This window comes from Cynocephalus volans, chromosome 10, assembly GCF_027409185.1.
Source record: "Cynocephalus volans isolate mCynVol1 chromosome 10, mCynVol1.pri, whole genome shotgun sequence".
In the NCBI taxonomy this organism is placed as follows: domain Eukaryota; kingdom Metazoa; phylum Chordata; class Mammalia; order Dermoptera; family Cynocephalidae; genus Cynocephalus; species Cynocephalus volans.
In genome coordinates, this window is record NC_084469.1 from 108591714 (window position 1) to 108716703 (window position 124990).

General features: G+C 48.0%; 6 protein-coding genes across 9 annotated transcripts; 5 read left to right on the plus strand and 1 right to left on the minus strand.

Annotated features, from left to right (window-relative positions):
- The first annotated feature begins 8755 nt into the window (after positions 1-8755).
- Positions 8756-9073, plus strand: LOC134389426 (thioredoxin-like). The gene has a single exon (XM_063112992.1). The coding sequence runs from the start codon at positions 8756-8758 to the stop codon at positions 9071-9073; it is 318 nt and encodes a 105-aa protein (XP_062969062.1).
- Positions 9074-29824: 20751 nt separating this feature from the next.
- On the plus strand, positions 29825-30784 carry LOC134387664 (olfactory receptor 1361-like). The gene has a single exon (XM_063110063.1). The coding sequence runs from the start codon at positions 29825-29827 to the stop codon at positions 30782-30784; it is 960 nt and encodes a 319-aa protein (XP_062966133.1).
- Positions 30785-43817: 13033 nt separating this feature from the next.
- Positions 43818-65754, plus strand: TPM4 (tropomyosin 4). 2 transcript variants are annotated; one of them, XM_063109415.1, is made up of 9 exons: positions 43818-43942; positions 49690-49815; positions 54141-54274; positions 56688-56805; positions 57357-57427; positions 58325-58400; positions 60059-60121; positions 60204-60273; positions 64340-65754. In XM_063109415.1, exons 1-9 carry the CDS (start codon positions 43829-43831, stop codon positions 64420-64422), a joined length of 855 nt encoding a protein of 284 aa, XP_062965485.1. In that variant the 5' UTR covers positions 43818-43828; the 3' UTR covers positions 64423-65754. The 2 variants fall into 2 exon arrangements, with proteins under 2 accessions (XP_062965485.1, XP_062965486.1); XM_063109416.1 differs by lacking the exons at positions 43818-43942; positions 49690-49815 and adding an exon at positions 50063-50320.
- A 3110-nt stretch (positions 65755-68864) lies between these two features.
- On the plus strand, positions 68865-86940 carry RAB8A (RAB8A, member RAS oncogene family). The gene is made up of 8 exons (XM_063111262.1): positions 68865-68988; positions 72312-72372; positions 74304-74364; positions 78147-78224; positions 79739-79828; positions 80457-80522; positions 82153-82203; positions 85505-86940. The coding sequence occupies exons 1-8, from the start codon at positions 68865-68867 to the stop codon at positions 85595-85597; spliced, it is 624 nt and encodes a 207-aa protein (XP_062967332.1). The 3' UTR covers positions 85598-86940.
- A 7400-nt stretch (positions 86941-94340) lies between these two features.
- On the plus strand, positions 94341-99984 carry LOC134389543 (hematopoietic SH2 domain-containing protein-like). Of its 2 annotated transcripts, none has more exons than XM_063113093.1 (5): positions 94341-94465; positions 96094-96183; positions 97219-97384; positions 97807-97923; positions 99424-99984. In XM_063113093.1, exons 1-5 carry the CDS (start codon positions 94341-94343, stop codon positions 99982-99984), a joined length of 1059 nt encoding a protein of 352 aa, XP_062969163.1. The 2 variants fall into 2 exon arrangements, with proteins under 2 accessions (XP_062969163.1, XP_062969164.1); XM_063113094.1 differs by having other exon boundaries at positions 94341-94390.
- Positions 99985-102077: 2093 nt separating this feature from the next.
- On the minus strand, positions 102078-107769 carry LOC134389205 (calcium and integrin-binding family member 3). 2 transcript variants are annotated; one of them, XM_063112707.1, is made up of 6 exons: positions 107719-107769; positions 107469-107503; positions 105639-105750; positions 104532-104679; positions 103327-103522; positions 102078-102099 (listed from the first exon to the last, which is right to left on the minus strand). In XM_063112707.1, exons 1-6 carry the CDS (start codon positions 107767-107769, stop codon positions 102078-102080), a joined length of 564 nt encoding a protein of 187 aa, XP_062968777.1. The 2 variants fall into 2 exon arrangements, with proteins under 2 accessions (XP_062968777.1, XP_062968778.1); XM_063112708.1 differs by lacking the exons at positions 105639-105750; positions 107469-107503.
- Between the last annotated feature and the right edge of the window lie 17221 nt (positions 107770-124990).

The following is a 124990-nucleotide window of genomic DNA, read 5'->3' on the forward strand; positions in this document are numbered from 1 at the left end:
GTCCCCGTCTCCATGCCTTGGGTCACTGGGTGAGACTCAAGGAGCTGGTGTGGTGTGTCTGGTTGTGGGAGAGAGGTCCCATCCCCTTCTCCATGCCTTGGCTCCCCAGGAGGGCCCCAAGATTCTGGTGCGGTGTGCCTGGTTGTGGGAGGAGGATCCAGTCCCTGGCTCCAAGCCTCAGGTCCCTGCGCTGGCCCCAAGGCGCTGGCACAGTTTGCTGGAAGTGGGAGTGGGGTCTGGTCCCCAGATCCAAGCCTCGGATTCCCAGGCAGGCCCCAAGGTGCTGGTGGTATGCCTGGGCCGGAACTATTTTTTTGTCCTTTGCTTCTAACATGGGGGAACTTCCTGTGGGAACCAGTACTTGAGCTGTGTAGTTGAGCTAAATTGCTGCTTTGCTGCTGTTTCCCTGGGGAAGGCTTTTTGTGCAGCTCAGGGTTTAACAGTTGACCTTATAGGTATTTCTGGCTCTCCAGAGACTCAGTGCACCTGGGTTGTGTAGAAACTCTGATCTGGGCCTGAGTCTTCTCATCAAACTGCACCCCATGCAATTCTGCATTCCTGACCATTCTCCTCTGAGTGGTCCTGCGCTGATTGGGGGGCAGGTCGTCTGTCCTTGCTGTGTCCCAGTGTTCTCCCAGTGTTCCCATCTCGCCCACCACCTGTGCTCCAAACACTTCCCATGGGACGGCCCTGTGCAGGTCCCTTGTGATTACTCCCTGGCCTCTGAATGGCTCCCCTTTTTCAGCTGTTCTGGCTCCTCACTCCTGCATGGGTCCACAGGAACCCTATTAGTGGTCTTGCTGTTCTGGGGGCCGCCAAGGCCATCTTCTCTCCTGCTGCCTCCAAGTAACTCCATCTGAAGGGCACAGCTGCATCTTCTGCCGGCTCCTGCTCCATGTGCTCAGCAGCTCCAGCCTTAAAGCAGCTGCAGCCCGAAATGATCAGAGCAGCTTTTTCTTTCTCTCATCATAGTTTCTCACCCTTCATGAACTCTGTAGGTCTCTCCTCCTCTTTCCCTGAACTCCAGCTGCCCCAGCTTGGCTGATGTTACATTTTTATAGTTGTAAATTGGTTGATTTGTGGGAGAGAGTGATGCTGGGGACCATCTATTCCGCCATCTTGACCAGAACCCTGGAGCACAACCTTAAAACACCAAGATCATGTATTCAGATCCCCAGACTGTCCAGCCACCAAAGAAAAATGTCATGCTTGAAATAATTTTTTAATAAAATAAATGAGAAGATACACTATATTTATGGATAGGAAGACTCAAGATGTTTAAGATGCCTGTTCTACCATAATTAATCTATTGTGTCAAAACGATTCTAACATAAATCCCAAGATTTTCTTAGAAATTCACAGCCTGAGTCTAAAATTTACATAGAAATTACAAATGACCTTGAATAAGCTAAGACAATCTTGAAAAAAGGAACAAAGTTGTAGGACTCACACTACTTAATTTCACAACAAATAGAGTCCAAAGACAGCCTCATGAATATATGGTCAATTGATTTTCTAGAAAGGCTCTGCAGTCAAGGGTAAAGGCAACTCTTTTTAACAGAGTATGCTGGAGCAACTGGATACCACATTTTAAAAAGTTAACCTTGACTGTACACAAACATTAAATTGAGATGATCATAGACTTGAAAGTAAAAGCTAACACTATAAGGGCTGGCCCATGGCTCACTTGAGAGAGTGTGGTGCTGACAACACCAACTCAAGGGTTAAGATCCCCTTACTGGTCATGTTTAAAAAAAAAATGCTGGGGTAAAGTCAAGATGGCGGCGGCTGCGGCGGCTGGCGCGGAGTAGCTGAGGTGGAAAAGGTGGCCACTGGGCCTCAGGCAGCCGGGAAACTTGTGGACCTTCCTCTGGCCATCTCTTAAGGGAGGACTGCTGCTGCTGGCCGGTCGTGGGGGCTCAACGCCACTTTGCCCCCGGCAGGAGAGGCTGCCTCATTTACCGGCAACAGCTTTGAAGTGTGGAGCAGGAAAAGAACTGATTCTTAGCTGCAAAAGCGAGTCTTGAAACAGGGAACACGGCGCCAGGGCTGCTGTGGATGCAGCCAGGATCCCGGAGGCTGGGGCCGCACTGAAGGCGGCCAGCTGCCCTATTCAGGATTCGAGGTTTCAGGCCGGCATTAAAGAAGATTCCTGGGAGCGCCCGAGCGGTGCCGCGACTGAACAGCCCGAGGCGGCAGCGCCGAGAACACGGAAGGCAACAAACCAGAGACAGAGCGAGCGCCCGACCTGGCACAGCACTGTGAGTGATCCCTGGCACAGCTCTGTTCGGGGGGTGGTTGCCCACCCGGCTTCCGCCTGCACCACCAGGCCACTCACTGCCCCAGTGCTGCCTCCATTTTCCCAGGTGCGGGCAGCTCCGCCCTGATCGGCCATCACTGAGCCCATTTGCTTGGCCTGGTGCGGGGCTTTCCGGACCCTGCGGGCCGGCCTCCTCTCCCACTCCCTCCGCGGTTCTCTGGCGGGGCTGGGGGTGTGGGGCGTCCCGACCAGTTTTGGGAGGGCTAGGAAATACGGGCGGGCCGACTGTCACTCCACCACACCCTGGACTCCGGCCCCGGTAAACTTCCTGTTACTGGGAGGCAGATACCATCTCTGCGACCACCAGTTTGGAAAAAAGCCTAACGAATTTCTGGTTGGGAATAGTGTGGTAGGAGAGTTCCCAGGTCCGCTAGAACCTGCCGGAGAGCAGGCTGCAGGTGGGCACTAGACTCGGTTTATACCGGGGGGATACAAAGGTGAACAAGACCCGAGAAAGATCTACACAGTGCTACAAAGGCACCCAGAGAGACCGGTCGTCTGTGCCTAGCAGAAACCTGGTAGACTTCCTGGGCGAGGCGGTGCTGAGCAGGGTCTTGAAGGCCCAGCTGATAGACGAGGGGTGCAGAAGACACACCCCAGCCCAGCACAGTGTGCACAGAGGGGGGAGACGTGCGGCCAGGGAGGCGGAGACTCAACAGAAACCACACACCAGGTGGGGTCGCCACTGCACGATCTAACAGCCTGGGCCAGAGCACACGGAACGGGGAGAAGTCCTGTACAGAAAGTGAAAGCTCAACAGAGATCACACACCCTGTGGTGCGTGATCCACCAGCCCAGCAGAGTACAAGCTGACCAGAAAGGTGGATCCCCGGAGAAGCCCAAGACCCGAGGCAACCACACACACAAGACACTAGAGGCCAACTGAGCAGTCACGGCGGGAGCCATACCAAATTGGCAACCACAGCAACATCCTAGTTAGTCATTAGTCTCAAACTGGTGGACTGTGAAACCCCCTGCCACAATGAATAAACACCAAAAAAAGACACCAGAAATACAAAAAATCAAGAAAGTACACCACCAAAAGTTAATAAATCTCATACTCTAGATCCTATAGAACAAGAAGCCCTTGAAATAACTGACAAGGAATTTCAAGTGATAATTCTAAGGAAACTGAATGAGATACAAGAAAACTCAGCTAGACATCATGATGAAATGAGGAAAAGTATACAGGATCTGAAAGAGGAAATATACAAGGAAATCAATGTCCTGAAAAAAACTGTAGTAGATCTTGCTGAACTGAAGAAGTTATTCAGCGAAATAAAAAACACAACGGAGAGTTTAACCAGCAGGCTTGTCGAAGTTGAAGAGAGAACCTCTGAACTTGAAGATGGGCTGTTTGAAATAACACAAGCAGACAAAAAGAAAGAAAAAAGAATCAAGGACATGGAAGAAAATCTGAGAGAGATATCAGACAACCTCAAGCGCTCAAATATCCGAGTCATGGGTATTCCAGAAGGGGAGGAAAATGGAGATTCCATTGAAAACATATTCAACAAAATAGTGGCAGAAAACTTCCCAGGTATAGGAAAAATCACAGATCTTCAGATCCAGGAAGCTCAACGATCTCCAAATGTATTCAACCCAAAAAGGCCTTCTCCAAGACATGTCATAGTCAAATTGGCAAAACTCAGAGACAAAGAGAGAATCTTAAAAGCTGCAAGAGAGAAGCGTCAAATCACCTATAAGGGAGCCCCAATCAGGTTAACATCAGACTTTTCATCACAAACCCTAAAAGCTAGAAAGGAATGGGATGATATTTTCAAAATACTAAAAGACAAAGATTGCCAGCCAAGAATACTCTACCCTGCAAGGCTATCCTTCCGAAATGAGGGGCAAATAGTATATTTCTCAGACAAACAAAAACTGCGGGAGTTCACTACCACAAGACCACCCTTACAAGAAATCCTCAAGGGAGTACTGGGTTTGGTTCCTGAAAAATAACTACCACTGCCATAAAAACCTAAGAAAAATCTAAACCCGCTAGTACAATAAAAATGGCATTCATGAAGAGAAAACAAGCTAACAAAAACACTATCTACAACCTAAGGAACCAACAAACAAAGAAACCAAACAGTAAATCAGAAAGCAAGGAACAAAAGACACCTAAGACAACCAAACAACGAATAAAATGCTAGGAATAAATCAACACCTTTCAATAACAACTCTTAATGTTAAAGGCTTAAATTCCCCAATTAAAAGACACAGACTGGCTGACTGGATCAAAAAGCAGGACCCAACTATATGCTGCCTACAAGAGACCCACCTCACCCATAAAGATTCACACAGACTAAGAGTGAAAGGATGGAAAAAGATTTACCATGCAAACAGAAAAGAAAAACGAGCTGGAGTGGCTATTCTTATATCTGACAAAATAGACTTTAAACTAAAAACCATAAAAAGAGACAATGAGGGACACTACTTAATGATAAAAGGACTGATCCATCAAGAAGACATAACAATCATAAATATGTACGCACCCAATGTTGGAGCAGCCAGATTTATAAAACAAACTCTATTAGACCTAAAGAAGGAAATAGACACTAATACCATAATAGCAGGGGACCTGAACACTCCACTGTCAATATTAGACAGATCATCTAGGCAAAGAATCAGTAGAGAAACACAAGATCTAAACAAGACTCTAGACCAATTGGAATTGGAAGATATCTACAGAACATTCCACCCAACAACCTCAGAATATTCATTCTTCTCATCAGCACATGGATCATTCTCCAGGATAGATCACATATTAGGTCACAAATCAAGTCTCAATAAATTCAAAAAAATTGGAATTATCCCATGTATCTTCTCAGACCACAATGGATTAAAACTAGAAATTAATAACAAACAAAACTTTGGAAACTATACAAACACATGGAAATTAAACAGCATTCTACTTAATGACATATGGGTCCAAGAAGAAATCAAGCAGGAAATCAAAAAGTTTATTGAAACTAATGAAAACAATGATACATCATACCAAAACCTGTGGGATACTGCAAAAGCAGTATTGAGGGGAAAATTTATTGCATTAAATGCTCACTTCAGAAGAATGGAAAGATGGCAAGTGAACAACCTAACACTTCACCTTAAAGAACTAGAAAAACAAGAACAATCCAATCCTAAAGTTAGCAGACGGAAAGAAATCATTAAGATCAGAGCAGAACTGAATGAAATTGAAAACCAAAAAACAATTCAAAAGATCAACGAATCAAAAAGTTGGTTTTTTGAAAAGATAAATAAAATTGACAAACCATTAGCATGGCTAACAAAAAAAAGAAGAGAGAAGACTCAAATAACAAAAATTAGAAATGAAAAAGGCGATATTACAACTGAGTCATCTGAAATACAAGGAATCATTCGAGACTACTATAAACAACTATATGCCAACAAATTTGAAAATCTGGAGGAAATGGATAAATTTCTGGACACACACAAGCTCCCAAAACTGAACCGTGAAGACGTAGAAAATTTGAACAGACCAATAACAATAAAGGAGATTGAAGCTGTTATCAGAAGGCTCCCAACAAAGAAAAGCCCAGGACCAGATGGATTCACAGCAGAATTTTACCAAACATTCAAAGAGGAATTGACACCGGTTCTTTACAAACTATTCCAAAAGATTGAAACGGACGCAAATCTCCCAAACTCATTCTATGAAGCAAACATCATCCTGATACCAAAACCAGGTAAAGATATAACCAAAAAAGAAAACTACAGGCCGATATCCTTGATGAATATAGATGCAAAAATCCTCACTAAAATACTAGCAAACAGAATACAGCAACACATACGAAAAATTATTCATCACGATCAAGTGGGATTCATCCCAGGGATGCAAGGTTGGTTCAACATACGCAAATCAATAAATGTGATACACCATATTAATAAACTCAAACACAAGGACCATATGATCATCTCTATAGATGCTGAAAAAGCATTTGATAAAGTTCAGCACTCATTCATGACAAAGACTCTCTATAAGTTAGGTATAGAGGGAAAGTATCTCAACATAATTAAAGCCATATATGACAAACCCACTGCCAATATCATCCTGAATGGGGAAAAGCTGAAAGCTTTTCCTTTAAGAACAGGCACTAGACAAGGATGCCCACTCTCACCACTTCTATTCAACATAGTGTTGGAAGTACTAGCCAGAGCAATCAGAGAAGAGAAGGAAATAAAGGGCATCCAGATTGGAAAAGATGAAGTCAAACTGTCCCTGTTTGCAGATGACATGATCCTATATATCGGACAGCCTAAAACCTCTACAAAAAAACTGTTGGAATTGATAAATGATTTCAGCACAGTAGCAGGATACAAAATCAACACACAAAAATCAGTAGCATTTCTTTTCTCCAATAGTGAACATGCAGAAGGAGAAATCAAGAAAGCCTGCCCATTTACAATAGCCACCAAAAAAATAAAATACTTAGGAATTGAGTTAACCAAGGATGTGAAAAATCTCTATAATGAGAACTACAAACCACTGCTGAGAGAAATTAGAGAGGATACAAGAAGATGGAAAGATATTCCATGCTCTTGGATTGGAAGAATCAACATAGTGAAAATGTCCATACTACCCAAAGTGATATACAAATTCAATGCAATCCCCATCAAAATTACAAAGACATTTTTCTCAGAAATGGAAAAAACTATTCAGACATTTATATGGAACAATAAAAGACCACGAATAGCCAAAGCAATGCTCAGCAAAAAAAATAAAGCTGGAGGCATAACACTACCTGACTTTAAGCTATACTACAAAGCTATAATAACCAAAACAGTATGGTACTGGCATAAAAACAGACACACTGACCAATGGAATAGAATAGAGAATCCAGAAATCAACCCACACACTTACTGCCATCTGATCTTTGACAAAGGCACCAAGCCTATTCAGTGGCGAAGGGACTGCCTCTTCAGCAAGTGGTGCTGGGATAACTGGATATCGATATGCAGGAGAATGAAACTAGATCCATACCTCTCACCGTATACTAAAATCAACTCAAAATGGATTAAGGATTTAAATATACACCCTGAGACAATAAAACTTCTTAAAGAAAACATAGGAGAAACACTTCAGGAAATAGGACTGGGCACAGACTTCATGAATACGACCCCGAAAGCACGGGCAACCAAAGGAAAAATAAACAAATGGGATTATATCAAACTAAAAAGCTTCTGCACAGCAAAAGAAACAATTAAAAGAGTTAAAAGACAACCAACAGAGTGGGAGAAAATATTTGCAAAATATACATCTGACAAAGGATTAATATCCAGAATATATAAGGAACTCAAACAACTTTACAAGAAGAAAACAAGCAACCCAATTAAAAAATGGGCAAAAGAGATAAGTAGGCATTTCTCTAAGGAAGATATACAAATGGCCAACAGACATATGAAAAAATGCTCAACATCACTCAGCATCCGGGAAATGCAAATCAAAACCACATTGAGATACCATCTAACCCCAGTTAGGATGGCTAAAATCCAAAAGACTATGAACGATAAATGCTGGCGAGGCTGCGGAGAAAAAGGAACTCTCATACATTGTTGGTGGGACTGCAAAATGGTGCAGCCTCTATGGAAAATGGTATGGAGGTTCCTTAAACAATTGCAAATAGATCTACCATACGACCCAGCCATCCCACTGTTGGGAATATACCCAGAGGAATGGAAATCATCAAGTCGAAGGTATACCTGTTCCCCAATGTTCATCGCAGCACTCTTTACAATAGCCAAGAGTTGGAACCAGCCCAAATGTCCATCATCAGATGAGTGGATACGGAAAATGTGGTACATCTACACAATGGAATACTACTCAGCTATAAAAACGAATGAAATACTGCCATTTGCAACAACATGGATGGACCTTGAGAGAATTATATTAAGTGAAACAAGTCAGGCACAGAAAGAGAAATACCACATGTTCTCACTTATTGGAGGGAGCTAAAAATTAATATATAAATTCACACACACACATACACACACACACACACACACAAACCGGGGGGGGGGAAGAAGATATAACAACCACAATTATTTGAAGTTGATACAACAAGCAAACAGAAAGGACATTGTCGGGGGGGGGGGAGGGGGGGAGGGAGAAGGGAGGGAGGTTTTGGTGATGGGAAGCAATAATCAGCTACAATGTATATCGACAAAATAAAATTTAAAAATAAATAAATAAATAAATAAATAAAATAAAAAATAAATAAATAAATAAATAAATAAATAAATAAATAAAAAAATAAAGTTGACGTAGGTAAAAAAAAAAAATAAAAAAAATAAAAAAAATAAATAAATAAATAAAAAATGCTGGAGCTCAGTCCAGCGCTTCAGCCCTGTTTCTATTGGTTCTTGCAGTCCCTCGTCAGACCCCCACGCCCACCCCCACCCCCAGCAGCCAAAATGGTGAAGCAGATCGAGATTAAGGATGCTTTTCAGGAAGCCTTGGACGCTGTAGGAGAAAAACTTATAGTAGCTGACGTCTCAGTCACGTGGTGTGGGCCTTGCAAAATGATCAAGCCTTTCTTTCATTCCCTCTCTGAAAAGTATTCCAACGTGGTGTTCCTTGAAATAGACGTGGATGACTGTCAGGATGTCGCTTCAGAGTATGAAGTCAAGTGCATGCCAACCTTCCAGTTTTTTAAAAAGGGACAAAAGGTGGGTGGATTTTCTGGAGCTAATAAGGAAATGCTTGAAGCCACCATTAATGAATTAATCTAATCATGTATTCTGAAAACACAGCTGACCATCAGCTGTTTAAAACTTGGAATTTTTTTATTCACATGAAATATGGAGATTATATCCACGTGTTGTCTGATTATAAGTGACAGTAAACTATTAATTCTACTCTTTTAAAAAAATGCTAACACTTAAAAGTTTCTGGAAGAAAACATAAGACTGTAGAGTAGGCAAGGAAATGTTCAGCAGGGCACAAAACACACCGAACTTAAAAGAATTAATAAATTAGATTAAAAACTTTGCTTATCAAAAGATACCATCAAAATGAAAAGGCAGTTCTGGTTAAGATGGCAGAATAAACAGTCCCCAGCATCCCTCTCTCCCACAAAGCAACCAATTTACAACTATGAAAAAGTAACGACAGCCATACTGGGGACACTAAAGCTCAAGGGAAGAAGAGGAGAGACCTACAGAGTGCACGAAGGTGAGAGAAGCCATGATGAGAGATAGAAAAAACAGCCCTGACCATTTTGAGCCCCGTCCACTTCAAGGCTGGAACTTCTGAGCACAGGGAGAAGGAACTTGCAGAAGCCGCAGCTGTGCCCTTAGGATGAAGTTGCTTGGAGGTGGCAGGTGAGAAGAGGGCTTTGGTGGCCCCAGGCCTGCAAGACCACTAATAGGGTTCCTGTGGACCCACACAGGAGAGAGGAGCCAGAATAACTGAAAAAAAGGAGCCACTCAGAGGGCAGTGAGTCATTGCAAGGGACCAGCACATGGGAAGTGTTTGGAGCACAGGCAGTGCGGGAGATGAGCCCACCGGGAGAACACTGGGGCACAGCAAGGACAGCTGATCTGCACCCCAGTCAGCATAGGACCACTCAGAGGAGACTGGTCAGGAATACAGAACTGCAGGGGGTGCAGTTCGCTGAAAGACTCAGGCCCAGACCAGAGTTTCCACACAACCCACGTGCACCGGATCTCATGAGAGCTGGAAGTACCTATAAAGGCAACCGTTAAAACCTGAGCTGCACAAAAAGCCTTCCCCAGGGAATCAGCAGCAAAGCAGCAATTTAGCTCAACCAAAGAGCTCAAGTTGGTCCCCACAGGAAGTTCCCCACTTTAGAAGTAAGCAAAGGACAACAAATTCGTTCCAGAGCAGAGTTTAAGTGGTGGGAACAGCAAATAATCCAGCACAGAACTGAAAGAAAAAACAAAGTACCCACAACCAGAGACAAAGTTTGAAATTAACTAGTAAAGGTCTCATTTCACCAAAGAACACCTATAACACCTAGAAGGACCAGAAGTCCCCTGGGCTACCAAGCCAGAAAGTGGGCAGGGCCGGGGCCCTCAGCAATGCCATCCAACACCCACAACCAGTCCTGAGGGTAGGGGAGATGGCTCTCAGCCATGTCCCCCCAACACGTGCAGGCAGCCCAGCAGCAACCACCAAGCCACAGCAAGAAGGGGCCCAGGTTCCCAAGCTGGGATGGGGGTGGTGAGGGCTTTTGCCACACATCCCTGACATCTGCACCCAGCCTGGCAATGACCAAGCCACCGCTGGGAGCCCCCTCTCTCCCCTGTGGGAATGAGGGGGTACCACAGGCCTCAGTCCCATCCCTCCTCCTTACTCCTTCTTCCATCCCATTTCCTTCCCCTTTCCCCCTTCTCCTCCCTCCCAACTGCTCCTCAACAACATCCTCAAATGTAAAAAATAATATTAATAAAATTACATTTTCTACAAAAAAAAAAATGAAAAGGCAAGCACAGACTGGGAGAAATATTTTTAATAATATATCTAACAACGTATTTATATCGTGAATATGTAAAGAACTCCCATAAATCGATAATAAAGAAAACTCATTTTTAAATGGATGAGAATCTTGAACAGATACTCTACAAAAGAAGAGATGCGTTTAGCCAATAAGTGCATGAAAACATGCTTAATATTATCAACTGGCATGGGAAGGCAAGGTAACATTACCATGAGATACTATATCACACCCATTTGCATGGGAAAAATTAAGAAGACTGACCATACCAAGCGTTGGCGAGGCTGCAGAGCAACAGGAATAGTCGTACTTTTGCTGATGGGAGTGTGAAATGGTGCAATCACTTTGGAAAATGGATGATGGTTTCTATTAAGTTAAACATACACCTACCTCGTGACTTGACAATTCAACTCCAAGGTAAATACACAAGCAAAGTAACATGCATATTCACAGAAGGACCTGTACAAAAACATGTATAACAGTTTTATTCATAATAGCAACAAAAAAAAATAGAAATAATCCAAATGTCCATTTACAGGAGAACAGATAAACAGACTATAACATATCTAAACAATGGAATACTACTTATAACCAAGAAGCTACGGATACGCAGAACGACATGGATGAATTTTTAAAACATTGTAAAGAGTGAAGTCAGACTAAAAAGCATACATAATAATTCCATTTATTCACATTCAAGAAAAGGCCAAAAATGGATCAATGGTGACAGAAATTATAACAGTGGTTGTCCTAGTAATGTTAAGATGGAATTGACTGGAAAGAGGCAAAAGGGAGGTTTCTGGGGTGATAGGAAAGTTCTATACCTATAGGTATGTGTTGATTTGGGTGAATGTTTCTATCTTGATGTGGGTGGCAATAATATAGATAAACACATTTGTCTAACCTCATCAGTGGATTGAGTGACCCCCCCCAAAGTTATTGAAGTTTAGTCCCCACCATGACTGTTAAGAGGGTGGGAAATCCTATCATGGTAATTGAAAGGTGGGGCTTTAGAGAGGTGATTAGAATCTGAGGACCATGCCCTAATGTATGGATTAATAATGGTGGTCATGGGCATGGTTCTGAGGGCTTTAAAAGGAGAGCACATGAGAGTCTCCCCGCCCCCCTGCTTCTGCCATCTCCTAATGTGATACCCTGTGTCACAGAAGCCACCATCAAGGAAGACCCTCACCATACGTGTTCCCTGGACTTTGGACTCCCCAGCCTCTGAAACCGTAAGCAATAAATATTGTTTCCTTATAAATTACCCAGTTCCACGTGTTTTGTCATAAGCAACAGAAATGGACTAATACACTCATCAAACTTATTGTCTGTGAGTTTTTCTGTATACAATTTTTTTTTTTAATTTAAAGGATGGAGGAAAGAGCAATGGGAATGGCAGGTGCAAAGACAAGGAGACATAAAATGGGGCCGGGGGGGAGGTTCAGAGTGTGGGAGCTACACAGGGTGGAGTGAGGGCGAAGTGGCTTTGGGACAAGAACGGGGTGACAGATCCCATCACTGAGCACTCTTTCAAATGTTGTGTACGGATTCATTCCTCAACTCCAGCAACATTGATTTGCGACTCTTCTGTGGTGTGTATTCCAAACCAATCGCCAGGGGACACTAGCATTTCAAACCAAACAGGTCATTCCAAAAATTCTCTGGAGGCATCATATTTCGGGACTGGGGATCTGGCCAGGCTCAGCTATCTCTTTCCTGAAACATCAATACCAGAGATACCCTCTCCCGCCCTGCATCTACTCAGGAGACTCTAAAAATATTTGCAATCTATGTGGGGGGGGGAGAATAAAGAGAGTTTTGCTCCAAAACACAAAAGGAAAACCACAAAACTGAAATCAATAAATGTTTAAAGAAATGACTGCCAAATAGAATATTCTATCAACTTCATTAATTGTTGGCTTTAGCATTTTTAAAAATGCCATTACAGCCCCACAAATGACCCAAATGTTCTTGAACAGGTGCATGGTTACACAAACTCTAGCACATCCATACAACCCTACCGTAGAATACTACCCTGGATTAGTTTCCTAGGGCTGCTGTAGCAAAGTACCGCAGAATGGGTAGCTTAAAACAATAGAAATTTATTTTCTTACAGTTCTGGAGGCTAAATGTCCAAGATCAAGTTGTCAGCAAGTCTGGTTCCTTCCAAGGGCTGTGAGGTAAGGATCTGTTCCAGGCCTCTCTCCTTGGCTCGTAGGTGGCTGTCTTCTACCTGTGACTTCATCTTCCTTACTTGAATGTCTGTTCAAATTTTTTCATCTTATAAGGACATCAGACATAGGGATCAGGGCTCACCCTAATGACCTCATCTTAGCTTGATTTCCTTTGCAAAGACAGTCCTGTTCTGAGGTACTGGGCGCGGGGGATGGGGTGCATATAGATAGAGAGATAGAGCAAACAAATGTGGGGAGAAAAAGTTAATAATTGGTGAAACTGGGAGAAGAATACAGAGCAGTTATTGGCAATATTCTTGTAACTCTGCTCTAAGTTTGAAATTATTGCAACATTTAAAAACCATTTTAAAGTGATAGTGTCTTGGGTGTAAACGTACATCAAAACTTACCAGACTGTACACCTGTTTATTGTACTCGTATAGTGATTACACCTTGGATATAAAATAAATAAAGTTTGAAAATAAAGTAAATAAATAAAAGAATAGAGGAAGAACTGCAGGAGGACAGGCAGACAGGCGAGAAGCGGATGTTGTGTCGGGGAAGGACAACTCCTTCCAGCTGGCGTTTGGGATTCGTGGAGATGGGACATCCAGGATAGAAGAGTCAGTAGAGCTGGGAGCCCGACCGCCTTGTTGGGGCTGGTCCTCGGCCTTCGCAGGGTGCGTTTCCCAACTGAGACGCTGGGAGGCGCTGGTACATCGCAAGCCCCACTATGGTCCTTCCTCAGGTGCTGCAAAGTCACCCTTTCCTGGCACAGGCCTGGAGGTTTTCCAGAAGTCTCTGAAAACATTCAAGACTTGGAAGAAAATATTTTAAAAACACACAGTTTGATATTTCAAAACGTTAACAGCAAGGCTGTAAAATCAAAATCAATAAACGTGTCAATGAAATGTCTACCGAGCTTAACAAGTCAACTATATTCATTGTTCGTTTTAGCATTTCCCCAAATGCCATTAGGGTGGAAAGTTATTTGTGGGTTAGATTGTTCTCTGTTTGCAAGAATTCCTGTAGAAGCACAAGCCAACGAGCTTTTCATGCAACCTAAAGAATTTCAGAAGCAAAAATACAATGACACTTTTTACATTTTTTTTAGCAGAGGAAGAAATACATTTAATGTGCGTGCCTTAGAGTATGTATGTTATGAGGCGAGGCAGGGCGGGGCCCCCAAAGTGCAGGTGCCCCGGGGTGCTCCACCCAGAGCCTTAGAATATGCTGTTCCTTTGGCCTGAATCACCTTTCCTTACCCACTTCGGCCAACTCATCGCCCATTCATCCTTCATATCTCAGCCCAGTGTCACCTTCCTGGGGGAAAGCCTTCCTGACCCTAAACAGGGACCCCATTTCCCACTCTCTTAGCCTTTGCCACGTTGTAACCATGAGTTAATTATGTGTGTGATTATTGCATTCCTGTCTCTCTTCTCCACTCAGCTGTGAGCTGGATGAGGGGCAAGATGATGTCTGTCTTGAGAGCAAGAATCAAGATGGCGGAATAGACATTCCACAGTGTCACTCTCTCCCACAAAATCAACCAAATTTACAGCTATAAAAATGTAACATCAGCCAAGCTGGGGCCACTGGAGTTTAGGGGAAGAGGACGAGAGACCTACGGGAGTTCATGAAGATGGAAGAAACTACGATGAGAGAAAGAAAAAGCTCCTCCGAGCATTTTGGGCCGCTGCTGCTTTAAGGCTGGAGCTGCTGAGCGCATGGAGCAGGAGCCAGCAGAAGCCGCAGCTGTGCCCTTTGGATGAAGTTACTTGAAGGCAGCAGGAGAGAAGAGGGCCTTGGTGGCCCCCAGGACAGCAAGACCAATAATAGGGTTCCCGTGGACCCACACAGGAGCGAGGAGCCAGAACGGCTGAAAAAAGGGAGCCATTCAGAGGCTGGTGAGTCATCACAAGGGACTAGGCAGGGCTCATCCCATGAGAAGTGTTTGGAGCACGGGCAGTGGGTGAGATGGGCCACAGGGGAACACTGGAACCCAGCAAGGACAGCTGATCTGCCCCCCAATCAGCAAAGGACCACTCAGAGGAGACTGGTCGGGAATGCAGAATTGCATGGGGTGCAGTTGGATGAAAAACTCAGGCCCAGATCAGAGATTCTACAGAACACAGATGCACTGGTTCTCTGGAGAGCCGGAAGTACCTATAAGATCAACCATTAAACCCTGAGCTGCACAAAAAGCCTTCCTAGGGAAACAGCAGCAAAGCAGCAATTTAAACAACCACACAGCTCAAGTACTGGTTCCCACAGGAAGTTCCCCATGTTAGAAGTAAAGGACAAAAAATTAGTTCCGGCCCAGCCACACCACCAGCACCTTGGGGCCTGCCTGGGAACTGGAGGCTTGGATCTGGGGACCAGACCCCACTGCCACTTCCAGGCAAACTGCACCAGTGCCTCAGTGCCAGCCTGGGGACCTGAAGCATGGAGAAGGGGACTGGATCCCCCTCCCACAACCAGGCACACCATGCCAGCACCTTGGGGCCTGCCCAGGGACCTGAGGCAAGGAGAAGAGGACCGGACCTCTCTCCCACAACCAGGCACACCAAGCCAGTGCCTTGAGGCTCTACCAGGGATCCAGGGTATGGAGTTAGGGACCAGACCACCCTCCCACAACCAGGCACAACATGCCAGCACCTCGGAGCTCACCCAGGGACCCAGGGCATGGAGACGGGAAATGGTCCTCTCTCGCACAACCAGGCACACCGAGCCAGCACTTCAGGGCCCGCCTGGGGAAGTGAGGCATGGAGAAAGGGATTGGACCTCTCTCCCACAACCAGGCACACCACACTGGCACCTTGGGGCCTGCCCAGGGAACCAGGGCATGGAGAAGGGGACCAGACCTCTCTCCCACAACCAGGCACACTGCACCAGTGCCTCAGGGCCTGCTTGGGGACCTGAGGTATGGAGAAGGGGACTGGACCTCTCTCCCACAACCAGGAACACCAAGCCAGTCCTCAGGGCCCACCCATGGTCCTGGGGCATGGAGAAGGGGACCGGACCACCCTCCCACAACCAGTCACACCATGCCAACACCTCAGAGCCTACCCAGGGACCCAGGGCTTGGAGAAGGGGACTGGATCTCTCTCCCACAACCAGGCACACCGAGCCAGTGCCTTGGGTCCCACCCAGTGACCCGAGGCATGGAGCCAGGAACCAGACCCTCCTCCCACAACAAGGCACACCACGCCAGTACCTCGGGGCCCACCCAGGGACCTGAGGCAAGGAGAATGGTACTGGACCTCTCTCCCACAACCAGGGACACCATGCCAGCACCTTGGGGCCCACCTGGCCCAGAGGCATGCAGAAGGGGACCGGACCCTCCTCCCACAACCAGGCACACTGTGCCAGTACCTCGGGGCTCACCCAGGGAACCCGGACATAGAGAAGGGGACTGGACCCCTCTCCCACAACCAGGCACATGGCGCCAACGCCTTGGGGCCTGCCCAGGGACCAGAGGCATGGAGAAGGGGACCAAACACACCCCACAGCCAGGCATACCGCCAGTGCCAAGGAGCATGCCCAAAACAGCACCTTCACGTGGGTGGCCCACCACAGCTACCACAATAACCATGGCTGCTGCAAAAGCAGCTAGATGCCACAGCCACCACACAGATGGTCTGCCAACCACTGGAGTGCATTCACACAAGAAGAGTCACCAGCAGAGACAAAGAAAAGAAGAGGATGTCTCTTTCCACAAAACCCATTTCAGAGTGACAGAAGAAGCATCTGCTCTATGATAATATTGGGGGACCTGATCACACCTCTCAGCATTGGACAGATCATCTAGGTAACAAGTTAACAGAGGAACCATTACTCTTTCAGAAGGAGAGAAGAAATCTAGGGTAATTAGAGGGGGGAGGGGGGAGGGAGAGAGGGATGGGGAGAGGTTGGACAAGGGGCATAAAGAATAATTATGATTTGTAACAATATATATGCTAGTAATATTGATTTAATCAACATATCTCAATGTTCAACCCCCAAAATATGTATAATTGATTTTGATTCAATAAATAAAATAAAATTTTTTTTTTAAAAAGTTGATGTCTGTCTTCACCTGGCCTGGGGCTTGGCACATAGTAGGTGCTGAAGAACAATTGAATGAATAAATGAATGAATGCACAGATGCGGGATAGAACTGTTCTTGTAGGAACTTCCCATTCAACTTAAAATTTCTATAGTCCCATTGAAAAAATGTGAATACTGGCTCACAAAATTATCTTCCAAACTCACATTCATTTATTCCAACAACAGCCCCTCTCTCCCTTCCAGTCCTCTGTGCTCAGTCCTGTGCTGAGCAGTGTACAGGCAGCAGAGAAAGCTCAGCTCCAGACTCCACAGGGTAGGAGCACAGAGCTGGAAACAAACATTCCCAGCTGGTGTATTTAAGGATGGACCAGAGCAAGGACCCCAGGGATGAGGAGCAGTGAATGAGATATGTCCTCTAAAAGAGCTTGAACTTGGCATGGAGAGCAGAGTGTGAGGAATCATTAGTCAGGAGGGACAGGGGTATTGCAAGCAGAGGGACTGCATGTACAAGGCCCTAAAGCTTGAGAAAGCATGGTTTTAGGATAGAATGGGGGATGGGAAATGGCTACATAGGGGACTGTCAAGGTCAGCTGGAGACAGATTGTGAGGGACCCCGATGCCAAGCATGTGAGGTGGGACTACACCCCACAGACAGGGAACACAGCCAGCAGCAGCTATTGTCAAAGTGGGGCAGTGAGAATTGGACAGGTGCACTGCACTAGCTTCAGGGGGCGCCATTCACACAGACTGCATTGAGGATGGCACACACACACACACACACACTCTGAGAAACTATGCCCCTGTGCTACAGACTGAATGTTTATGTGTGTCCCCCACCACACCCCTATCCATATGTTGAAACCTAATACCCAGTGTAATGCTATTTAGATGTGGAGCCTTTGGGAGGTACTTAGGTCATGAGGGGGGAGCACTAATGAGTGGGATTAGTGCCTTTATAAAAGTGACCCCAGAGACCTCCTTTGCCCCTTCTGCCATGTGAGGACATAGTGAGAAGATAGCCATCTGTGAACCAGGAAGCTGGCCCTCACCAGACACTAAATCTGCTGGTGCCTTGTCCTTGGACTTCCAAGCCTCCAGAACTGTGAGAAATACATTTCTGTTGTTCATAAGCTACTCAGTCTGATAGTTTGTTAGAGCAACCTGAACAAAGACAGCAGCCCAGTATATAAGGAGAAAACTGAAGAATTTTCATTTGCATTCATTTTTATCTTCCAAAAAAATTTTTTAAATACTAATAATAATTAGAAAAAGGGCAACAGACTTGAACACTTGAACACTTCACCACAGAGGATGTATGGATGACCGAGAAGCACATGAAAAGATGTTCAACATCATTAGCCATTAGGGAAATGTAAGTCAAAAGCACAATGAGATACCACTGTGCACCTATTAGAACAGCTAAAATAAAAACACTGACAATACCAAGTGCTGACGAGGATGCAGAACTCTCATACATTATGGTGGGAGTACCAAATGCTATGGACACTATGGGAAATGGTTTGGCTTAATCTTACACTTATCATATGACCCAGTAATCCCACTCCTGGGTATTTACGTACATGGAGATCTGAAAGCTTATGTGCATAAACATTCATGGCAGCATTATTCATAATAGTCAAAAGCTGGAAACAACCCAGATATCCATCAGCTGGTGAATATATAAACAGTGGTCCATCCATGCAATGGAATACCTCTGAGCAGTAAAAAGGAATAACTATTGATACATGCAACAGCCTGAATGAATCTCACGGACATTATGCTGAGTACAAGAAGTCAATCTCAAAAGGTTGCATACTGTACGATACTACTGGCACAGTATTCTAAAGGTGAAAGAGTTATGGGGATTATGTTTGCCAGACTATGGCTGCCAGGGGTTAAGGAAGGGTGAGGGTGTGTCTAAAAAGAGAGAGCAGAAGGGAGTTTTTTTATTGGGTGTTAGAACAGTTCTGTATCCTGAATCTATGTGAGTGATAAAATTTCATAGTGCAATTCAAAACAATTTACTGCATACAAAAATCGGTGAACTCTAGGAGGAGGACAGAATGGGAAGCTAGTGTTTAATGGAGACCGAGTTTCAGTTTTACAAGATGAATAGAGTTCTGGAGACAGGTGGTGGTGATGGTTGCACAACAGCGTAAATATATTTAATGCCACTGAACTGCGCACTTAAAAATGGTAACTTAGAGAAAATTATATTAAGTGAAATAAGCCAGGCACAGAAAGAGAAATATCACATGTTCTCACTTATTTGTGGGAGCTAACAAAAATTAAAAAATGAATAATATACAAACAAATAAACGGAGGGTGGGGGGAGAAGACACAACAATCACAACAATTCCTTGAACTTTTAAGACAAGTGAACAGATATGATGTTGATGGGGGGCGGGGGGGGAAGGAGGAATTGGTAAAGGGAAATGAAAATCAACGACATTATATATGGATAAAATAAAAGAAAAAAAGGTTAAGATGGCAAATTTTATATGTGTATTTTACCACAATAAATTTTTTTTTAAAAATTGATGAATTCTGAATAAGATCCTTAGTTATTATTACTATACTGATGTCAGTGTCCTGATTTTGGTAGTGTGCTATAGTTATGTAAGACATTATCATTGGGGAAAATTGGGGGAGGGGTACATGGGATCTCTCTGTATTATGCTCCTATTTGCAACTTCCATATGGATCTAAATGCTTAAGGATTTTGAAATAAAAAGAAAGCATATCTTATTAACATTTTATATCTCATTAAACGCACTCTTTAGCGTTCAGCCTATTCAGTACTCATAATGCAGTTTCCATGTAAATCGATCTACAGGCTATATTATCCATTTTTATCTCAACCAATCAAAAATGAACCTGTGACACGAAAGATCACAGGTTAATCCCAATGCCAAACAAAAATGCCAGACACTTCTACCGCTAAAACGAACTCTGTGTCAGCCACCTCATGAGAGGAAGAAAGCCAATGACAGTCATCAGCTATGATGAGAAATAGCCAAACATTTTTCAGTGATCATAAAGCCTATTCATGATAAGAGTTTCCATCTATGACCCTTAACCATGAACTTTGCCCCGTGGGCGCCTCAAAGTATTAGCTATTCTTAGTATTAGTATTAGGGAGGTTTGAAACCACTGAGAGTTTATTTCATGCTAATAACTTCTTTTAATTTCAATTTAGGAGACATGTTTTATATCATTACTACGATGGGGCAAATTTAGTTTTCAAACAAATAATACATGTAGTGGGGGTGTTTGCCCAAATATTTTTCACCACTAGTATGTGTATTAGTACATTTCTGTAGCTTAGTACAGAATGCCTGAAACTGGGTAATTTATAAAGAGATGAAACTTATTCTTACAGTTTTGGAGGCTGGGAAGTCCAAAGTCCAGGGAACACATCTGGCGAGGGCCTTTTCCTACTGGTGACTCTATAGCTCTCAGGGTATCACATGGCTCTCATGGTATCACATATTTCAGTTGTTCTCCTTTTAAAGCCATCAGAACCACACCCGTCACTCCATGAATGATCAATCCATTCATGAGGACACAGTCTTCACAATCTAATCTCCTCTGTAAGGCCCCACATTCAATTACTATAGTAGGATTTCCCACCCTCTTAAGAGTTACAGTGGGAATTAAGTTTCAAGGAGTTTGAATGGACATTCAATCCACAGAGTTCTTTTTTTTTTTTTTTTCTTTGAAGAGAGCAAGTTAGTTGTATTAGTCAGGGTTCTCCAGAAAGACAGAACCAGTGGGATATGTATATAAATATAAGAGAGGGGATTTATTAAGGGAATTGACTCATGCAATTGTGAAGGCTGAGGAGTCCCACGATAGCCCATCTGCAAACTGGATGCCAGAAGCATGGCTCAGTCCAGTTTGAAGGCCTCAGAACCAGGACAGCTGATGGTGCTGTCGGTGTAAGTCCTGAACGCAAAAGCTGAAGTGTCTCAAGTTCTGATGTCCACAAACAGAAGAGAAGAGTGGATCCCAGCTCCCGAAGATGGAGACAGTGATTGTCCTTTTCCTCCGATTTTTGTTCTCTCTGGGCACCCAGCAGACTGGATGGTTCCCACTTCTATTGAAGGTACATCTTTCCCACCTAGTCCACTCAGGCCCACATACTAATCTCTTCTGGAAACATTCTCATGGACATGCCCAAAAAGATAGCTTTACCACATTTCTAGGAACTCCTTAATGGAATCAAGTTGACATCTAGAATTAACCATCGCGAGTCCACCCCTTGTCAATTCGGTGTCCATACAAGGTCAGAAATGTTTGGAAAATGAAAAGATGTTCAACACCATTAGCCATCCGAGAAAGGCAAATCAAAACCACAATGAGATATCACTTCACACCCACAAAGGTGGTAAAAATACAGACAAGAACAAGTGTTCATGAGGACATGGAGAAATTGGAGCGCTGTGCACTGCAGGTGGGAGTGTAAGATGGTGTTGCCACCACGGAAAAGAGTTTGGCAATTAAACTGTTAAACTCGAAAGGTCAAGCACAGAATTGCCACATGACCCAGCAATTCTGCTCCTAGGGATATACCCAAAGAAACTGATAACAGAGCCTCAAACAGATACTTGTATGCCAGTGTTCACAGCAGCACTATTCACAGTACCCAAGAGATGAAAACAACCCAAATGTCCATCAATGGATGAGCAAATAAACAAGCTATAGAACATCCACACAACGAAATATTACTCAGCCATATACAGTGTCTGAAGGTGGAGCACAGACGAAACACCCACCAAACTGAGAAAGTGTCTTGAGACTGAAAAACAAAGCAGAAACTTCCATGCAGTAAGGTAAAGACTTTTAATTAGGAGAGTGATTCACTTACAGGGTACTGGATAGGGCAGGCAACGACCCAGGAGCATCCGCAAAGTTTCTCTGCACCATCCCCTGGTTGAGCCACGTTCATACAGGCAGTTCACACAACGCAGTGGAAAAAGCTATGAAGCAGTTACTAAGAAACAAGCCAATGTCACTACTTATGACAATGATTACTGTTTTTGGTGGTCTTGTGATGCAGGTAGCCAGACCGGCTGTAACCATACCAGTGCTTAATCGTTACATCCCTTCTGTATAGTCATCAGGCGTTTCTACTATTGTTCTAACTACCTTACCCCTAGTCACTGTGCAACTTCTGTGGGCAGGGTTCACACAAAGGTTGTAGCAAGCAGGAAGGCTTTCAAGATGGAAAGTTATGTTCACAGTCTCACGTAAAGCAGTGAAGTTCTGTTGTATCTACAACCTGGATGAACCTCAGAATCATTGTGCTGAGTGAGAGAAGCCCGACACAAAAGGCATATATTGTATAATCCTGGATATGAAATGTCCAGAACGGCAAATCCCTAGAGACAGAAAGCAGATTCGTGGTAGCCAGGGGCTGGGAGAGGTGGGAATGCTGAGTAATTGTTAACGGGTATAGGATTTCCTTTTGAGGTGATAATGTTCCAGAACTAGATAAAGGTGATGGTTGCACAACTGTGTGAATGTACTAAACACCTCTGAACTTTTCATTTTAAAACTGTTAATTTTATGTTATGTGAATCTCACCTCTATTTTTAAAATTAAGGTTAAGAGACCATTGCTCCCAGCAATGGGGACTTACCCCAGTGTTTGGGCAGGTCCTAGCAGAGTTGGGGGATTTCTATTGGGACCACACTCTACAGGGAGGTCTCCCATAGTGGCCCAGAGTCCCCACCACACTGGCTCAGTAGGAGTAGAGGAAAAAAACCCTGAATGAGCTTAGGTGGCCCTCCTCCCCAAAGAGGAAGACCCAGAAGGGACAGAGTAGAGCAGACAATTAGCAGGTACCCTAATAAGACACAAGGGACTGAGCTCAAGGTCTGAGCCTAGAGGGGTAAACTGTGCTCTGCCAAGTCCTAATGCTCCCTCCTGTGGGGCCAAAGACTTGTCTCCACATCTCACATAGTTCAGGATACTTTCCCAAGAAGAGCTGGCCCACCTCCTGCCATACATCTCAACAGCCAAAGGGATACCTCCCATAGGTGAGTGGGGGGAGAGAGAGAGAGAGAGGCCAGGCAGAGAAAGAAAACAGCACACAGGGGCTGTGGGGTCTCCAGCCAAGCCTGCTGTGTGATTTTGGGGAAGTGACTCTGCCTGTCTGAGCCTCTGTGAGCTTGTCTGTAAAATGAAACGGGAATCTCTTCTAAGAGGTTCCAGCTTCTGGGTCCTGGACAGCAGTTTTAAGAGCTTTGAAGCAAGAGAGACTGTGAGATACTGGGTAGTTGATTATTCTCTGCAAACTGCCTCATCCTATAAATGGAGGTAAGAGTCCCTGCCTTAGAGCGTTCAGAAAGATGAAGCATGTTGAATTCCTGGTCATGGTGCCTGGTACACAATAAGGACAAATAAATGTTAACTATCAGTAGCAGGGTGATAGGGAGCCAGTGCAAGGTTTTAAGCAAGAGAGAGGCAGGTCATTTCCCCCCTATGGTGGCCATTGTGTAGACTAAACTACAAGAGCAAGCCTGGAGCCTCGAGCAAAGGGGCAGGTCTGGGAGTCTCAGAGTGACACGATCAGGATCTTGTGAGGAGCTGGAGAGAAGAAGAGTCAGGATGATGGAGGGGGCCAGGTAAAGTCATCAGGATGCAGTGAGTGGGGCAGGAGACCCGGCTGCCACTCGCATCTCTGTCCTGGGTGTCTCAATGGTCAGCTAAGCTGGGGTGCAGAGGGAAAGGCAGAATTAGGGATAGATGCTGAGCTGGGTTTGATTTAGAGTCTGTGGGAGGCTGGGCAAGCCCAGCAAGGGGGAGGGGCACCCAAGAGGTGTCTGGACCCTGAGGTTCAGAGATCAAAGGACATGGTGACCTTGACCAGAGAATGGTGATGGAATCTGTGATTTACCCATCCAGCCCTCTCCTAGTGAGTTCTGTGGAACCACAGTGTGGGGGGGGGGGAAGGTGGAGCACAGCTTGCAGGTGGCTTCATCACCTGATCAAAGGAAAAACATCTCATGTAGCACTGATGTCTCGTGTACCCCTCCTCACTTCCATTCTTATCTATCATCTACCATCTACCATCTACCTAATCTATCATCTATCCCTTATCTATTATCTGTCTATCATTTATCTGTCTATTTATCACCTGTCTGTCTCTCCCTTCAATGTAACCAACACCCTGAATTCTTTCACATTTATCATTCCTATGCACATTTTTTACCTTGACCACAAAGGATGCATCCATGAACAATCTGTAGAATTGTGTTGCATGATTTTAAGTTTTATATACGTGGCGTTATTCTGTGCAATTCCTTCTATGATTGCTTTTCTTCTGCCCAGCATTATGTTTTTGAGATTCATGCAGGTTGGGGCAAGCCGCTCCACTCTTCTTCCATTTCTATGACCATATAAACATCCACCAAGTAGGAGTATCACATTTGATGTGTGCACCTACTGTAGATGGGCATTTCTCCTTTCCAAACACTCTTGAACGTGCCTCCCCGGGCATCTTCGAGAGAATTCCTCTGTGCTAGGATTGCTGGGCCATACAGCACACACGACTTCATCAGATACTGCCAAATTGCCCAGCAAGGTGTTCATACCAATCAGCAGGCCTCCCTGATGCATGTGAGCATTTCTGTTGCTTCATGGCCAGACCAGTTCTTGGTGGTGTCAGACGTTCTAATTTTGGCCAATCTGGTCCATGTGAAATGGCATCTCATTGTGATTTCCAGTTCCTAGTTATTAATGAGGTTGAGCATCTTTTAATTTGTAGAATGGCCATTAGAGGCATGGGGGTGTCTCTTCTGTGGTTTGCTTGTTCATATCTGCTGAAGTAGTTGATGAATTAACAAGGAAGTGAGACAGGGAGTGTAGACTTCCTGGGCAGGGAGGAGAGAAACAGACAGTGGGCAAAGGGGCCCAGGGAGAAGGTCCACATAACACAAGTCCTAGGAGGATGACCAAGAAGCCACTATAGGATGAGCTATGAAAGAAGGAAGAATTTGAGGTGTGTCTTGAAAGCTGGAGAGAAGCCCTGAGAGAAGAGCATTCTGGGCAGAAAAAATAGCAGGTGCAAAAGTCCCGAAGCAGGATCAATCTTAAACCAAGAGACCTGTGTGGCTGGGGGACAGTGATATGAGTTGAGATTGGGGAGGTCTGCAGAGGCCAGACTTTGCAGAATTTGTAATTATATTCTAAACATTATAGGGAGGGTTCTATGTGGAGGAGAAGATCTAATTTACCTTCATGAGAGCTTCTCCTGCATGCTTAGTGGAGATGTTATGGTACATGTCAGAAGAGGAATGCAAAATTGTGTGGAAAAGAGTAGAAGGAACAGCACGTGCAAAGGCCCTGAGGCAGGAGCATGCCTGGCTTGTTCAAGGAACAACAAAAACATCAGAATATGCACAGGGGAGAGTAGAAGATAAAATCAGAGATCAGGTGGAGGGTGGGCATTCTGATAGGGTGTTACAGGTAAAGTGATGGACTTTGGAGTTTTCTACAATGGAAGTCTTTGAACAAAGGGTTAATGAAAATGGATCTGTGGTTTTAAAGGACTTCCCCATTGTCATGTGGAGACTAGACCATCATGGGGCAAAAAGTAGAAGTAGGCAAACCAGTCAGGTGACAACAGCAAGGTCCAGGTGGTGAAGACAGGGTCTTGGGACAGGACGGGAGTAGAAAAGGTAGTGAGATCTGTTTGGATGCTCAAATATATTTTGGGGGTGGAGTCACCAGGCTTTGCTGGAGGCTTCCATGTGGATGTAAGAGAGGCAGATGAGGGTGACTCCGAGGTTTTGAGTGTAAACAACCAGGAGAATGGAGCTGCCATTTACTGATGGATTCAAGGTGACAGACCCCAGGTCTCTTGCACCCTCAAAACAAATTGAGATATTTCTTAACATCAATAATATTGTTCAAGGTGTTGAGTCTTCTCTCAGCTTCTACTGAACTAACAGAATTATAATTAAAAGCAAAGTTCTCATAATACTGGCTGAGATTTTTGTATATTCGACACCGCACCCACTGATCAAGTCCCAGCAATTGTTTAATTGTCATATATATTTGATTGGCCTAATTTTAGTAATATTTGTTTCATAGCGCTTCACAGATATCCTTTGACCAACTTCTAGAATTCAATAAATTTATTTTTTTACTTCGTCATCAAACAACAAACATTTTTGTAAAATTTAGTAGACTCCCTAATAGATTCTCTACCCACCCCGGGATTGATATTTATGCTGTTGGTTTTCAAATGGCATATCACATTTTTTTTATTTCTATAATACCTTACAATTACAATTCTGTTTCATCACTCTCTTAATTTATTTTTATGTGTCCATTTTTTTTTTTTTTTTTTTTTTGGACCGGTAAGGGGATCGCAACCCTCTGTACGGTGTGGTCAGCACCACGCTCAGCCAGTGAGCGCACCAGCCATCCCTATATAGGATCCGAACCCTTGGCCTCAGCGCTACCAGCACAGCACTCTCCGAGTGAGCCACGGGGCCGGCCCATGTGTCCACTTTTTATGTATGATTTGCTACATATTGTCATGTATAATTTGATACATTATTGTTAGCTTCACTAACTAAAATATTTTCTTATAAATCCAAGGAAAGTATTGATATCCCTGTTAGAAATGCATTTATTAAAGACAAATCTCAAAAAAACCCCAAAACTTTATTTTCTAAACTCTTAGTTACTCCTTTCTCACAATTTTTGTTGAGAAAAATTGACAAGGCTTGACATGATTTCTAAGCTGCTTTGATAGCTCCAGCCCCTCAGGTACCAAATACTCCTCCAATTTTCATAATTTCAATTCTCAGCACTTTAGGTACATCTGGTTCATTTTCTCCATGATTATTGGATGCATGATGGCAAATATAAAGTTTTGATAAAGAGGTTTAAAGTGGTTTATTTGAGTTACACCTTTTTTGAATCATCCAAAAATAACTGAACAAAGAGAATTGAGTGATATCAAATTAAAATATGCAGAAAGTTTTGTAAATTTTGCCTGAAACTCCAAATTTACTTTACATCTGTACAAAATCCAAGGTTTTCACAGAAATGTTTTTCATTGAAATGTCAGTTTTAAAAGTCCACTAAAGCATCACAAACACCTTTTGACCACATGTTAGGTTTAATATATTTAACTATATTTTTTTACTTTTTTCAGATCATATTTCAGGTGTCATTCTGAAATAAATCATACAGCCTTGTGTGGTCAACAACAAATCTTAAAACTGAAGCCTTGAATTTCACTTTTTAAATAAATTACAGTAACCTTTCTAGTGACACTGCTAAACTTCATTGATAATGGTTGAAATTCTAGACACTGTAGTTTTCTGCAAAGTTATTTTTTCTTTTCAGTGAATGGGTTTTGCCACAAGCGAGTCCATGAGTCTGAATGGCAAAATCATGCCCTTATCAATCCTACTTTTTTTGAAGTTCTATTAAATATTTCTTATCTGAAAAGTCTCAATTACTTTTAAACATATATTAGAGTGATAAATTCTTATATTACTTTCTAATTGTTCTGTCTGCTTTACCAACATACCTTTACTTAAAACAATTTTTTCCTGTAACTTTTTATTATCCAAATGCTTTATAATGTGAAAATGAATAATGATTTTTTTAAGTGTTTCCTCATTGACTATTGCAAATTTTCTCTACTTGACACCAAAACAACAAAACATGATTGTCATTCAGATAAAACATTTAAGTATTAGATTTTCAACTTCTTTTTTTCCAGCTTTACCAAGGTAGGATTGACAAATAAAAATTGTATATATTTAAGGCATACAATGTGATGATTACATTGTAATCATTGTATGTCTACATTGTGAGATAATGACCACAGTCAAGCTAATTAACATGTCCATCACTCACATAGTTAGCTTTTTTTTTTTTTTTTTTTTTGGTTTATGCTGAGAATACTTAAGATCTACTCTTTGAACAAATTTTAAGTATACAATACATTATTATTCCATTATTATTAACTACAGTCACCATACTGTACCTTAGATCTCCAGAACTTATTCAACTTATAACTGCAAGTTCGTACACTTTGACCAACATATCCCTATTCCCTCTGTCCAGCCCCTGATAACCATTATGCTACTCTGTTTTTATGAGTTTGACTTTTTGGGTTCCCCATATAAGTGAGATCATGCAGTATTTGTCTTTCTGTTTCTGGCTTGTTTCACTTAGCATAATTTCTCCAGGATTCTCCATGTTGTTACAAACAGCAGGGTTTCCCACCTTTTTTAAGCAGTCCCACCTCTGAGGATGCATCCAAAGGAGATAAAATCACTCACTATCTCAAAGTGGTATCCACACTCCCATGGTCATTGCAACATTATTTTCAACTTCTAATGAACGGCTTTTGAGCAGGATTTATATTTAATATTTATAACACCTATTACCATAAGCTACCCATATATTTGTTTTAAAAATTTTGTCTGTTATGACAAAAATACAAATTATTTGCATATTTTACAGTGAGTCCTACATTACAAAGCTGTGTCAGGTTTCTCTGATTTCTACAAGAACTGGATATTCCAGGGCTACAGTTCATTACGAACATCATTTCTTCTCTGTTCTCCCACAAATACAGCAGAGCACTGTTCACTGATATTTAATAGAAACATTAGGAAGCTTATCCAAGCTTTTCTTTTCTTTTCAGATGTTTCCTTTTTTAGGTTTTATCATAAACTCTTGAACTTACAATTATCAAAACATCTCACACTTACAACTTACACAAAAAAATACCATGCACAAATAATAAAAATCAAAGTAAATCTTAACTGTTTAAAACCAGAACCAACCTTGAAATTTGAAGATAATGAGAAACTGATACCTCTCCGATTTTGCAGAGCATTTCATTAGCACACAGCCACACTGCTCACAGTGACACGAGCCAAATTGGCAGATAGTTCTGCAAGTGTTTCTCAGCTGTTGCCCATGTAGCTAAGGTCATTGCAACATTCAACAGCAATTAGCTTGAAAGATTGAGTTTACATTGTAGTTTTTATTAATTAATTTTACTATAAGGACATTTGCCAGCCTCTGCCAAATATTTTTGGACTTCAGCAATGGGACAATTGTGCTGTCGCATACTGGCTGGATATTAGTCCTGGATTAAAGCAATAGGAGGTCATGGTTGCTTTTAACATGCAAGGACAGGCAACGTTTTTGAGAAGTGTTGAGGTCCAATAGAGAAGAGATAAAGGGCAGTAGTTGGATGGGGCAGTTGAGATGAAGAAGGGATTCCTTCAAAGGTGGAAGAAATTTTAGCATCCGTGCTTCTTAGTTCGGATTCTCCCCAAAGCAAGTTCAGCAGAACACCCCCCAGAACTCTCCCAGTCACGAGAGAGGACATCAGGAATTCATTCAACAAGCCCTGTCCCTCGCTGGCCAGGGGTCACTCCTAGGGGTGTCATCTCCCAGGACTTTCACATTACCCCTGTGTGCAGGTTGAGCTTACCTCTGTGGCTAGATGAAACCCTCAGGGCTAGAAATACAGGTGATAATGGCAAGAAATGGTCGGTGTGCTCAAGAGCTGTCCACCAAGCTGCAGGTGACATCCTGCAGGTGGACTGTGGGGGATGAACGGTGTCTGCCCCAATATGTTTACTGGTGAGAATGATGTGGCAAACAGGGGAGAAGGGAAATCCTATTGCAGGTGAGAGTGGGGTTAATTGCTGCTGAATGTCTGAACCCACAAAGGGCAATGGAGAGCTGGCCTTGGCCAGGACCGCGGACAGCTCCCCGGTTTCCTTTCTGATTGATCCAGGATGGCCATAGAAGGTGCAAATCTCACCCGGGTCTCCGAGTTCCTGCTCCTGGGCCTCTCGGAGGATCCCAAGCGACAGCAGCTGCTGTTCACGCTCTTCCTGAGCATGTACCTAGTCACGGGGCTTGGGAACCTGCTCATCGTTCTGGCCATCGCCACCGACGACCGGCTCCACACCCCCATGTACTTCTTCCTGGCCAACCTGGCCTTCGTGGACATCTGCTTCACCTCCACGACCGTCCCCAAGATGCTATCCAATCACGTGGCAGGACGCAAAGGGATCCCTTACGCCGGCTGCCTGACCCAGATGTTCTTTTTCATCTGGTTCGCGGGCGTCGACAGCTTCCTGCTGACCGCCATGGCCTACGACCGCTATGCGGCCATCTGTCACCCTCTGCACTACACCACGTCTGTGACGCCACAGCTCTGCGGCCTGCTGGTGGTGGCGTCCTGGACCGCTGCCTTCGGGAACGCCTTGACCCACACGGTCTTACTGACCCGCGTCTCGTTCTGCACCTGCAACCGCATCCCGCATTTCTTCTGTGATCTCAGCCCTCTGCTGCAGCTGGCCTGCTCGGACACGTTTCTCAACCACGTGGTGGTGTACACCGTGGGCGCCCTGCCGATCATCGCCCCCTTCGTGGGCATCTTGGTCTCCTACACGCGCATCTTTGCTGCTGTGTTAAGGATCCCATCTGCGGGAGGGAAGCGGAAGGCTTTCTCCACCTGTGGCTCTCACCTCTCTGTGGTGTCCCTGTTCTACGGGACGCTCATCGGGGTTTATTTCAGCCCCATGTCCTCCCACACGGCCCAGAAGGACACAGCTGCTGCAGTGATGTACACCGTGGTCACCCCCATGCTGAACCCCTTCATCTACAGCCTGCGCAACAGTGACATGAAGGGTGCTCTGGGGGCCCTTCTCAGCAGGAAGCCAGTTTTCATTGGGTGGCCACAGAATTGAGTCCCAATCTTAAACAACTCCTTTATATTGCTTTCAGTTCATTTGTTGTCCCCCCCATCCACGATTTCGCTTTCTGCAGATTCAGGTACCCGCGGTCAACCATGCTCTGAAAATATTAAATGGGAAATTCCAGAAATAAACCATTAATAACTAATAATTTTATGATTCCAGAAATAAACAATTAATAAATAACGATTAACAAATAAACAATTCATAAGTTTTAAATTGCGCCACTGTTCTGAGTACTGTGATGAAATCCCGTGCCACTCAGGAGGTGAATCCTTTGTCCATAATATCCACTCTGTATACATACCCACCTTCTTGGTCATCAGATCGACTTTGATGGTATAGCAATGACTGTGTTCAACTAATCCTTATTTGACTTCATAATTATTTGCCCCCAAGTGCAAGTGGAATGATGCTGGCAATTGGGATATGCCAGAGATGCCAGAAAGTGCTTCTTTTAAGTGAAAAAGTGAAAGTTCTTGACTTAATAAGGAAAGAGAGAAAAAAGTATGCTGAGGTTGCTAAGGTCTACGGTAAGAATAAATCTTCTATCTATGAAATTGTAAAGAAGAAAAAGAAATTCATGCTAATTTTGCTGTTGCATCTTAAACTGCAAAAGTTCCCGTCACAGTGCATAATACATCCTTTGTTAAGGTGGGAAAGACATGAAATTTGTAGATGGAAGAAATGAATGGCAATGTGTTCTGATTGACAGTAGTTCGATTCAGTACTCTCTGAAGTTTCAGGCATCTACTGGGGGTCTTGGAATGTATCTGCCATGGATAAGTGGGGACTAATTTACTTCATTCTTCCAACAACTATTTATTGAGCATCTATTACTACTTAGGCATTCTTTTAAGGGCTGAGGATACAGGAGAGAGCAAACAAAATCCCTGATCTTGTGGAGATTATACTCTAGCCTGAAGAACTCTTAAGGGTTAAAAAGAAGTGCTCTGGAAACCAGAGAAACCAGGATTCAAGTCCCACTCTGGGTTAAGGTTCACGTTAAGCTGTTATCACAAAGAAACTCAAAAGGCAAAGGCTCAAAAGTCATAAGTTTTTGCAGACTGGACTCTGTTTCCTTGACAACATAGTTCCTTCAAAAAACTTAGTAGGCATCTGGTCTAGTTGCCTCTGGCTGGTTCCACTGCTAGAAACAACATTCAATGTTCTTTTCTAGCCAGAGTTCTTATGTCTGTTTAATTTGCTTCCTTGAACTCCACCCATCTTTGTCACTCTCAGTTAATAAAGGCTACCCCAAGGCCACCTAAAACAATAGCCTTGGGTAGGAGACAAGAGCCCTACTTCTACTGTTTGGGAGACAGGAAGATATTGGCTCTTCCAATCTTGTGATGTTACTGACTCTGAAAGGTGCCAATTCTTGTCTAAGATCATCTATTTCTTGTAATTCTTCACTAAAAGCAGCAAGGAGCATCCAACTTACAGTAACATTCTTGCTTTTTCTAATCATTCTAGAAACACATGATCAGTAGACACATGGTCTACCTTTTGGGTTGTCACAGATGATAGTCTTATCAAATGTTGTTCTTTGTCATAACAAGGGTCACATGCTTTCCGATCTGAAATATGTGTGTCCTCACAACCAGACCACTAAGCTTATGTAACCAATTTTTCATATTTTGCAATGGCAGCACCCCACTTCTGGTACTAATTTCCATGTTAGTTCAACTTAGCTTAAACTAGATGGTTTAAACAACAGAAATGTATTGTCAGAGGCTAGAAGTCTGAGGTCAAGATGTTGGCAGGGTGGGTTTCTTCTGAGGTTGTGAGAAAGAATTGTTCCATGCCTCTCTCCTAGGTTCTGGTGGTTTGCTGGCAATCTTTGGTGTTTCTCAGCTAGTTGTTCTCTACCTTCATCTTCACATGGTATTCTCTCTCTGTGTGTGTCTATCTCCAAATGCCCCCCTTTTTATAAAAACACCAATCTCATTGGATTAAGGGCTCACCTTATTCCAGTATGATCTCTTCTTAACTATCCTATTTCCAAAAAAGGCCACATTCTGAGATATTGGGGGTTAGGACTTCAACATGAGATTTTGGGAGAGGAGGACATAATTCAACCCATAACATTTACTACAAAGAAAATAAAAGAACTCTAGTGGAGTATTGACTCAAGCAAGGTGGAACTTTCTCTCTCATGTAACGACAGAGTCCTAGACCAGTGAATGGATCTGCCCCATTCAGACACTCAGAGGTCTAAGTTTCCTATGTCTTGTCTCTTACTCATTTCCCAGGACGTTATTCTTGTCTATAAGATTAAAGCTGTGAACTCTGGATTACAAAAAATAATTAGAGAGCACAGGAGACTGAGCCCACTTTTTTTTAAATTTTGGCATTGAATATTTTATCTATTTATTTACCTTTTTTTAATTTAGTGGTTAGACAGAAAATTATTTTCTCAACATACAAAGGAAAACATCACGAATTGAATTTAAAGTCAATTGATAAGGAATAAATTTAGCACACAAAGATTAACGTCCTTAATGCATAAAGAATTCAACAATTAATTAGAAAAATCTTAACAGAAATTTGGTGAAGGACATGAGTAGACAGGTCACAGATCCCAAAGAAACACACATGGCTAATAAACACATTCTAAGATGTTCTTGCAGGCAGGAGCAGTGGCCCATGGCCCCTGACGCAAGACCCCAGGTGTGCTCCGTTGCTTGCCTGGTTGCAGGCAGGGGTGGGGCAGAGCCCACTATTTAGAAATTCCACACCTCGCTCCTCACATTCCATACTGGGTTACATCTGCCTGCAAAGGAGGCCAAGAAATGCAATTTAGGTGGTCAGCTATGTTGCTGGGCTGTGATTCTGTTATTGCAGAAGGAGGGAATGGATTCTGTGGAGATTTAGCCATCCATATTCCGTCCCTTTATCCACCAAGTACATGAGAATGTGCTTCTTCCCACCATAATGCATTTCTACCCCTCCCTGAAGAAGGCAACCTAAAATCCCATCCTGTGAATGCACCCAGCTAAAGGTCCAAAATCAAGCAGGTCTGAATGTTTCTCTCATGATCCAATAATTTGTAAACTAAAAGTCCATTTATCTGGCCTTCTCCTCACCCAAAGTGCAATATTAGACCAGTTGCGAGGTCTTAGAAATGATTAAATCTTGCTGGGCCAGATTTATTTTTAAAACTTCCTGCTTGGGTTCACCACCACATCACCAGCCCTGCAATAAATCCTCTAGGGACTCCTGCATCAGGAATCTGGAAAATTATAATCATTCATCTTACTAGCTATAGTTCTGTTCAAACTCTCTGTTTTTTAATAATTCAGTCTTGATCAGAGTTTCTAGGAATTTATTCACTTCATCTAGATGATCTAATTTGTTGACCAACAATTATTCATAGTATTCCCTTATAACCCTTTTGATTTCTGTAAATTCGGTTTTAATGACCCCTTTTTCATTTCTGACTTTACTTATTTGAGTCTTCTCTCTTTTTTTCTTAGTCCATGTAGGGAAAGGTTTATCAGTTTTGAAGATTTCATAAAAGTATCAACTTTTAGTTTCATTGATTTTCTTTTTTCATTTTCCTATTTTCTATTTCTTTCACCTATACTTTAATTTTTATTATTTACTTCCTTTGCTAGGTCTGGGCTTAGTTTGCTCTTCGTTTTCTAGTTTCTTAAGGTGCAGAGGTGATTGTTGATTTGAGATCTTTCTTTTTTGTTAATGTACACATTTACATTAAATAAATTTCCCTTTCAGCAAATAAATGAATGAATGAATGAATGAATAAACAAACAAACAAATAAATAAATAAATAAAAACTCCCTGCTTATAGAGTGGAATGAATCCTTTGGTTGCACTCTGGTTGGTTCTCAGGGAAACTCTATCATCTATTGCTCACTATGGTCTCTGATTTTACCACCTAGAATGTTCCTCTCTGTCCATTATTTCCCATGGTGTCATCTGGTATGAGTTTTAATGGGGATTCCCTGCTTGAGGACTCTATAGTTGTCATAGCCTGATTCCTTTGGTGCAAATTAGGGACCTGAGTGTGGTCTTAAGGCTGAAACAGACACAGGCTGGGCTCACGATCTCAAGACAATTCTCTAAAATACTTAGTAACCGCACTGAAAGTTCTTTCCTAGACATGGTTTTTACATTCCTTGGTTTACCCAGATCTCTGTACCATGTTAATGGTGTCTACTTGAGGTCATTTGAAACAAAAGTGTTAGGTGAGAAGGCGATGGCCTTACTCACCACTATTAGAGACATCAGGGTCAGGTGACTTCTCCAACTTTTTGAGGACTCTAATCTGTGGACTCTTCCATGTCTGCTTGCAAATTGGCCAGATTCTTGCCCATCAAGTCCATATCTTTCTCGTAATATTTTGCTAAAAGCAGCAAGGAGCAACCAAGTCACAGCAATATTGTTTCTCTTTCTAATCACTTCATCAAGAGATGCAGCCTCACTTATCACTTGAGCTATCTTCCTAGTTCTCTAGGATTATAGTTTTGCCAAATGTTTTTCATTGGCTTAAGGAAGGCACCCCACTCTCCTGCCTGAAATACCTGTGTCCTCACAAGTCAGCCATTAAGTGAGTGCCATCTATATTTATGGTGGCACCCCACTTCTGGAACTGATTATTATATTTGTTAGGACAAAAGTCTAAGCTCCAGTAAAAAGAAGAGAGAGGTACAAAATGCAATATTTCAAACAAGACAAAAGTTTATTTAGCTCTCTAGTTCCAGGTCAGCATGCAACTCTGTTGGGTCTCTGCAATCATTTAAAGACCCAAGTTTCTTCCATTTCACTTCTCCACCAATTCCTAAGGTATTGCCTCATCTGCAAGCTGGGTCATAGGTATGTACATATTCCAGTTTGCAAATAGGGAAAACACAGAGCATGGAGGGGGTAGATCTACTGTCTTAGAGGCTTCACCCAGATGATGCACACATAACTTACATTCATATTCCATTGATAAGAACTTAGCCACCAATCTAGCCTCACTGCCCGGGAGGCTGGAAAATGTAAATGTAGCTGCAAGATCACAATTCTGTATGCTTCAGAAGAGGGAAAGAATAGAATTGGTACAGAGCTAGCATTTGCCAAAGTGTGCTTCTGCTACATTCTTCTTGTGTAGTCTTGGGACAGTCAGTGTTCCCACATGTAAAATAAAGACAATAACACCTAAAGCCCAAGGATGTTGGGAGGATTAAATGAGATAATGTGGTGCATGTATACTAGCAAGCAAGACTATTTGCAATGTTAAATGAATACCCATATTTTATTTAAATGTGTATTAAGTAAACCACAGCTACTACCAAAAGCCTGCACTAAGGACAAGGCTAAAGACACTATTTGAGGGTTTTTTTTACAGTAAATTAATTTTTTTCTTTTTCTTTTCCCCCTCCCTTTCCCCTCCCCCTCCCCTTCCCCCCCCCTCTCTCTCTCCTCTTTTTTAATGATAGCACTTTTGGAACACAGATATGCCTTAGCAAATGCTGTTGATGGCCCCTTCCCCCATTCCTTCAGCCCACCCCATGGTTCACCTGCAGGCAGTTTTCATACACACCAACTTCCAACATGGAATGTTCTTGACCCCACATGGGGCAGACACCAAAAGTGCTAGGATGTTAATGTCCAAAAGGTAGCCATCAACCAATGAGTGTCAAGAGTTGGTGGGCTACGACCCCCAGCCTCCTGACCCTTCAGTGGAATGACTCAGGTGTCTTCTACTCAGTCACTCAGAAGATCCCAAGTGGAATCGAGCCGCAGTTGCCCACTCGTGAGTATATCTCACCTCCTTTCTCCTTTCCCCACTCCCTCATCCTGTTTCCTGGGACCACCTCTCACAAATCCTTGTTTCAGGGTTTACTTTTGGGGAAACCCAAAGTAAGACATGGATGGAAAGTTCCAGGGGATGTGGGAATGACTGAAGTTTGCAAACCCTGAGATAATGCATCAAGACACTTGCTCAGTGCCTGGCACATAGTAAGTGTTCAATAAATACTTTTAGTTATCATTGTTGTTACTTTTTTAAATTGTCATCAAACACACATAGCATAAAACTTACCATCTTGACCATTTTTAAGTGTGAAGTTCAGTGGTATTAAGTACATTCACAGTGTTGTGCAGCCATCACCGCCACCTATCTTCGGAACTCTTCGTATCTTGCAAAACTGAAGCTCTGTCCCCATTAAACACTCACTCCCTGTTCCCCCACCTCCAGCCCCTGGCTACTTCATGTCTATGAATTTGACGACTCTAGGGACCTCATATAGGTGAAATCCTACAGTATTTGTCTTTTTGTGACTGGCTTTTTCACTTATCACAATGTCCTCCAGGTTCATGCATCTTATAGCATATGTCAGAGTTTCCTGTTGTATTCTGTTGTGTGAATACACCACATTGTGTTTATCCATTCACTCATAGGTAGATGTTTGGGCTGCTCCCACCTTTTGGCTATTATGAATAATGCTGCTCTGAACATAGATATACAATTTTGTTCTTAATTTTGTCATTCCTTCATTCATTCAAAATACCAGATTGGTTTAGTTTGCTCTTTTTCTATTTTCTTAAAGCAGAAGTGTACATTACTGATTTGAGATTTTTCTTATTTCTAACACAGGTGTTTAGAAGGATAAGTTTTCCTCTAAGCACTACATGAGCCCTGCATCCTATAAATTTTGATATGTTGCCATTTGATCTTTATCTCAAAGTTCTCTCTAATTTCCCCATGATTCTTCTTTTTACCCATTGTTTATTTAGGAGAGTGTTGTTTAATTTCCACACATTTGTGAATTTTCTAAATTTCCTTCTGTTATTGTGGTCGGAGAACATATTTTCTATAATCTCAGTCTTTTTTAAATGTAGCAAGATTTGTTTTATGGCCAAAAATAAAAATTGAATTAAATTAAAATCCCAGAAATTCCAGTACACTAATGTTCATACTGAGGGTATTTTAAGAATAATTTCCATATAATTTGGAAGGGTAGAGGAATTTCTCAGAAAAATAGACTCCCTAAGCCAAAGAAGGCAGCTTTGCTAGGTGGCCAAAATCTTGGTCTTTCCTTAAAGGAGTGGTTCTCATCAAGGCGGACAATTCAGCCTGGCCACCAGGGGACACTTGGCAATGTCTGGAAACATTTTTGGTTGTCATGACTGGGGGTGGGATACTACAGGCCTTTAGGACCTGAGATGCTGCTCAGCATTCTACAGTGCACAGGAAAGCCTCACACCATAAAAAACCATCTGGAGCTGGCTGGTTAGCTTAGTTGGTTAGAGCACAACCTTGTAATACCAAGGTCACAGGTTCAGATCCCCGAACTGGCCAGACACCAAAAAATAAATAGAAAGAAAGAAAGATAGGAAGGAAGGAAGGAAGGAAGGAAGGAAGGAAGGAAGGAAGGAAGGAAGGAAGGAAGGAAGGAAGAAAGAAAGAAAGAAAGAAAGAAAGAAAGAAAGAAAGAAAGAAAGAAAGAAAGAAAGAAAGAAAGAAAGAAAGAAAGAAAGAAAGAAAGAAAGAAAGAACAACACCAACAAAAAATGATCTGGGCCACGAAGAGTTAAAGCTTTAATGCTGTCCTTTAAGGTTGACATTTCACACCTTGACACTATTAACTCTTCTCTGCCCCATTCTGCACAAAGTCAAATAGGCCAAATCCAGGATCCCAAGAGAGACAACTTAGTGACCTCTGGTATCCCAGAGAGAGCTAGCAGGTGTCAGGTGAAGGGTCTGAGATTTTATCCTGCTTGCAAGCTGCCTATTTAACCTGCCATGGTTTCATGAATGCAGGCAGAAGACACGAGACTCAGGATCAGAGACAAAAGACTTTATTACTCGTGGCACAACACACAGTATGAGCTTTGTGTTCATGCCAGTTCCTCCCAAGTCCTACATGGGATTTGTCCCACAGCTGCTGAGGAACTCCAAGCTTAGAAATCCCAATCTTCTGTAGTGGACTGCAAACAAACCTGCCCTATTTATGTCAGAGGGAGACATTATCTTTACTATATGAACAACCAACAAACCTGCCCTCTTCTCCACTGGAAGAAATTCTATCTTCCAAGGCTGTTTGCTAAACAAACTTCCTTGAAAAGATAGCTGCGACAAAAACTTCCCACGCCCCTGCCTGTGAGGTATGCAGAGATATGAGGGACTTATGGAGAATCGTTCTCCAATTCTCACACCCAATGGACTGTGGCGGGTGAGGGTAACTCAGGCAGGAGGTCAAGTAGAGGAGGTGCTCAGGGTATAGTTTAGTGATTCAGTGTGTAGACTCTGGAGTCAGGCAGCGTGGGTTCCAATCTCAACTCTGCCCCTTCTTGTCTGTGTGGCCTTGAGCAAGTTACTTTGCCTTTCTGTGCCTCATTTTCTCCTTCTGTAAAACAGGAATAGTCATAGCTCCCATCTCACAGAGTCATTGTGAAAATTAAGTGACTTTGTATATGCAAGGCATTTAGAACAGCACTGGCACATTGAGGCCATGTCAGTGTTAACTATAATTATTTTTAATTATCATGACAATGCTGCCAAGCTCGTGGTTATGTCTGTTTTTTGGAATTCGTGGGCAAGCTCCCTAACATACATGGTTCCCTTAGAGTGTGCCTCAGAGACTTTGAAAGGCCACATGGGGTCTTTTGCTCTTTCCTCCCACACTAACTTGCCGGGTAATTATTTTTTTTCTTTCTTTTTTTTTGCTGGCCGGTACAGGGATCAAACTCCAGACCCTGGTGTTATCAGCCTCACCCTCTAACCAACTGAGCTAACTGGCCAGCAGCTCTATCCAGGTAATTCTCAATAAATGGAGCAGCAAGACAGGGGCACTGGTGGTTTGAGGGTCCCCAGAAATCAGACAGACTCCAGCTCAAATCCTGGCATTGTCACCTGCCAGCTGTGTGACCGTGGGTGAGCAATTTTGCTGCTGGGGGCCTCCGTGTACACACTGCTCAGGTTCTGGGTGAAGGGTCGAAAGCCCCCCTTTCCCCCAACCCTGCACATGCCCTGCTTGGCACAATGCCTGGCATGCGATGCAACATATCTGGACCATCCTTAGCCAGGGCCATTTTTCTCATCACACTTGTCATATTATTATTCAGTGAACAAGACTCCATAGGGCACAAGCTAGGAACATCTTTTCACTTTTCTATCTGTAAATTCACTCCATCCCCTCGGTCTCTGCTTCAAACTCCACAAGATACGTTGGGGGGATCTTCTCTGTTGTTTCATTTCTGCAGCCTCATCACCCACCGCAATCCACCCCCGCCTCTGCACTCAAGGCAGACACGCCCACCTGCTCTGTCCCTCCCACCTGCGACTTTTCATATGCTCTGCCACCGCCACCCCACCTTTCAGACACCACCTCAATGGCCACCTCCTCAGAGAAGCCTTCACTGGCTTCCACCCTAGACTAGTCAGGTGCCCACATGATACATTCCTTTAACATGTTTAGCCCACACTCTCCCGGCTTGCCTAGGTCCCAGGGCTCCCTTCTCCCAGCACCTGTGTCTCCCTGCTGAAGGGTGAGGAAGGCTTTCTCCAGCTGCCGAAGGTGACATGGCCCATACAAGGCCAGGCCAGCAGTGCTGGTGTAGCAACACGGCCCCAGGAGCCGCCATCAACCGATGACATTGGAGATCAGGGGATAGATAACCCAGCTCCCACGCCCCTCCGCTGGGACAATTCCAAAGAGTGTGCTCTCTGCTGCCTCCCAGAGGTTCCCAGTGGGACTGCGACCTGGCTGTCCGCGTGGTACCTGGCTTCATGACGCCCCGCACCCAGTTTCCTGACTGCCTTCCCTTCCCTGTCTCACTTTCCCACCCCTACTCGTGTCTCACAGGCTCATCTCCCAAATAAACTACTTGCCCTCGAGTTCTTGTCTCAGGATCTGTTTGTAGGGGAGCCCAACCGTTGCCTGTTGTAATTAACTCATACTCTGCCTGTTGTAATGTATTCATCATCATTTCCAGTTATTGGTAGTCTTGCCCCACTAGGCTGAGTCATGCCCCTAAAACCTGCACAGCACATGGCATGTAGTAGGTACTCGATAATGACCCTGAGTCCCGTGACTGTGAGATGGCCGGGATGGTGATGGGAGCCCTGCCTCCCCCTACCCCATCTTCAGAAGCCCCCAGTTGGAGAGTAATAGTGCAGGAGAAGAGCTCACTCCTTCCGAGCTATAATCGGCAGCCACCACCTGCCTCATGGCCCAGGCCTCACAGTCTGGACAGCTGGGCCAGGGCTTCCGGGGGCCAGGAACCCCAAATGACCTGCCCAGCCCAGCCCAGGACCCCTGGGATGTCCTTTTAGCAGATACACAGAGAGGACATAAATCCATTCCCAAGACTGCAGGGCAGGGGACACAAAAGGCCCTGATGCGGAGGAGGGATGCGACTTGGCTCTAACACCGTTTCTAGCCCCCTTCTCTCCTCCTCAGCATCAGATTCCACCTCTGGGAACTCCCTGAGCAGGAGGCCATTCCTGGGACAAGGATCTGCCCTACTAGGCCGTGGAGCAAGCAGACTTCTCCTGTGGGAGGGATCCCTTTCCAGAGCCGGTGGTGTTAGGCCTGCAATTAGCCACACCACCTGCAGTGAAGCTGGTCCCAGGGTCTCTGGGTGACCGTGGAGGTGGAGGGAGCTAACCTCTGATGACCTAGCCTGAGGCAGACAAGAAAACGAGAAGGGGGGTGAAAGCATAGTGGGGAGTCTTAGGACCTCTTGCCAGCTCTTTTCTAGAATCAGCTGGGTCACTCACAAGCTGGGTGACCATGGGTGAGACACTCTGGGCCTCAGTTTCCCAATCTATAAAATGGGGAGGGGCTTATGACTGTAGCTAATTTCTAGAGTTTGTTGCAAAGACAATGGGGCCTCTGTGTGAGACACCTGGTCTAGCTGGATGGCCTGGGCAAGCTGTATGGTCTTGAGGGAGAGCCTCAGCTTCCTCCTCTGTAAAATGGGAGCTCTTAACCCTTGACGTGGTGTTGTCAGCACCACGCTCTCCCAAGTGAGCGAACCGGCCATCCCTATATAGGGATCCAAACCTGCAGCCTTGATGTTATCAGCACCGCACTCTCCCAAGTGAGCCGTGGGCCGGCCCCTTCAGATGCAATTTTTACCATCTGCTTTTATCACAAGAGGAAACTGAGCTGAGTCTGCACAGCCAGGACATTGGGGGGGGGGAGGGGGTTGGAGATAAAGAAGGGGAATGGAGAACAGAGCTGGGGAGGGGTCTGAGCTGGGCTCCCTAAGCTCCTGAACATGGGATGAGCCAATGTCCTTGGAGCATGAAAGAGGTTCCAGAACATTCTGTTAGCTAGCTTTTTAGCCCCCATGCCAACAGCAGTGAAGTTCTCACCATGACAAAGAGAAGGAAGCTGGCTTAAGGGAGAGTGAAGTAGCTGGGCAGGGGACAGAGGGGAGCTGGAAACTCTATAATTTGGCCTGACCCTCATGCTCCCCAGTGGCACTGGCCACCTCCCAGTCTCTGTCTTTATCCCGCTCCCTCTGCAGCCTTGGGTGAAAACAATGAAGCCTCCCTATGTCCACTCCATTTCATGTAGAAGTCTTGATACTGGGCTGGGAGTCCAGGGCTCTGTCTAGGAATCCAGGAAATCTTCCTGGAGGAAAGACCATCTGATCTGGAGGCTTTGAGGATCCTTCCCTTTTGAACCTGTGGCTGACTTGGAAGATTAAGGTGTATCAGTCACTCACACTTTAGTGAGAATTAGAGCTAAAAACTTGCTTTTCTCTGAATCTCCAAACTGGGCCTTGAAGGATGAATAGAAGTTTCATAGTCAGAGAAGCGTGTGTGTGTGAGTACGTGTAGGAGGAATTGCCTATTTCATATAACAAGCATTTTCCCACCTTCTGGAGACCAGGTACTCAGGGGGTCACAGAAAAGACCAAGGGACGGGCCTGCCCCAAAGCAGCTCAGAGTCCAAACACGATCATCAAATAATAACAAAAGTGATAGTTCCCACACTCTGAGTGTGCACTCCTGGGGCTCAGCACATGAGAGGCGCTCTGCATCTGTTGAGTGAATGAATGAGTGTATAAAACTTTCCAAGACCAACAAATCCTACTCCAGATTGCTGGAGGAGAGAGGGAAGGCACAAGGGGCAGAGGGCACCGCACAAGCCAAGGCCTGGAGGCAGGAAAATGACGGCCGTGTGGGGAGAGTTGAGGCAGGAGTATAATGTGGAGAGCCAGGAACTAAGCCTCATCTCCTGTTCCTGGGGGTGCCGGGAAGCCACAGCAGGTTCTGAGCAGGGGAGGGAGAGTATAAGACGTAAGGAGAGTGTCAGGGCCCTGGGCCTGTCCTGGGCTCCAAGAGTTTTGGAGAGACGGCCCAGACCCGTTGACTAACTGGCCTTTCTCGCCCTTGTGAGCTGGATGTGGCAGAAGCCAAAGGAGACGGAGACAGACAGAGACACAGAGGAGGAGACAAAGAGAGACGAAGAGAGACAGAGGGAGGGAGAAGATGCGGAGACAGAAACCCACTTACTTCCAAAGTCCTGGAAGTAATCCAGGAAGGCTACCCGGGGTGGTGGCAGGAGATGGGATGGAGACCTGACCCCTAGTCCCTAGAGGCAAGACCCAGAGGGGAAGAGAAAGGAGGACAGGAGTCTCCCCACATTGCAGCACCCCAACCCTGCACCCACCCGCAAGCCCTCTTCATTCCTCCCAACAACAGATGGGGAAACTGAGGCCACCCAGAGTGCCCCCACCCCGGGCTCTGCCGCAGCGGGTTTTCCAGGGCCAGCCCTGTGCCCGTGCCCACGTGGGATCTGTGTCACCAGCTTCAAAATGGAAATGGTTCAGCCTTTTTTTTTTTTCTTTTCTTTTAAGAAAATCCTAGGCCCAAATAAGGCGAGGGCTGCGGGGAGCCTGGCAAGCTGGCCAAACCCTCCTGAGCAGGCGAGTGGCGGCTGGCCCGGCGGCCTGGGCTTGGGCCTCCTCCAAGACTCGCCCGCGGGAGGGCGGTGCACCCCGGGAGGCTATAAGGGCCTCCCTTCCACACCCTCTGCTCCCTCAGCCTGGCAGCCGCGTCGCCCAGCCATGGAGGCCATCAAGAAAAAGATGCAGATGCTGAAGGTAGACAAAGAGAACGCCATCGACCGGGCGGAACAGGCCGAGGCGGATAAGAAAGCCGCGGAGGACAGGTGCAGACAGGTCAGGTGCCCTCCGTGGGGCGGCGCGGGGAAGGCCAGGCTCTGGGGCCCAGGGCCGGGGTCATGGACACCTCGGTACCTGGGGGCTGGGTTGAGGGCAGGGGGCTGATGCTCTGGCAGAGGAGTGAGGGGACCAGGGTCTTCTCTGCAGGAGGGTCCCTAGGCTGGGGGAGAAGGGGATGACTGGACCCACCCCCAGCCACAGCAGTGGGTGCACAGTGAGTTGAGAGAGAGGGGTGGGGGAGCAGGGGGTCCGTGAGAAAGGGGTGCTGTGTGTGCTGGAGAGGGGCGCACTGACTGCAGTGGCTGGGGGGATGCTGTGTGTTTGTTAGTGTATTAGTGTGTGTGAGCATTTCTCTGTGTGTGTTTGTGTGTTTGTGTATTTACATGTGTGTGAGCATTTGTGCATACATGTGTGTCGTGTATGTCGTGTGTGTGTGTGTTTTGACTGGAGCGTGTGTAGGGGCAGAGTTGACAGAGTGAATGTGTGCAAGGAGTTGTGAGTGTGTGGGACGCTCCTGCAGTTGTTGGAAAGTGTGTGTGAAAGAGTGTGGATGTGTTTGTGAGTCTCTGTGTGTGTAGATGGCTGTATCGGTGTGGGTCTGTGTGTCGGGGTGAGAGGCTGGCTGTGTGTGTGCTTGGCGTGACGGTAATTGAATGTATGTGTCGAGGTGACTGTGTGTTTGTGTTAGCATACGTGTGTGTGTGTCGGGGCGAGAGTGGTTTTCTGTTAGCATGTGTGTGTGTGTGTGTTGGGGTAAGTGTGTTTCTGTTGGGACGTGGGGGGGGCTATACTTCTGTGTGTGTGTGTGTGTGTGTGTCCCCAGGTGAGAGTGGCAATGCAGAGCTGTGTGTGAGTGTGGGTGCCCCTGTGCTCGTGTGTCAGGGAGTACCCAGCTATGACAGGAGCCTGCAGGTCCACATCAGCAACTGCCTGGGGAGGGAGGCAGAGTGTGGGTGTGTGGTGGGGTCGTCTGTGACCCACTAAAGGGGTGGCTGAGTGGGGGTCTGGGGGCCAGCAGGAGTGGGAAGAGAATTGAGATCGGGCCTGAGCATTTCCATGTGTCTCTGTGTATCCGGGGGTGCCCCTGCCGTCCCTGATGTGAGCCTGGGGGTTGGGGGAGCTGGGCTGCCCATAGCAGGCAGAGGGTAGGGGGCCAGTTCCTACCGCTTTGTAGCTCAGGAACCCACACAGACCCAGAGCTGTGGGGACGAAACTCCCAGGAGGCCCTCGCAATAGGGGTGCACCAGAGATCTAATGGAGGATCAGTGGGCAGAGGCCTGGGCTGAGCAGTCCCCAAGGCGGTGGCTGTGGCTTGGGGCAGAGCAGTTGTCTTTGTCTGGGTGGCCAGAACATGAGGTAGGAGGAAGAAATGGGGTCCTACCCCCACCCACAGTGGTCTATTACCTTCAACAGAGCAACTGCCAAATCCTCGGGAGCCTCCAGGTCTCAGATAAGCCCCTGGAAATGCCCAGGACTATGACACCAAGTGCCCAGCCCTTCCCAGTCCAGTCGCTGGGCCAGCCTGGCAGATAAAGGCAAAGGCTTGGAGCTCAGACCAGCCCCATCCAAACTGGGGCTCAATCACTGGGGACCCGGAAGGAAACACCCTCACCTCTCTGTGCCTCGGTGGCCACATGCGTGAGAGGAAGGAAGTAACAGTGGTGTCTTTCTCACCTCCATGGGAGGATTAGAGGTGACTGTGCAGGTGGAGCCCTTGGCCCGGCGCCTGGCATAAAGTAAGCGCTCAATAAATGTGGAATTATTTCCTGCCCTGCCCTACTTCCCCTTTGGGCCACCCCATCCCCCAGTGTCCCCAGGCTGCCCTCACAGTGACACATCCGCACAGGCCAACCCCACCCCAGTTTTCCCTGCCACAAATTCTCCTTCTCCTTCCTTGTGCCCCTCCCTGGCAAATACAGAAGCTTACCCTGTGCTGGGCTCTGGATTGCTGGCTTCCATCCATCATTTAGCCCTCATTTTGAGGGGTTTAGCCAGAGAGTCAGACAAAAGCAAGGTTATGTCTCTAATTTTCACTAAGGTGTGAGTGACTGATACAGCTTAATCTTTCAAGGTAGTCACAAATTCAAAAGGGAAGGGTCTCAAATCCCCCAGCCAGCTGTGTGGCCAGCAGGGGTGAGGACAGGTTCTCCAATATCCAGCTGGATTTTTATTCTGTATTTTGTTTTGTTTTCACAAAGCCATCCATTGGGGTAGACATGGGCCCAAATCCAAGCTGAGTGGTCTCCTAGCTTTATGACTCAGGGCTCGTTCCTGCATTTTTTTGAGCCCTCAGTGTTCTCACCTGTGAAATGGGAGCAAACGATGCTTTCTGATGGTTGAGCATGGATTCCAAGATCCCAGAGTTCTGAAGCAAAAGCCAGAGCAGTCCTGCCTGGGAATGCAAGCAGGAGGTGCTGAGGGACTCAACTGACTTAGAATGCCTTATGCTGAAGGAGGCCAGAGAGAGTGAGTCTCATGGCCAGCCTGAGCTCCAGGGACTCTGCAACAATGTCCCGATTCCCGGCCCTGTCTGTCCAGTGTGGGAACAGGTCAGAGAGGCCCAGCCCGGCAGCTTCCTGCCCACTCCCTTCCCAGGGCAGTGATATCCGCCACAACTGGCCTTTGACCACACATCCTGCCTCAGCCCTGCCCTCAGGCCCCATTTGCAGGCCTTCCTGGCCATTTTATAGGCAGGGAAACTGAGGCCCAAAGAAGGATATTGACCTGCCAGACTCCACACACCAGTGAACACTTTGTGCGTGGAATTCAGACAGAAGGAAAGGAACCCGATTTGTGTCCGTCTTATTTATTTTTCATACCCATCCCTGGAGGGTTTGGGGTTGTGTCAGTGATTCGTCCCACAATCTTCCTACAGTGTTCAGATGCTGGGGCCCAAGTGATCTCAGCCCCAGGCCTGACCCCTAGTAAGGCCCAGGCTGGGGGAAACAGAGTCAGACACAGATGCCCTCAGCCTCAGGAGTCAGGGCTGGACCAGAGGGAGGAACAGAGACTGGGAGAGCCCACGGGTGGCGAGGGCTCTGCTCAGGATAGCAGGGTAGGCCACCGGAGGCGGGAGGCATTGAGGCTGGGTATGGAGGGCCAGTGTGAGTCCTCCCAGCAGTGGGCAATATGGCCTAGTAACCAAGCAAACCAGCCTCAGGATCAGTCTAACAAGGCTTCAAAACCCACATCTGTATGGCCTTGGGCAAGTCCCTTCTCTTTTTAGGGACCGTTTGCCCTTTTGTAACATGGGGCTTCAGTGAGACGGTATCCGTAACATGGGCCTGGCACGTTTGAAATGCTCCATAGCCCTCTGCCTGCTTTATCCCATCCCCCACATATTCTTGTCCACACATTGCCCCAAAAAAAGTTGTCAAAATCCCAAGCCATCTTTACCCCTGATGAATTCAGTGCTATCAAGTTAAGAGAGCCCTGCACTAGGCATACAGACAGAGCCCAGTAAATGCTGCGATCCACAGACCTGGAAGGAAGTCAGGTGGACGCTGGGTCAGGGCCGACCTGTGCCTTTAGAGAAACTGGCTTATTTTTTCAGTCAAGGCAGAAGTTCAAAAGCAGCTGCCAGCATATTCAGAAACCACCACGTCAAGGCTTCCATTTTGCAGATGGGGAAACTGAGGCAGAGAAGAGGACAGGGGTCACACACCTGGGATTTGGAATCAGGCTTTCAGGCTCCCAGTCTGGATGGAGGTCAAGGTTGGGCCCTGGAGACACTGACTTTGACCCGAGCTGCTGTCAGCCCTGGGTTGGACACTGTTGCTTCCCCCCAGCTGACCATTGACATCCTTGGGGTGCCCCTGGGGACTCCAGACAGACCACTCCCTCCTGCTCTGTGCAGCATGTCAACTAGAGATCCTTGCACCTCAGCCTCTTCCCCAGTCCCCTCCCCACATCTGTAGGGCCTCCCTCCTCCCCCCATCTCCTCCCCACCCCCAGCTCAGCTGTAGGACACTCAGCGGGCCCAAAGATGGGAAGGCTGGTGGTACTGCCTTCAGGCAGAGACCTTTTGAGAATTGCGCACACACATGCACTCACACAGCACCTGATACCTGGTACATTTTGCACATCTCAGGGGTGAGTGTGTAACCCAAATCAGATTCAGAGCTTGATCCAGAAGCCACAGGCACAGGAGCTTTTCTAATGTACCCTCTTCAGGAAGGAAGAGAAGAGAAGCAAGTCAGGGAGGGAGGAAGGAAAGCTGACTTGGCATGAGCGACGGGGACAGGAGCTTTGCCTTTGTCAGCTTGGGCAGCTATAATGAAACATTGTAGTCAGGGTGGCTTAAACAATAGACATTTATTTGTCACAGTTCTGGAGGCTGGGAAGTCCAAGATCAAGGTGTTGGCAGATTAAAGAGCTGGTGAGGGCTCTTTACTAGGCTTATGGACTGCCACCTTCTTGCTGTGTCTTCATATACAAGAGGATGAGCCTGCTCAGTTCTCTTCCTCTTCTTTTAATCCCATCATGGGGGTTCCACTCTCATGATCTTACCTAAACCTAATCACCTCCCAAAGACCCCCACCTCCAATTATCATCACATTGTGTATAGGGCTTCCACATATGGGGGAGTGGGGGGACACAAGCATTCATCCATAACAGGCTTATGTTCAGAAGAAGTGGGTTCAAATCCTGTGCTGTGTGACCTGGGAAAATTCACTCCACCTCTCTGTGCCTCCTGCTGCGACGAGAAATCAGGAAGTGAAGTGGGGCCCAGCAAGGGCTGCCTGCCTACCCTGGGTGCACAGACAAGATCAGGTGTCAAACCACCTGAGTCACAAGTCAGATAAAGGCATGAGCAGGACATGGCCACACCAGTCCAGAGTGGGGAGGGGGAGGAGAGAGGTGCAGCCTGGGGGTGGCAGGGAAGGATTTCTGAGCTGACTCTTGACCTGGTGTGCTGTGGAATGATAGAGATGGAGAGGTGATGGCAGTCTGTGGTTTGTATCCCACAGACCTGAGCTGCTCAAACTGGGACAGTGGGAGGGAGTTGGCTGACTCTTGGGATAAACAGAGAGCACTGAAAATTTGGCGAAGGTAGGAGACGTTTTAGTTAAAATGAACACAAACCAAACGTGCAAAAATGTTAAAGATTTAATCAGCCTTCAAAGAAAGTGGTCTTTGAGGGATGGGTCTCTTCTAGCCAAGCCCTCAAAGACCATAGTGGGTGCCAGGGTCTAAGTTCTTCAATCCTTCAGGGTATTTTGGTGAGACAGTTTGAGAGCCACTGCCTTGGGCATTGGGGAGCCATAGCAGGCTCTAGACAGGGGAAGGGCAGACAGACTTACTAGAAATTTTCTCTGGCTGCCAGTGTGGGGACCAGAACTAGAGGAAAATAGGCTGTGGATGTGTGGGGTGGGGGTAGACCCAGAGAATGAGGCTCCCCTTTCTCCTTAACCCAAGATCACCGGGAGGCTGCACCCCTGAAATTGGAATGCAAAATCGAATGTGTGTTTCTGGGAAACGTGTTGGGACCCCAGTTTCCCAAAAGCTATAATTGATTCCCCTAGAGTACTGAGGACCCCAATAAGCTGGTCCCCAGGATACGGGAAGGAAGTGAAAACATTAACAGGTAGCATTTATTGAGTAGTGCGTACAATTGTTCTCCCTGTCTTACAGATGAGGAAACTGAGGCCCGGAGGGGCAGAAGACTCTTGTGAATATGGGGGACATCCCTGCACCGCGGGGACGTGGCCCCCAGGCTGACGCGTCCTCCCATCTGTCCCCAGGTGGAGGAGGAGATGATGCAGCTCCAGAGGAAGCTGAAGGAGACAGAGGACGAGCTGGACAGATACTCCGAGGACCTGAAGGACGCGCAAGAGAAGCTGGAGCTGACGGAAAAGCAAGCCTCCGACGTACGTGCGCAGTCACGGGGCCGCCTGCCGCAGAGCCAGGCAGGAGCCCCGGGGCCGGGCGGGAGGGCGGACAGCGCCGGAGGAGGAGCAGGAGAAGGAGGCGGTGCCTCCCGGCGCTTTCTCCAAATAAGTCCCGAAAAGGGGCACTTTCCAGTAGCGGCGGCCAGCGGTGCCGACGTCAGGCCCTCCCCCAGCGGTGCTGACGTCGCCGGCCGGGCCGGGTGACCTCATCGCCCCGACGGCGGCCGGGCCGGGGGCGGGGAGAGGCGGGGGCGGCCCCGGCGCAGGCAAAGGCTTGGGGGCCGGGGCGCGGCTGCTGCAGCTCTCGCCGGAGCCTCGCTGAGCCGCCGCCCGCCGCGTGCGCCCCCGCGCCATGGCCGGCCTCAACTCCCTGGAGGCGGTGAAACGCAAGATCCACGCCCTGCAGCAGCAGGCGGACGAGGCGGAGGACCGCGCGCAGGCCCTGCAGCGGGAGCTGGACGGCGAGCGCGAGCGGCGCGAGAAAGTGAGCGCCCGGCGCGCCCCCCGTCCGCTCGGGTCCTGCAGCTCCCGGATCGCGGACCCGCACCCCGGGGCCCCCCGCCGCCGTCCTCTCTCCCCCCGGGCTCGGGACGGGGGAGGGGGCGCTGCATCCGGGTCGGGCGCGTCCGGCCGAGCGGGAAATGGGGGCAGGGGGTGCGCGATCCCAGGGCGGGGGAGTGGGACAGGGGTGTGCCGTGCTGCGTGCAGTTCTCCTCGGAGCTGGGGCCGGGGTCCTGGGCCGGGGGGACCCCGCGACTGGACCTGCGGACGGGGAATGAGGGGTGGAAACGGTGAGGGTCCATTGTCTGGGCTTGGACCGGCCGACACGGACTTGGCGGGGCGAAGGAGGAGCCGGGGGCCATCGCGCTTTCTGGCCTCTCCCGCGGCTTCCCGGCTCCCGCTGAACTTTCCCAGGGGCGCGGCGGCGACGTGTCCGCTCCAGGAAGGGGGTGGGGGCGGAAGTTCTGCCCCGAGCCGCCTGCCTCTCTCTTTCCAGCTGGTCCCTGCGGGAACCAGGGCCGCGGGGCCCCGCCTTCCTCCAGAAGGCTCCCGGAGTGCTAACAAAGGGTCCTCGGCCCAGACCCTTTGAGCGCCTACTGTGTGCCTCCGCGGGCGTGTCGCGGGCCTGAGATAGATTGGTCTGAAAGAGGGAACCTCACCACCCCCCTCCATCCCCTGCCTGCCCCTCGGGACAGATCTGGATTCTGATCCCACCTCGTGCCACTTACCAGCCGTAAGGCTTGGTGCTTAACCTCTGGGAGAGTGTTTCCCCATCGGTAAAGTAGGAGTGATGATAATTCCGGCGCCCTGTGTAGCTGGCAGGGTCCCAGGAGTAAAACCTCCAGGCAGGGAGTGTGGTGCATAGCAGATGCTCAATTCGTGTTTTTCTCCCCTCCCTCTACCCTGGGAAGAGTTCACAGTCTCTTAGGGGTAAGGGGGACAGACAGATATGACCGATTTAGTGTGATTAGCATTCCAGGGGGTTTCTGTGCTGTTATGGGAGCATGACCGAGGGAAGCAGCCAGCCCGAGGGACACACGGGAGGCTTCAAAATGTAAGCTGAGCAGAATCATAAAATAAGTTTGCTGGAACAAGAGACCTGGATGTGCAGAGACTCGGGCAAGAAAGTTGGCGGGGGGGGGGGGGAGGGGGCGTGATGGAGGTGGAAGCCCAGGGACCCTGACAGCTAGAGTGTTGGGACTCAGGATGGGGTCTCCAGAAGTGGAAAAGATGCCCCGGCAGATGGAGGTGGCGGTGTCCGCGTATTGACAGGTTTGGGAAGAGCCCAGGCTGGGGCTGCTCTCCTCCCAAGACAGTTTGGCTGAAGCGTTTAATCCTGTAAGGGCTGCTTTGGCGTGAAGAGGCATTAGAAACCCGGTGTAAGCCTCCAGCAGTAGCTGGTCTGGCCTCTCACACACGGAATGGTTGTAACCCTCTCTCTGATCTCATCCCAAGTCATCTCGCTGGAGGACGATTACTTCTGCTTCAAAATGGCCCTCAGCCACGAGCCAAGACTTAGGAGTGGGACAGCCCATTTGGGAAGGAAGATGTTTTTAGAAAGTTTAAGACTTCTTAAAAAGTTCACTTTACAAAGCATGCTTCTCTTGGTCAGGAGAGGGAAAGCCTAAAGGTGGTTCCAGGCCAAAGGAACTGAGACCAGAGGGGGAAAAAACTCTCAATCTCTTGTAGAGAAAGCCAAGAGCCAGCGTGTGGCAGACTTCTGGGCCTGCCTCCGACAGCTGGTTTCATTTAGATTTTTGTGTGATTAACCGACATCTTCCTGTTCCTTTGCCACATGTATCTAGCAAGCCTCTTTTACCTTATAAGGGAAATCCTTTGTAGCGTGTGGAAGGCTTTGATTGCAGGAAGAGGAGGAGCCCACAATGACTAGCAGTGACTAGCAGTTTTTCAAAAATACATATATATGTATGTATATACATATATATGTGTATATCTCAGAGCTCTTTTGATTCCAGTTGGTTGAAAATCTGCCAATAGCATGGTTGTCAGGATTCAAAGTATCCCACATAAGGGCTGCTCACTTCTTTTTTTTAAAAGACAACTCATGAATCCAAGCACCTCTGTATAATCTTAAAAATAAATTCCCTTTGGGGTGATGAAAATGTTCTGGAATTAGGTAGTGGTCTTGGTTGCAGTTTTGTGATTATCAAGGAAGAAGTTCCTGCCCCAGTTGCTGAAGAAGGTGTTAAGGAATTAAGATTCGTGCGACTGAAAAGAGGCACCCATTCACTGGAAGGACTGGGTGACATTTCTTAAGATGGTTCATCAGTAGTTTCAAAGGATACTGAGATCAAAAACCTGTGGGAGTCTCCCCTCTGTCTGCCTCTAGGACTCTGGGGCAGAGAACACTTCCTAATTCTCTGTGTTTTTCGGCCACTCCAGCCTCCTTTTTTTTTGCTGTATAAACTCAGGGAGCAGGGGAAGGAGTGATTTTCCCCAGTTTTTATAGCCTTCCCCAATTCAGAGATTCCTTATTTGTCCTAATAGGAAGAACCTGGTGTGGCTCCACCTGCATCTTCACACCTCCCCTTGGTCGAGCCCCATTTGACCAACTCTCAATGTTCCTTCCTAAGCCAAGCCCCATTTGACCAACTCTCAATGTTCCTTCCTAAGCCAAGCCCCATTTGACCAACTCTCAATGTTCCTTCCTAAGCGTGGGCATCCCTGGGTAACTTGTCTGGCCTCGAAGCCCCCACAAGACTCAGAAGGCCGGTTCAAAACAGGAAGAGCCCTCGGGTGGGGCTCAAGAGTTTACCAGCTCTGAGTGGCTGAACAAAATCATTTCACCTGGCTGGGCCCCTCAGTTTTCTCATCTGTAAAATGGGTGAGACATGTGAGAACTAAATGAGATAAAACCATGGTAGTAAGAGCTACCCTTCTGTGGGACTCTCCACCTGCCTGGGTCATGCAGTGCTACACCCTTTAACTACAAGTAATCAGGCTTTGGGATAGAGAGGCTCAGAGAGGGGAAGCAACCTGCCCAACGCCACATGGCTATGAATGGCAAAGCTGGGTTTCTCACCAAGCACTTTTTGACCCCAGAGTTCCTGCTTTTATGCACTGTACTGTACTTCCTTCCTTGAAGGTGAAAATGCCTTGAAAAGCTAGTGACACTCTCCAGACATCCCTTCCATGCATGTAACCAGGTTTTCTTTCCTTTCTAATACCTTTTTGTCCCATCGTCTCTTGGCCAGACTTAGTTAAGGATGGTGTTCCAATTGGGCTGCCCCCACACTTTGCTAACTGTATGGCCAACGTTTAACTGAGGCTTCCATATTCTTGCATTTATCTTGCCATTCAGGTGAGTGGGAGCAGACCTAAGAGACAGGATGAGCCGGGTCACAGGTGGCCTTGCTCTCTAGGAGCCCTGGAACAAGCTACCACTGTTTGTCTTTTTCAAGGAAGAGCCCACACTAGATCTTATCCTCATTAGGATAAGACATTAGGTCTATTATGAGTTGCTGGGGAGGCCAGCACTGTCGTCTCAGAGCACGTGGTATGCTTGTCTGTCCTCCATGTTGACTCAAACCCCACCACCACCACCAATCCTGTACTGGGACACACACCTCTTGTCACCGAGTAGATGTTCCCTGACATTTTCAGGGAAGATCGTACTGAAATTTTATGTTCTCCGGACAAGAAAGTGTGAATTCCTCACAGCCTCAATTCCTGGCTGGCTTTGGTGGAGGGACCGTGTTAGCTGAGGGAAGGACACAACAGGGATTCCTGCTGCTGGCTGGCCTGTTAACTTTTTAATCTGACTGCACTTCTGACCTCCCCAGGCCGAAGGTGATGTGGCAGCTCTCAATCGACGCATCCAGCTCGTTGAGGAGGAGTTGGACAGGGCTCAAGAGCGACTAGCCACAGCCCTGCAGAAGCTGGAGGAGGCGGAAAAGGCTGCAGATGAGAGTGAAAGGTAAGGATGCTTCGAAGCTGGTGGCATCGGTGTTTGCTTCTGGAAAATGGGGATCGTACTGCTGCCCCCTTGGAGCTGGAGTGAAAGTAAACGAGATCACACAGATGTGCGCATGTCCACGTACATCTAAATGCAGGACAGTGCTTTGTGAACCAATGCTCTGTGTAGAGATGTCTATCACTGCGGTAGCCATGAAGAAAAACCTCCAACAGGCAGAGGAAGGAGAAAAAATTGGCAGATGTAAGACTGTGAATGTGACTGCCAGAGGTGGTCGGTTTGCAAAGCACTATTTCACATATTTTGTCTGAAAGCCATGATGCCTCTCATGGGTGTTCTTGAGACATAAGTTTTCAGGGTAATGTGAGAAAAGGGGACATGAAAACTTGGAATGGGCCATCTGCAAAGATGATTAACAGTGCTGTGGGGCAGGCTTTAGGCTCTTGGATGGTGACAACTGCATTTCAGGGACATGCACAAACCAGCACTATCAGTCTACTTTCGCTGATGGAGTTCTTCACCCCCTTGCTATGTGTGCTAGGTTCAGGCCTCCAGCAGGGTGCTTTGTCCTCGGGTGCAGGATCACTCTGTGGCACGCCTTGGCACAGGCTCTGGAAGACTGTAGGTAGATTGTGTAGTTCACAGAAGCAGCGGCCTCTGTGTGGTGGTAAATGGGTTCCTTGTGTGGCAATGGTGAGGACCGGTTCATTGCGCGTCTGCCACACAGTCATACTGAAGTAATCACTTGACCTGTCCAACATGGTTTTCCAATATAAACCCCAAAGAGTTCATTTCTGATTGTTCTCCAAGTTTAGGGAATCTTGGAGACTGCAAGTTGCCAGGGTGGGAAATTTCTTCCTATGGAGTGGAACAGCCAGGGTAGAGGGAACGAACACCAGTGCAGGCTCTGCTTCAGCCACTTAATAGAGGGAGAGGTGGCAGCTCAAGGCAGCCATGGGGAAGTATGAAGGACAAGTCATGAGGAGCTCATGGCTGTGCCTGGTGCCTGGATTAGCTGCTGCCCATGTTCATAGACCAGACTGGCCAGATGTCTCACTTCAAGGGCCTCCAATGACAAACAGAGAGCCTCAGAAGGCCACTCACTTGTTTGCATCATTTCACCGAGGCCTTTGATGACACCCTTGCTGGACACTGCTGTGTTCAGTAGAGAGAATTCTACACTTGAAGCTGGAGGATCTAGATTCAAGTCCTTCCATTGCTACTTACCACATGGACGTGGGCAAGTCACTTGGATCTCCTGAGTACCACAAAGGCTTTTCCAACAAGAAGCATTCCCCCCCTAGCTTGTTCACATGCTGAGGTTAAGGCCTTACACAGGTCTGGAGGGGTTTGACAGTTAGCTGAGAATGCTAGTGACAGCCCACATGCAGGTATTTATTGGACAGCAAGAAGTATAGGGCCCTCTGCTCTGGGATGGAACGACACACATCAGTGATACGTTATCCCGGGTTTGGCCTCTTTGGAGGTCTCTGATCCTATTTAGTCCACCCCAAGCAGTGCAGACCAGAGCAAGCTCATTTCATGGCCAGCCGAGTTGTAGCAAAGCTCCAACTGTCCCCAGGACACCATCCTTTCCAAATTGGATGTATCTACTTGAGTTCAGGCCCTCCCCATCACTCTCCTGGTTGGTACCTGTCTCTCACCTGGTCTTCCCACTCAGTCCATCCATCATTCTGGTTTCCACTCACTTCCGGTTTTGAAGCCCTCCAGTGGTTCCCTGGCCCCTCAGCATAAACCCCTTAGCATGTCATCAAAGCACCAAGCCCATGATCCAGCCACCCTGGCCTCCCTGCCAGTTCTCAAATGGAAGTGTTCTTTCATTCTTCTGGGGCTTTCTTGTACAGCTCTCCCTCACCTCACATTTTCCCTCCCTATTCACTCGTGGATTCTCTTCTTACCCTTGGATGCCTAGCCTAAATGTCACCTCTTCTGGAAAGCCTTTTGTGATCCAACCCTCACCATAGCAGAACTCACTGCTGCTGCTCAGCATTCTCACAGCCAGCCAGCACAGACCTGTGATGACATGGTGGTAACTGCTGGCTTACAAGTATGCCTTGTTACTAGTTATTCAGAGGAGTAGAGAATGGGAGCACAGACTCTGGAGCCAGACCAGCAGGGTTTGAGGGTCAGCTCTGCCACTTACTAGCTCCATAGCCTTGAGTAAGTTACTTCACCTCTCTGTATGCCTTGGTTTCTTACTCCATAAAATGAGATAATGTACCTACTTCACAGGGCAGCTGTGAAAGTGAAGGCACTTAGAACAGAGCCTGGCAATCAGGAAAGATGAAGTGAATGTGAGCTTGACCAGTGGTGCTCAGAAGATTAAGAGACATGTCTAGATGAACAGTGGGTGGAGGTGTATGAGTGGCGGTAATGACAAGATCACTCCTTGCAGAGGAATGAAGGTGATAGAAAACCGGGCCATGAAAGATGAGGAGAAGATGGAGATTCAAGAGATGCAGCTCAAAGAGGCCAAGCACATTGCTGAGGAGGCTGACCGCAAGTACGAGGAGGTGAGTAGGGCTGGCAGATGGCAGCAGCAGGAAGTGGGAAGAAATGGACCTGCTGATAGGGAGAGCCCTGGGGCTGCCTAAAGGAAGCCCTCAGTTAGGTCATCTGTCCTTCTGTGTGCACGTCTGTTTTTCCAGTGATAGCCACTTGACCAGGAAACCACGATACCAGAGTCCTGGGGGCACTTGTCTAACTTGGTGGGGAAACCAAATGATCAAGTCACTTTTGCCCTACAGCTGGGTGTTTTGACAGTTTGGCAAAAATTGAGGATGTGGTGCCCGGCACTGGCTCTTCACACCATGAGAGCTCAGTCCCTCTTTTGCCTGCCTCCATGGCTCAGTTCTTTCTTCCCCTTGTCTGTTTCACCCCTGCGGCCTGCAAGAGAGAATTTAGATTTCCTCCAGCCTCCAGGACTATTTGAGTTGAAGAACCAACAGAAAGCCCCTCATTACAGATGGTTTGGGTTGGGCGTTGCTCTCTGCTTGGGGAGGGCATTCTACCAGACACGCCTGGCGTGGGGACCAGTCTCAGTCAGGCCTTTCTGTCTCTGCAGGTAGCTCGTAAGTTGGTTGTCCTGGAGGGCGAGCTGGAAAGGGCAGAGGAGCGTGCGGAGGTGTCTGAACTGTGAGTGGCAGAACAGGACTGAGCAGGGCTCAGCTCAGCTCCTGGGGTAGAGCAGGAGGGACTTGGGCATGCTGGGAATTGACTCCGACTGGGGCCTCTGCTCAGTTCTTCTTCTTTGTTTCCATGGCTGACAAAGAGAGATGGCCACTGTATGTTCTTACTGCCCTGAAATGTGTTGCCTGTGTGTTGACTATTCCCAAAAAGAAATTGGGAAATAGGTGGTAGCAGAGAAGTCCAGAAGTCCCATTTTCCCAGAGAGGATGTCTCAGGAGGCTGTGCCTTCTTAACAGAACACTGACCTGTGGAAGGCAGGCTGTCCCATCAGTGTTTAAATGCTTTGCTCCTGATGTCAGTGTTTGGCTGTAACATATTCCTGTAGGGAAGGTGAGAAGTTGATCAGAATCCCACAAGCTCCAAAAAACCAAAAGCCTCTCCTTTTGGCCTTGGATGAGGAATCCAGCTCCACAGAGTAACCTACAGGGCTGAGAGATCTGGTTTCACAAACCCACTCGAAGCTTGCATCCTGGAGTATCTGGTGTAAACTCTGGTTATTGTTTCCCAGCCTCTTGCCCTCAATCTCATTCCTACACCTTCCGGAGTCTGCCTCATCAATCATAGATTTCACAAGTCCCTGTTGCCTCACCCTTGGCGGAAGCCCAGGAGTGCTTTACAAACCTTACAAATATTCCTTGGCCTAGTCTGCCTCGCCTCTGCCTGGTATGACAGGGTTTGGATAAGTACACAGCATTTCGTCTCAGAAAAATCCATGAACATTTTTCCCCACATTCCTTCTGGGGGCCCCCTGGCAGCACAGGTTTTTCCTTTTGCAAAATTCTTTCAGGGGGATTGCCTGCTGTAAGGCAGGATGAGACACAAAAATCCTTTATCTTCATGCAGAAAATGTGGTGACCTGGAAGAAGAACTTAAGAATGTCACCAACAATCTGAAATCGCTCGAGGCTGCATCTGAAAAGGTTGGTGGTTGGCTTGACTTGAAGGGTGGCCTGCCTGACTTAGTTCTTTTCTCCCCAAGAGGTACACGGGGGTGTGCCAGGGTGTCGAGAATGTGACTTTTATTTATTAAAAGTGACAGTAGCTTTAGTGCCCAGCAGTCAGGGTTTTTGTCCCTACAGAAAGAGCTATCCAGTGGCTGGATTTCTCACACAGGCTCTTGGATCCTCTTCCAAGGAGTCTTAGCACCATCTTTTATCTCCACCTCATACAAGGATGGAGGTGGAATAAGAGGGCACATCAGAAAGTTCATGGAACAATAGAATTAAAAGATGATATGGTTCTTTCCATGAACTTTTGGAAGTACCTGCATACAAGGCTCCTCCAAGGGAGATCTGAGCACAATTGTATAAATGCAGAGCCTCATTCTCACCTGAATCCCCTGGTTCCTACAGAAATAGCTTCTCAGAGGTCAAGCAGTAGATATCAGAGGTGGGAATTGGGCTTTCTAGGTTGAAACAGTACCCAAAGCAGTCACTAAAGGACAGAACCACATTAGGAGCAATATACACACTCTTCTGTGGCCCAGCTTGCTAAATTCCCCATTCTTATCTCCTCACTCTTTCTCTCTTACTACCCTCCAGTTGAACTGAACTTAGGTTTCACAAACATTCCATATTCTCCCGTCACCTCCTGGTCTTTGAACCCACTGTTCACTCAGCCTGGGATGGCTTTCCCTTTTCTCTTTACTTAATAAACCACTGTTCATCCTTTAGGCCTCTGCCCAATCATGCCTTCTTCTGAGAGGCTTTCCCTGATTTCTCATCTAGGTTAGGGGTCTCTCTGCTGTGTAGCCCCATCTACTTCTTTGCCTATCATTATGGTTTATTACATTTATTATAATTACCCCATTAATTGTATGCCTTCCTTGCTAGATTGTAAGTTTTAAGGACAGGGACCATACCTGTCTTGTTCAGAGCTGTATCCATAGTACTAGCATTGTTTCTGGCATATGTCTGATACTAGGATTTGTAATGAATAAATGCCATCCCATGTGTGCATGTCAAATGCTGCCCTAAGCCAAAGGGATAGGTGTTACAGCAATAATATGGCTTTTGCTCTTGAAGAGCTCAGTCTAGTCTAGTGGAAGAGGTTGACAAAGTAACAAAGTGCTTTGGGAGTACAACAGAGGGACCTTGGAAAGTTGGGAAAGGTATCACCAAGGAGGTTGAAAAAGGCTGCAGCACATGGTGATGGCCGAGAGCACAAATTCCAGAGTCAGGCTCCAGTCATGACTTTATCACTCAACAGCCTTGTGACCCAAGACAAATAATTCAACCTTGCTGCAACTCTCATCATCTGTAAAATTGGCCAACTTCTATGAAGGCCGTCAAGTAGCATGTATTTCATTCGTTTACCTCTCCCATCTTCATCGTACTTTTATCATACTTTTTATCAAGTTATCAGCTCTGGCCTTCAGATCAGTACCATCTTAGAGGGCTCTCCCACAGATTCTCTATATTTTGCCCACATTTCTTCTACCTGGAAAGGTGCCTACCTCTGCTTCTGAGGCATGTTTATAGTGTTTCGTGCACACACTATTCTCCAAGGAATAAGGAAACTACGTTCCTTTATGTTTGTTTTTTCTTTTTTTAAAGCAGTGTTTTGGTTTCTCTCACAGTATTCTGAAAAGGAGGATAAATATGAAGAAGAAATTAAACTTCTGTCGGACAAACTGAAAGAGGTGAGTGTGATCCCACCCAGCTAGTTCAGGTTTCTCCTGGTTCTGTTCTTGAAGCAATGATAGCAATTCCTTTCTTCTCTAGGCTGAAACCCGTGCTGAATTTGCAGAGAGAACAGTTGCAAAACTGGAAAAGACAATTGATGACCTGGAAGGTATGAAATTACCATCTAAATGTTTGCTGAGCGTCCCACTTCTTGATACATCCTACAGATAGTTGGGGAAGTCTGTGGAGAGGTTGATGTGGGCTTTGTTCACCAAGTAAAGTGCAGAGTGATGTCACATCTGGAAGCACTGGAACGGGATAATGTAATCAACTTCAGATTTGAGTTCCTATTCTCAGGAAGTAAAATATCTCTCCTTAATTAGTTCCGCATGAGTATAGAGTACCATATATGGCTCTCTGATGTTAAAAAAAGTCTTTAGAATTTCCTTCAACTTGCTCATTTCTGAGAGATGCCTTGCATTTTTTTTAAATGCCTTGCATTTTTACAGAAGCTCTCTCCCAGAGAACTCAAAGCTTATCACATCCTGGAAATACAGAGAATGTAGTCTACAAATCTGGTGCTTATATATCCCAGAATTTCTTGAAGAGTTCCAATTTTTAAAATTCCATCCTGTGTTCTTCATGATATATCCCAAAAACTCCAGAATCTTGGGGTTCAAATGAAATTTTCCAAATTGCCTGTCTCAACCAGAAAGGAGACAAAACTCATTCTTCAGAGCATGTGTCCCAGTGTTTGGTTTGGGAAGTGAGGTTTCCATATAAAGGAAAATGCCCCATTCCAAAGTGTAATCTTTGGACTGGGTGACATCATTAGAAGTGAGAAATAACCTGTGAGCAGGGGTTGGTAGGAAGAAGCTCTGTCCATTTCTAGTCACCACTCTTTTAAAGGTTCATTATGACTAATCCCTTGCAGAAGCTCAAACCATTTATAAATCACTCCATAGACCTTTTGTTTTTTCATTTGTTTTACACAGGACACAACTTTCTCCTAGTTTATGCTTTGTTTTCTCACTTTTTTCTTCCTCTCATTACTCATCTGTGGCACTCCATTCTGATCTCTTGTGTTCTGTCCCCCGTACTTCATCTTCTGAAAACTCTCCCTGGGGACCTCCTCCCTCTAGATGAGCTATATGCTCAGAAGCTCAAGTACAAAGCCATCAGTGAGGAGCTGGACCATGCTCTCAACATGACCTCTCTCTGAGAGGCAGTTGGAGTGCCGCCCTCTGTCCTAGCAGCACTGAAATCTGCCTTCTGACTGTGGTGCTTACACTCCTGTGGGCTCCTAGGACCTCCAGGTCCCTGCCTCCTGGTTTGATCTTTCAAGCCTTCTTCTGATGTGTCTGTGACTCTGACTGAAATAAAGACAGGCAATCCTTATCTTCTTGCCCTCTCCTTTTCATTTTCTCCACTTGCCGCTTTTGAGCCATAGCTGTGTGCTGTTAACCATGGCAAAAACAGAAAGTGGGCGATTAGCCTTCTCTCACAAACGAAGAGTGCATTACAAAAAGAAAATTATGCCCACATGATTCTTTTCTGAAGATGTGAAAACAGAAGCCAACTTGGCATGTGCTCTCAAATACAGCATTAGCCAACTGCATCTGCATGCCAATAGTTTTCCCTTAAATAAAATTGTTTTGAATGAAGATTCATCCCTATAAATCTCTTAGGCAGCTCAGTAGAGTCAGCAAAGCCTGAAAAAACCAGCAGGCCTGTGTCTAAAATGAGATTATCCTTGAATGGTGCGTGAGCTATGAATTCAAATAGCGGCAATGGCATTTTGGTCTCTCTCTTTTCTTATTTGGTCTGTCTGTATTATACTTTGAGAAAAGTGCCTGGGGTTCCCCATGTCTTCAGTGTTCATGGAACATTCATCCAGCTCTCAGTCCTGGGAGGAAGTTTACCTCCACGCTCTGCCCTTAGAACACTGACTATAAGACAGAAAGGGAATGGAAACTGCTGTGATGTCAAAGAAAAAAAAGCGAGGTGACTGTTTTCCAAGTTCCAAACAAAAGTTGCCTGAGACACTAACATCTACCTCCTCTCATACTTAACAAGGACCAATGATAACCAGGACCCTTTGCTTTGGTTTAGTAACAACTTGTAGATTTGGCCTATGGGTGTTAAAAGCTCATGCTTATAGTAACCAAAAACTCAGATTTTTTTCCAAGATAATCCAGATTTCAATCTATCTAGTTCTCCTTTGTATCCCACCACCACCTCAAATTTTGACACTGGCATTTTGATGTCAACACCACATCTTTCAGACAACCCTCTGAACCTGGAAATGGCATGAAAAATCTCCAATTAAGGTTCGGGTCCCCATACCAGCCAGCAGCCATCAAAAAAGAAAAAAGGAAAGAAAAAGTCTCCAATTAGATCATCAATTTTTGGTCACTGTAGCTTGGTCTCCCTCATCCTATTTTTTCATTCAGCTGGGAACCTCTGTCCCAATTCTTTTTTATAGTCATTCCTCCAAAATACATCTCCCCTAAACTACCCACACCCTTCCACCCCCAACCCCTCCCTGTTCCTAACTGCCATCCACCCTGAACTTTTGCATAAACTGTTCCCCTCACATAATACCACACATATGCCCTTGGAAAGATTACAGCTGTGTAGGGAGGTGTTTTTTGTGTGCTCTCTCTACATATTTGTTCCCAGAGTTTTTCCAGACATTTGTAGCCTCCACCCTTTGAGATAACTATGCAGCCCTGCCTATCCAGTCATTCTTCCTAACTAAGCACTTAAGTGGAACTTCATTTACAGAGATTCGTGCTATGGAGTTCTGCTACTACCTGTTGATAGTCTATGGGTATTGTCACAATTCTCAAGGGCAATTAACACTTTAAGGGCAAGTTATTTTATCTTAGAATAACAAAACAGATGACAGGGAATCCAGGTGATGAAAGGAGGTCAGGATTGGTCATCAAGAGACCTGGGTTTGAATCCTTGCTCTACCACTTCAGTTGTGCAACCTTGAACAAACTGCTTAGCTTTTCTGCAGAATAAATGTGATATCTCAGTTATTGTTAGGATTAAATGAGATAAGAGAGAAACTGGCTCATACATAGCTGGCATTCAGTTAACATCTGTTCATCCAGACTGGATAGGCCCAGGTCACTGTTATGTCTCAATGGAATCCTCCCAGGTCATAGTCTTTTTTTTTTTTAAGTGCCTTGTCAAATGAAAGGTTCAATAGTTGTAGCAGAAGAGCTCCCATATTCTGCTTTTTTTTTCTTTCTGAAAATTTCTAGGCTGATCATATCACATTTTGTGAGGCATTTTGCTTTCCTCCAGTATTTTAATGAGTCTTGGCCTGGTCCCTTATCAGCCATCATTCATTGCAAACCAGTTCTCTCTCATGCTCTGTCATGCATAGCTCTAAATGGCATCTTTTTTTTTTTTTTTTTTTTTTTCCTGACTTGTTTCTTCAGCTCAGTTACTTAATAACATGCCTGTGATCTGTCTTAAATTTCAGTCATGTTGCATTTACCTCGGGTTTGACTCCAATGCTCTGGATACACAGACACAATAACACAATTATGCCTGGAATTTAAACAAAAGCTCCAAAGGAAAGATGGGTTACAGGATTATATTTTCCTACCAAGCTCAGGAAGTAATTAACTGGCACTAGGGGGGAAATGTATTAAGTCACTCATGTCTAGAGTTAAAGTCTTATGTCTATGTAGCATTTCATAGGTTTTGTAACATTTCTCTTTTGTTCCTCATAATAACCCCCATACCACACATTGGTAATGCTATCCCCATTTGACAGACAGGGAAACAGACCTAGAAAGTTTAAATGGCTTAGATCACTGGTACAACTGGGGCTTAAATCCAGGTGTTCTGACTCTAGGGTTGACACATTTAACAAATAAAAATGCAGGACACTAAGATAAACCTGAATTTCAAATAGGCAATGAATAACTTTTTTTGGCATACCTTGTGCAACATTTGGGATATACTTGTACTAAATTATCTGTGGTTTATTTGAAATTCAATTTGACTGGGCACTCTATTTTATCTTGCAACCCTGACTCCCAAATATGGTGCTTTGATCCCTATTATTCCATGGTGTTCTGCTGTAATCAAAATGCAAAGTGTGTTCTCTGCTATGACTTTCACTCTGTCTATTTGAGGGTTAGAAACTTTTTTTTTCCTTTAACAAAGATGCTTATTAATTTATTTTTCCTCCTACTCTTAATCCTCACCAGAAAAACTTGCCCAGGCCAAAGAAGAGAATGTGGGCTTACATCAGACACTGGATCAGACACTAAACGAACTTAACTGTATATAACCCAAACAGAAGATTCTTGTTCCAACAGAAACTCCAAAGCTCCGTGTCTTTCTCTTCTAAGAAGTTTCTTTTATTATTGTGTCTTCGCTTTACTGGAAATGTCAAGCAAATTATGAATACATGACCAAATATTTTATATCAGAGAAGCTTTGAGCACCAGTTAAGTCTAATTCCTTCCTTTTTTTCAAATGGCACCAGCTTTTTCAGCTCTATTTTTAATTTTTAAGTTGCATTTATTCCTAAGGTAGGCAGGGTATTTCATATTGAGCATAATGTCTTAAGACTAAGGGCATTTGGTTCCTAAGAGAATAAACAACCCCACACTTTCAAGAATACAGACTCCAATATCTAGTCATGGACCATTTTAAAAACACTGAAGAATATAACCTTCTGGGTCACCGTTGGTCAAACTACAGGAAGCTAGGGACCAGCACGTTAAAATGGGTGGGGATTTTCCAGCCACAGCAAAAAAACAGGTGGGGGGTGGCTATTTTGGTGTTATAAACTACAGATTAATCTGATCATCCTGGCCCTTCTCCACACTCCACTATGCAGAACAAACATCCTCTGAGCAGTCAGCATGAGGATGCTTGGGAAATAGTTATAATAATTACCCAGATATTTTTTGGATAAATCCTTGATGCTCTTCTACATATTTTTCATCCAAAACTTGTTCTTTGAGGAGCAAGTGTATTATTCCAATACTGACCCATCTTTGTCTGCCCTGATATAAGGCCATCCACTCAGCAGGAATATGGTGGAGTTGAGTCCTGTTCAGTTCAGCCATATCAAAAAGACTGCTAGCCATCAATAGATTGAGCAAAAGAATTCTATTTTTTGAAGGGGACTCTCTGGCAGCAAAGTAGAGATAAAAAAGTAATTGGCCTAACTTGATCTCTATATTTCAGGGAATGGCAAATTGAAGATTTACTTATCTAAGACTTTAATTCCTTCTTCGGGACCAAGTTAATAAAAGACCTGATTAAACTGGATATGGAGTATTTTGTAGACAGGGCTGCACATCTTGGCTTTGTTATACTTGTATTTGTGTTTTCTCAGTTAACATCTCAAAGCTGAAACATTCCACATTCCCCGACAGTGTGGGAGCCAACTCAAGTTTACAATTCTGACTGAAAATCACCCTGCTTCTAGCTTACCTGAATCCCCTGCCCTTCACTCCTATTTATTAAGCATCACACTACCCAGGAGATACACTAGCAAACTGTGCAACTGAATAAAACCCACACTTTTCTTTAGATTCTTGCAACTGTATCATATGTAATAGTATCTTTTTCTACATTTTGGTCAAATAAATTTTTACATAAACTACAATTTGTGTGAATTTTAGAATATGTGGGGACAAATGAAGCATTTTAGTTCAGTGAATGTTAATGGGATGGAAAGGGCAAGATCACTGTGCCAAGAACTTAGCAAATGTTATTCATCTGCTTTATACCATGACTTCATGATATAAGGATTACAGATGACAGCACTTGGCCTCATTAACTCAAAAGTTCCTGTCATTTGTTGTCCCTAGTCCTGCTGGAGCCGGGCTGTGAATGATAGGATGTTAATAGATGAGATAAAAGCAGGGAAGATGGTGTGTGTTGAAAGTACAAGGCCTGCCTAAGCACAGCTTTCTGTGTGTTGCACATATTAAACAAAGCAGAAGTAGAAAAGCTGGAGGAAAATGGGCTGGGTACACACTGATGAGAGCCCGAACTCAATTTGGTCAGTAGTGGAGAGCCACTGAAGATGAGTAAACAAAGCAAAACATTAGGAAAATCTAGTTAGCATTCATTTTCAAGAAGGGCTGGAGTGGGGACAGACTACAGGCAGGAAGGCCATTTAAGAAAATGCTTCAATAATCCAGGAGAGTGGTTGTCATGGAATAAAGTAAAAAGTGATTTGAAGGAAGTAGTCTTAATGGCAGGGAACATGGAGAGGGGAGTATCAAAGATCACTACAGTTTAACTACCTGAATTGCTTTGATATTTGCCTATTAGGGAGGGGAGGTAGAGAACCAAAAAGAAAAGAAAGCCTTAATGCAGCATGTGAACAATTTTCTATTATCAAGTACAATTAAAACATTTCCTTCATATTAAGTCAACATTTAGCTGACACTGAGCTTATTTTTTAGATGGTAGGTACAGGGAATGTCAATGAATAAAGTATAATCTCTAAGTGCCCTACCTTTACTAAACTGAAGTTCCTTTTTTCCTTTTTTTTTTTTTTAAGTTCTTCCTTTATGTGTCTGTTTTCTCCCTCCTCCCCACCCCCTTGGGTTATCATCCAATCTCAGGATACTGTTTTAGTCATCCTTAGCACTTAACATAAGAAGTGTTCAATGTTTGTTAAATCAACCCGCCCCAGCTCTTGGGGAGTTCCCAATCCCATAAAGTATGGATGGAACATGTGAGGTTGGGACCAGATTGTGAGGGGTATCATACACTAAGGTAAAGATTTTGGACTTTATCCTGCTAAGACCACAGATGGACATTAGATAAGTGTTTTCAAATGAGCACACTGCAGCATGGAATCCGGGTTAGGGAAAATCGTCAGGGAAACCAGTGAAGAAATGTGATGATCTGACTATGGCAATGGAAACGGAGGAGTAAGATTCAAGAGCTATTTAGACTAGAAAGATGAAAGAAAGGTGTCAAAGACGACTTATGTTTCACTCAGAAGGTAATTCAGTACAAGCTAATGAGTAGATGATGAGTCCATTTATGAACATGCTGAGTTGGAAGTAACTGACAAATCCAAAGGCAGGTGTCCAGAAAACAGACATGGAGGGATGGCAGGGATATCGATAGAGGTAATTCAGAACAAGCTAGTCTGAGTAAAAGATGATGAGTCCAGGTCATGGACATGCTGAGTCTGAAGTCACTTTGACAAGTCCAAAAGCAGATGTTCAGAAAACAGACAAGGAGGAATGGCAGGGGTATGTGGATAAAGAACTAAAAATCATCAGCGTGGAGACATCAGAAGTCACAGAGGTGAATGAGATCCCCCAGAAAATGAGAACAAAGAACCACGAGGGACACCAACATCTAAGAAACAAACAGAACCCCCCCCCCAAAAAAAAGACTGCAATGTAATCTGAGAAACAGCACCCAGATAAGGGAAGGCAGGGGTGGCAGAAGAAGAAATGGGCAAGTAAAATGTTGAAGCTTTTCTTAACCAGGGCTAGATAAGCACAAGACTGAGCCAAAGGGGAAGGGAGGACAGGCCAGGGCCACGTGGGATAAGACCCTCAGGCGAGTGTCGAGGCCTCCCTGCGGCCCCAGAGTGACCAAAAGAACAAGGGACCATCTCTGAGAAGCAGCAAACCTTGGCGACCAGATCTAGGTCTCCGAAGCGTGAGCTCCAAAACCAGCTTCCCACTGTGGAGTCTGGGAAAGTAACAACCTCCTCGGGCTTCAGTTTCCTCACCACTGACCGGGAAAAAGTAATACCTACCTGGCGGGCTGAGTGGTGGGGAGGAAATATTTTATAACCTTAATAACTGCCAAGAGCACCGCCCGGCACAGGCCGAGGCTCCTGAACGTCACCGGAACGATCGCTGTCCCGACGACCCCTCCGAGCCCCCGGGCGCGCCTCAGAGGGTTGATTGGGCATGGGGCGGAGAGCCGCCTGGAAACTTCTAATTAGGTCAGGACAACCTCTAATTAGGTTCGAGGGCGGGTCCTTAGGAGTCCCGGCGTGCCTCAGGGTGCAGCTTGTGACGGGGCAGCCGCTCAGGTGGCGGAGGCCTTGGGTATCTCTAGGTAGGTCCCTTAGCCAAGCGGAGAGATCCCCTAGCACGTCTCGAGGGAGTGCTTTTCGACTATGACGAGGCCGCTTCTGTCTTCTCTTCGGCTCCGGTAGGGGAGATGCAGAAGCCTCCACACCACACTCCCCGCCGGAGTAGCAGTCCCTTCCCGCGCTCGCCCCGGCGCCCATTACGGCTGCGCGGGCCTGAGGGCGGGACCTAGGTTCCCCGCCCCCCCCCCCCCCGGCGCGTGCGCCCTCTGCTGGAGCCTAACGGTCTTCCCAGTGCGCGTGCGCATAAACCCCGGGCCCCGCCCCCGGGATGCCAGTGCGCAGAACCTTGGACGGGGCGGGGCTGCCCCGAAGTCGGGGGAGAAGGCGGGGACACGGGATGCCACGCCCTCATCCCGGTCCCCGTTTGAAGCCCCTCGACTCTTCAACGCTGGCCAATCACAGCCCACCCTGTTTAGAGCGCCGGCCAATGGGCAGCGCGTTCGGGCCACTTCCGGTCCCGCTTCCCGCTCGCCCCTTCCCCAGGTCTCCCCGCGTCGGGCGGGGCGTGGGGGGGCGGGCGTTGGCTGCGGTCCCCCGGGCCGGGAGCCAATGGGGGGCGGACCGGTGGTGATGGACGGGGCCAGCGGCCAGTGGCGAGGTGCTGGCCGCACTTCCCGTCTGGGAGAGAGTGTAATATGGCGAAGACCTACGATTACCTGTTTAAGCTGCTGCTAATCGGGGACTCGGGGGTAGGGAAGACCTGTGTCCTGTTCCGCTTCTCCGAGGACGCCTTCAACTCCACTTTCATCTCCACCATAGGTAGCGGGGCCGGGGAGCGGCCGGGGGCGCTGGAGGCCCGGGCCTGGCGCGCCCCTGAAGGGCTGGGGCCGAGGGATCGACCGTGCGATCGGGTCGAGGGATCCGAGAGGGTCGAGGGGGCCTGAGAGAAGAGCAGCCGCTTCCACTGCAGTTTGGGGGACCGTCGGGCCGTCGGGGGGGAATGCCCATTTTGCGGATGGGGAGACTGAGGCTCGAGCCCTCAGCCCCCTTGTTAGGGAGAATTTGTTCTGGGCTGGGTTCTTCCCTCCCATCATCTCGTTCTGTCCTAATAACAGACCTGGGAACTGTTCTTTTGGGGTCTCGGTCTTACAGAGTGGAAACAGGCATGAGGAGTTGACCATGGGAAAAGGACGGTGACATCTGACTTAATTGAGCATTTACTATGTGCCAGGTGCTTTCTGTGCATTATCACAGTCTCCAGTCCTCTGCTTTAGGTGCTGCTATGAGCCCGTTTCACAGATGAGGATTTTGAAGCTCAGGGAGGGCGTGGGACTTGCCCAAGGCCACACAGTCTGCAGATGTTGAAGATGGGATTTGAACCCAGGTGTGTCTGACCCCAAAACTCGAGGCTCAGCCACCCCAGAGAGATGCCACCATGCATCCCCAGGACAAGCACAGCTGATCCACCTCAGAGCCATGACTCCAATTCACATGCCGCCTGCTCTGTACTTTAGAATATTCAAGGGTTGATCCCCTCTCCTTGACCGTGTTTCCTCTCATGAGTAAATTTTCCTTTAGAGTGGTGAGAGGGAGTCAGTAGCCTTTCCCCCGAGGGTGACAGCAATGGCAAGTGACAGCTGCCTGCCTGGGACCTGTCATCCCCGCAGTGATGCAAGAAAAAAGCCTCAGTGAGAAACTAAAATCAGCTGCTGCCACAGGCAGCCTTGACTTCCCTATCTCAGGGCCCAGGACACCGGTTGTCACTTTGCAGAACAGCCTTTCCTGCAGGGCCAACCCACACTGTGGTTGAACAGAACTGGCTTGTTGCATCTCAGGTCTGACTTCCACAGAAGTGGGGCCGACTTCCCTCCGCACCACAAAAACAGTTATTGCCCACAGTGAAAATGTTTGACCTGGGAGTAACACAAATCGAATGGAATGGCCTGGGAGCCATGTAGCCTGCTTGGCAGGTGAGAAGTGGGAGAACAGTCCCCAAGACCAGGAGTAATTCCAAATCAAGAAAACCTAGGGAATGGCTTTGCTTTATCCTTTTGTAACTTCAACCACATGTTTTGTAACCACATCATGTTATCTCTCTGAACCCCACCACGACGGGCTAATTCCATCCTTGCCCTCTTCCAGAAACTGCACTTTGTAAAACAACTGCATGCCAGATGTAGAGAGAATTGGACTGGAAATCATCATACCTGGTTTCCAGTTGCTGTTTGACCTTGAACAAGCACGATCCCTCCCTGAGCCCTGTTTCTGCAGAGTAGGAGGCTCACTCTCCACCTTGGTCAGTGCCCTGGGTGGTTGAGGATCAGAACTATACAATGAATAAGGGGTTGTCATCACTGCCAGAGGCCATCTAGAGGAAACAGTGGTTCCTGTAGAGACAGCAGCTCACCCCTGGCCGCAGGTGTTTCTGAATGCTTCTCCCTCCCCCACTCCAAGGTCAAACTTTGGGATAACTGTGGAGTTCCCCACCAACCAGGAAGTGCTGTTAACTCCTCGCCAGCTGTGGCTTGCTCTTGACCCAGACCTCAGTTTCCCAGCCTCAGAAACTTCCTGCTTAGTACAAACATGGGTCAGATCAACTCCAGGGTTAGGTTTTTGGTTTGGTTTTTTCATTCTTGACCAGAAAGCTCAGCCTAGCACTTCAGAGCTCCAAGGAGGCTGTCGTCCTGCATATGCAGATGAGAATGGACTTTGTCAGGGTAGCCTAGTGAGGTGAAGGTGGCACTTGACCCATGATCCCTACCTCCCACCCTAGTATTCTTCTCATTCTATTTGTAGCATTCCTGCAGGCCTCTGTCTTCTAGGAAAGTTTAATTTGCTGTGACCTTAAAGTTATGGCCTCATAATTCTTGTGCCTCATAAAGTTTACATGTCCTAATTAAAGTTTTGTGTTAATAAAACCCAGGAGGAGCATAGGACAGAGCAATGCTGTGGGGCTCAGCTGACTGAATAGTGCTTCTCGGTTTTGTATATCCCTGAGCACCTGTGACAGGAGGTGGGAATGTTTTAGGAAGAGTCAACTGGACTGCTCAGTCCTGAAATACAACCTAAGGCGATTCTGCGTTGGCACTGAGTACACCCCTGGGTTTTCTTTATAGATCAGTGATTGAGTGGCTGTTCATTTTCTGCCTGGGTTACATTTTGCCAAAGCGTATTCTCATAAACTCCATCGATCATTTGTGGTGTGTATTTGGCCCCATGGCTCCCTGGAATTAGTTCTCACCAGCCTGGCTTCCCCACCACCTCCTCAGAGGACCCATTCATTCCTACAGTGAGACAGATGACGTATGCAAAAGTGCTTGGTAAATCATACAGCACCATGTAGACTGTGTTACACTTAATTCTTTCATCAGCCATCTTTTGCCGACACCTGGCACACGGGCTGCAGAGATAGCATGGATGCATCAGAGGGAAGCAGAGATGTAATGAGGCCTGTAGACAAGGTGTGTGCAGGACTGGAGATCGGCTTCAAGAAAATTCATATTCAGCCCCTGCCTTATTTATTCACTAAATATAACGGTAGTGATCCCATAAAACCTATCGTGTCCCTACCCTCATGGACCTGAGGTTCTAGTGGGCAAAATTCAAGTGTTGAGGCGGGTGGGGACAGAATTAGCATCCCTGTCATGGGTTCAGGGAGATCAGGCTTAGGCCTCAAGTCTTCTCAGGTGGATATTTAGAACAAACTCCTAGGGGCAAAGACTGGCTTTGGCTTTTTCTCCTTCATGCAGCACATTCAAATCAGCAACTTTTACTCCTGGGTTCAGGGAGCAAATAAACAGAGATACCATGTCCGATATAAGTACATGAAAAAGAAAGAGCAAATCAGGGGAGAGCTGATGAGGAGGTGACTCGAACAGGGACCTGAGCAAAGGCAGGCGGAGCCAGGTGGCTATGGAAAGAGGGAACATCCCCGGAAAGGGGACAGCGAGCATAAAAGCCCCGAGACAGGAGCCAGCAAGCTTGGGATGTTTAGAAAACAGCCAAGTGGGCAGTGTGGCTGAGGTGTAGCCAGAGAGAGGATGCTAAGAGGCGACCGAGTTAGGCAGGACCTTGGAGCACACAGCCGAGGGGACTTGAGAAATGGGCTGATGGTAATATGCTTTTTTTTCCTTTTCTTTCAGGAATTGACTTTAAAATTAGGACCATAGAGCTTGATGGCAAGAGAATCAAACTACAGATATGGTGAGAGTTGTTGCTCCTTGTTGGCCCCTTCACCTGGCGATTGCTTTGAGTCAGAGTCCCTTGTGCCCCCTCTACCCTCCCTGGAGCCAAAGCCTCCATCTCTTAGTGCCCAGCCCTGACATGTCACACTTTCTGCAGAAGCTTCTCCAGTTTCATACCCCACCAAGGGAGCTGTGCTCTGCTGGCTTCCGGTTCCTAGGGTCTGCATCAGCACCTGCTGGGGACAGAGCTCCCCAGCCACAGTTAACCCAGCATTCCAGTGCAGGCAAAGCATGGTCTGGGCCCCAGAGTGGCCTCTTGCATTGGACACGGAGAGAGCCCTCTGTGCCAGGCAGTGGTGAAGCCTATGGGGACGGTGAGATACCCCACCTAGGAGTTTCCTTTTTTTAAAAAAAAAAAAAAGATGACCAGTAAGGGGATCTTAACCCTTGACTTGGTGTTGTCAGCACCATGCTCACCCAGTGAGCTAACCGGCCATCCCTATATAGGGATCCAAAACCATGGCCTTGGTGTTATCAGCACCACACTCTCCCAAGTGAGCCACAGGCCGGCCCAGGAGTTTCCTTTTAAGCCTATCAGCTCACTCCAAAATATGAAGGTCTGCCAGCGCTTCCTCTTTTCTCTCCTGGGGAAGCCCAGGCCTCACTTTCTGACATGTAAACCTGAAACTCCCGAACCAAAATTAAGCTGAGGCCAGCCACCGTGGTAAGACCTGTTTCCTTTCCTCAGACCTGAGGGTGCCATGTAACATTATGGAAATGGTGAGCATCTGAGTCCCCAGCACTGGCACTGACTCCGGTCTGCAGCCCACGGTGCTGGAAGACTGAACTCAGGTGGTCGGGTGTAGTGGGCACTGCCCTGCATGCACATCGCTCACACAGAATCACCAGCCTGGAGCGAAATAAAGAGAGGTCATATTTAGGAGTGTGGTGTGGTCCCCTTCCCAGGCACGCGCCCTTGGGTGGGAACAGAGACTGTGAGATGGACTGTGGACTGCCCTCCCGCAAGTCTCGGAGCATGAGCCATCGCTCCGGCTCTCCAGCGGTGTGGGGAGCCTCCTAGGTATCTTCCACTTCAGGCGATAGTCACCTCTTAATCTGATTTCAGACCCGAAATCTGGATGAGGTTTCACCCCTTGTCAAGCCTGCATAGTTTGGTCATAAGTCGATCTCTGGCTACCTTGTGAGTCATGAGCCATGGAAGTCCCTCCACTACCAGCACATTGGCTCCATGGCAGCCTTTGTGCTCAGGTCCAAAGTGACACTGTACCAGCAAGCAGAAGTTTTATTTTCCTTTCCTGCTTCTGCTGTTAGCAATCTTGATGGGATGAGTGATTTAAAAGTCTTCTAAGAAGATACCCTCTGTGCCAGCAGCGGGGCTGGGCATGGTGGTATCTTCACCCGGGCCTTGCTTCCCTGGGCAACAGCTACTGCTTTCCCCACGGTACAGATGAGGAAGGACTTCCCCTGACCCCCAGACCAAGATGGTGAGCCAGAAAGCGCTCCTGGAGCCCCAGCTCTGAGCTTGCCCAGCTCAGCCCAACAGCAAGGGCTGTGTATGTTCCCATGCCACGTGTCCAGCCCTATCCACACATGTGGCCCTGGATTTTCACAAATAATGACGCCTGACTTTGGCTCTTCTGCGACCCAGAAGCTCCGGGGAGAATTTCCCTGGAAGCACACAGGCCAAGGGTCCAGTGGTGGCTCTGCCGTGTCCCCAGCTGGGAGACATCAAAGGTCCTCAGCCCCTCCCAGCCGCAGTTTCCTTGTCTTAATGACGGAGACTGGAGGTGCTGCCTCAGCAGGAGGATGCATCCCAGCAGATGACCTGCAGGAAAGCCAGGCATCCCAGGTAAATGCTTCATTGGTCCCTGCCAGGGACAGTTATTTGCCTTTGGTGTCACTAATATCCCTTCTCCATCTCACATTTAGGGACACGGCTGGTCAGGAACGGTTTCGGACGATCACAACAGCCTACTACAGGGGTGCAATGGTATGGATTGTTTTTTGTTTATTTTTTGTCTTTTTTTTTTTTTAAAGCTGAACATCGTCAAGGCTTTGATACTGAAGCTGTATGTCTCTGAGGAGCCTGTGCACTGGCTCCTCGGGGGATCCTTGGTCCAGAGTTAGTTTTAGGAAGAGGCAGTGTGCCCCGCCCTCCACCCCCACAACCATGCATCTCCTCTGGCTTCAGAGACAATGCAGCGTTTAAAGCAAGTGGAAACAATTCTTTGGGAATGAAGGCAGACACAGGAAGCCGGTTCTTCCAGGTGAAGTCAATGAAATCGGAGCCGGCATGCCCCAACATTTAGGAGCATTCAGGCCCATGTCAGTCTCTGGGGAATTTGCTACCAAAACCTTGAAAATCTTCCAGGAGCTGACTTGCTCTGGGCTGTTGGCTATTATATCTGTCACCTGAGCCTGAGGTGATGTGATAGGAAGTCATTTGTCATCCCTCAGATATTTACCGAGCACCTTCTCTGGGCCAGGCCTGAACTAGGTGAGTGGGAAGGTGGCGGGACATGGGACGGGGTCCTGTCCTCCTGTGTGAGGCGTGTACAAGACAGGGCATTCGGGGGCCCAGAGGGAGCAGGAGGCAGACCCCCTGGACCGGGCGCAAGACTCAAAGTCACTCTCTGAGCTCCATGTTTTTACTTGGAAAATAAACCAGAGAGCTGGACTGTGTCCCAGGCTGTTGTGAGCATAAATGGCCATCTCTCGTCATCCCTGGCCCTCACTGTTCCCCACAGTTTCCATAGTGCACCCCATGATTTAATTGCATAGGTACCTGTCCTCCAGTAGACCTTAAGCCCCATGAAGGCAGGGCCACGTCTCGGTCACTGCCACATGCCCAGTGCCTGGGAACATGTCAGGTAGGTGGTAAGATCTCAGGGAAGACTTGTGGACAGCAGGAATGAATGGAGGCATTAAGTATTTAGAGCATCCCACACAGCGTCGCTAACATAATAGAAACTCAATCATGTGGGTTGCAACCTTAGTGCTCCTCATTAAAATTAATTTATCTCATTTCCTCTCACCTCGCCACGCAGTGGTGGAAGGTGGGGTGGGGGCTTCAGGGCACTGGGGTCCTGGGAGAGCTTTTGACCCCGGAGAGAGCTGTGTGACCTCAGGTAGGTCCCATCCCTCTCTGGGCTGAAATAGCCACCCACACCCGGCCCCGTTCACTGAGCCCTCTCCTGCACCAGGCACTGGGCCCTGGTTTTAGCCTGGATTACCTCCTCACATCTTGCCATAAATCCCTGAGTGAAGGTGCCACTGTTATCCCTGTTTTACAAGTAGGAACCTGAGCTTTGATGCAGTTCTGTGCCCTGCTTAAGTTCACGCAGAGGGTGAGTGGTCGGGCCAGTCCTGGCTATCCGTCTCCAGTGTCATGTCCTCAACCAGTCCCCAGCAAGGCCACATGAGCCATCTCAGTGTGTCCAGCACTAAGAGGATGTGGCTTTCAATCCTCCTAGACCCAGGCTAACCCATATGGAAGCCACTAGCCACAAATCAAAATCCAGGCCCTCACGGCACCCACCACATTTCAGAGCCACATGTGGCCAGCAGCTGTACAGGACAGAGCAGAGAACATTTGGGAGCATTCATGTGGCTTGCATCAGTCTGTATGGAATTTGCTATCAAAACTTGAAAATCTTCCAGGAGCTGACTTGCTCTGGGCTGTTGGCCGTTATATCTGTCGTCCAGGCCTGAGGTGACATGATAGGAAGTCGTTCGTCATCCCTCCATCACCAACTCTGGCAGCGTGGTCCTAGACCCTCTGGGCCTAGAAATCCCAAATTTGGGAAGTGTTCGATGTCTGGTGTCCCATTGTCAACTTACAGACAGGTACACAGAGGCATGCTTGCTCAGGTGGGGACCCGAAAAATAGTCACTTGGAGCCTTGACCTGAAATAGAATGACCCCGTATTTTCCAGGTATTTCTGCTCTATCCACTGTCCCCCTAACTCCCACATTATCCCCCTTCCCTACAAGAGGTAAAAATCTAGGAATTTGGAATCTTGGGCACTTGGTACCAACCTGGTGGTCATGGCGGGAATCCTGAGCCATCAGAGAGGCCAGTCCCTGGATAAAGGGGTGAAGGGGCCTTACACCAGCTGGCATCTTGCCCCTGACAGCAGGAGGGCAGCTGTGGGGGCCCTGACGAAACTCAGTTCATGGGGTCTGCCTGCCAGGGTCTTCTGCTCAGGCTGGCCTTGGCTGGGGTGTGGCACCTGCCATGGGCCACTAAAACCTCCTTTGAGTCCTCCCATCAGCCAGTCTCCTCAGGAGACTGACTGAGGGCCCTGAGATGCCATCTGTGAGGGGCCTTGGCCTTGGCTGTGGTCCTAGCAGGCTGTGAGGCCATAGTGAATATCTTCAAATTCACGGGTGCAGGAGGCAGATTTGGGATTGCAGTGGCTTTCTTGCCCTGTCTGCGTGGTTCTGTCTCACACCCTCATGCCCACAGATGTCCACCCTGTGTTCTTACTCTGCAAAGTCAGGCGGCCTCAGGGACACAGCAGCCAGCACCAGAGATCATAGGTGCCCCTGAGATATCCCAGACACAAGCCTGGGCCCTTGGAGCGAGTAGTGTGGAGGAAGGGAGGGACAGGAACCGGACACGTGCCTCAGGGCCTGGGGTGCTCAGCCGCAAAGCGGGGCTGGTGATGGTGCTGTAGGCTGGCCTACTGGGCATCCCACAAGGATGTCCAGGGCAGCATGTGGACCACTGACAGGCGGTCCCACGCATTGCTTTTGGTGCTGACGAGAGCCCAGGGAGGTTCCTCACAGAAGCAGCGTCATCAACTCCTTCAGGATTAGTCCCACATGGCCTAAATCTTAAGGATTTCTTCTCTCTGAGCCTCAGTGTTCCCTTGAATCAAATGGGGATATCTGTTCTTCTCTACAGTAGTGGCGAGATCGTGGGCTTAGACTGAGGTGGGGCCCTTCTGCGGCTCTTTCAGGACCCATGGACTGTCTCCCATGCATCTCTTAGGAACCAAGGGGGCCTCAAGGCTGCCTGGAGGGCTTGGAGCAGGCCCCTGCTCTGGTGGGGTCACTGGAAGGCACACGGGTGTCAGGAACAGGCCGCACTGGGTTCAGACTCCAGCTGTGCCATTTCTTCTCGTATGACTGTAGACAGGGGCCTAGCCAGCTCCACTGCCCAGCCTCTCATCACCCCCTCTGCACAGTGGGGACAGCGGGACCCTCCTGTGCTACCTGCTGCAGCGCCTGGCCCGCAGTAGGCCCAGAGGAGGTGACACTGGCCAAGCCTGGGAGGTGACTTGGGGTGAGGGGTGAGTGATGGTCAGGAGGAGACTGATTGCTGCGGAGGGTCAAGAGGGGAGCATGGTGGGCATCAGGGCCTGTAGAATACAGCACACAGTGGGGGCTGTGGGACCTCAAAGGTCATACTTATCCTGCCAGCCATGGAGAGCCAGCAAGGTGAGAGCATGGCCGGGTCCAGCCTGTGGGTCAGAAGCACCCCTTTGGTGGCCTAGAGGGCAGGACTGGAGCCTGGAGACCAGGGTGAGGTGCATATGAGATCCCAGCAGAAGGAAGGGCCGCAGGGATGGAGAGGATGGGCTGTCTTCTGGGGTGTTGTGGAGGCAGGGAGCATGACCACAGATGGGCTTGGCTGCAGGGCAGGCGGTGGGCCACACACCACTGTCCTCCCAGCTGGCAGGGACCTTGCCCACCTCCACACAGGTGCCACCATCCTGCTGGGGCCTCTCTCCCTTAGAGAGCCCCTGTCTGTCTCTCCTTGCCCAGGGCATCATGCTGGTCTATGACATCACCAATGAGAAGTCCTTCGACAACATCCGGAACTGGATTCGAAACATTGAGGAGGTGAGGCTTGCCAGCTCCTCGCTCGCGTCCTCTCCTCAGTCCTTGCCCCAGAGCTCCCCAGTTTACGGATGAGAACGCTGAGGCACAGAGACACCTAGAAGTAACTTGCCAGGAGCCCCATAGCCAGGACACAGTGGGAGCAGGGACTGAGGCCCAGACAGTTGACCCTGAGACCACATGCCAGCCTGGCCTTGTTGAGGAGCAGCTCCAAGAGCCCACTCCCCAAGCTGGGCTGTTGGTTTTGACCAGTATGTGGTCAGGAGAGAAGGTATGTCCAAGCTTTTAGTCACCATGTACATTAGGAGCTTTCTAGAGAGAAAAGGTTCTAGAACCAGCGTGACCATTTTATTTGGAGGGTGTGGCAAGGTGTGTCAGGTTGTACTTTGAGCTACAGCAGAGCAGGGTGTGAGCTGGAATGAGCTGCCATGTTCAGGCCAGCAGCTGGCTGTGAAAGCAGACCTTGAACCGCGGGGACGAGGAAGAGAAGGCCAGCACCACCTCATGTCCCAAAGCCAGCATCGTCATCTTTCCGTTCCTAAGAGAGCTGACCTTGCCCCAAAAGCCTTCCTGGTGCAGCTCCTGTAGCATTTGATAACTAACCCCAGGTGGAGCTTCAGGTCTGAGGCGCAGCCAGAAAACCTTACCTGTCCATAAAGCTACTGCAGAAGGTCACATCACTGCCTGCCACGACTCACTGACAGCTCCAGCCAGCGCAGGAGGCCAGCCCTGTCACTTATGAGCGGGTGCGCCAGGGCTGCCTTCTCAACAGCCCCGAGAGGCCTGAAGTTGCTGTGCAAGGCTAGGGAAGCCGGTCAACGGGGAGGAGAGACCGCTCTCACTGGTCTTTGTGGACGTTCTGTTTCTGGCCAGTGGGCGAGAGGGTCCTCTGGGTAATGGGAACTTAGCAGGAAGCAGAGCAGTGCGCTTCACTGAGATGAGATCTGAGCTGGCTGAAGAAGGCACTTTCCGAGGTTCCGTCCTCTCCACTGGGGCCTGAGGAAGGGTTTGATGACCAAGCTTTTTTCAGGAATGAGGCTGAGTTAAGGCAACACCAGGGGATGGTGGAGTACCCAGGGCTGGCAGGGGACTGTAACCACTTATGCACAGCCCATTTCTGGAGTCCAAAGAAAGAGAGCTGAGAGGTTGGAGCAGAAGGTTCCAGGACAGCAGCCGGGGCAGGAAAGAGGCAGGCAGCAGGACTGGAGTTAAATAGCTCAGCCTTGCTCAGCTCCCACAGGCCAGACCCTTCCAGGAGCCAGGCACAGAGCCTGGCTGACGCAGCCCATAGAGAATCTATTCTCAGCAGCCAGAAAGAATGAGCTGGGTGAGAGAGCTGCCAGAAGCCCTGGCCCTGCTGTTGCTGTGTGACATGGGCCAGCTGCACAGCCTCTCTGAGCTTCAGCTTGTCCTCTGGAGCAGGGTGTGCCTAGCAGTGCTGAACCACCCCCTGCTCTGATTTCGGGGATGGGCCTCATGTTGGCCTGTCATCCGGTCTGACCCCCGTCTGCCCTCAGCACGCCTCTGCAGACGTTGAAAAGATGATCCTCGGGAACAAGTGCGACGTGAACGACAAGAGACAAGTTTCCAAGGAACGGGGAGAAAAGGTGGGCCTGGTGCTGCTGGGCACCAGGGGTCTTAGGGTTCTCTGCATAGAGGCCTCCCCCTGCCCTCCAGGCCCCGGGGCCCCCCAAGTGCTGGCTGACGGAAAGGCCGGGCTTTGGGGGGACATCCCTCATGGTCTTTATGAGCATAAGGTGACACCGCATCCTGGCTTGCCTATGGCTGAGGGGGTCCTAGGTTGAGTTGGTCACCCCAGTGGGGCACATGCCACGGGAAGGGTGAGTAGAAAGCACATGTCTAGCTGGGCTCCAGGCTAAGACAGCTCCAGGTGAGTGGCAAGGGCTTCTTGGGTGTCTTCCACATGACCCTTCCAGCATCTTGTTGGAACAAGCCACAGCCCCAGGGAGCAGGGAACAGAGCCGTGGTTGGAGCCCCCTCGTCCCTCCCCACCTGGGCTGCCTTCCCTCACCAGTGCCCTGTGTGGTGCTGTCAAGGGGCACTCACGACTGGCTCCTCCCCAGAGAATTGAGGGAACACCCGGTAGGTGGAACCCACAGCCCCAGGCCCATCGCCCCTCAGTGCTGGCCCCTGCCCTGGACTCCTGTTTCACACAAGGAGCGCGGGGGTGCAGGTGCCTGGCAGCTGACGTGCACACATGTCTCTCCCTCACAGCTGGCCCTGGACTATGGAATCAAGTTCATGGAGACCAGCGCCAAGGCCAACATCAATGTGGAGAACGTGAGTCCCGAGCCCTGTTGGGGGACACGGGGCCTGCACTCTCAGCCCCTTCAGGCCGGAGATGGGCCTCCAGGGAGGTTCTGCCAGAGGGACTGGCCTCAGCCTCCAGGCTGCAGTTGGTCCTCTGTAGGCACTTCCTGGACAGTGCCTGGTGCCAGTCCCGTGTGGCCTGTAGGAATCACCCCTAGGTTCTGACATCAGCAGGGGCAGGCCCCACACCAGTCGCCTGGGACATGTTGTTTCACTCGCTCTCAGGCAGCCCTGGGGAGCAGGCATGGGAAACTGAGGCTCAAAGAGGCCCAGATGCCTAGGTGCACAGGCCCCGCTCTGAGTTCATGCCCTCGGCCACACCACTCACCCACAGGCAGACCCCAGGTGGAAGCTGGGACAGAGTCAGGAGCCCTGACTGAGCCTTGGCCTGGGCCACCCTCTTCTCTCCACTGAGCAATGCCAGCCTTGCTGCTGACCCAGTGATGGTTCCAAAATGGACCTTGTATGTTACTTCTGACCTACACCTCTACGCTGACCAGAGGACAGAGGCCAGGCTCCTTGCCTAGCATGAAGACCCTCCCTCGCTGGCCCCAGCCAGTGTTTGCCACCCAGGGCTCGGGCCGCGCCCGCCACCCTCCCTCCCCAGGCCACGCGGGCTGCTCCTCCTCCAAGCTCACGCTTCACTTCCTTCCCTCATAACCCTTTTCCACTTGTCAGACTCCCCTTTACCCATCAGGGTCCAGCCCATGTGGCCCCTCCCCAAGGAAGCCTCCGCCATCCCCTTGGGTTTCCCCAGCACCTGAGCACCCTCCACAACAGGACTTCCTATGTCACACGGGTGTGTGTGTTGAGATTTGGCCTCTCCCACCGAAGTCCCCAAGTGCCGCCTAGTCCGACTCATCTCTATGTGTCCCCTCCCCGGGGGCAGTGGTAGCGCACAGAGTAGGGTTTATAAGTATGTGTTAAAAGTGCAGCTGCGGTGAGAGGAAACAGTCAAAAGGCTGGGTCAGATGTGGCTGCCAGGGGCCAGGTCAGCTCAAGCCTCACTGCGCTTGGGAAGATGAGTTTTTACCCTTTCCCAGCCGTTCCAGGCCTCCCTGCCAGACAAGGACTCAGAGTGACACTTGTTTGGCCGAGGAGCTGCTTGTCTTTCTCCTTGCCCTGCCTCTGACCATCAGAAGGGAGGGTCAGAGTAGACAGAACACAGGAGTCAGGGACAGAGAGCTGGATACCCCTTCCAGATTCTTCTGGATCAGTCAGTTGACCACTAGGTACCTTTGGACAAGTCACTTGGACTCTCCGAGTCTCGGTTTCCTTTCTGGCCAGTCGAGCATAATCCCACCTCACAGGGTTGTTGGCTCACGGGAGGTGGCCTGTGTGACAGTCCCCTGTCAGTAGTAAGGCACTCTGCAAAAGAGAGAGTTGACATTGGGGAAGAAGGGCAGTCTGGGGGAGCAGGTGGCCAGGTAAGGACAGGAGGTGGGACTAGACAGACCAGCAGAGCCCACTGCCACAAGCGCAGAATGACCAAATAAGAAGCCCACGCCGAGGGAGCCATCTTAATGCTGCTTCCCGCCCCACACCACGTGGGTGGCCGAGGACGAGGTATCCTGCTAGTGACAACATGCTTCTCCCACAGGCATTCTTTACTCTCGCCAGAGACATCAAAGCAAAAATGGACAAAAAATTGGTGAGTGTGTTTTTCCCAGGTCCCCACATGGGTCTCTATTGGATCCGGCCATCCTCAGCCCCAGTCAGTGACATAATGTGCCCCAGACTAGACCCTGTTTTTTAGGGCCCAGCCGGACCTGGTAGGACATTCCTGGGAGGCGGAGGGAGAGTTTGCAGGTCTGGATGGGACATCAGCACCGGTTGTGCTGGCCCAGGCAAGCTGTCCAGGCAGATGAGGCCCTGCCTGCTGAGCCCACGGGCAAATGGGACACATGGCCCTTCCCATGGGAGGCCCACTCGGGAGAAGGGCCACATAGACATTGTGTTCCAGGAGAGCCTCCTCCTGAAGAAAAGCCTGCGGGGCCAGGGCTGGAGTCCACACCTCTGCTATACAGAGTGTGACAGCCACTAGCTCACCATCAAGCATGGCAGACCCGTAACCTTGGCCCCCAGCCCCACATTCTGCAAGTTGTGAAGGTCCTACAACCTCAGTGGGTCCCAGTGTTCTCCGAGGCCTCCCAGGAGGTCTGCATGAATCCCTCCCAGTGGACCCTTTCGTTTCCGGTTTTTGTTTTTGCCACTTGAGCAATGTCATAGTCCACAGCACTCAGCACGAAGGGAGCTTTCTTGACTGAGCCTGAACACTTTGTTGTACTCGGGGGCATCTAGTGGCTAAACACCATCGCGACACTTCGTCCCGAGCCTTAGTCCCGCAGCCATCACTGTTCAGTCCGAACAAAGAGGATGAAGAGCTTTATTCGTGGGTTATTCTAAGTCTGGTCACACAAGAATGCACATAAACACCAAAATGTCAACAAAAAAAATGTCATTCAGGTAGTTCACATGTGATTTAAAACATGATTCTAAGATCCCATGAATCGGGTAGTAAGGCACATGATTGATTTAATTCCATTAAATCAAAAGGGGAAACAGTCCATGGAAACCAGTGTACTGACCAACACCAGCATGGGATTTTCACACGATTTTTTTTCTCCAACTTAAACAGTCACAACTTGGCTCTTCACGACCCTTCAGGCCAGGTTTGCCCAACTGAGCATCACAGTGACACTCTGCCCTCCCTTGCCCGTGCTTTTGACATCGGCCTGGGGAGTGCACCGGATCCTTTGCTGACGCGCAGCCCTGATGCTTGCGATTTCCTTTCTTCTTTGAATGGCAGAGCACCAACAGCAAACCCTTTTCCTACCTCTTCTTACTCCACCTATTCTGTTCAGGTGTTATGTTCAGAGTCACAGGCCCTATGGTTTCCTAGCTCTGATACAGCCGGCTCTGCCCACCCCGTCTTCTCCCCCGATAGCCTTCTCCACAGTTGTCACAGAAGACCCGGCTCTGCCGACACCCATTCATGCCAGGCCACCTGGGCCTCCTGCTCTGGTTGCTGCCACCCCCACCGCACCCCCATCATCCCCTCTGCTCCAGCCATGTTGTTAGTTTCCTGCTGCTGTTGTAACGAATTCCCACAAACTAGCAACTTTAACAACTCATATTTATCTCTGTCCTGTTCTGGAGGCCAGAGGTGTGCAGTGGCTGTCACCGGGCTAAGTCACGATGTCGGCAAGGCCACACTCATTTATGGTGGCTCCAGGGAAGGACCTGTTTCCTTGCCTTCACCTACCCCAGGAGGCCACTGCATCCCTCGCCTTCTGACCTATTCCTCCATCTTCAGAGCCAGCCACTAGCACCTCTCCGAGTTGCTTCTGTCCTCACAGCTCTTTCTGACCACAGCTGGGTGGCCGCTCCACTTTTAAGTATTATATGATTCCACTGGGCCCGCCCAGCTAATCCAGGCCTCTCTCCCCACCTCACCTTAATCACATCTGCAGAGTCCCTTTTGCCATGTCAGGTAACGTACTCACAGGTTTCGGAGGTTAGGACGTGGACATCTTTGGTGTCAGTATTCTGCTGACCACACCCCTGGACCGTTCCTGATCTCACTTCCTCATGACATCTCCATTCAGATGTCACTATCAAAACACACCTCCTATCACCTCCACCTTTGTCCTGCCTCCTTTCCCTCCCACTGCTCATCACTGTGGGAAGTCACACTGCTTGCGTGTCTCCCTAGTGATTTCTTTTTTTTAAAAAAAAAAAAGATGACGGGTAAGGGGATCTTAACCCTTGACTTGGTGTTGTTAGCTCCACGCTCTCCCAAGTGAGCTAACTGGCCATCCCTATATAGGGATCTGAACCCATGGCCTTGGTGTTACCAGCACCACACTCTCCCAAGTGAGCCACGGGCCAGCCCTCTCCTAAGTGATTTCTGTCTCCCCCAATACAGTATAGGCTGCCACTGTGTGCCCCATACCCAGAAAAGCGCCTGGCTTGTTGTGGGCATTTGATAGTAACTGTTGAACTGTTGAATAAACTGAGGTTTTCCCTAAGAGCTGAGATGAGGAAAAGGGGGATGGGCCTTTAAAACAAGGTGAGGTGAGAGAAAACAGATGTGAGTTCCCAGGGTGGGCAGGGACCAGATCATAGAGGCCCTGAATGTCAGGAGACAGATTTGGGGCATTCTTCCCTGAAACCAGTGAGGGACTCTGATGGGTTTTCAGTAGGGAGTGAGTTGACACGATTAAAGTTCAGGTCTTTCATTCCTGGTAGCCGGCGGAGGGCCAGTTAGAGGAGAGAGGTGGTGAGACAGAGACCAGTCGGATATGAGTGGCAGTGGGACCTTGAACCCAGCCCTCCCAAATCCCAGGGGACAGAATCTTTCTGCTGCCCCTTGGCTGCCTTTATGGTAGGTGCGCTGCACAGATGGGTAGATGGATGCAAAGAAGGAGGGAGGGAAGTCCAGAAAGAAGAGAGTGGAACGGGTGATAGTGGTTGGAAAGATGTTGGGAAGGTGAGTGGAAAGAGTTGGCTGGACAGGTGAGAATGAGTGCTTGGAAGGGGTGGATGGGGAATAGATGAAAAGTAGGTCTGTGGGTTTGTGAAACATGAATTGTCAGAAGAAACAATTGGATATATGGATGGTTGGTTGGAAGGGGATGGATGGATGGTTGGTTGGTCAGAAGAGGATGGATGATGGTTTGTTGGTTGGAAGGGGATGGATCAATGGTTCATTGGTTTGGAGGGGATGGATTGATGGTTGGTTGGAAAGGGATGGGTCGATGGCTGGTTGGTTGATTGGAAAGGGATAGATCAATAGTTGGTTGGATAGTTGGGTGGAGAGGGATGGATGGATGGTTTGTTGGTTGGAAGGGGGCAGATAGATGGACGAATAGATTGGCAGATAATTGTTTAGTTACGAGATGTAGTGCTGATGTTCAGCCATGACCTCGGAAAACCTCCTGTGATTTCAGGAAGGCAACAGCCCCCAGGGGAGCAACCAGGGAGTCAAAATCACACCCGACCAGCAGAAGAGGAGCAGCTTTTTCCGATGTGTTCTTCTGTGAGGAACGCCGCCTTACTCTGAGCCCTGCTCAGCCAACTGACTGTGCCTGTTCTGAGTGAGCCCTTCACTCAGCCAGGGGTCCTCCCGCCTCCCACGTCCCACCCATGCCGTGGCCGCGGGGCCCACGGCCACCAAAATGCAATTGAGAAATTGTTTATTTTAGTAACTGAAATTTTTCAACTTGGAGATGGAATAATTTAAGAATTTGCTATTTTTCCTGTAACATCCGCCAAATGGGCCCACCCACACATCGAGTAACTAGAGAGAGAGGTGGGCTTGAGGTGTGACTGTCAACAGCAACCAACGTGGCGGGCCTCCGTCTCTGGGCCTTCAATTCCTTGTCTCGCTGGGACACGAAGCCCCTCCAGAAAGCCTGTCCACATCCCTCATCACAGAAGCGAGGTCCCCAAATGCCAGCGGCAGTTCCAGGATCCCAGGCTCCCCACCCCAAGCGAGGTGACCAATCGCCAGGCCAGGAAACATCTAACCCACAAATCTGGAATCCATATGCACCTCTTCTCTCAGTTTTGGACAAGTGACCAAAACCATTTCCCCCCCCACACTCTTTTTAACTGTTAAACCAAAGGGAAGCACAAATTAAGGAAATCTTCTCTAAAGAAGCGTGGGGCCACCTCTCCTGACCACAGCCGGATTCAGGTCTATCGTCCAGCCAGGCCTCTGCAGTCCCCGTCTGAGTACCGGCGGGATGGCGTGTGTGCTCCAGGTGACCCCGAAAACACAACCGCCCATGGGCCTCCCATAATTGGGGCACCCTCCTCTCGGCACCAGAACGGCCCCAACACCTCCTCCTCGTTCTGCCGTCTCCAAATCGGATGTCCTTTCTAGCTGAGATTTTTATTTTTCTAGATCCTTAGTGCCATGAAGTGATTCCATCTCTGATTTCCAATGGCAGACCCAGGTGATCAGGAACAAGCACATAATGCCCCGGGCTGGCTGTGGCCGAGACACGAGGCAGCACCGTCCATGGGGGCACCAGGCACAGGCCAAGACACGACGCATTCCATGGCAATAGACTGACCGTACAACAGTCTGGGCTGGCCTTTCCCTGTCATTACTCAGTTCTGTTTTGACAGCTCTGCTCTCCCATTGACTGCGATTGGGACCAGGTCACCAGGCTGGAGGGGCGTCACTAGGGAGACTTGTGTGTGTGTGTTTTCTTTTTCCTTTTTTTTTTTTTTTTCTCCCTTTCCCCCAAGCTGCTGTCAGTCCAAGCCATTGGCATCATAGTTCCTTCTTTTCTCAATTAAAACCAACATACCAGCAATAGTCTGCTGTCCCCTGGAATCTCTAACATGCTGTTTACATCGATACATGCACTTAAGGAAAACAAATGAATTAAAGCTCATTTTAAAGTCAACGGGTTTTATGTGCACGTTCTCCCTGTAGGCCGCAGAGATGTGGCCAGGTGTTGGGCGGTGGGTTCAAGGGATATTTTTATTAAAACAGCCCAAGCTGGGGTGGACAGGCCTCCTTGGAAGAGATGACACTCAATATCGAAAGACTAACCTGGGAAAATAAGCTCACCAGTACCACACCTCTGTCCCTTTGCAGGAAAACAGCCATCCCTCCTCGCAGTTCCACTTGTGTTCAGCACGTCCTCTGCCAAACCTGCTCAGCCAGCATCGGTCCCCACATGCCACCAGGATTCTCTTATCTTGGTCCCTGATCACACCATATGGCTAAGACGAGCACCCCGTCCTGAGCCTCCTCCAGAGAGCCTCCCTCACCTGGCTTCTGGCACATGTGTGGCTACCGTTTGCCTCCCACCTCCCAGGTGGCCCTGCCAGGGCCTCCTCCAGATTCGCTCCCCAGGATGTTTCTCCCACCCTGTCGGGGGTCCCCAAGACCACCCCCAGGTTCAGGGGTTCACTGGGGCTCAGCATATGGTCATGCTCATGGCAAAGATACATCACAGCAGAGGGAAAAGGAGCACAGAGTGAAGTCTAGGGGAAACCAGGCACAAGCTTCCAGAATTTTCTACCAGTGGGGTCACATACCCCATGCTTAATTCCCCCAGCAACGAGTTGTGACAACAGGTGTACAATGTGGCTGTTTTGAAAACTCGTTAGAGACTCGGCACCCAGGTCTTCACTGGGGCCGGTCACTTAGGTGCCCTTTCCCCAGCACGCACCAAGATTCCAGAGTCCCAGAAAGCAGGTGTTTAGCATAAACTATCATTTGTACGAAAAGGAAAAGCGTAGGTGCAGCTGTGAGCCACTCACATGGGGAAGTTCCATCAGGGGGAGCTGTTCGTGAGCCAGTTCCCAGCACCAGCCGAGGGCCCCTCTGCCAGCAGGCCTTTCTCACGCAGCAGCCTCAGGGCGGTTAGCTCTTCTCTGCACACAGCCCTTAGACGTGCCCTTAGAGAGAGACAGAGGGCTGTCCAGTTAGCTCAGCTGGTGAGAGCTCAGCCTCATGCCACCAGGGTCGCAGGTTCAGATCCCCGTACTAGTGCTGCACTCTTACCTTGGGCGCCCCCCGCCCCATCTTCCCCAGCTAGCCCAGTAGTTGACACCTCCTGTGTTAGCCACCACCACCTGGGCCTCTGGCATCTTCCTCATGGTTCCTCAGCCTCCCCCTTGTCCTGCAGTCTATTCTCAGGATATCCTTAAGAAATAGAAATCAGATGGTGTCAGCCCGTTGTTTAAAACCCTCCACAGCTCCCCCCTGGACTTAGGAATACAGCTCCTCAAAAGCCCCCACATGCTGCGGCCCTGCCCACCTCTCACCTCTGTTCTGGCCACCCTCCCCTGGCCCACCCCACTCCACCCCTCTCCTTCCTCTGCCTCACCCCAGACTCGTTGCTGCCCCAGGGTCTTCGCATTTGCCGTACCCTCTGTCCAGCAGTCCCCTGAAATCTGCACAGCTCACTTGCCCACCAGGTCATGACCATCCAGAGCCACCTCTGCAGAGAGGCCTCCCCGACCATTCTCCTCTCTCCTACCTCATCTGTGGCATGCTCCTGTGTGGCCTCTGCCCATTGAATTAATGAAAGACACATAGGTGGCCTCCAGGGGTGAGCAGGGAGGAGCTATGTCCCCTTCCCCCAGAACCACCACCGGCTCGGGTTCAACCTGTGGCCTCTGAAGCCTAGGAGACACTCCCTGTCCCCAGGCCTCTCCCTCTCTGGGCACCCCCTTACCACCCCCAAAACCCACTGAGGAGAAAGTAGTACAAACTTGGAGGATTGGGAGCCCCTGCCACACACTCCCTCTTCCCGCCTGACCAGGTTAGGGGTCTGCCCTGGTGGTCCCCAGCATAGCTGCCATCACCATCTCTTGGGTCCCCATCCCTGAGGCCCCTGAGCACCCACTTCAGGAGGGCCCCAAATTCTGCTTCTTAGACTCAAAGCCCCCCACAGTGATGCTCAATAGAAGGCCACTTTGAGAAACCCTTTCTTCCCACTCCTCTCAAAGCCACAAAATTCTAAGAAAGTGATGGATCGTTAGCAATTCATAGCAAACGCTGATTAAGCACCCACCCCATGTCTGGCTTTCTTCCAAGCCTTTTACAGGTCGTAGGTGAGAGGGAACTGCCTGGGCCCGAATCCCAGCACTGCCCCAGACCCCCAGCCCAACCTTGGGCATGTCCCCTCACCAGCTGAGCCTCGGTCCTCTCACCTGGAAAATGAGAATTCGACTCCCCGCAAATTCCCAGCCAGTTGCCCAAATAAGGTCAGGAGGTCATTCCTTTAACTCTTCAGTCCCGCCTTATACCTGACCTCTTGCTCAGAGAGTCACTCGTTTTGCTTTTTTCTAAGGACTTGGATGGCGTGACGGGGGGGAGGGGGCTCCTGGGCTTTTGTCCTCTTGTACCGAGAGAAATGACACCTTGGCTTTTTTTAATTTTTATTTTTTGTGGCTGGCCAGTATGGGGAACCAAACCCTTGACCTTGGTGCTGCAAGGCCGAGCTCTAACCAGCTGAGTTAATCAGCCAGCCCCCGCGTTTTTATTTTTAATAACAGCTTTATTGAGATATAATTCATATGCCATTCATTTCACCCTGAAGTGTTCAATTACACTGAAGTGTTCAGTTCAACAGTTCTCATTGTATTCACAGAGTTGTGCAACCCTCACCAAAGGCAGTTTTAGAACATGTTCCTTACCCCGTCCCCATCAGCAGTCACTCCCCATCCCCCTCCCCCAGCCCCCGGCAACCACCAATCTGCTCTGCCTCTGTGGAGGTGCCTGTTCTGGACATTTCATACAAATGGAATCACGCACCGTGTGGCCTTTGGTGTCTGGCTTCTCTCACTCAGCATCATGTTTTCAAGATTCATCCATCTTGTACGTGCGTCAGGGCTTCATTCCTTTTTGTGGCTGCATAATATTCCAGTGTGTGGACACACCCCATTTGCTTTAGCCATTCATCCGCTGATGGACATGTGGACTGTTTGTACCTTTGGGACACCTTGGCTGTTGTCAGCTTCTCAAGCGTGCCAAGTTCATTCTCACCCCAGGGCCTTTGCCCTTGCTGTGTCCCCTGTGCCAGCCTTTCCTGCGTGTGAATTTGTTCGTCATCTGTCTCCCCATGGATGGTGGGCTTCCACAGGGCGGGGTCCATGCCTGTCTTGCCTTCTGCTTCACCGTGCCCACACAGAGCTGGGGCTCAGCCAATGTTTGCGGGATGGATGAATGAATAGAATGGATTCATCATAGGAAGACGGAACTGTAAAACTGCATAAAGGCCAGCACTGGCAGAACCTGATGCCTTCCCCGCCCCCTCACATCTACAGTTGCAGCATTTTCCCAGAACCGACACAGCACTGTGGCCGCCTACCCCAAGGGCTGCCCCACACGGGGCTGTGAATGTCCCACCTCACCAGCTGAGGCAGAGAGTGAGAAGCCCAGATTTGTCCCCTTAAAGAAGCTGACATCAGAGGGAGAGGAGCCTTGGGGTCCCAAACCCACTATCTCCCCACCTCCGTTTTCCCCACCACATGGGCCACCACCGGTCCCCTTCCTCCCTCTGGGGGAAGCATATCTGTTTGCAGGCCCAAGGACTGTGGACACCAAGAGGTGGGGGATGGTTGTGTTGTGACAGTCTGAGAAGAGGATGTTAGTCTGTGGGGGAGCACATCCCCCAAGCAGGTCAGGGGAAGAGGGCTGGAGCCTCAGAGCTGGGCTAGAGCTGGGAGCGCCACCGAAATGCCACTTGTTCCTGAAGACTCTGAGCTCCATGCAAATGAGGCCACCCATGGCCAGACTTTCCAAGTGACCAGGGTCTCTTGGGCACTTCCGGTCCCCTCCCCAGTAGCGTTTGCCCTCACCATCAAGCTGGGAGCTGGCCCATTGGGCTGTGGACGGTATGAAGGATCAGAGACGTGAAATGAGTTACCCAAGGTGGCCCAGCCCATGAGGCTGGTGCCAAAGCCCATGTCTCCCATCGCCAAGCACAAAGGCATTGGATTGTCCCAGTGAAGAGTCCTGAAGCTGTACCCTCAACAGAGACCCATGCTCCATGTTTGAGGGTCGTCTCTCCTATCATCTTCCTGGGACAGAGGAGGGTTATTATCATGTCCACTTAACAGATGCAGAAACTGAAGCCCAGAGAGGCTGAGCAACTCGCCTGACGCCACACAGCGGGGAGCGAGGAGCTGGGTTCCATGTGTCTCCTGCTTGGGCCACGTGGACCCGCAGACTCCAGATAAGCCCCCCCACCACCCTGAGGAGAAGAGGTGGGGGGCGAGAGGGGTATCAGCTTGAGCCCACAGTGTGGTTTGTCTAGCCCAGCCGGGCCAGGGCGATAAGCCCGTGGGGAGGCCCCCAGCCCCGCCATGAGGAGCTGGGCCGCTCTGCCCGAGCGGAGAGGAGGAAGTGGTTTTGCCCATGCACCCAGCGGCAGAGAGAGGGGCGGCCCACACACGGCCAGGGTCATCCCCATTAGGCATAGGGGCTCACGATGTGTGTTGCAGCCCCCAACATGTTTTAGTTTATTTGAAAATCAGAAGAAAAACTCAAATCCACTAATAATGAATACATAATAAGGAATCCAGCCCGGACTACGTGGCTCTTGATGCCAACGCCATTATAAAATATGACCTTAAGTATTTTTTCTGCAGAGGAGTCTTAACGTGGCCCCGAGTGTGCTGTGACGCTCTGGCCTGTCGGCTCCGTCCGCTTCAGGGCCTTTGCTCACGATGATCGCTCCACTTACAGCACTTCCTGCACCACCCCCCCATCGAGCTGACTTCTACTGGCCCTGGGATGCCCCTTCCTCCAGGGCAGTTAGGCTACCCTGGGGGCCCTTGCAACCCCTGTCCCCTGCCCGCCAACAGACTGCCCACTTTGTAATCCAACTTTAAGGATTTCTCATTCCTTCTCATTGCTCGATTGACTACATATAGATACCGGGAGGGTGCGGCCCGCACCTTTCTTGGGGTCACCCCTGTGCCCCCGAGGAGTTGGCACACAGTAGGTGCTCAATAAAGGCTTGTTGCAGGCTAGGTGGGAGCGAGGTGTCCCCCCACCTTGACTCCAGCGGCTTCTGGTGGACTGCAGACAGAGGGCGACTTGGGTCCTGGTTCCTCCCCAGGGCTCACCTGCTTGAGGAAACAGAAACCACCCCCGGGGCAGCCAGCCCCGCCCTGCTGACGTGCAGACCCTGAACTGAAACCCAGGCTCCTGCGGGCACCGGCACAGCCAGAGCAAGGTCCTCAGCCGCCCAGGGCTCTCCCAGGTAGGTGTCCCCAGTGCCTGAGCCCCCTCCCAGCCCTCAAGGAGACAGAACATGGGGCCAGGCGGGGCCAGAAGGAAGAACGGGGCTGGTGAGGTTCAGAGGGGCATGAGACATTTTCTGGGGACACTGAAGGAAGGCTTCCTGGAGGAGGGGACACTAGAGGGGACTGCTGGAAAATGAAGTTTGAGCTGGGAAAGGGCATCCTGGCAGGCGAACAGCGTGGGCAGAGGCATGGAGGGGAGAGAGAGCCTGATCAGTTTTGAAGTCTGCAAGGATGTCCTCAGGCTAGAACACGGCGGGTCTGGGAGTAAGGGAGACCTCAATGCCAGGGTCAGGAGGTTGAAATTTACATAGATTCGTTCATCACCAGATGGTTATTCATCAGCAAACACCCTTCAGCCTCTTCTGTGTCCGGCCAGTGCCAGGTGATGCTGGGAACCCGGAAAAATAAACCAAAACAAAAGAGCCTAGCCCTGACCTTCCTGACCTCAGAAGGCCCCAGTCTGGGGGAGGCAGAGCCAGAGGAAGACACTCCAACTCCATGGGGTCGGGGCTGAGCCAGAGGGAGGAACAGCAGGCAGGTGGGGGACAGAGAGGGGTGCCAGGGCTTTGTCTGCGGGGGAGAGACAAGAAAGCTGCCTGGAGGAGAGGACATTTCATGGGGTCTTGAAGGATAAGGAGTGCTCCCAGGTAGAAAAAAGAACAAGCTTGTAAACATTACCCCATGCTAGGTCATGAGGAGAGTCATGAATATTTGTTATATATATATATATATATATATATATATATATATATATATATATATATATATATATAAAACAAATACGTTTGTTTTTGTTTTTGTTTTAAAGATGAGCGGTAAGGGGATGTTAACCCTTGACTTGGTGTTGTCAGCACCACGCTCTCCCAAGTGAACCACGGGCCGGTCCTCACACACATATTTTTTATATATATTTTACTCTCAATACCTTCTCACATAAATATCATCATTATCCCCAAATTACAGAAGAAAACACAGGCACAGAGAGGTTAAGTGACTTGCCCAAGGCCACACCAGAGCTGAGTAGAGGAGCCAGGGCTTAAACTCCAGCCTTCTGGCTCCAGTTCCAGGTTCTTTATTGCTGTCACCCTGCTTTACTGAATATTTCTTAATCGATCTATTTAATTTCACCTGCCCCAGAATTCCTTTGGGCTGCACCTCGGAGGGTGCGCTTGTCATCTGGCAGGAGAAAGTCAATATTGACTGCCATTTGTCAACATCCCCCCCGTCCCCCACAGGAACAGTCCAGTAAAAAAGACCTTTTGAGATATTGACAAATTAGACAGGGCCAGTAGGAGAGGGGACGGAATTCCAGTTTGGGGACAGGATTAAGGGTGAGCATGAAGGGTCTTCAGGGGACAATCTAGTGGGGCACGATTCTTTTGCTGGTTTTACACCACCTTAATATTGTTTTGTAAATTTGTGCTATTTTCTCTCTTTCTCCAGCTCCGTGTCATTGATTTGCAAGGTCCAGTGATACCTTGAGCTTAAAATTGTGAAGAACGTGTGTAAGTTAATGATGCACCTGCAGCCACATAGGTGTCATCAGTGGTCACCACGTGTGGCAGAAGCAAATGTTGGGGGCCACAGTTCCCTAGTGTTTAATGAACTTTTTGGTACCCCCTTACCATTTTGCCATCGCCACATCCCTCCAGGGACACTGATATTTACTTAATATTAAAAGAAACTCTGTTCTTAAATTTAAATGTTTATTCATAAAGGGAATTTTCTAGCATTCATAGTAATGCTGTAATAAGAATAAAAGGAAAAGGAAAAGTCCTTGGAGGATTTGGGGGAGGAGTCGATGAAACAATGAGTATAAAGTCCCCCGCACACAGTAGGTGCTCAAGAAACAAGCCAGGTTTAAGCCCGTTGCTCTGTACAGCCTGAAGGACTTTTCAAAGAAGGAGACATCACAAGCTGCAAAGACTCCAGCGAAGATGGGAGGTGGACCAAGCTTGATCCCTCCCTCTCACCCCCAGGTGACCCTTCCCCTGGGAAGCCATGACAGAGGCCGGGAAGCTGCCCCCACCGCTACCCCCACGACTGGACTGGTTTGTGCACACACAGATGAGCCAGCTGGCCCGTGACGGGGTCCCCGAGTGGTTCCACGGTGCCATCTCAAGAGAGTGAGGACACTACACCCTACACGCTGTCCTTCGCCCTCTTTGCTTGTCTGCCCCCACCCTGAGTAGGTTTTCATGACAGAATTCTGGGCTTGGCTCAGGTCATGGTAACAAGACGGTGACAAGAGCTCTGGAGTCCCAGGCTTGAATCCTACCTCTTCCATGGACTCGCTATGTGACCTTGGGCAAGTTACTTCCCCTCTCTGAGCCTCGGCTTTCCCTATGGCAGTGGCCACCAGCCCAGCACTGCCAGAGGCCTCGCAGCACCCCCACTGCCACCTCACCCAGGCCGTCACCAATCAATGATGGCAGGATACAGCCTCAGAACCCTTCCTAACACAGCGCCCCAAGCAGCCACTCTCACTCAATCCATCAGGATATAACCAGTGTGCCCTTCCTACTTCAGACGGTGAGGACATAAACAAAAGAACCCACCTAGTTCATCACCTTTAGGCTCTAGATAAATGGAGAAAAGAGTATTTATTGTCACCCTCCGCACGCAGGAAATTGGGAGAATTCTGTGGGTATGGTTTCTGAGTTCTGGGGCCATGCTGTGCAGTAGAAATATAACATGAGCTGCACATTGTAATTTTAAATTTCTTAGTAGCTATGTTAAAAGAAATAAAAGGTAACAGGTGAACATTTTTATTTATTTTTTGCTGCTGGCCAGTACAGGGATCTGAACCCAAGACCTTGGTGTTATAAGACCGTCCTCCAACCAACTGAGCTAACCAGCCATCCCTAATTTTAATCATATATTTTATTTAACCCAGTATATCCAAGATATCATTTCAATGTGTAATCCTTACTAAAATACACACACACACACCCACACACACACACACACATCATTCACAAGATAGTATACTTTCCTTTATTTGCACCATCTTGGAAACCTGGCATATATTGCATGCTAAGAGCACATCTCCATTTGGACCAGCCATATTTCAAATGCTCAGGTGGCCAGTGGCCTCTCTATTGAACAGAGCAAGTGCAAGTGCTCCCCACCTGGTCCCACAGGCCACCTTACCCTCTGTGAACCCCAGATAATAGTAGTGATAATACAGTAAATAACAGCACTAATTATAATAATGAACATTCTGCACGTCCCAAGCTCACAACATCGCATGCATTATATCTGTCCTCACATCAGCCCTGGCAGTGAGGGTTTACTTTCACCTTGAGGAAGCTGAAGGTCAGAAAGGGGTAGACCCTCACCTGAGGTCACACAGCTAATGCACAACAGAGCTGGGTTTTGAATTCACATGCATCTGAATACAGCTCCTGTTTTGTTACCTACGACACCTTGATCCACCCAAAACTGCCTTGCTGGGGGGATTTTAGGCACTGGGAAGGCAGACAGGGGCTGTGGAAGATGAGAGGTCTACCTTGGGGTCAAAGTCATCGGTGATTTCCTGCCACCTCCAGGGAAACATACCTATCACTAAATATCCCGAGGTCTGAAACAACTGAGAAAAAATTTCAGGTCGTTCGTTCATTTAGGAAGCTAAAAAGTACTGGCCCCCATGGCTCCATGGAGTCAGTTCTGAGATGAGTGGGACAACAGGAGTCTGGCTGGTATGCTGAGCAACTGGACCGTGGCCATCTCCCTCCTGTGTGTGTCCTTCCAGGGCTGCGGAGAACTTGCTGGAGTCACAGCCGCTTGGATCTTTTCTCATCAGGGTCAGTCACAGCCACGTGGGCTACACGCTGTCCTACAGGTAAGGCCTGGGCTAGGGGCCAGGGCAGGGGCGGGTTGGCTCTGGGGATTCCTTGGAGGGGGCAAGGGATGCTTCATGCCACAACTTTTCAGAGAGCAAACTGTGAGGGTCTGACCAGATCTGGCTGAAGAGTGGGCGGCTGCAGGTCTGGCTGTAACCAGCAGACATGGGCTCAGCAGTAACTGTGACTGTGTGTCTGAGAACAGGGACTGCTGGGGGCCTGAGAGTAGCTGTGGCCCTCCCCTGACCCCTCACAATCTAATTAGTGATTCCCTGACTCTGTTAAGGAAACACAGAGAAGCCCATCTCCTCAAGGCCTCAAAGCCTGATCTAGCATCTCAGTTACATGATTTAGAAGCACAAAACTACTTTCAAAAGGAAAACCCAAAGGATTCCAGGCCAAAGGAATAAAAATTGCAATGGCTCAATTACAGAGTTACCCACAGTGGGAAAAGCTTGGGCCCTTAGTCACACAGTCCAAGGCTCAGCTCTGCCATTACATGCTGTGTGACCTTGGACAAGTTACTCAACATCTTTGTGCCTCCTGCAAAGTGGTCGTCTCTAACACAGGAATGCGAAACTAAAGTTCAAAGCTTGATGTGAGGATTAAGTGAGATACAGTAAGCATACAGTGGGCCACGAATAAATACTTTCATTGATTAACGAAGCATTTATTGAGGTCCTGCTGTGTGCCAGGCACAGTCTTAGGCTGGGGCCTGACTCAAAAATTTTCATTGTTATCATTTCTATCGATCAGTTACCTCTAACCAATTATGGAGTTAAGCTTTTACCTGTTGTGGCCCCTTTCATCGTCACAAGAACTGAAGTCACCCTTAGTAGCCCCATGTTATAAATGGGCACACTGAGGCACAGCAAGGTTCGTAACCTGTTGGGTGTTTCAGGGCTAGCCGGTAGAGCAGCCTGCATGGGAACCTGGGCAGGGCTGCCACCACGATGCTGGCAGCTCAAGGGCTGGGGGCGGGAGGAGCAGTGAGGAGGAGTGGGATGTCCCAGCCCCTGCAGTGTCTCCCGCAGAGCCCACAGCTGCTGCCGCCACTTCATGGTGAAGCTCTTGGATGATGGGAGTTTTGTGATCCTCGGGGAGAACGTGTCCCACGCCTCACTGGACGCCCTAGTCACCTTCCACCAGCAGAAGCCGGTTCGGCCGCACGGGGAGCTGCTGACCCAACCCTGCGGGCAGGTAAGGGTGGGACCCACCAGGACCACAGCCATCTCCTAGGGGCCAAGCCCTTTGCTCCCACTCACCCCTTTAGCTTCTCTTGATGCTGTCGCCCTCAGTGTCCTCTGCCCAGCCCGGTCCCGCCCCTCCTAGTTTTCCGCCCCTCACAGCCCTGCCCCTCATGGTCCGTTTCCCCACGGCTCCACCCTCGTGGCCCATATCCCCAGGCTGATTTTTTACAAGGGTTCCTGTGCGGGGTATAACCCTGGCTGATTTGTAGGAACGGCATATTTCCTAATAAGCCTTGGTAGGCGTGGCCTAGCTCCTAAGAAACTCATATGGGAGGGACAGTACCTGAGATTGGCCTTCCAGGGTTCCTTCAGGACCCCAGCCTGCCCTTTCCCCTCCATGATGCTGAGCTGCAGATACCTTCTACTCCGCAGAAGGATCCAGCAAACGTGGATTATGAGGATCTGTTGCTTTACTCCAATGCACTGGCGGAGAAAGCCACCAGCCCCGCCTATGGCCCCCAGGAGCATCAGAGGCCTTCCTTCTGCTCGGTGGCCACACGTGAGGAGGTATGTGACTAGAGCTGGCACCTTCGACCTTGGGGAGGGGCAGGGGCAAAGATGGACAACAGCTGCCAGAGGAGGCTCCTTTTAGAATGAGAATTAGACCCCGTAGCTTGGTGCGTAAAGACCTTCCAGTGATTTCTCGACACCGAGATCAAAATTCACAGTGCAACCTCAGCTCCTTCCTCTACCCATCGCCTGCCCAGATCCAGCCCCTCTGCCATCAAGTAAACCCCAGGGACTTTGCATGTGCCAGTTCCACCTCAGGGCCTTTGCAGTGCTGGGTGCTATGCCCCCAGGTTTCCCATGTCAGCATTCAATTCTCCTTCAAGTGTCTCCTTCTCCAGGCTCCCAGACTAAAAGTAACACCCCCTGCTTTCCCCATCACATTGTCCTGTTTGTTGGCTACAGAGTGCTTCCCAAAGTTAAAAAATATAAATATATCCTGTTTATTTATAGGTTTACATGTTTCGTGGCTGCCTTCCCCATTGGACTGTCAGCTCTGGGAGGGCCGGGATCCGTCTTGTTTGTTTACCTCTGCATCTTCCACCCCAGAGAGAGGACCTGGCATATTGAAGGGGCTCAATTAATGAATCTTTAGAGTAGATGAATGAATGAATGAATGAATGTATCTCAGCTTCTCGGGGCCAGGTGGACCTTGACGTGCCCCTAGGTCAAGGCCTAAGTGTCCTCCAAGTCCCCTGCACAGCAGGGAAGTTCTGACAGTGGAGGAAATGAAACTGGCTGGTGTGATGGACATGAGTGGAGGTTCAGGTGTCAGGGGCAGTCAGGGAAGGCCTCCTAGGGGAGGTGGCATAGAGCTGGGATGTGCAGGGTGAAGAGGAGCCAACCACACATGGAGATGCAGGGAGGGCATTCCAAGGAGAAGGAATGGCATGTGCAAAGGCCCTGAGGCTCACTGTGTTTGAAAAACAGAGCAAAAGCCAGTGTGGAGAGGGAGTGGAGTTAGTGAGAGGGAGATCTTCAGGTGGCGAGGCACCAGGGTTGGCAGGGGCCAGCTGTGCAGGGCCTTGGGGCCAGGGTGAGGAGCCAGGATAATATTTCAAGTGTGCCAGGGAGCCACAGGAGAGCTTGAGCATGATCAGATCGATGGCATTAAATGTTCCCGGTGGCTGCCAGCTGCAGAAGGAGCTGTCAAGGGCAGCAGTGGTTGAGGGGGTAAATAAGAGTGTGTGGCTGTTTTGCCCTGTCACAACAGAGTAATTGAGACAAGACAGTGTGGTCCACAGAGCTGAAAATATTTACTCTCTGGCCCTTTACAGAAAAAGTTTGCCGACCCCTGAGGGAGATGGTGAAGCTGTTTACTGAGGAGGGAAGGAATGCGGTATGGGATCAGGTGTGGGTGTTCATACAGGGCTGTTTCTCAGCCTCAGGGCATCTGGGAGGGCTCCAGGCCCCAATTTCTGGGGCAGGTTAGGAGCTTTAGTGCATGGGCTGGCCCCAGCTCTCATCTGCTCTCGGTTTCAGGCCTCCGCAAAGCTAGTCCTGCTCCATCAACCAAAGAAAAGGAAGCCATCTGCAGAGCTGAACAGAGTACTCACAGAGGAGGCTGCCTCCTTCTGCCTCCCGAAATCCCCTCTTGGGGAGGCCCACCAGAAACTCTGGAAAAACCTCAAAATGCTCCCCAAGATGGGCAAGAGGGTCCAGCAGCAGCTGGAATCCCACCTCCAGGCTGTGAGCTTGTCATCACTCGGGGACACAGGGCAATCAGCGGTGACTCACACCTCCAGGGCGAGAGCAGGCAGCCAAGAGCACTCAGGTGACGCAGCCTGGAAAGACAGTGTCTACACGGACCTTTTTTTGGCCACATCCCTCGAGAGCCCTTCACAGCCCCAGTCCCCAAGAGACAGAAATGCCCCCTCCAAAAAGGCTGAGAGGTCGGCCAGCTGGAGTTGGCACAGAGTGGTGGCGAGGGCTTTGTCCTCCCAGGTATCTGAGCCAGAGCCAAAGGACTTGACGGGGACTCAGGAGGACCAGCTCCCTGAGGAATACCACCCACCACCACCCTTTGCCCCTGGGTACTGCTAGTGAGGGGTTCACCCTGGCACCATGATATGGACTGAATTGTGTCACCCAAATTTTGTGTACTAGAAGCTTGATCCCTAGTGTAACTGTTGAGGGTGGAAATCCTATTATGGTAATTGAAAGGTTCGGCCTTGAAGAGGTGGTTAAGTTGATGGTTTAACGGTCATTGTGGGTGTGGTTCTGAAGGCTTTACAAGGAGAGAGCATGAGACTCTCTCTCTCTCTGCTCCATCATTTTCTGCCATGGGAGACCCCTGCATTGCTGTGAAGCGACCACCAAAGAAAACCCTCACCAGATGCATTCCCCGGACTTCGGACTTCCCAGCCTCTGAAACTGTAAGCGATAAATCTCATTTTCTTATAAATCACCCAGTTCTGGGTATTTTGTTATAAGCAACAGAAACGGACTAATTCACACTGGGACCCTCACTGCCAGGGACTGCCACACTCTCAGCCACTAGCCCACACCAGTCCTCAGGAACCTGGGAAATGTAATAAAGATGTTTTTGGGATCTGCTCCTGCAATTGTCAATGGGGTTCCCTGGTCATTTTAATAATGAGAGTTACAATGATGGTTCGGGGCACCTACTATGCACCAGACCCCGGCCAGACCCTCCATGTTCATTCTTTTGTGCCTCTGAGCAAGCCCTTCACGTAGAGTCGTGCTCCACGTTTTGAAGAAGAGACTGAGGTTCAGAGAGGAGAGGAAGCATAGCCAGTGCCACAGGGCCACATAGTTTCGGCACCAGGATTTGAAGCCAGGTGAGTCTGAGCTCTTTTCCTACATCATCTGTTCTCTGGTCTGAAACCACAAAGCAGGAACTCTGCCAACTGGAGCTGTGCCTGGGCTCAACTCCGAGTATGTCCTCGCCTGTACACAGGCTGTGCACAGCTTTCTCCCGCGGTTTTTTGGTGGATTAAGGAGATAAGAGGTGTTGAGGGCTTGGTGCACGGTAGGCACTCTGGGCATCATTGTCAGCTTTAGGAGAAGCATAGGAACCCCCTTCCTTTGAAAAGGGAGGCGGCAGCACAAGGTCGTGGGTGGGGGTGAGCTCTGGAGGAAATCTCAGATCGTGGTGCTATGTGACCTTCGGCCAGTCTAGACTTTTCTGTGTCTGTTTCCTCACCTGGAAAATGGAAGAAGAGCAGTTCTTCCTTCTCAGGACAGACTGGAAGGGTGCATGTAAAACTTGGGGCTTTGCGCACAGTAGGGGCTTAAGAAATGGGGGTCAGGGTGGAAGCGAGTTCTCTAGAAATGACAAACAGTGAAGGTGTCTGGGAAAGTCCCTGGGGGCTGGTCTTGGTTGCAGGAATGACCACTCCTTGGACTGATTGGGACCATAGATGGGGGTCCTGGGACGACCTTGGGTGGCGTGGGTGTGTGACTCCCCAAATTCACAAAGTGTAGAGGTCTGGGATCTGGAATGAGGTGTGCCTGGGTTCAAGTCGGCCTCTGCAAAGGATTTGAGGTGTGGCCTTAGGGTCACTCTGCTCCTTTCAAATGAAGGCATGATTGCAACCTGCAGGGATGTCATTTGGAGCCAATGCAATGGTAGAGGAGCAGGTGCTTCATAAACTGTAAAGTGCTGTATCCGCCTCAGCAAATGACATTCCTGCCACCACTGCCCCCAATCAGAAGCCTCCCCTTGGCAGCTCTAACGAGTCAGCAAAGAGGGAAAGTTTCAGTTCCTTTCAGGGACTGAGGGAAAAGAAGAGACTTGAGCAGTCAGGGGTAGGGTTCAGCCTTGGGGAACCTTGGGGTGGGACAGCATCGGCCTGATCTCCCCCCCACCTCTGCCCATGGAGACTCACAATGAGGCTTTTCCAGCCTTCACAGTGGAGAGAGATCTAGAAGTCATCCCCTTCCTTGTACAGAGAGATTGTGGCCCAGAGAGGGTGCGGCCACACCCAGGGTCACACAGCCCAAGGTGAAAATAAGATTCTATGCCTCCTCCTTCCCATCTTCCAGATTTAAGGTGGAAAATGTGTCCTCCCAGCAGATGTGACTCAGTGACTTGTTTATTCCCAGAGAACAGATGCACAGTGGAGAGAGGGGTCACCCCCGTCTTCCGGCCGGGCTCCTCCTCCACGGCGCCCTCAGATGCGGATGTGGAAGGTGCTGTGTGCAAAGAGACAAGGAATCAGTGCCATCGGGCAGAGGGCCACCCCCGTCAACCTCCTCGCCCACACTCCAGGCAGGAAGCCACGTGGAGAGATGGACGCCCCCAATGAACTCCAGGCCGTGGCTCTCCTGACCCCCATAGAGGTTGAGAGCAGGTTTCTTTGGGGCAGAGTTTACATCCAAGCTCCACCCCAAACTTGCTGTGGGACTCTGAGCGAGTGGCTGCCCTTCTCTGCGCCTCAGTTTACTCTTCTGTAAAATGGGGATAATAGCTGTTCCCCTTGTAGGGCTGTAATGAGGGCTGAAGGGGTGAATGTGCAGGACGGGACACACAGAGGCTGCTCAGTCAGTGGCAGGGAATTCATCCTGTGTTCGTTCTCCGTGTCTCTATCTGCCAGGAGATGAGTCCTGCTTATCCAGGGTACAGGAGGTCCTCGGTGCATGAAAGGTTAATGCCAATCACAATAGCAACAACAGCAGTGGTAGCACGCACTTACTGAACACCTACTACATGCCAGGCACTGCCCTGAGTTCTTTCCATGTATTAACTCAGGAGCCAGCAAACCTTTTTCTGTAAAGGGCCAAATAGTTGATACTTTCAACTTTGCACAATGATTCAACTCTGCCGTCACAGTACGAAAGCAGCCACAGACAATATGTACATGAATGGGCATGGCCGTGTGCCAGAAAACTCTATTTTTGGACACAGAAATTGGAATTTCATATCATATTCATATGCATGGGTTATTTATTATTCTTTGATTTTTGTCAACTGTTTGAAAATGTAAACACCATTCTTAGCTCACGGGAGGAACAAAAACAGGCGTCGGGTCAGAGGTGGCCTGCTGGCCTTACATTGCCAACCCGTCTAGTCACTCGTTTAGCCCTCGACATCAGCCCTGCAGTGGGGGCTCTGCTTCCCCCGCAAGGCTGCCAACTACAGCTGTAGTCTGTTCGCTGCAAACTGTTCAGGCAACGAGGGCTGACGTCCAGCCATGTTCCAGTTGCCCAAAGAGCTGCATCCACCCACCAGAGCTGCCCACAGGATCCCTAATAATCCCCATTTTACAGATGCAGGGACCGAGACCAGGGAAATTGAGAAAGTTTCCCGAGGTCACAAGTGAATGAGCACGGGAATTTTCACAAAAGGAGTCTGTGAGCTGTCTCTGGAAGAGCACCTTTCAGATGTGGAGAAGGATTGTGCGGTGTGGTGGGGTTCATCACCTGAGAAAGTCGGGTGCCCGCAAGATCATGTTCTGAAAGTCTTCCAGGGACAGCCGCCCATCGTGGTCTCCATCGGCTTCATCCAGCACCTTCTCGCACACCAGGCTCACCTCCTCGGCACTCAGCTCCCCCCGAGTCAGCTTGGTCAACGTCTGCTCCAGGTCCCACGCGCAGATGTAGTCGTCGTTGTTAAAGTCTGTGGAGCAGGATGGATGGGGAGTGACGGCAGGTGGCAGGTGGGCTGGGCTTGTCTCCATGTACAGAAGAGGAAACTGAGTCACTGGAAGTCACCCAAAACCCTGGGGTAGAATCTAGGTCTTGCTTTGGAATCAGGCAGAGACCTGCTGGGAGTTCGCTCATTTATTCAACAAGTATTTATTGAGTGCCTACTACATGCCAGGCACCCTGATGACTGTTTTTCATTTATTCACTCACTCAACAAATATTTATTGAATGCCTACTGTGTGCCAGGCACTGTGATAACTATTTTTCATTTACTTACTCAAAAAGTAATCATTGAGTGCCTACTGTGTGCCAGGTGCTGTGATAACTTTTTCATTCATTCATTCAACAAGTATTTATTAAGCACCTACCAGGTGTGAGACATCATGGTAACTGTTTTTCATTCATTTATTCACTCAAGTATTTATTGACTGTGTCCTAGGTGCCAGGCACTGAGATAACTGCCTTTAATTAATTCACTCATTCATTCATTCAATAAATACTTAACTGAGCAGCTACTATGTGCCAGGCAGGGGACACAGAGGCTGAACAAAACAGATACTGTTGCTACCCCGGGGTCTCCTCAGACCGAAAGTCAAAAAGAAATGAACAGATTAACGAATAAGAAATTAAGCAGCATTGCCCGGTGCTAGGAGAGAAATAGGATCATGGGATGGGCAGTGACTGGGGTGGGGCCTGCTTTCGGCTTCAGGGATAAAAAGGAGCCGAGGGAAAGATGTTCTAGGCAGAGGACACAGCAGAGGCAAAGATCCAGAGGCAGAAAGAGTTTGGTGTGTTCCAGGAACAGCCAGGCCAGTACGGCTGGGATGCAGTGAGCAAGGGGATGGTGCATAGGTTCCAGGGTGGGATAGGGAACAGGGCTGGGCAGGGCCTGGAAGATCTTGGGGAGACATTTGTGATGGGGGCTCCGCTTGGCTCCTACCCCACCCCTATATCTCCCACCCCTGGGGCCGTGCACACACCATAAATTTTGAAAGCATAGTATGCCTTGAGGTCACGGGGAGCTGTTTCGCTCATCACAGAAAACATGTCCAGGAAGTTGTCCAAGGTCATATGGCCGTCCCCATCCTCAGAGAAGACCTGGGCGATCCTCTGGCGGAAGGGGTTGTCCTGGAGACAGGAAGCAGAGAGGCCATCCCCAGAGTGTCTGGGGGTCCAGGTGGTCTTACTCTCAGTACTCACCTTCCTGGGAACCTTCAAGCATCCTCCACCAAGACTCCCTCCCTCCCACGGAGCCTGGACAGGGGTTCAGATAACTCAAGTCCCTGCTCCTGTGGTCTGGATGACTGTGACCTCACTTCCTGCTCCAGAAGCAGCCACATGACCCAGGTGAGGCCAATCAGAGACATTTCCAATCACCAGCCACCATGATTGGCTCCGGGATGGGCATGTGACTGAAACTGGCCAATCAGCAGCTGACCTGGGATGTTTTCTGAAAAATTGGGACGGGGGTACTGCTTTCTGCTAGTTGCAGAGCTGACAGGAGCTAAAGCTTGGGGTCTGAGGGTTCCCTTCACTACCTGGAGAGGAGAGGCTGCCTGAGACTAAAGCTTTATCCTGAAAGGAGCTGACAGATGGAGGTAGATTCCTGAACACATCAGGAGGGGCCCTGGTTCCAGCTGTACTTGACAGTAGCCCTGCTTCTGGATCTTCTGTTCAGGCAATCCAATCCATTCTGTTCCTCTTGAATAATCCCTACTCTCAGTAGGTCACTTGCCTTCCAAGTTTCCTTCAGAGGCATAAACCATGTGTTGAACATTCAGCCAAGAAGACCCTGCATTTAGCAGCTCCTATTACAGAAAGGACTAACGTCCCCCGAGTACTTGCCACATTACACGGCCTGTGCTGAGCACTTTCCCTGCGTTATCTCATTCCATCCTCCCAACAACTCTGGGCTTTAATCCTATCTCTGTCATGTTGTAGCTGTGTGACTGTGAACAAGGGTTTTAACTTCTCTGAGCCTGCTCCTCGCCTGTGAAATGGGGATAATTGTAGTACCCGCCGCACAGGAACACAATGAGGGACATGTCTACTATTTTTTCCCTGCCTTCTCCATGGCCTGGGCGTACCTTCAGCTCAGGCATGCTGCCAATGAGCTCGTAGGGCACCTTCACGTCTGGGCAGCTGGTATAGTCGAGGGGGACAAGCTGGGGGGCCAGGTCCTGGTAGCGATAGAAGAGCCTGGTATGGAGAGGAAAAAGCCAGGGAAGGCGGGGAGCCAGGAGTTAGGGAGGGACTGTCCCTCTTCTCTCACCTTTGTAGCTCCTCGTTCCACACTGAAACATGCTGGGTCCCCAGCAGTCATCAGTCCTGGGCCTGGCCCTCAAGCAGACAGAGCCAGACAAACCCTTGGGGACAGGGCCATGGTGGAAAGAGGACCCCAGGGCTAGGGGAGACTATGTGCGGAAAGCAAGTCAGAGAGGAGGGAGGGCTTCCTGGAGGAAGGGGCTTTGGTGCTGGGCTTTGAAGCATGAATAGGAGTTTATCAGGCAGGTGGAGTTGGCAGAAGGAAGGATACTTAAAGCCAAATCACTTCCCAGCAAGCATTCAGAGAATCCTAGATAATCTGTGAATCTCTTGACATCCTCACATTCTCAGCTGGATCCTGCCTCTAAAGACCCCCCTCCACCCTCTTCTCACACCTTCCTTCCCTCTCTCAATGGAACGCAGGTTTCCTCAATGGGCCAGAGCAGAGGCAAACAGCTAATATTCAGGTTTTTTGAAAAGGCAAATGAAAGGCATTTTGCAAATCACTGAATATCACACACACTACCTAGATTGTCAGGCCAGCTCTCCACTCAGATGCCACCACCTGGTGATGCCATACCTTCATTGGGTCATGCTGAGCATCAGCCTTGTAGAGACCGTTGATGACTCTGAGGTCTCTAAGCTGCTGGGGATTGTCTCTGAGGGAGACAGGAGCCCTTGGGTCATATGATGGCTAGGAACTCAAAGCAAGGGGATGGTATCTGGAACTTCAGCCCTGACCACCCAGTTCCCTGTCTGGGTCTCCTTAGGGAACACCCTGAATTTGGGTTTCTGTGTGGCCTTGACCAAGTCTCTCTCCTTCTCCGAGCCTTGGTTTCTGTCTGACAAGTGAGAAGTTTGGGACAGATGAAACGCCAGCCTTTCAAAATCCTTGGATCTCTGCCCATCTGCCCTAGTGCCTGAGGTCAGCCTGGCCCTGTCTGAGCCTCAGTTTCCCCTTCAGTAATCTGATCATGATGGCCAAGGTGACCCTCCAAGCTGTCTTCACCCAGACAATGGGGCCCTCTGGTGAAAGGTGTGCCCATCAATAATGAATGTCCTGTGCCTACACAATTGGGGCCTGGCCCCAATCGCTCTGCAGCCAACCCCTGGCCGGCTTGGGTTTCATAGCTCCAAGTTCATGGGCAGGGGTTTCTGGACAATGGCCCCACAGGCTGCATGATGATGCGGGATACTCATCAGTGCCCATCTCGCTGCTCTGACACTAAGGACCTACAGCAGCCCCAGGACACCTCTCTCTGCACACTCACCTTGATGCCAACCCCACAGCCCAGAGCTGGTTCTGGACTCTGCAACTGGCCTCCCAGCCCCCAGTCTCAGCTTCTCCACACTGGCCTCAGGGGGACCTTTCTTACATGCTCATCTGTCTCTCCCCTGCTCACACTCTCTCCATGGCTCCCTGCCACCCTTGGGAGAAAGCCCAAGCTCATCAGCATAGAGATCATGACCATATGACAAGATGTGACTTTTCACCTTCCCCGTCTCTGCCTCCATCCACTCATCATGTCTGCAACTCCCATATTAGCGCTTTACCCTCAATGACATATTGCGTCCCTTCCAATCACAAATACCCTCCAGCGATAGATAGAAAGTTGCTCGCACGTCTTCCCTTCCTTTCTCCCCAGACTGACCTCATGATCTCCTTCCTTGTGAAGAAAGTGCAGTCCTGCAGAGAGAGAGTATGGCTTGACCCAGAACCTGCCTCTGGGGCCTCCTCCCCCTTTGCCACCACCCCATGTCCATCTCTGCCAGATGCCACACACAGAGCCACACCAGGAACACTTGTGGACTGACAACCATATGCAGGAATGCTGTTTCCATTTCTCAGACCAGAAAACCAAGGCTGTTGAAGCCACCGAGGGCCCAGCCTGCCGCCCATACCTGGTATGCTTCCAGCTGCTCAGGAGTGAAGACCGTCTGCTTGTTGCCCATGGTGAGGGCCACAGCTCGGACTCCGGGAGGGACTCCTGAAGCCCCCAGTCTCCTCAGGGCCACACAGGTTTCCAGGCTGCTGCGCACCAGTGTCTGGACAAATCTCCCTGCCCTGGCTGTCACCTGCCCACCCGCCCCGTCACCCCCAGGCTGGGTGAGACTCAAGTTACAGCCAAGCTCTCTGGGCAACAGCCCAAACGTGTCCACGGGTGAGGAGAAGGGCTGTGGGAGGTCACAGAGCAGCCCTCAGTGGGGAAACCACATCCGCCACCACTGGCTGAGGCCGGCGGTTCCGGGCTCCTCTGAGATGCAGGCAGGGTGGCAGAAAGGCTGTGGGTACACCCCAGCTCAAATTCCAGCTTTTGCCCCCTAGCTGTGTGGCCCTGGGCAAGTCGCCTGACCTCTCTGAGCCTCGTTGGTGAGTTGGAAATTACATTAGTACCTACTCGTGGGGTCAGTCTGACATCTAATGAGATAAAAAAAATTTGAGCATTGTGTATAATACAATTCTAGGCATAATGGTAAACAAACTAGATGAAGTTCTGACTTGTGCACTGGAGTTTTACTATTATTATTTATACACTATTATTTTGTTAAATTTTTTTTGGTAGTTGGCTGGTACAGGGATTAAACACTGGACCTTGGTGTTATCAGCACCATGTGCTAACCAACTGAGCTAAACAGCCAGCCCCCTATCAATACTATTATTATTAAAGTGTTATGACTTGAGAAAAATGATCCAAGGTCTAAGACTAAGAAACAGTGGGTTAAATAACACCAAACAGAGTTCTTTGTTGCAGGACTTCTCAGAGCCTTTCACATTCTATTGTACACCATGTGTCCTCAAGGGGTGTATACAATGTAGCAGCTACTACCTTTATTAAGACCCACAATGCTCCTGGGCAGAGAATCTGCAGGTCTAAAGCCCTCGGCCTGGCCCTCCATGCCCTTCTTGCTCTGAATCTCACCTGTCTTTCCACTTTCTTCTCCTGCTCAGCATTTTGCAGCCCCATACCTCAAGCCCCCTGAACCACTCCTGGTTCTTCCCCTCATTGATCCCCCCCCCCCGGTCTCAATCATTACCATTCCTCCCAGGAAGGTCCCCTGCCTCAGCCTCATCAACCACCCTCCACCCAAGTCCGTGGAGTCATCTTGTAAAACGTGACTCTCATCAGGCTTTAAAATCATCCCTGAGGATGACTGAAGAAAAAGCTGACAATATCAAGTGTTGGTGAGATGTGGAGCAACTGGAACTCTCGTACACTGCTGGTAGTGATGCAAAAATGGTACAGCCACTCTGGAGACATTGCACGACTCAGTAATCACACTCCTCAGTATTTACCCAAGGGAAATAAAAATCTGTGTTCAACCAAGAGGAAACCCTAATGTAAACTATGGACTCTGGGTGATAATGATGTATCAATGTAGGTTCATTGATGGTAACAAATGTACCACTCTTGTGCTTGACTAATGTTGATAAGGGGGGAGCCTATGCAAGTGTGGGAGCAGGTGGTATACAGGAAATCTCTGTACCTTCTGCTCAATTTTGCTGTGACTCTAAAACTGCTCTTTAAAAAAAGTCTAATTAACAGTTAATTTATCAGATGGAGAGAACAAATCTATGGTTATTAGAGGGGGAGGGGAAGAACGAGGGGAGAGATTTGGATAAAGGGCATAAAGAATAAGTATGATTTGTAACAATGAACATGCTAATAAAAAATAAATTTAAAATAAAAAATAAAAAATGTCTAAAAAATTTTTTAACTATGTTCACAAAAATACCTGTACATGTCCACACAATGGGAGAAAATACAGCCATTCCTCGGTATTCACAGGAGATCGGTTCCAGGACACCCAGGACATCCTCCTGCCTGCCAGGATACCAAAATTTTCAGATGCTCAGTCCCTTATGTAAAATGGCATACATAGTATTTGCATATAACCTATGTACATCCTCCCATATATCTCTAGATTACTTGTAATATCTCATACAATGTAAATGCTATGTAAATCGTTGTTATACTGTATTTTTTACTTGTATTATTTTTTACTGTTATTTTTTATTGGGTTTTTTTTCCCCCCAAATATTTTAGATCTTTGGTTGGTTGAATCCACAGATGCAGAACCTGCAGATATGAAGGACTGACTATATTCGCAAATCATATATCCAGTAAGGAACTAGTATCCAGAATATATAAAGATCTCTTACAACTCAACAATAAAAAGACAAATATCTCAAGTAAAAACATGCTGAGCAAGAGAAGCCAGACATAGAAGGGCACCTATTGTATGATTCCACTTATATGAAATGTCCAGAATCTACTTTCTGTGCTCCTGGGGGTGGAGGAACAAAGGAATTTGGGGGGTGATCAAACTGTTAGACAAATTGAATTTAACAGAGTTTACTTGAGCAAACGATTCATGAATATGCAGTCCTCAGTACCAGAAGAGGTTCAGGAAGCTCCACCCAGCAAGGTGGGCAGGCAGAACTTATAGACAGAAACCAGAAGTGACATGCAGACATAGCTTGGTTGATTACAGCTGGGTATTTGCCTAATATAGACATTGATCAGGTGGCAGCCTGTGATTGGCTGAAGCTCAACTGCTGCAACTGGCTGAGACTCAGCTATTTGTTATAAGGATGTAGTCTTAAGTTAGGTTGTAGTTTGTTACATACTAAGTTATGGTGCAGTTTGCTGCCTGGGACTCCATATGGAGGCAGCTTTAGGCCAAACTTCATTTAACACTTACACGGCTATATTCATTTGACAAAACTCATAACTGTACACCAAAAAGTGTGAATTTTATTGCATGTAAATAAATTTTTTAAAGTGAAGACAATAAACAAACTAATTAGAAAGCACCTCCTTACTCCCTGTCGTCTCATGATTGAAGTCCAGATTCCTAAGCCTGAACAGACGCTTTGTGATTTGGTTATGTGCCTACTCCATCAACAATTAACTATTGAGCACTTACGGTGTGCCAGGCACTGTCCTAAGTCCTGGTAATAGATCAGGTCCCTACTCTTGTGGAGCTCACGTTGCACTGGGCAAGCAACCAAATAAATGCATAATTAGTCAGGAGTGCTAAGTTCTAGGAAGAATGATAAAAAATAGAAATGAAACAAGGCAGGGATGAGAGATGAGGGTAAGAAGGGAAGGCACATCTGATGGGGTGACATTTGAATAGTGACCTGAAGTGACAAAACAGACTGAGTGGGAAAAGAGTTCCTGGCAGTGGGCACAGCATGTGCAAAGGCCCTGAGGCTGCAGTAAGCGTGACACAGTTGAGAGGGGACAAGGTGGCCTGGTGCTGCGTAGGGGCTCAGCAGTCTCTAACTACATTACTAGGCTGCTGTTCATGTCTGCCAGCCACCAGAGGCTGCTTCTCTGACACCCAGCTCCAGTGACAGGTTTGTGAGATTTCTGGGTTTTTTTTAATTTCCAAGAAATTGTTTTTCATGGCATAGATTAATTTTATCTTAATATGGGTCAATTTCAGCTTCATGATACTAAACAATACGCAACACTATGCCTTGTAATATACAAGGGGTCTTCAGAAAGTTCATGGAATGATGCGTATTATCTTTTAATTCTATTTTTCCTTGAACTTTTTGAAGTACCTTTGTAGAATTGTAGTGATAACAATACTGCCAGTCACTAATCATCAGGGAAATGCAAATTAAACCCACAATGAGATATCACCCCATACCTGTTAAGGTGGCTATTTACAAAAACAAATGTTATCAAGGATGTGGAAAAATAGAAAACCCTGCACAAGATTTTGGAAGACAAAGTGGCATAGCTGGTATGGAAAATATTACAGAGTTTCCTCAAAAAATTAAAATTAAAACTACCAATATGATCCAGCAATTCTACTTCTGGGTATTTATCTGAAAGAAATGAAATCAGAGTCACGAAAAGATGTTAGTATTCCATATTCATTGCAGCATTATTCACAGCAGCCGAGATGTGTGTAAAAGTTTACAGACAGATGAAAGAATGAAGAAAATACGCTATACATGCAGAGTGGAATACTACTCATCCTTAAAAAATGAAATCTTGTCATTTTAACAGAATGATGAACCACGAGGACATTATGCTAAGGAAAATAAGCCAGTCAAAGAAAGACAAGTACCACATAATTCCTCTTATATGACATATCTGAAATAATCAAATTCATAGAATCCGAGAGTGAAATGGTAGCTGCCAGGGACTGGGGGAGGGGAAGCAATGGGAGTTACTAATCAATGGGAGCAAAGTTTCAGTCAAGCAAGATGAATAAGCCCTAGAGATCTGCGGTACCACATTTACCTAGAGTCAGCGAGAATATCTCGTACACTTAAAGTTGTGATAAGAGGGTAGATCTCATGTAGTGTTTTTATCACACACACACACACAAAACTAAGCATGCAATTACCAGATGACCCAGTAACTGCACTCTTGGGCAATCCCCCAAAATGAAAACTTATGTTCACATAAAAACCTGTAACACATGTAACACAAAAACTGGAAGCAATCCACATGTGAATAGTTAAATTGGCACATCCTTAGTATAGAATACATCTCAACAACAAAAAGGATGCACATGACAACTTGGATGAACCTCCTGGGAATTATGCTGAGTGGAAAAAAAAAAAAAAGCCAATCCTAAAAGGTTACACAATGTATGATTCCATCTAGACTGCATTCTTAAAATGACAAAATTAGAGAAATAGAGAACAGATCACTGCTTGCTTGTGCAGTGACAGGGGTAGGTGCATGCAGCTATAAAAGGACAAGAGGAATCTTTGTGATAACAGAACTGTTCTATATCTTGTCTGTTGTGACATCAATATCCTGGTTGTAATATTGTACTAGAGTTTTGCAAGATGTTACTCTTGAAGGAAACTGACCCATGAGACGTCTCTGCTTTATTTCTTAAAACATGCGGACCTCCAGTTATCTCAAACATTTAATGAAAAAATAATAATGTTTCTCATCCCTTCAAACATGCACATTTTGTTTCACATTTTAATACCTCCAAAATCAAGATGAGTCTCACAAATGCTGTTGACACTACCCCATTGCCTACATACGCATGCATATTAAAAAGCCCCAGCTTCAAAACTCATGGGATGGAGTCCAGTGGCTGGGAAGAAAATCCCCTTGGATGTGCAGAATGGGGGTGTGGAAACCCACCTGCATAGCTACATTCTTGAAGTGGGAGTTCAAAGTCAACATCATTGCAGAGCTGGCTGAAAAGACCAGCCCCAACTGCATTTAGTTCCTTTACAGATTCTTTCTTTTTCTAATAAACTTTTAGTTTTCAAATAATTATCAATGTGCATTAGAGTTACAAAGTTGATACGAAGAGTTCCCATAGATCCTTCATTCAGCCTTCTCTAATGTTGACATCTCCCATAACCACAACACATCTATCACAACTAAGAAGTTAACATGGACACGTTACTGCTAACTGATCTCCAGACTTCATTCAGTCCGGAATATTTTGCCAGTTTCCCCAGTATCCAAGCGTGGGCTTTAATAACCAAGTTTATTCTGGGTAATCTTTTTATTTATTGTGGTAAAACACACATAGCATCAACTTTACCATTTCAACCATTTTAAAAGCATAAGTTCAACAGCATTGAGTACATTCACATCGTTGTGCAGCCGTCACCAACTGAAACTCTGTCCCCATTAAACACTTCCTCCCCATCTTCCTCCCTCAGCCCCCAGCACCCACCATCCTACGTTCGGTCTTTGTGAAAGTGTCCACTCTAGGGACCTCATACGAGTAGAATCGTACAGTATCTGTCCTTTTGTGAGTGGCTTATTTCATTGAGCACAATGTCCTCCTGGGTCATCCATGTTGCAGCATATGTCAGAGTTTCCTTCCTGTCTGACGCTGAATAATATTCCATTGTTGAAATGAGCCAGGCGCAGAAAGAGAAATATTGCATGTTCTCACTCATATGTGGAGGCTAAAAAAGTTGATCTCACAGAAGCAGAGTCGAATAGTTGCTACTAGAGACTGATGAGGAGAGGGGCAGGAGAGGAGGAGAGGGTGGAGAGATGGATGCAAAGTCGTGGAGAGATAAGGAGACTTGGATCTAATGTTCTATAGCAATATAGGGTGACCACAGTCAACAACAAATTACCGTATAACTTCAAGTATCTAGTGCAGAGGACTATGGATGTTTCCAACACACAGAGGTGACAAATGTTTGAGGTGATGGATATGCTAAACACCTTGACATGATCATTGCACACTGTATAAATGTACCCAAATATCACACATCATAATCCATAAATACATACAATTATAATGGGTCAATTAAGCAAAAAATAAAATTAAAAAGAAAAAAATGGAAAGTAGAATAGTGGTCACCAGAGGCAGGGAAGGGGAGGGGGGAGCATGTGGGAAGAGATTGGTAAAAAGTAAAAAGTTACCAAGTTACAATTAGACAGGAAGGTTAAGTTCTGGTGCTCTAGGGTGACAATAGCCAATAATATTGCATTGTATATTTCAAGATAGCCAAAAAGAGGATCTTGAATGTTATAACCACAAAGGAATGATAAATGTTTAGGTGATAGATACGCTAACTATTCTGATTGGATCATTATACAATACATGCATGTATTGAAACAACGGACTGTACCCCATAAAAATGTACGATTAAAAAATAAATAATATTCCATTGTACGGGATATATCACATTTGGTTTATTCATTCACCCATTGAAGGACACCTGGGCCGCCTCCACGTCTCGGCTATTGAGAATAAGCTGCTATGAACATGGGTCGCACATGCCACAATGTCCTTTTCTCTGTGCCGGATTCAATCCAGAGTCCCACATAGCATTTAGTTGCCATGTCTCCTTAGTCACCTGCTATGACAGCTCTTGAGGTTTTTTTCTTTTCCTTTTTTTCCTGACCCCGATAGTCTTGAGGAATACTGGTCAGGTATTTTGTAGAATGTTCCCCAATTTGGGTGTGTCTGATGGTTTTCCATGATTAGACTGGAATTAGTTTTTTGGGGGGAGAGACCTCAGAGGCGGGGTGCCCTACTTTTCACATCATATCAGGGGTTACATGACAGCTGCATGACGTCACCAACAATGTTAACTTGATCATTTGGATAAGGTGGTGTTTGCCAGGTTTCCCCACTGTCGAGACACTTTTTTCCTTTACCTATTCTATTCTTTGAAACAATGTCAATTCCTTTAAAGAAATATTCCTTACCAGTGTCCTTGATGGCACACAAGATAAAACCATGTGATAAAGCAAAGACATTATCAAGCCTGATGTCAAACGTGATTTACTTGAGCACGCTCTGAACATAAATAAGTTTACTCCTTCTGAAACTCTTAATAAAAAAGAAAAAAAAATTAAAGCTTAAGACACCTTAGTTGATTTATTGTATTTTTCTGTGCATATATACAGGAGTAGTATTTAATTAAAAATTTATGTGTATTTAAATCTCAAGACTCTTTAAACAGATCTCAGATAAAAATTTTAATGAGCAAAAAGCATTGTGTCATAGATTATTTGGCAGTGTTTTCTCTTAGATCACACATTATCAGTGGGGGCAATAATGCCCCCAAGGGAGTGAAAATTGGTTGGGGGAGAGGACAGAAACATCGTGGATATATCAATGGTTTGTGGCCCCCCCAAAGCTCAACCCTTCCCAACAAAATCATATTCATTGGAATTTAACTTCTCTAGTTAAACTAAATTAGACTGAATTAAATTCAAATTTTCTCTTTAGGGGTAAAATTAAAAAAAGGTTGAAAAACACTCAGAGGTGTAAAAAACAATGTATAAAGGTTGAAAATAGTAATTAATAATAATAAACAATAAAATAATAAGTAATAAAATAATGTAAAAATAATAATAATAAAATAATGTAAAAAGGTTGAAAAACACTCAGAGATGCATTAAATATTCTTGCGACGGATGGCCTCAGAGTGTGACAAAATCAGCAGTGGATCGCTCAGCATAGGTGGATGACAGTTTCTGCCTTGTTTTCCTATCTGTAAAATTAGGATGATTTATCTAATAGGGTGGGTGTGACAGTAAATAAGATGATTCATGTAAATCCAGAGAAAGTATTAGCTGCTGTTACTGTTGTAGATTTTGTCGTTGTCATCATCAACATCATCATCCCTATTTTATAAACGAGAAAAAGGGACGTTCAGAGAGGTCAAGCCACCTGCTCTGGGGCACACAGCTTTACAAGTGCTCAGAGACAAGCTCCAAAACCTCTTATCCTTAACCTCTAAGGCCGGGCTACAGGGCTGGCTGGGGGAGAACAGATTTCCCCAGTTGAGGCTGTCATGTCCCTCTGTGAGGAGGTGCTTCTGTCACAGTCAGTGTCATCAGTAAGGTCGCCTCTTTTTTTAACACAAACGTGCTGGCATCCGCTGGCACGGGAAGCCTGTTCTCTCTGGGCGCTCTCAGGGCAACTGTGCACAGCCAAAGATTGTGCGTATGGCCAAGAATCAGGCAGTCGCTTGCTTCCCCCTGCAGGTAAGACTTGGAAAGGGAGTCACTGTGCCCACCTTTGTCCTGTGTCCTGTAGATTTGGGGACATTTGCTTCTTCTCCTTTCTGCACCCCCTACTCATCCCCCCTCCAAAAAAATTCCTGCCACAATTTGGGCAACAGCTGTCAGAAATAAAATTCACAAGTATGCATAATCTTGGACACAGCGATTCCAGTGCAACAAACGCAGGTCACTTGCAAACACCAGCCAAGATTTGTGGGCGTGGAGATCGGATCAGTTGGGCACCACTTCACTCAGCCACAGGACATCCAGGCTTTGAGTGAGGTGAAGTGGAGGTGTCCCTCTGCCGTGTAAAGAGCTTCAAGACATTTTGCTAAGTGAAAAGCGGAGAGTAGACATAAGAAGAGCATTGCACGGATACATAGGTGGGATATACACACTTCCGTGCTGGAAAATCATAACGATATTGTTCATAGTTTTGGGAGAGAATGGGAAGAAGGTTTTCACTTTTAGTGGCTGTTGTTTTCTTTCTTTTTTCTTTTAACCCTTTTGTGCTGTGTATTTTTCTCACATGGGGTGTGTACACGTGCATATTTTTAATGTCAGCAGAGGACTGTGGGAGAATTTTGGTTTCTTCTCTATTTTTCTCAGTATTAAAAACTCAGTGATACATTTTTAAAGCTTAATACACAAAAGCAGTCACAACATTCTGATAGTGGAAAAGATTGGTGACCAAGCAAGTATAAAGTGAGATCCTATTTTTGTTTTTTAAATTATAGATAATAAGAGACTGGAAATAAAGATATCAGAACAATAACCAAGATTATCTCTGGGCAGAAGTGATTTCTACTTTCTATTTTTGTGGGGAGGGGAGTTCTCTGTATTTTTCTGATTATATGTTCCACAGTAAATGTTTATATATCTTTTGTAATCAGATAGAAAGTAAATAGACACACAACACTGTGAATGTACTTAACGCCACTGAATTGTTCACTTTAAAGTGGTTACAGTGGTAAATTATATGTCATGTGTATCTTACCACAACAAGAATAATGTGAAAAAAGATGAAAGACAGAAAATGAGGAAAGAAAAGAAGAAAGAACAGGTTTAAGAGGATGTTAGAGAGAGACACTTCCTCCCACTGGATTGTAAAGTGTGAGCAAGACAGACCCCGTCCCATGCGGACTGACAAAGGACACGGCCCCTAGAACATGCCCCCGATTCTTGGTCCCTTCAGCCAGATCAATGATCTAAATGAAAGTCAGAGAGGAGCAGAGAAGTTTTAATGAGGAGACTGGTGAAACTTTGGAGGGCGAGGTGGTCATGCTGTAAGTCCTCCTTCTTTTTAGGGGACAGGGGACAAGATTTTACATTCCACCATCAAGCCTAGCAAAGGCGGCTTCGACTGAACCCGTGGAGAGCTTTGACGTGTGTTCCGTTTTCCACTCTTGGAAGATCCAGACGACCCAGTTCTATTCATTACAGCTCCAAACTGCAAAGAGCCCAGGTGTCTAGCGACAGGTAAGTGGATAAACAAATTGACTACATTTATATAATGGAATAATGCTCAGCAGTAAAAACGAATGAACTATTGTTAGAGCAACAGGAAGAATCCTAAACACATCATGCTGGGTGAAAGAACTCTGGCTGAACAGAACACATGGGGTATAATTTCATCGATACCAAACTTTTAAAAAGAAAAATGTAATCTATAGTGACAAAGAGTAGACAAGAAGTTGCCTGGGGATGGGGATGGGGGATTAACTGGGAAGGTGAACAAGGGAACTTTATGGGGTGATGGAACGTTCTATATCTTGATTGTGGCCCCGGCTTGACCCACACTTGAGAAAGCAAAGGGGGACGTCTAGAGGTCAAGATATGGGTGTTATGGCAGAGCCAGGTGCCTCAGGTGAGAGTTCCCTGAGAGCCAGTGCCCACCGAGGAGGAATCAGCCATAACCAGTGAAGATCAAGAATTTTCCTTTTCTCCTACTTCCCCCTCCTCCACCCCTGTTTTAACCCCCTGGAGTGCACACAAACAGCAGCTGACAATGAACAACAGGGGACTGTAGAAGGCCCATGTCCTTCCCCTTCCCTACTGCAGCAGATCTTAGCAGAGAGTGACGGGAGACCATTCTCTCCAAGTCAAGGTCTGGACATTCCAGTTATTTAACGTGTCAGTGAGAGGACTGTCATGGGGCCTGACAGCATTTGCATCCAGGGACAGAGGGAGAGGACTCACATTTTTAAAAAGACGTTTAAGAGGATGGAAGGAAACAAAAATAGAATTGTGTTTGGATTACGACAGTAGTTCTGCTTGTTCCGCAAACAAATTACTTGTGGTGTTGGGGAAAGAGAAAAAATCAACTCATTGAAGCCCCAAGTGTTACGGGAACTGGCAGATCAGGTTCTCGGCACACCCTATGCAACTCTGTTCTCTTCTCACAGTGTCAAAGCCAGAGTGGCTAAGAATCACCTTTTATTCTGGGGGAACCCAATTCTACTTTAAGTAATGGAGGCATCAGGAGTGAGTCCAAGAGAAATGAAATCTACGTCCATACAAAGATTTACACATTGATGTTCAGTCGCAGTTCTATTCATTACAGCTCCAAACTGGAAAGAGCCCAGGTGTCTATCAACAGGTGAGTGGAAAAACAGGTTGAATGTATTTATACAAAGGAATAATGCTCAGCAGTGAAAATGAATGAACTACTGTTACACCCAACAGGAAGATTCTCAAAGCCGTCATGCTGAGTGGAAGAACCTGGCTGAAAAGAACACATATGGTATGGTTCCATTTATATGAAACTTTTAAAGAGCCAAATCTAATCTATAGTGACATCTTTGTACACCAGAAGCTGCCTAGGGATGGGGATGGGGGAATTAACTGTGAAGGCGAACAAGGGAACTTTCTGGAGTGATGGAGTGTTTTATATCTTGATCGTGGACGTGGTTACACAGTGTATAAATGTGACAGTACTCACCAAAGGGTACAATTTAAATGACTGCATTTTAGGAAGACAAATACCACGTGATCTCACTTACATGAGAAATGTAAAAATGTTGAACTCAGAACTAGAAAGTAGAATGGTGGTTGGGGTGATGGTCAAAGTACACAAAATTTCAGTTAGAATGAATAATTTCAAGAGATCTATTGTAGAACATAGTGACTATAGCTAATAACAATGTATTATATTCTTGAACACTGCTAAGAGAGATTTTAAGTGTTTTCAGTGGATTGAATGCCCCCCCCCCCAAGTCATTGAAGTTTAATCCCCACTGCAACTGCTGAAGTCCTATTATGGTAATTGAAAGGTGGAGCCTTGAAAAGGTGATTAGATTATAGGACCACGGTGTAGTGAATGAGTTAATAATGGTGGTCAGTGGTGTGGTTCTGAGGGTTTTAAGAGGAGAGCACATTAGAGTCTCTCCTTCTCTGCTCTGCCATGTGAGATTCCCGTGCCAGTCTCCACCAAGAAGGCCTTCACTAGATGTGTTCCCTGTACTTTGGACTTCCCAGCCTCCAAAACCATAAGCAATAAATTTTGTGTTCTTATAAATCACCCAGTTCCACAGTCCTACACTGTTGGTGGGACTGTAAATTAGTACAACCACTATGGAAAACAGCACAAGGTTCATCAAACAAATACAGATAGATCTTCTATATGATCCAGCAATCCCACTTCTGGGTATATACCCAGAGGAATGGAAATCATCATGTTAAAGGGATACCTGCACTCCCATGTTCATCGCAGCTCTGTTCACAATAGCCAAGACACAGAACCAACCTAAATGTCCATCAGTAGATGATTGGATAAGGAAAATGTGGCATATATACACTATGGAATACTATTCTGACATAAAAAAGAATGAAACTCTCCCATTTGCAACAACATGGATGAACCTGAAGAAACTTATGTTGAGTGAAATAAGGAAAGCACAGAGGGATAAATACCACATGTCCTCACTCGTAAGAGGGAGCTAAGAGAGAAAGAAGGAAGGAAAGACAGACCACAGTGGTTGTGTTGGACTTGCAGAGGGAGAGAACACACCTAGGGATACAAAGTGGAGTGGGGGGATGGGGGATGGGGAGGGTAGTCGGGGACAACTGGGTGGGGGACACGGGGTATAATCACAATTTGTGGTAATGGGCATGCTGCCAGTATGGATCTGGCCATCACATTTTCAGCACGAGTGGTGACAGTTAGCTTTGTACTCCATGAATATTCATAACCAATTTTTAAAAATAAAAATAAAATAAATCACCCAGTTCCAGGTATTTTGTTATAAGCAACAGAAATGGACTAATAACAGCATTCTCACCATGAAAAATAAGTGTGTGAAATGCCATACCATAATACATACATATTTCAAAACATCATGTTGTGCACAATAAACATACACAACTTTTGCTAATTAAATAATTTAAAAAATAAGAATAAAACGGATGCATTTTACTGTGTATAAATTATGCCCCAATAAAATTAGTGTTTTAATTTTTTTAATACACCACCGACATATTTCGTATTTTCATAAAACGGAAAAAATTAATGAGTTCTAAGTAGGGCTAAAGTCTCTACCTTGTAGGGTTGTGGTGAGGATTTAACAAATGAATACACTTGTGTCTTTTAAGACCCTTAAGTTGTAGTCAGAGGCAGGGCTGAGATTTTATTGCTGGAGCCAGGATGAGAGGCTAATGTAGCCATCAAGTGACTAATACTGGTGGCTCAGAGTAGAGCATTAATGGTGGAGCCAGTGGAAGGTATCAGATTTGGGGTGGATTTTCAAGGGAAAATGACAGGATTAGCTGATGGGTCGGACGCAGGCTGGGAAAGGAAGGAGAGTCAAGGGATGATCAAGACTTTTGGCCGAGCAGCTGGTGAATAAAGGAGCTGTTTACTGAGGTGGGAAGGATTGCAGGTAAGGCAGTTTTCCCCAGGGGGATCAAGGCTTTGGTTTTAGGGAAGTTAAGTGAGATGCTTGTTATAAATCCAAGTGAAGAATTCTCGTGGGCAGTTTGATATCAGAGTCTGCATGCAGTCTGGTGGAGAGATCTGGGCTCCAGAGAAACCTTTGGGAATTGCTGTGGGGCTGGGTGAGCTCCGCTGAGGAGGGACAGTGACAGAAGAGAAGTCAGGAGCTGATCTGTGGTAATCAGAGGGTGGCAGAGAAGAACTTGTAAAAGAGCCTGGGAGGAAGCAGTGGCGAGGGAGGAGAAAAACCAGGAGAGAGTGGTGTCCTGTAACTCTCTGAAAGAGAGCAGCCAAAAAGGGAAACAGAGAAATGGATCTGCAGCTGGAGGGGAGTATGGGGTGAAGGGGAAATTTTTGTTTTTGTTGTCATTTAAAATGGGAGGTATTACAGTGTGTTTTGTCTAGGAGAGAGAGAGAGAGCTATTAGAAATGAGGCAAATGAAGGAGAAGAGAGATGGGTGTGGATAAAGCCAGGTACAGTGGGAAAATGCAGATTCCTTCCTGGGTGAGAAGGCTGAATAGCTCCCAGGCTCCGGGAAGAAGGGCCCACTGGGTCTGGTAGAAAGGGCAGGGCCATGGATCTCCAGCCCCATCACCAACGGTGCAGTCTGGTCCCCATTCTCTCCATCTGTGAAGTGGGGATGGCTACAGCGCCCGAGACACCCTGTGGACTCGGTGCATGGAGCATCTCAAATTGGGGGAGGAATGGCAGAGCCTGGCATCAAGTGACAGCTGGTCAAGTCAGTGTGGCCTCTTGTGAGAGACCCAGGCCTCAGGTGGGTTCACGGCTGCTGGAGGAGAGGCAAGGATGCTTCCTGGGGAGGATCAGCCAAGGGGAGCTGACTGGACACAAAGGGAGGTGAGGAGGGACGAGGAGGAGCAGCCACGTGGCAGCTAATGGTATCATCTCATGATTGTTTGGGTTGACTGGGCTCAGCTGGGTGGTTCTCCTGCTGACCTCACTTGCAGTCTGGTGCAGTCAGATGGTAGCTGGGCCTGGAGACCTCTGGAAGCACCACTGGGCTGGGACATCCACATGTCTGGTGCCTCAGGGCTTCTTTTGTGCCCTCTTCCCATGTGTCATCTCATCCTCCAGGTCCTTCTTTCCAGCAAGGCCATCAGACTTGCTGCATGGACGTGAAGCAAAAGCTGCCAGTGGTCTTCGGCCCAGAACTGGCACTGCATTCTCTTGAGTAAACTCACTCCAGGTCCAGCTTAGAGTCAATGTGGCAAGGAGACTGACAAGGGCAGCACAGTTCACAGGGGCCACCAAAGAGTCAGCCACAGCCACCCAGCTAGTAAATGTAGAGCCCAGTGTGGCCCCAGGTCTGTCTGGCTCTGCATCCCACCCTCTCCCAAGGTACCAACCTTACCAGGTACCATCAGGTGTTGGAAATGAGAGTTGGAGCAGGTTATGGTGCAGGATGCAGATTGCAGAAACTGGTGAAGGTGATCTGGGTTTTGTAGCCCTCCTGGGCACTGTGATTGAACAGCAAGATGGTTACTGCCACCGGAGCACCAGCTCTGTGTCACCTACTCTGTTGGGCTCTTTACCTTCCTCGTTCCTCATCTTTTCTCAAGCCCCACCTGGGACCTTGCTTTCCTGCAAGTTGGGAATGTTATCAGTTGCCCACGGATGCAGGAAGCACGTGTACAGCTCCCAGCAGAGTCTGCTCGTGGGTGCGTGCTCAGCCAGTGCTGGTTCATTTCCGGCCACTTGTGAGGCCAGAACCAAAGGGTGACTGACCCGAGTTCCCTGTTGGACCAGACTGAGTGGAGTTGGGGGATGGGGGGACAATGTGTACAGCCTGAAACCTCTGGCCATTCTAGATGGAGAGCCAGGGTCGCTCAGCTGTGTGAAGCATGCGACTCACCTCTATGTCTCTTCTCCCTCCAGCAAATGGAAAGGATTCTGAAGAAAGCATCCAAAACCCACAAGCAGATAGTGGAGGTAATCCACTGGGCCCAGTGGGGGAGACTGAGCCACTCAGGGTACCAGCTGGACCCAGAGGCTAAGGGCCTGACCGAGGGAGCCGTGTTGGCAGGGAGGGGGCTTAACCCAACAGAAGTAACACCTTCCCAGGGTCATGCCAGGGAGAGCCAAGGATTTGGGCATCTGTAAGACCTGGCAGGGTGTGTTTGAGAGGAGGAGGCTCACAGAGCAGAGACAGGACATGAGAGAGGTGGGGCTGGGCGGTGTCGCACATCCCTGGGTCCATGCCAACACGGGCTTCCTCCTTCCCTTTGCCAGGACTTCAACAGACACCTGGATACACTCACGGAGCATTATGACATTCCCAAAGTCAGCTGGACAAAGTAGCCCCCTGGCCCTGGGTGTGGAGAAGCATCGAGGAGAAGCAGAAGGCAAAGCTAAGGTTTTGTTTGGTGTCTTTGTTATTTTCTAGAAACATTATTTTACACAAGCCCTCGCACTTCTGCTGTGACAGTGCTTTTCGAAGCTGTGTGCCCTCATTCTGGAACTAGATTAAATTAAGACTGTTCTTTTACTCAACTTAGATTTCTTAGTAGCACGTAGAAGATAAGCCTTTTTAGGTTTTTTTTGTTTTGTTTTGTATTTTGGCGGCTGGCTGGTATGGGGATCTGAACCCTTGACCTTGGTGTTGAAACACCTCACTCGAACTAATAGCTAACTGTCCATCCCCAACCTTTTTAGTCTGAATGGAAAGTTTTGAACATTTATCCAGAGGTAAAGACAATTTCTGTGTAAGTGCCATGTAAAAATATGTTTACCACTGGGTCGCATCTAATTTTCTGAGGCCAGCCAGCTGTCTTTGCCTGGATGAGACAGACTCCAGAGGGAAAGGAACAAAGGCCAGCGTGGCCTGTGATGTGCAGATGCCCGTGGGACTCTGTGTGGGCTGCCCTTCCAAGCTCCCTCTAGCTTGGGGCTTAATGCTGTTCCACCCAGGGCCCGGGGAAGCCACTCGCAGCTTTGTGGCTTTCAGACTGTCTGCTCAGCCACCTGGCTACTGAGACAGTACAGCCTGGGTAGCAGATAGCCACCAAAGGCAAGGACGGAACGCATGCTTGTCCCTTTCTGAGCCTGCTCCACGCAATACCCCCATCCAGACACATCTAATAGGGATTGCCATGGCAAACATTGCTAATCGATGGCGGCAATCTTTGTAATGGACCCAGACACAGCCTGCCTCACAGCCCTCAACCCCGGGCTTTCATTTTTATTCAGATTTGGCGCATCATGTGAAGCCTGTTTGGTGTCCTTGCCCTAAGGACACCTCAGGGGTGACAGGACTGGGGCAGAGTCACAGCACAAACAAACATGGGCGCAGTCAGCGTGTAGTGGATGAGGACTCAACTACATATGCTCTTGGGAGAAATGGTCTCTGTCGACAGAGACTGAAATGGTGACATAGGCAGAAGAGAACAACGAAGTGTTGGGGTTGGGGCTGTCATATGTAAACACAATAAAGCAAAAACCAGTCATTAAGTAAGTCTGAGTGTCTTGTAGGCTGATTGTCACTGAAATGCTGCCTTTTGGATTATTGCACATGAGGAATGTGAATGTGCATACTGCAAAATGACTACTCGATGTGGAAAAAATTAGGTGGCACATCTGTTTCCACCTGTGACAGATGACATAGTCTCTCATTAGCAGTGGCTCCTTTTGGCAGCGAGTCTCATTACCCAGTGGAAAGGCAGTGTCAGGCTGTTTTCATCGTGAGCCAGCAGCTGGGGTCTGCACGCATCGTGGGATGGTGCAAAAAGCTTTTACCAGTAT

Coding starts and splice junctions, on each gene's coding strand:
- LOC134389426 (XM_063112992.1), top strand. CDS start 8,756: ATGGTGAAGCAGATCGAGATTAAGGATGCTTTTCAGGAAGCCTTGGAC.
- LOC134387664 (XM_063110063.1), top strand. CDS start 29,825: ATGGCCATAGAAGGTGCAAATCTCACCCGGGTCTCCGAGTTCCTGCTC.
- TPM4 (XM_063109415.1), top strand. CDS start 43,829: ATGGAGGCCATCAAGAAAAAGATGCAGATGCTGAAGGTAGACAAAGAG. Junction 43,943..49,689: donor CGGAGGACAGGTGCAGACAG/GTCAGGTGCCCT, acceptor ATCTGTCCCCAG/GTGGAGGAGGAGATGATGCA. Junction 57,428..58,324: donor CGTGCGGAGGTGTCTGAACT/GTGAGTGGCAGA, acceptor ATCTTCATGCAG/AAAATGTGGTGACCTGGAAG.
- RAB8A (XM_063111262.1), top strand. CDS start 68,865: ATGGCGAAGACCTACGATTACCTGTTTAAGCTGCTGCTAATCGGGGAC. Junction 78,225..79,738: donor GGATTCGAAACATTGAGGAG/GTGAGGCTTGCC, acceptor GTCTGCCCTCAG/CACGCCTCTGCAGACGTTGA. Junction 79,829..80,456: donor CCAAGGAACGGGGAGAAAAG/GTGGGCCTGGTG, acceptor TCTCCCTCACAG/CTGGCCCTGGACTATGGAAT.
- LOC134389543 (XM_063113093.1), top strand. CDS start 94,341: ATGACAGAGGCCGGGAAGCTGCCCCCACCGCTACCCCCACGACTGGAC. Junction 96,184..97,218: donor GGCTACACGCTGTCCTACAG/GTAAGGCCTGGG, acceptor TGTCTCCCGCAG/AGCCCACAGCTGCTGCCGCC. Junction 97,924..99,423: donor AGAGGCCTTCCTTCTGCTCG/GTGGCCACACGT, acceptor TCTCGGTTTCAG/GCCTCCGCAAAGCTAGTCCT.
- LOC134389205 (XM_063112707.1), bottom strand. CDS start 107,769: ATGGGCAACAAGCAGACGGTCTTCACTCCTGAGCAGCTGGAAGCATAC. Junction 104,680..105,638: donor GCAGCATGCCTGAGCTGAAG/GTACGCCCAGGC, acceptor TCCTGTCTCCAG/GACAACCCCTTCCGCCAGAG. Junction 102,100..103,326: donor CGGGCACCCGACTTTCTCAG/GTGATGAACCCC, acceptor CTTTGCACACAG/CACCTTCCACATCCGCATCT.